Genomic DNA, 144,179 nt, shown 5'->3' on the forward strand with positions numbered 1-144,179 from the left:
TCAGAAAAACAAAGAGAGTGAATACGAAATTATAAAAGCCTTCCATAACTCCATAAGAAACTACTGGAAAAATAGAATTAAAAACATATCCAAATAAAAACCCAAAGAACGTTCACCATCGATTAACTGCGTCTTCCGCCCAAAAAACCACAACATAAGTGATATACTCTGACACAACCAGAACGGATACAAATAGGAACTCATGAAAGCCGACATGTACTGTCACACAATTCGACGAAGACAGTAAGATAATCATTATAGATAACCATGAGAAACTAAACATACTAACATAGGTAAATAACATTTATTGTCTGGATGGCTATAAAGTATAAGGAGAAAGCTTAGGATATTGGCAAAGACGCCTGAATTCTAACTGAAATATTCAGCATATACCGGATGGGTAAAACGGTCAGGGTCTGCTTGGGGGTACGTGACTGCTGAGCCGCATGGGCACGCTCCGCGTTACATAGACGAAACCTCGTGAGTATCTCCAAATAAAGAGCCTAGAAAGGCTAATTTGGGAAGTCCTAAACTAATCGTCTAATACTAAGAGTACGCATTCAAACAGTTCACATACAAAATAGCCACATAAGAATACAATTTCCACAAATTAAAATAAGTTAGATCTAACCTTCAAAAATGAACAATAAAAAAATTATCGAATTTGGTAGGATAGATTTAAAAGAACCTACCTACCATATTTATACATTTTTTACACATCTGCTCCTGCAGCATAAGATTTAAGAATTGCCTAAACGCCAACTATTTCTCCATTCTGGAAAACAAGAAAGGCAGTAGCGTTAAAAAAAGAAGGAAAAGCAACAGTGATCTTGCCAGCTGTAGCGATCAATTAGACTCTTACCCAACATTAATAAAGTATCCGAATCTATGATAAATAACACTATATACCTTGAAAATAACCTAATTCCGCTAACCCAATTTGACTTCAACTTTAAACATTCAACGATACATGCAATTACAAAATTCATGATATATCTTTTGGGCAAGAGACGCGAGTGATTGGGTCGAAGCTGCATTCAAAGATTTAGAGAGGGCATTCAACACATTCTGGCTGGATTTCTTTCCTTTAGCTCGAAAAAGAGAGCTTTCCACACCACGTAATAAAAATAATTTGGAAATCACAAATTAATATAAGCAAATTCAAAACAATTCCACTCGGGCCGTACATTTCCAAAATATCAGATGCAAGAAAAAAATTTCGCCTACACGACATCTACGATACAATAGCAACATATCCATTTCTTACAAAAAAGTCGTACGCTATTTAGATATACATTCGGATTTCAAATCGAACAAACACACAAATTTACTGCAAACAACCAAATAATAAAGTAAAAATATTCTGCTGCAAACTTCTCATAAAGCTGATCCTGATGTACGGTTGCCCGATTTGATTTAAACAGAAAAGCCAAATTGGTTCAAATGTAAGTGTCTGAGATCATACTCAATACATATTTATCATATACCATTTATAGGTTTTAGATATTTTTTGTATAGTAATATCGAATAACAAAACCAATTATTTCAGCCAACGCTCATATCACATTGAGTACACTCGTTCTCGCACTCTTCTCCTGAAGAAAGGAAAAACAATATTGTAGAAAGTACCACTTTTGTAGCAACTTAAATTCAATCATTAACTGAAATGTTAAAAATATATATCCGACACAAAATATTGTATGGCTACGTCATACCGTCGCCTAACGGTACTTTTGCTAAAACCACATTCCAACTGAAATTCTTTCTTTATTGAGAATATACATGTGTAAAATGTATTTTCTCGGGCAATAAATGTTATATATATGTCGGGTTCACATTATGACTAGGGTTAGGGGCGTGAAACGAATCTTCATTTGGATTAGACATTATTGTTATGCAATATTTACTAGTGCAAATAGGATTATTACAGCATTTGACAAGTAACCGTGGTAATTAGATACTCGAGAAGCCAATGACAATGATCCTAGGTTCAATAACGAAGCCCGCGGTCAACGGGATAGCAAAATTCCCTTTTTTTCAAAGTCCAAATTCTACTCAAATTGCTTGTCTACGGTACAAGTATTACTAAACTAACTCTTTGTTAAAACGTAGAATATTCACCGAGCATAAAGACGCTATGTAACTCGCTAATGTGACCTCACGAGAGAATAACTTTCCGTCGCGATGATGCTGCGGAGGAAAACTATGATGGAGTGTGTCTAAGGACACGAGATCATCGGATTCGTGGAGAGATGCCTTCGTTCGGAAAGTGCGGGAAATCGACGTTGCTGTTAATTGGCCCATTTCCATGTTGGTGGTTAGAGAAGGATGCTAGCCGCTTAAGAGAAAGTTGCTAGCGGGAAACGTCGTTCGTGAGGAACATAGATTTCCTCTATCTTTCTCCATAGTTGGGACAAAGACTGTTTGTCTGTTTGAAGAACTTTAGTTAACTCAATCTTAAGATTTATAACGGGTCTTTAGGCTAGCTGAACATGTACTGTGGAGATGAAGAGGGTCTGCTTATGGTGAACCACGCGACGGAAACTGTTGGAATGTTTACTGTTGACTGCCGCTACAACTATTTATTTTTAAAGAGAGCTATAATAATATAGCTCCATGTGGAGTAATAACTCCAGATCTTTGTTAGACAAAACGTTCATCCCTTGACCGCGGCTACGTTCGGCGACTGGTTGTCGCTTGGAGCTCAAGCTCATTATCACAAATCTCGAATAAATACAATCAGATTGAATGACGACAATTGCTTAATTACGGCTATGGTAGAATCTAGGTTAAAGTACGATTACGATTACATTTGTTCTCTATACTCGTTTGGAAGCATTGAGAAGGTTCCAAACGCCGTTGCTAGGCAGTTTCTGTCTGAAGTTTGATACATACTCGTTAGAAGCATCGAGAAAGTTCCAAACGCCGTGGCTAGGCAGTTCCTGCCTGGAGTTTGATTATTAATATAAGGTATGTCCCATTATATTGGCACCTCCGAGGCAAAATCACATGTGGCTAGGCCCGCTCCCGAGGCCGCATACCGCGACAACCACATTTCTCGGAAAAACCATACAACCACTCCAGACCTCCGTTAACCAAAACGTCCATCTCGTGACCGTAACTACGTTCGGCGACCAGTTGTCACGTCACCTCGAACCCAATCTCGCTATCACAAATCTCGAACAATTACAGTTATGATAAAATCTAGGCTAGAGTACTAGAGGATGTTCCCAAAATTTCCAAGGAAAGGCTCCGGCTTTCCTTTCATCTCCGACAAATATATACAGGTGGTCCGAGAGTGACTCAACCTCCTCTGCCACTTTCCAGCCTGCGACCCGTGTAAACGCGTTGGAGGTTGTTCACCTTGTGGAGCCCCTGTTCACCAACAGGAGCCCGAGTTCCATAGCCCACTATGACAGCGCCAGCCCGCATGCATTTGTCCTGGGCTTCCCCCATTCCCTGGAGTGAGCATTGAAATCCCCCAGGACGAGCACCTGGTAGGGAAGGAATCGGCTTACGCAATAGGCTCCCCCGCCTAAGAATTGCTCGAATGCAGCCCGCCAGCTGTTGGGCAAGATGTACATACCCGTCACCACCATTCCTGCCCACTCGAGCGATTCAAACGTGAAGAAACACATTACGCGATTACGAAAAGATTTGAAAGATCTCAAGATCAAAAAATTAGAATACCTTCTGGTTGAAAAGAAGAAACCAAAACCATTAAGACTATACAAGCCGCGAATTGAAGCAGTGTATGTAAAAATCGAATTTGTAATTTCAAACGACGCCGCTTTATAAATTCAGAAATGTTATTAAGTTTCGTATGTTCTTTACAAATATTGTTGCACAAGAATGAAAAAGAAATAAAAGGTGCTATGCGTGAAATACCAAGAAACAGAACTTCCTTAACTAAACTACAAATATAACAACAGAATAAGAGCGATGAAGAACGTAAGCGCAAGGTGAAAGAAATCTTTGGCGAAGCTTCAGTGCAACAGAGTGAATTAGAGAAATTAGAATGTAGGAAGCAATAGTAATAGAATGAGCCGCGCATTCCGGAAGCCGTGTGTATTACCTTTCTTAGACAATATTGGTATTTTGAGTGATTTTGTGCGATTATATCAACGATGACCTCGGATATAACTAATCGTGATCACTATATTAGCACTTTTTAAGATTCTTATAATTTCATTAACTGTAATAAATGTAAATAAACATTTTCATAATAAGTCTATCTTTTAACCCATTTCGTTTGTGAAAACAATATTGTAATTCTATCATACGGAGGTAATTCCTTGTGGAAGAATCTAGTAGAAAACAAAATAAAATTGTCACGTGCGAGATTTAGTTTTCAAGAAAAACGAGTTCGAATATTTGTCGAGTGTACTTGAATTTGGCTAATTACCGAGTGCAATAAACAGTCAGAAGAAGGTTATTCTGCATGCGAAAGTAAATGAAAAGTGTGATATAAAACTTGCCAATTAATTTCTACGCTTAATTTTCAAGAAAATAGAAGTTGAACGCGTTTAATTAAGAATTGTCTCAGTGTACACATGCAATAGATTTGCAAATTTATTTTCCTCGGAAACAAACCGTCTTCTGAATAAATTTTATTTTACATTTCCGACTTATTTTCACATGTAGAATAATCTGATTATTTACTTCTACCTAGTTTGAAATTAGCAATGTTCAAATACACTTAATAAATTTTCCAACTCGATTTTCGCAAAAAAGGAAGTGTGATACGGAGATTTTATGTTATATTTCCTTCTTAGTTTTTCATAAGGAATCGCCTTACGTCCACTTGTATCGTATATGCATGTTCTTCGGCTATACCCTGTATAAACCGATGCAATCTTAAGAATAAAATGTATATGAACAATATATGTGTAATAAATGGTTTCTAGAGATACATTTGTTACTATAGATATATACTGTTACTAGAGATATATTTGTTACACTGTCCTGTTTAGTTAAGATATTATTGTTCTAAAATGATTAAAATGAATCAAATAATCAAATGATTTGCGAAAAACTTATGAAACTTTTGCCAACATGTATCTTACAGTTTTGTAGTAACACCAAAATAGCACCGAATCCGATATAATTTTTTTACGTGGGGAGATCCTCATGGTCACCCCGTCACTGTCCTCTGTTGTAGCAGCGGGGTAGTGTCGGACTCTTACCGACTAAAACCGCACGCTTAAGAGGAGTGCCCCGGGATCTCCTAGATAATAAAAAGAGGAAAAAAAAGATATAATAAACGGTTAACTCCTCTTGTTGAGGCACGGTTAATTTCTCTTACAATTAGTTTCACTCTTGTGCAATTTTGTCATTCTCATACTTGCCTACCTCGCACAGAAAAGTAGACATGAACTGTTGCGTAGAATTGTCCAATTAAATAAGTTCTTGTAGCGAGGAACTCAATAGATACTTGTCTATGCTAGTGTGCAACCAACCATTGCAGATCCCTAACTTTAAGCTTAAATACATAAGTTATTATATATGCTAAATTACAACCAAACAGGGCAAGATCCCTAATCTTACAGATTCTTGTGTATGCTAATTTTAATTGAACTGAGTACTCAATAGCATGGTGTAGTACCAGTACGGAATCAATCAGGACGATAAGCTTGAACATTGTGATTTTTCTCTCTGATATTACTTACCGGTCGAAAATATACTTTGTACAGCAGTAAGTGCTAGTTTGTATTGAAATTGGTCTGGAAAGATTGCACAATGGCAGGGAGAATGATTGTGCAACGGAATCTTGTGATTCTCAACGAGTATTAGATTTTTATATATTTATAGAGTATTAGACAGTTATTTAGATTTTTTTATGAAATAGTGTATTTCTGGCCTAATTAAGGGAATCCCACTTTCGATCGCCGATTACTGGATACAAATTTGCTGAATCGTACATGAGTAGATGAAGTAAATTCATACCGGAAGAGTATAGGAAAATGATGCACCGGGTACTCATATCTATGAATCTTTGAATGAAAATATTTGCTTACCAGTCTGTTTGAATACTGCCTCGTTAATCTTATGATCGTTAACTGCCTGTTTTAACGCAATCGCGACGAAACGATTTACGGCCATTATGACTTGGTCAACGAAAATCTTCGTTGCGGTCTATATCGATACGACGTCTCACGTTAAAAATATTTTGGATAGAGATAGGGATGATATTTTGGATGAGAGACGGAGTTAACGAACTACCTATTTAATTTTAATAACTGATTTACGTTGGACGGTGTGTCATTGTAGGATTGATGTGATTCGGTTGAAGAAGGTTCTGAAGAATTTGAAGAATCTCAAGAAAGTTTCTCGATTGTCTGTTTTGGAATGTCCCAATTCTCTTTATATGATCATGATGCACACCGATTAGTTGCCATCAAAATTAACCCTCCAATCAACGACATCCTGAGGGTCACTTTTGCACGCGTCCTCGACGCGCCTTCTCTTGAAGAGTGCAGTGATACCTGGATCGACACGAGATCGTAGGTTTTCCAAAAGGCCGCGGAATTCCTTTCAGGTTAGAAACTCGGGGAACTTGTACGCTTGTATATTTCTATATTACTCTTCGGCTATCGAGTTTGAGGAAATAAAAATTCCAAGATCGATTCTTTACGATCGTGTTATAAACTTTATCGGTTAATATCTTTCATGTTGTTCATGTTCATATGTCATTTCTAACGATACGGAACGAAATTTATCCTTCATAACCCGCATACAACGTTGAACACTACACGTATGGAATCCTGTTATGGGGAGGAAACTGACACATTAATTAATCATATAGCACATAATTTAGAAAAGAGTCTATTTGACACTTAAACTAAACCACAACACGAAACTTATTTAATAGCTGATTGAATGATTACAATTCTAAGTAAAAAGGAAAATACAATGAAACTAATGAAAAAAGATATATACGAAAGAGTGGGTTCGTATATATGGAGGATGAATCTTTTCCACCACTTTTAAGCAAACTCGACAAACTCTAGCGCAAACCGTCCCACCAAGCACTTACGACACACTCTTCGCGATTATACGTCAGAGAACGTCGGAGAATGTCACAGCTTCGTGCTCTCGGACAAGGCAAGAATAGGCTTAAACCGAAATTATTTACACTGTCTCTAACAAATTAGGCTGCAAGTTTGATTCGTAAAGGATCATGATTTGTTAGCTTGAGAACTCATGGGAATTTGCATGCTTTTTTCTTTTTTAAACTGTATCTTTCTCCTTATATCTTCGAGTATATTCCTTCACTCTTATAATCTATCTATTACTTTTATAATGTATAACGCTGTCATTAATAAATTGGTGAATTCATAGTAAAGATCAAACATTCGACATATATATTTCACATTAACTATAGAAACATACTATGTGATAATTATATATGTCGGAGAGATGACGTCCATAGGGTTGTGGGCGTTTGATGAATCTTCATTGGAACCGGCCATCGTCGCGGTACAACAAAGGGACGGTTTGCTAACACGAGTATGAATAGTACAGGCTCGACAATCAACCGTGGCGGTTGGACACTCGCGATACCAGTGATATCGGTCTTAGGTTCAATAACGAATCCGCGGCCAACGGGACGATAGATCTACTTGCGCGATACACTAACTCAAGCGTGTAACACTCACGAACCGTAAGGCGCTACTCCTCGCTTGAGATTTATAACGGGCCCTCGGGCTAGCTGAACATGTACTGCGGAGACGCAGCAACATCTGGCGATCATCTTACTCGAAGAATAGGGTCTGCGTGTGGCGAGCTACGGGACAGAGACCGTTGGAATATTTACTGTCGAGTGTTACAACTATTTCCCTTTTAAGGAGAGCTATAGAATTATTCCATGCCTTTGTTAGACAAGGCGTTCATCCCGTGACCGCGGCTACGTTCGGCGATTGGCTGTCGCCTCGAGCCCAAGCTCATTATCACAACTCTCGAACAATTACGATCGGATTGAATAACTACAATTGTTTAATTACAGCTATCGTAGACTCTAGGTTATAATTTCGCGAGATTATCCAAAATTCTAAAGGCTCCGGTGTTCTTTCATCTCCGACATATATAATATAAAATATACCTCTGTAGTCTTCTGCTAGGTTTAAAGGGGCTGAATTCCTTTCTGTCTTCGCCCCCTTTATTCCTCGGTATGACTGAGATTGTCACACTCTCGCTCATTTTCATATCCGAGACAACTCTCGCTTTATCTCCAGCCGCTCCCTTCTTCATCTCTTTGATTGACATCGCTTTCTCCTCAGTCGCTCTTGCCGGTCGAGGAGGTGCCTGGGGATCTACCCCCCCCCCCCGCCGTTCTTCCAGTAGCTCTATGACCGTCGGTTCGAACCTGGAAAGCCACTCGAGATCCCGACGGGAACTGGGGACTCCGAAACACCCTACGCCATAATCTGTTTATCCTCTATAGACTTATCCATATTATTCTTAGTCTGTGGGCATAGACATATGTCGTCATAAATCCTGATCGAAAACCAAAAAACTTGCCGAGTCGTGAACAAAAACTCATATAAAACCTACAAGTTACGGAGCGCACCATCATTTATTTATTGGCAAAGAGAGTTCGGCTCGAGTAAAATAAAATAATGTAAGAATAGAACTTTGCTCGACCCGACTTTATTCCTTCACACTAGGAACTTACGTCGAGCCGACCAAACATTCTCTCGAGCGATGCCCGTAAGGTGGCGACACCACCATCGACGCAACGAACCACCTCACATGCGCATCGCTCCGCGCCAGCGTATGAGTCTTCATAAAGTGTCGTGCCATCGCGAGTGTCATATTAGTTCCAGCAATAATTTAATACAATTCTTACTCGCACACACGCCCAAACTTGCAATTTCTACGGCGGATAGGGAAGCGTTCGCAGGAAGTGCGACGTGTGTATTCCTATTTCAGTGATTATTGATCATTGACTATTAATGATAACCACTTATGCTTAATTACCGCTACGCGTGAATATCTTGCATTACTCGTTTCCCACGGTGATGTTAATCTTGTAGCGACATAGCGACATACCCTTCGTAGCCCGAGCAAATGGTGAGAAAGCGACGGCAAACAAAGGGAAGAAAATGGTAGCGGTTGGAGAGAAAGCGAGAATGGTCTCGGATATAAAACTGAGTGAGAATGTAACAATCTCAGTTATACCGAGGAATAAAGGGGGCGAGGAAGGAGAAGATTTTAACCTCTTTAAACCTAGCAGAAGACTACAGAGAAGCCCCGTGACTGGTAGTAGGGCTGAAATGGAAGTGACCGAGGAAATTGAGGGCTCCTTCGGAATTAGGGATAGTGACCATAGCACGCCTGTGGCAGATAGAGGAGCGGTCACTCTGGCTAACAAATTTGCCAGGAGAGTAGCGGAAAGAAATGCCAGGACTAAACAGGGAAAAGCGGCGATGGTTAGCGAAGCGGAGGATAGCGCCAGGGACGATACCCAGACGAGTGACGTCGATGACGATGGCGCCATGATTTCAAGGGCGGAACTGAGAGGGTTCATGCAAGCCCTTGCAGGGGTGGTACAAATGTTGAACGTACTGGTCCGAAAGTTTAAATTGGACAAGGATAAGGACGAGGGAATAAGAGAGATAGGAAATCTAATCAATGGAATCCTATCGTCCTTGGAGCAATGCAGCGAGCAGAAGACAAGAAGGAGAAAGAGGAGGATGGAGCCTAGTGATGAAGCCTAAGAATGAACGTTAGGACGGAAGTTATGCAGGAGTTGCCGATGACCAGAGGGCGATACCCGAGGAGGAAGGTGGTATCGCCGGCCGAAATGACGAGAGCGGAGGAGTTAAAGAGGCCTAGGAAAGGAGAGGCTACCTACGCAGAGACATGCGGTAAGGATAGTAGGAAGAAGGCGATAGAGAAGGAGTACAGTGATGACTCGGAAGGTTGGACGATGGTGGAGAGAAGGAAAAGGGAGAGGAGAGCTCTGGAACAGGTTATTGCTGGACTGCGTCCGGGCATTAACCGGGAGGCGAGGATTGGCGAGAAGGGTGCGCCGAGGGGCAGGAGAAGAAAGGAGGCCATACTAGTCAAAGTGGAGGAAGGCTATGAGTGACTAAAGGTATATAGAAAATTAATGGCGGCAAGGAGTACCTTAGAAGGTGCCAGTGGGGTGAGAAGAACGAGGGCGGATCACATCCTAATCGAATTCGATAGGATGGTGGCTGTAAACGAAGCGGCGGTAAAGTTGAGAGCCACCTTGAGCGACAAAACGGAAGTGTCCTCTCTTGTGAAGAGGGCTACCTTATAGGTGAGGAATATTGACCCCCTCACCAGCAAGGAGGAACTGGTAGAAGACATCCAAAGGCAGTGGGGAATAAATTCAAATGATGACATTGAGGTGAAGTCATTGGAGATGGCACCATGGGGCACCCAGGTGGCGGTGGTGGTACTTCCGGCTAACGGAGTGCCACGTGAGGAAAGGGATAGAAAGTTAAAGACGGTATTGACGATTGCATCGGCAAGATTATTAGTAGACGTCCAGCGGTGCCATAGGTGCCACATACTGGGGCATATGGCGGCGAGGTGTGCCGTAGTATGCCCTGGCAAGGAACTGTGTAGGAGGTGTGATAGCGCAGACCACGCAATGAAACATTGCGATAAAGAGCCCAAGATTTTAGAGAGTATAGACGGGGACACAAATAAGAGTCCTACAGATTAATCTCAATAGGTGTAAGTTAGCGCAAGACCTGATGATGCAGTATGCGTGTGAAGACAGGGTGAACATGGTGGTCATCTTCGAGCCTTATAGGCAGATGCCTTGCTGGTTCAATGATGAGGGTGGGGATGCATCCATATGGGTCACCCTGTTTAATGGTAGGCATGCGGTGAGCGAGACCCTGATAAGCAAGTCAGGGATAGTGGGAATCAGGGTCGAGAATGTATATTGCGCCGGTGGGTACTGTTCCCCTGACATGAATAGGCACGACTTTGATGCCTATGTAAGGGAGCTCGAAGAAGTATTGAAGAACGGTAGGAAAGGAGCTCCGGCGTTGATAGTGGCTTGGGACTTCAACGCCAAATCATTGGCATGGGGAAGCAAGAAGACGGAGCCAAGGGGAACATACCTACGAGGGGTAGTAACGAAAAACGAGCTGATTCCGAAGAAGACGATGGGAAATTATTCCTTCATGAGAAATGGAAGGACTAATTTCCTGGATATTTTAAGCGTTAATCGACGAATGAGGCTGAGTTGGAGGAAGAGTACGATGTTAGATTGGTACTCAGCCTCTGACCATTATTATTTGTTACACGTCTTTGTAAATAATGTCAAGCGGGTGGTAGGGGGAATTTTAAATATGCGACGAAAGATATTGACGTGGATAGATATTTAGAGAAATTTGATAATAATTTTAGTTTATTGAATATTGACGAGACGGCATGCGGCGACCGGCTGCAGAGGAACCTAGAACGTACGTGTGCCGAGGGTTTGAAGAAGTATCCGTCGCGCGGAAGAAGGAATACCAATTATTGGTGGAATAGGAAGCTCGGGGTACTGAGAAGTAATACCCTAAGGAACAGAAAAAGAGCGCAAAGGGCGTTGGTTGCCCGAAGAGAAGACGCCGAAGATCTGGTAGCTGCTTTTAAGGAGGCGGGAAGGCGGCTAAAGAGGGCGATCGAACGCAGTAAAGAGTGGTGTTGGAAGGGGTTTTGTGCTACCCTGGACCAGAACCCGTAGGGTAGACCGTATCGAGTAGTGAGAGCAAACCTGATGCGGACGACACCAGCTGAGCCCCTTGGGAGGGACAGGGTGGCGGGGATCCTGGAAGACCTCTTCGTCACCAGACAGGAACCGCGGCCGGAGATGTGCCAAGAATTACAGATCCCACCTGGGACAGCCAACGGAGAAGTGGACTTGGATATCTGCGAAGAAGATCTGAAGATAGACGTCGGGAAGTGTGAACCCAGGAAAGCAGTTGGCGTGGAGGGGATTCCAGGAGAGATTATAAGGATAGTCGCGGAACAACGGACGATGTGCTCAACGAAATAAATAATACAGGAAGAATACCGGCGGTATGGAAGGTGGCTAGGGTTGTCCTTATACTCAAGCCAGCCAGAGACCCGCTGATTTCATCGTCGTATAGACCGATCAGCATACTGCCGGCGGTGAGCAAAGTTTGGGAGCACACACTTAAGATGCTTATTGAGAGGAGCATCGGTAGGGATCCCTTCCACAGGGATCAAATACGGCTTCAGGAGAAGGAGAGGAACTCTGGAAGCCCTTGACAGGACGGTCGCGGTTGCCGAGAAATGTAGAAGGAAGTGTCTGGTGTGTGTTCTGGTCGCCATGAACGTGAAGGACGCCTTCAGTACCCTGAGCTGCAGGAAAATAAGAAGAGAAATTAGAAGAAGGCAGCTACCAGGAAGACTGCAGGAGCTGATTTGGGATTACCTGGACGAGAGGAAGATTGTCGTACACTATCGGGACGGCGTTGTAAGGAGGAACGTGTACACGGGGGTTCCGCAGGGGTCGGTTTTAGGACCGCTGCTGTGGAACCTTGTGTATGGCGTGCTCCTGAAGACGCTGGACCGGGTTAAGGATATGGTAGCAGTGGCGTTCGCCGACGATCTGGCGGTTTTGCTCAAGGTCAGGAGGTCCCAGGATATTGAAGAAAGTATCCGGGCGGTCATCGGCATGGCCACCAGATGATGTAGAGACGCTGGGCTTCACTCAGCGCGCGAGAAGACGGAGGTTATATTGTTGACGAGGAAGACGATTCCGACAAGCTTTATATTTGACGAGGGCGATGGGGGGAGGAGATCTCCATTAACCGTTCGGTAAAGTACTTAGGTGCACTGTTGGACGACGCTAGGGGGTACTCTCCCCACCTTGAACAGGCGTGTGACAAAGCGGAGAGATTCTTAGGCGCCATACGGAGTCTACTGCCTAATGCGAATGGACCGACGGATGCCGTGAGAAGATTATCTTACGGCATCTGGAAATCGGTGGCCCTGTATGGCACGCCGATATGGGCTTCCTCCCTAGGAAGGGAGAAAAACAGAAGAGTGGTGAAAGGGGCACAAAGAACGGCGTTGATCCGCACGTTTACTGTCTACCGCACGGTGTCGCACGGAGCTTGGTGCGTGGTCACGGGCAACATGCCGATCCAGGTTAAGGCATGGCTGTGGTAGAAGCAGTATGGCGTGAGGAGGCGGTTCAACGAGAACCCGGAAGAAGAGGCAGAAAACAAGTGGAGGTTGGATTGGGCGTTCCACAATTCCTGCAACTGGACTAGGAGACTGATAGAAGATCCACTGATCTTCTACAACAAAAAGAGGAAGACCAACTATCATGTAATGCAGATCCTTACGGGACACGGCATCTTTAACTGTCATAGGATCGGCAAAGAGGCGCATACCAGTTGTTCGGATTGTGGAGCTGTGCTGGACGACGCTGAACATGTGCTTTTCTGGTGCCCCAGATGGACAGTGGAAAGAACTGAGTTGCTAGGCGGAGAATTTAAACTGGAGAACTGGCCGTTAGAGAAGATGGCTGCGGATGAACGACTGTGAAACAAATTTTATGCTTTTTGTACAAAAGTAATGAAATGCTGGCTAAGTAAAGAGAGGGAGGTGGAGAAGAAGAAGCAATTAGACTGGAGAAGAGCAGATAAATGGAGATTGGGTACGTGTGTACAGGCCAACCCGAAGTAATGTCGAATGATTGTTCCGAGTTGGTACCTCGAGTACGGTAGTACAGGGAGAATGAGGGGAGTGGGTATGGCAATGACACTTGGCTCAATCCCACATAACCCGGTGACGCGGGTCACTTGGTATGCGTAAGAGCATTTCCCCCTCCTCGCGCGGAAAAAAAAGGTTGGGGTTAGGTTACGATGAGGGTATGACACGTTTGATTCCGCCGGCACCATTTTATCGGGTTTCGGATAGTCAGGTATAGAATAGGATTATTGATATGCGATTAGAACGGTGAATTGTTGATCACGAACTTAATGAGCAATGAATAAGCGATGGTAGTTATACGTGATCGAGTAATTGAGTATTATATTAATTAATTAATTAATTCACACACATAATATATACACACACATATTTCACATATTTCACGTATTTTCTCTGTAAAGAGAGTATTAATTTTTTGCGAAATATCATACATAATTATGAATTTATATTTGAGGCATGGTAAACTGTAGCGCGGTGGCGCGGCATTTTACGTTAGCGTTAAAGTTGCGGCGTTGATATCGTTAAGACACGCACGTGGGTAGATAATCGGCGCCATATTGTGTGGCTGGTAATGTAAGGGGTCATGCGCTAGCCTTGCGTGGTGCGCATGGGATGTGGTTCGCGGCGGCGCGGAGTGACGTCGCCATCTTATGTGTAGTATGATGAACGAATGCATGGTCGGCACGGCGTAATTCTTATTATGAATAAATAAAGTCGGGTCGACCGGAGTTCGTATTTCAGTTATTTTTGTATTTTGTATTTATGCTCATGTGCTCAAGCCGAACTCCGCCTTTTTTCGCGGACTTTTAAGTTAAATTGTGCTACATACCTGCAAAACAGTGAGTTGCGTAAGCGATATGAGGGATGCATTGAGCTTTGATATTATTTATTATATTTATTTATTATTTATTAGTTATTTATTTATTTATTATGAAGATAGATATTTATATTATTATCGGGTTATTATTATTTTACAGTATTAATTTAAATTTATTTATAACTTATTAAGTTATTCAAAGTTATTAGTTATTTATTGATGGATGTATATTACTTATTGCGTATTTATTTATTTAACTGTATTTATGGTTGATATATATGTAGTGATGGTGCTTCGCAAGTATGCGGAGGAGTGTCAACCACTGTCGAGCGATTGTTAATGACTGAAATCGATTTAAATTGCCTTTGTTGACGACCTGGCGAGTCTTTGAGCTTATGATTGTTCTTTTTATTTGGATGGTTATTTGGCTGGAACTTATGACGACCGGCTGTGTTTTTCTGGACTATGAGACTTTTATTTTTTATTATTATGGACAAAGTTCACAAGGAGAAGAAAATTACCGCGCAAGGGGTTTCGGAGTCCCCCAGGCTCCGTCGGTGGTTCGAGCGGCGTACCAGCGTCGACTCGTCGGTCATCAAGTGACTGTGAAAACGACGAGAGGAGGGTGGGTCCCGTGGCCCCCTCTCGATCGGTAGATACGACCGGGGATCATAGCTGCGACGAGAGCGACGTTGAAGTCGGAAGAGGCAGCGCGAAGAAGAGAACAACGGTTACGGAAGGTGCGACGGGAACTTCTTGCTCCCCAAGGAAGAATGCCAAGCTCCTCGAGTTCGGCGACAATATCCGTGAAGTGGTGGAGAGGAAGGATGTTGGCACCCTCAATGTAGGTAGGTGGCTTCCTGCTCCCTGTGGTGAGAGGAGTTAAAAGGAGGGAGAGTAGCTCCCTTGTAACGTGGCCCAGCCTTGTCGCGAAGTCGACAAGTGTCTCCGAAGGAGGATGGCAGTCAGGCGATCTAGAGGCGCTCCATCGTCCCAACGGACCACGACTAGAAGGAGCGACAGCGCTAGGGGCAATGCCCCCCCCCTCCCCCAACGCCAAATTCAATAGTCAGGAATTATTAGGACTGGCTCAAGCAGGAGGACGCGGGAAGGAGGTGCAACAGAAGTTAATTCATAAGAGATTCCTGAAGCATTCTTGTCATACGCGTAGGATGGTCATCGTGGAGTTTTAGTCGGTAGGAGTCTGACACTACTCTGCTGTTACGCGATTATTATAACAGCGGAGTGTCCATGAGGATTTCTCCATGTACAATAAAAAAAGGTAAAAAAGGACGGAAGGGAAAGAGAAAGGAGGAGAGAACTGAGGAGGTAGAAGTCTCCACGCAAACCTCCCCTCTAATGGAGGAGATAGAAAGAAGGAAAGGGCACGGTAGAAGAATGGTGTTCTCTGAGCTCGATTTCTCCGCTGGAGGCTAAGCAAACGAAGGTAACGAAGAGAGTTAGGAGAAGCGATATCTCGTACGCGGAGGTATGTAGTCCAAAGAGGAGGGGCGTTATAGACCCCAGGAATGTGGAAGCCTGCAAGTCCGGGGGTGATTGGACTGTATAAACAAGCAGGAAAGAGAAAAGGAGAGGCAAGGAGAGGAAGGGTAATGATAATGAGGACCGCAGACCGCCGCCGCCTACTGAGGATCGAGGGGCGACGATGCCGAGATCCCGTAAAAAGCCTGAGGCCATTCTTATTAAAGTAGAAGAGGGTAAAGAATTGCTACAGGTCTACAAGGAGATAATGGTGGCGAAAGACGTCTTGAAGGAGAGCTGCGGTATAAGAAGAACGAGAATTTTAATAGAGATGAGGGCCGGCAGCGAGGTGAATGTTGCTGTAAACAAATTAAACGAGCTTATAGGTGATAAGGTGCGTGCAACGTCCTTGCAGAGCAAGGTGTCGATAGAGATTAGGGAAGTGGATCCTCTTGTGAGTAGGGAGGAACTGGTCGAGTCTCTAGTCAAAGGATTTAAAATCAAGGACGGTGGGGAAGTGGATGTGGAGACGATGAGACGTCGTCTTGCCTAAGGTGTATATTAACAATGGTGGTGATTAGGACTGGTCTAACTATACCCACGGATAGTGTTGCCTAATGTGACTAAGTGTTTTAGGTGCCACATGTTTGGGCATACTGCTAATAAGTGTAAAGTGATAAGTCCTGGAAAGGAGGTCTGTAGGAAGTGTGGAGAAAGAGACCACACAATAGCAGTGTGTCCAAATTTTTCTTGCTGTGCTATCTGCAGCAAAGAAACTGGCGTCAGAAATGACCACGTGACGGGGCCCTTAGCGTGCCCAAGTTACAGCACGATTTTAAGACAAGGTAGACAAGCGAGAAGATGAAAATCCTGCAGATAAATTTGAATAGATGTAGGATGGCGCAGGATTTAATGTGCCAAAGCGCGATTGAGTTAAGACCGGATGTGGTGATAGTATTCGAACCTAACTGGCAGCTACTTTACTGGTACAATGATACTAAGGGTGATGATCGGCATCGAGGGTGAAGGGGGTATCGATCTGGGTCACGCAATTCAACGGTAGAGCAGCGGATGAAACTCTACAATATAGGAAGGATGGAATAGTGGGTATAGGTGTAGGTGATATCCTCTGTTGTAGCGGTTATTGCAATCCTAACATTAACAAGCAAGAGTACATGATGTTTATTAATATGCTTGCATTGGAAATTAAGGACGGTGTAAGTAGAAATAAGAACGTGTTAGTGGCTGGCGACTTCAACGCTAAGTGTACTTGCTGGGGAGGAGTAATTACCGATGAGCGAGAAAATTAATGCATTCTCAGCATCGGGCCACTTGTACATATTACACTCTTTTAAAACAAGGACCGTAAGAGATCGAACGAAATGTTTTAAATACTTGGCGAAGGGTCTAGCACCTGATATATTTTTATCGAAATTTGACGAGATCACTAACGCAGAGAATTTTAGTACGATTGCCGATGCGGACAAGGCGGAGTTTTTACAGAAGTGTATGGTGGGAACATGCGAAAATACGCTAAAGAAGGTGAGTTGTATGGCGAATAGGAGGTTGGTGGAATTATTGGTGGAACGAGACGCTCGCAGAATTGAGAGCACAGGCTCATAAAGTTTTAAGAAGAATTACTAAAGCGAGGAAGAAGGAGGCCAACGGGATTGATGTTCTTATCAGCGCCTGTAAGGAGATAAGGAATCAATTGATGAAAGAAATAGCTGGTAGCAAAAAGGGAGCTTGGGCCGGATTCTGCGAGATCTTAGAAAGGGACCCATAGGGAAAACCGTATCTCACAATCATGAGTAGATGCAACAAGAAAGGGCTTCCGAATGACATGCCGATTAACAAGGTCAAAGAGATTTTAAATTGTTTATTTATTATTAGACACAGACCGGTACAAAGGGAGGTCGAAGAATGTGACAAGGAGGATATCACCTACAATACGACGCTCGACGAGGAAGATGTGGGGTATATCACTGGTAACATCAATGAAAAGAAGGCTGTGGGAATAGATGGGGTCCCAGGAGATATAGTTAAGTTGTTGGTAAACAACAGAAGAGAACTCACCACTAAGGTGATTAACAATATCACAGACTCTGGAAGGATCCCGAGATGCTGGAAAACAGCGAGGGTGATATTGCTCAGGAAACCGGGTAAGGACCCTTAGCTCCCCAACGTATACCGCCCAATAAGCATACTCCCAGCCCTGAGTAGGATATGGGAGAAATACCTAAAGGAGATTATGACAAGATGTATGGGAGTGGACCCGTTTCATGGGAGAGCATACGGGTTCAGGAAAAGGAGGAGTACGGTGGATGCGATTACTCAGGTGATCAAATTCGCAGACACCTGTAAGAAAAAAAGGGTGATCTGTTTGATGATTGCGGTGGACATAAAGAATGCTTTTAACACCCTTAGCTAGGACAGCGTTATCAAGGAATTGACCAGGAGGAAGCTGCCATGGAAGATTATTAGATTGGTCAAAAACTACCTGACGGACGGAAGGATAATCGCCAACAATTACTTTGGTACGGTGGAGTACGAGGTTGCGGCAGGTATATCACAGATATCGGTACTTGGGCCATTCCTGTAGAATATAGTGCACGATCAGCTATTGGAAAGGTTGGACAATAGGGTGCTTTCCAAGACAAGTGCGTTTGCAGATGACTTAGCGATCACTTGTGCCGTGAAGAAAAATGAATGTACGAGCGGGAAAGTGAACGAGATTCTGAAAACTGTGTGCGATTGGTGCGCGAATGTGGGTTTGTCGCTGGCTAGAGATAAGACAGAGATAATACTCATTACCGGTATGCGGGTGCCCAGAGTTATTGGTCCAGATTAGGGTGGTTCGGCTACTAATACGGTGGAAGCTATTAAATATCTAGATGTCACGATTGACACGTACAGGAAATTTGACAAACCCATTGTCACTGTGTGCAATAAAGCAGACATCAGGATAGGAGCACTCAGAGGAATTCTGCCAAATATCAATGGCCCGCCTGGCTTGGCACGCAGGCTCTATACAGTGTTTGGAAATCCATAGTGACATATGGTGCGCCAGTGTGGGCTGATGCAATAAGATATGAGAAAAATAGGAGGATTATAAAAAAGGCTCAACGAACTGCCCTCTACATCACAACTACAGCTCACAGCACTGTATCTCATGCGGCGCTTTGTGTACTGACCGGAAATTTGTCGATCTATATTAAAGTTGAGATGCTAAAAAAATCTTATGAGAGAACTAAGATTTATATGAGCATGGCTGTTGAAGGTGAGATGATCGATAGATATATCATACTGACAGAAGAACTTGCCGTCATCAGTAAGAAAGCCCTACAGGAGTGGCAAGCGGAATGGAGCAAATACAGCAAGGACAACTTCACTAGGAAGTTGATAGGAAATGCGGCCATATTTGCTAAGAAAAGGTGAGACATCGATCACTTTACGATGCAAATGTTAACGGGGCACGGAATGTTCAACAGCTGTAGAAAGAGGATCGGTAAGGAGGTCGACACTAGGTGCTGGGATTGTGACGATCCGAACGACGATGCAGAACACGTTCTGTTCGCATGTCCAAAATGGACGAATAAAAGGATAGAACTGGAGAATTTCCTAGGTGCCAGAATAAGTGTGGACAACTTGGTGGACACCAGGTTACCAAGGACAAAGCACAAAGCGTTCTACAAATCGATAATAAATTACAGAAGAGAAATGAAAAAGGCTATGGGGTCAGCGAACAGGAGGAGCGGTACCAGCACGCAACGTTAAATATTCGGAGACGCGGTTAAGGACAACCCTGATGAATGCTGATCGTCTATGCCGGGATTGTCCGTGCCTAATCAAATAAAGGAACGAGGAGGGGTTTTTAGTGGGTACGGCGATATCACCTGCCGAGTCCTACATAACCCAGAGGCGCGGGTCTCTCTGGGTATGCGTAATAGCATTTTCTCTTCTTCACGCAAAAAAAGGGTTGGGGTTTCGGGCTGCGGATATAGAGTTTCGGAGTTGATATTGTTAAGACACGCTCGTGGGTAGGTGATCGGCGCCATATTGTGTGGCTGGTAACGGTAGGGCGCATGCGCTAATCTGGCGTGGTGCGCATGGCATGTGGTTCGCGGCGGCGCGGGGTGGCGTCGGATAATATGATGAATGAATGCATGGTCGGCTCGGCGTAATTCTTATTATGAATAAATAAAGTCGGGTCGACCAGAGTTCGTATTTTAGGTATTATTTTGTATTTTAATACATATACTCGAGCCGAACTCCTTTTCTCGAACTCCTTCTCGCGGACTCTTAAGTTAAATTGTGCTACGTAACTGGGGAAGAGTAAAATATGAGTTGCGTATGCAATATGGGGCATGTATGGAGCTTTAATATTATGTATTATATTTATTTAGTTATCATTTATTGGTTATTTATTTATTTATTTATTATGTAGATAGATATTTATATTATTATAGGGTTACTATTATTATACGTCTGATATTATATGTCTGATAATGGTTTAAATTACCTTTGTTGACGACCTGGCGAGGTTTTGGGCTTATGATTGTTCTTTTTATTTGGATGGTTATTTGGCTGGAACTTATGACGACCGGCTATGTTTTTTGGACTACAAGACTTATGTTTTTATGATGGATAAGGTTAAAAAAGGGAATAAAATTACGGCTCAGGGGGTTTCGGAGCCCCCAGGCCCCGTCAGTGTTTCGAGTGGCTTTCCAGGCTCGACCCGAACTGGAAGAACGGCGGGGGGGAGGTGGCTCCCGAGGCACCCCCTCGTACGGGAAAAGCGACTTGGGAAATTAAGTTGAATCCAACGGGACGGAGAAGTAATTCGGACGAGGACGAAGGGGCGACTGGACTAAGAAAGGATGGGAAGAGGGAGAAGCCTAAGGCTACCTCAGATATTAAATTAAGCGATGTTACCATCACTGTGATACTGAAACCGGAGGGAAAGGAGGAGGAAGAAGAGTTTAGTCCATTTAAGCCGAGTAAGAGGCTCCAGAGTAGCCCGATTATAAGTGAAAAAATGAAGGTGGAAGTCGGTGACGAATCGGAAGAAGGGGAAGTATTGTTCGGTGTTGGAGACAGCGAACACAGTACGCCGATTGTAGGAAAAAACGATAAAGGGTGGAGATATCTGGCGAGGAGAGCGGTAGAAATAAGTACGCGCGCTAGATATGGGAAACCGCTACCTGCGGGCAGCGAGACGGCGGAGAGCGCGAGGAAGAATATCGACGTTCCGAATAGCGTGGCGGAGGGAGAAGAAATCACGATCACGATGAGTGAGATGAAGGGCTTCACGCAAGCTTTGTCAGGGGCAGTGCAGATGCTGAACGCTCTGGTAAAAAAGCTCAATCTCGACAAAGAGAGGAACGAGGGAATCAGAAAGATTGGAAACGTGATCAAGGGTATTGTGATGCCGTTGGACCAATGTATCGGTCAAAGGAGAAGAAGCGAGGAAGACGAGGATTGGCCATGAAAAAATGGAAGGGAGGTAGGGAAGCGAGGTGTAGTATGGGATGAGAGGAGGGCAGATACGGGCGAAAGGGTAGCGGCCGACTATCCCAAAAGAAAGATGGTGTCCCCTGGTAATGGGAGGAAGGTCGCAGCAACAGATAGGAGGCCCAGGAAGGGGGATCCGACTTATGCGTAGATGTGCGATCGGTCGGTTGCCAATGAAGAGTCAGACAGAGAAAGGAGCGAAGACTCGGAGAGCTGGAGCACGGTCGGCAGGGAAAGGAGAGAGCCTGAGGAGGGAAAGGAGAGAGCCTCAGAGGTCGACATCCTCCGATGTACGTGCTAACGAAACGGGGAGAGAGTAGGCGGTAAAGGGGTATTAAACGTGCGGAAGAGGAAAAAGGCGATTAAAGTGAAGAATGGTCGGGATTGGATGGAAATGTATAAAAAAGTAATGGCGGCCAGAAATACGATCGAGGGGCCACGGTTATGAGGAAGACCAGGGCTGGTCATATACTCATCGAGTTCGATAGGAGTATCGTAGTGCGCGAGATGGCCGAGAAGCTCCAGGCCGCCTTAGGCGATGCGACGGAGATATCTGCGCTGACTAATAGGGCTACGGTCCAGATAAAGAATATCGATCCCCTTACCACCACGGAGGAGCTGATGGAGGACCTTAGAAGAGAGTGAGGGATAATGAGTGGAGGAAGCGTTGAAGGCTGCTACCGGACTTCCAACGGTGCTACAAATGCCATATGCTAGGGCATGCGGCTGCAAGGTGCACGGTGTCGTGTCCGCGTAGGGAGCTGTGTAGGAAATGTTGCAGCAGCGAACACGTAATTAAAGAGTGCACAAAGGAGCCTAAGTGTGCAATGTGCTGTAGGCACGAAGAAGCAAACGCAAGGTACGTTACGATCTCGTTGGCCTGTCCGATGGTTAGGGTGGGGTACAAGCGCAGGAAAAGATAAAGGTTCTGCAGATAAACCTGAATAGATGCAGGCTTGCACAAGACTTGTTGCAGTACGCGTGTGAGGGTGGATTCATCTCCGAACCGTATAGACAGTTGCCGTATTGATACAGCGATGCGGTTGGGAATGCGTCGCTATGGGTCACGCTGTTCAATGGGCGGCACGCTGCAAGCGGGACTTTTATCAGCAAGGAGGGAGTGATCGGCATCAGGGTCGAGGACACTATGTGTATCAGTGGATATTGTTCTCCATGTGAGCAGGCAGGAGATCGACCGCTACGTAGCGGAATTGGAAGCTGTTATAATGGACGGTAGGAGAAGAGCTCCGGCGGTGTTAGTGGCCGGCGACTTTAACGCGAAATCCACAGCCTGGACTAGCAGGAGAACAGAGCCGAGGGGGACGTATCTGCTTGGTACTCTGACAAGAAACGAGCTGATGCCGATTAGGATGGTGGGAACGTATTCCTTCGCCAGGAATGGAAGCAAGAGCTTCCCGGATATTTTGAGTGTTAGTAGACGAATGAGGCAGAGTTGGAAAAAAAAGGTCCGTTATGAATTGGTGCTCTTCCTCGGATCACCCATATTTATTCTACGAGTTTTTGGAAAACAGAAAGAAGCCGGCGCGGGGCAGTTTTAAATAGTCGACGAAAAACATTGACGCGGGAAAATTCCTGACGAGGTTCAACGAGAATCTCAATTTTATGGCGAAACGACTGCGCAACACACGTCGTCCAATTCCAGAAATGTCTAGCACGTACGTGTACCGACGAATTGAAGAAGATTTTCCCGCCGCGCGGCAGGAAAAGTATCAACCACAGGTGGATCGAGGAGTTGTCCGGGTTGAGAAGGGCAACTCCGAGATCAAGAAGAAGGGCGCAGCGTGCAGTGGCTGCTGGGAGAGACAATGGTGGCCATATGGTGGCAAGGAGGATATTAAGAAGGACGATCGAGCGCAGGATCCTTGGGAGAGGCCGTATCAAGTCATAAGAGCAAAATGGATCGGAACGTGCCACCGGAGGGTCTCTACAAGGACAGGGTTGCGAGGATTCATGAAGATCTTTTCGTCATCAATAGAGCGGAACAGTCTGAAGGATGAGGATTGGATTCATACTTATAAGGAGCTCATGGTGGCGAAGGAGGCATTGGGTGTGAGCACGGACGTCAGACGAACAAGGAGCAGAAACATCCTCGTGGAATTGAAAGCGGTGGTGATAGGAGGGGATGTTGCCCTCACGATTAAAGAAATTATTGGGGACAGGGTCTGTGTTTCCTCCCTCCAGAGTAGAGTATCTGTGTAGGTCAAGGATATCGAGGCGCTAGAAAGTAGGGAGGACCTGAAGCAGGACACAGCTAGTGGGCTGAGAGTAAACGATACCAGCGTGGTTGAGGTTACGTCCCTAAAGGCGGCAGCCTGCCTGTTCGTTCAGTCCTGGCAAGGAGCGTTGCCGGAAATACGACGAGATGAGGCACTCAATTACGAAATATGGTAACGACCCGAAATGCACGCTGTATAGCAGGGGCCCGAGGTACGGACTAACCACTTTATGGGGAGACAGTTAGACAGAGACGGTTAGAAGGAGAGAACCCTGAAAGTAGTGCAGATAAATTTGAAAGGGGGCAGGCTTGCCCAGGACCTAATGCAGCAGCTTGCCTAGGAGCGACGCGTCGATGTGGTTATTATATTGGAACCGAATCCAGAACTCCCCTTTTGGTACAATGATACGAAGGGGGATGTGTCTATTTGGGCAGCCAGATTCAGTGACCTCCATCCCAGCGAAGATATGTTGATCGAGGAGAAGGGGTATGTCGGGATCAAGATAGGTGAAGTGTATTGCGTGAGTGGTTACTATTCGCCAAACGTTGGAATAAACAGCTTTGACCAATACGTTGAGAGGTTCGACATATCCTTCGGGACAGCTGCAAGGAGATGCCAAGAAGTGATCGTTGCGGGTGACTTCAATGCGAAATCCAAGGCACGGGGTGGCGCTATGACGGACACAAGGGCAGATGCTCTCGGAGGTTCTGAACAGCAACCACCTTGCTCCTACTGGGATCCGGCTCCACATTTCAGAGAGGCTCCTTGAGAGGCATAAGCGTTCTGGGGTCCTTAAAAACTGTAGTGTATCGGATCACAGATACGTTTTGCAAGAGTTCAGAGGAAGGGCTAGATCTAAAAACAATGGACTTTTTAAATATTCGACGAAGGAAATTGTACTTAAGATGTTTCTAAGAAGTTTTGACGATACAAAAGATAGATCGTTGGAAGCACAGTTGGGGGAGATGACAAAACAAGAGGATTACCTGCAGCGGATTATCGAAGAACCTTGTGAGGCTTCACTCAAGAAAGTATTCCCCCTAAGGAGAGTAGAAACCCGAATTATTGATGGAACGATGAGATTGCGCGACTCCGGGAAGAGAACTCGAGGAGAAGAGAAGATTAACTCAGAGATCGAGGCATAGAAAGCTGGGAGCCGATTATAGGAAGAGCACGAATGAGCTCAGGTTAGCTATCTATTCGAGTAAGAGGCTTGCCTGGAAGGAATTCACAGCTACCCTCGACCACGATCCGTGGGGCTTGCCTTATAAAAGAGTCATAGCCAGGCTTAGAAGGAGCAAGCAGAATGTGAACCTGGGGAGAGAGCAGGCTGAGAACATTATCGGTAAACTCTTCTTAATCGATGATATGGGCGTCGCGAATGAGAACATAACAGAGGATGATGGAGGTGGTACCCCCGGAGCGGGTGATGTGCATCGATGTTAAAAACGCGTTCAATTTCATGCGGTGGGAGATAATCCTGAAAGAGGTGAAGCGTAGGAGTGCCCCTCCTCCCAATTTGACTCGTAAACTACCTCAAGGACCGTTTCGTAATTCTCGACAACCCGAGTGATCTTATCGTGAAACAAATTTTTGCTGGTGTTCTACAGGGCTCTGTGGTAGGCCCGCTTCTGTGGAACCTAGTTTACGATGGCCTGTTGACCAGATTTGACAATCGAGTGAATTTGAGAGCTTTTGCGTTTGTGGACGACCTTGCTATCTCGGTGGGTCTGAAGAAGAAGGAAAGTGTGGAGGTCAACTTGAATCTCCACATGAAGACGATCCTAAAATGGTGTGAAAATTCGGATCTCCAGAAAACAAAGAAGTTCGAAAGAATTTTAACATAACTTTGACAGGAGAGATGCTTATCACACGCGAAAGAGTTGAATACTTAGGCTTGGTGTCGGACTCCGAAAAGAAATTCAGTGACCACATAGACGCAGTTTGTACTAGAGCGGACGCGATTGTAGGCGCCATTAGAGGGCTCCTGCCGAATGTGAACGGCTCCTCTGACGCCTGTAGGAAGTTGTACTAGCGGGTATGGAAGTCAGTCGTGCTGTATGCCTCCCCGGTCTGGGTGGATGCGCTTAGCAAGGTCAAGACAGTAGGAGATCTCTGCAGGACACAGAGTAGGGCCTTGATAAGTACCTCTACGGCCTACAGAACGGTTTCGCATGCGGCGTTGTGCGTGTTGACGGGGACCATGCCCATTCATATAAGGGCGTGGTGGCGAGGGAGAATTTACGAGGTTAGTAAGAAACTAGCTCAGCCAGACCTCGGCGAACCAGAAGTTCTCCTAAATCAGCTCCATCTTTACGGAGAGGAGGCGGTGGACGAGTGGAGAAGTGAGTGGACCAGGTACAACGCGAACAATTGGACAAATAGGTTGATTGAGGATGCAGCCACGTTCCGGAAGAGGAAGAGAAATATCGATCACTATACCATGCAGCTGTTGGCTGGACATGGTATCTTCAACACGTATAGGGTTAGGATTAACAAGGAAACCGTTGACAAATGTTGGGATTGCAATGCGTGTGCAGATGATGCTGAGCACGCCTTACTGAGGTGTCCAAGATGGGCAGTCCAACGTACCACTCTGGAGAATGTCGTTGTCGACATGTTTACAGTGAATAATATAATCGCATTGGTGTCGGTCGACGACCATACCTGGGGTCTGTTCCGGAGCTTCTGCGGGACAGTGATGAAGGCCAGACAGGCACAAGAAAGGGCCAAAGGCGGAGCTACTAGAAGATGGGGAAGATGATGTTTGACTATCTCCGAGGAAATGGAGGCATTAGATAGATAAGGAGTAGACGCGTTGAATGGGGTTTCGCCGAAATAATGTTTATTTAACAGTCGCAACGTAACCCTACGCTCGAAGAAGGATTGGAAGAGGAGGGTTTTTAGTAGGTATGGCACTGTCATCAGCCGAGTCCCACATAACCCAGCGACGCGGGTTGTCGGTGGTGCGTAATGCATTTTCCCCTCCACGCGAAAGAAAGGTTCCCAAATTATGAATGATTAAACAATGAATTAACAATATAAGAGAAATTTTTAGACTTATTAGATGTATTAGCAACAGTAAGAGTGAATTGTAAGATTAGTAATTAGGTTACATATTATGAAGCTATTTACTTATTACTATTTACTATTTATTTATTATTTACTATTTAGTTATTCACTATATTGGATGAATAATTGTATACACTAACAATCATTCCGAACGTACAGTCTAAACGGACATTGACACTTCCTTAACGCACAAAACGTAACGATAAATAAACTCCGGGCAAAATAATGTCGCCGTATTTGCAACCATCGATCAAAGACGAATTCGAATTTTCCGACTCTCGCCAGACCAGTATAAATAAGAGGAAGCAGTCGCGAGCGAGTCATTTATTATTCGAGTTTCACGAGTTATTAACGGTAATTAACGGAGTTATACGAGTTATCGAGTCATCTGCGAGCAATCATACACTGTCTTTGCGAATACTTTTATACGAGCGTCTCTCGAGAATATTTATATTTATATTTATATTTATATTTATATTTATATTTATATTTATATTTATATTTATATTTATATTTATATTTATATTTATATTTATATTTATATTTATATTTATATTTATATTTATATTTATATTTATATTTATATTTATATTTATATTTATATTTATATTTATATTTATATTTATATTTATATTTATATTTATATTTATATTTATATTTATATTTATATTTATATTTATATTTATATTTATATTTATATTTATATTTATATTTATATTTATATTTATATTTATATTTATATTTATATTTATATTTATATTTATATTTATATTTATATTTATATTTATATTTATATTTATATTTATATTTATATTTATATTTATATTTATATTTATATTTATATTTATATTTATATTTATATTTATATTTATATTTATATTTATATTTATATTTATATTTATATTTATATTTATATTTATATTTATATTTATATTTATATTTATATTTATTAATTTATTCCAAATATATTTGACGGATTGCGACAGCAATCTCTCGTTCTCGTTATTTTATATTACAATCCTCTACTCCATCCACCACATTAGATATATCGAAATTGACGGTATTCGCTATCAAAACCAAAGTTTTCTTCAAAATAACTGTACCCTTATTAACGGGCTTGACATGGGATATAGTGCGAGTATAGCTCATACCAACCAAAAGAGGCCAAGCATTTCTGGCGCCAGTATTTGAACATCCAATATTTTTTACACAACAATATACATACATGAACGTTGATAATGAATACCTCGATCATAATTCTAATCTAAAAATAGGAATTACAATGTGCAAACAAACTCAAGCGACACATGACAAGAAATCTATCCACGTCAGTTTGTGAAAAATAATAAACTTTAATAAAAGAATAAACATTTGTAATTTGCCGTTTATAAAATCGAAGATATAACTTTTATTCCATTAACAGCTGAAAACCAATATATAGCTATGCCAAAAGAAAAAATACATGTACTTTGTGATAATACTCAGAAACAAATTAAAATAGGGAGACCTTCTATAATTCAGTCACCAGATGAGCAATGTAATATGCATAATATTCAACAATAATATAAAGAAGATAGGACAATGCAGAATCAATAAAGCATTTGAATATAAGCTCAAGACGATTCCCTTTGAAAATGATACAAGACTAGATCATTTGTTAGACAAAATCGAAAGAACACCTAGAATTCCTAGTAACATACCAGAATATCAGAATAACTTAGACCAAATATTCGACAAAATCAATCAACTAACGAATACAGACTCTTAAATCATGGGGACTCTCATTTTTACAAATAGTCGGTTATGTTGCAGGTATCTATTGAAATATTTACCTATAAAACTATGTATTCATTTATTATTGTTGAAGTGGTCTTTTTAGTTTTCTCAAGCACTGAAGCCATCGACAACGCGTAGACAAAAGACTGCGACGAAGACAGACCATAAACAGTAGACAGGCGACGTTGACTTCGGGGTTTTTCAGTTATTGGGTAACACAGCTAGCGTGCGGATCTGGACCAGCTCAAATTATGTTCTTACTTATAATTACACTTCTATTCAAATATATTTTCTGCCTTACAATTTATCCACGAGTTTTCTCTGTTTACACATCGAATAACCTCAACAATTCGAATAACCTCAACAATTATGTTGTAAAACTAAGAATAACATCCAAAATATTGCAACAAATCCAACACCTCTAAACATATATACAGAAATACCGCAAAACACTTTAGCCATTCGCCACTTGGACGAAGAAGATGAAACACAACACTTGGAACAAATTCAGATGAGCACCTATCAAAGTGCGATTCCACAAATCCATAATGAAGAAACATTAAGATTTTGGAGAACCAAAATCATTCTAAGAAGGGGAGAATGTGGACTTGTGCGATTCCACAAATCCATAATGAAGAAACATTAAGATTTTGGAGAACCAAAATCATTCTAAGAAGTGGAGAATGTGACGGCCACCGCGCCTCAAATGACGTCATCCAGATAGCCATTATCAGCTTTTACACACGGCACCCACAACTTCCAACATCGCCCTTTAGCACCAATACTTTTAGGATATAAAAGCCGAGCATCTACCCAGAAAGCGCAGTCTTGACAAATCTTCTCGACCCCCGGTCATACTTCGGAATTATACGCTAACGTTACATATTGTAAATCTATTGTATTCTTATACTTAATCAATAAATATTGTAAAAGGAAATATAAGAGTTGGGGATCCTCCTCATCTAATCTTTCTTTTATTTTCTTCTCATGAATATTACGTGATACAAGCATAATCGAGAAGCAAGAAAGTCAGTGGTAATCGAGGATTGTTGATTGTTAAATAAATTATATTGTTGAACACCGCCGAGTATTTCTTGGGCACCTTACACCAAACGCCACCTCATGTATATTATACAAGTCAAATGACACGAGTCTGAATTAAAATAATAAATTCAAGAATCCAAATAACAAACCGTTTTGAAGCGACGCCCGAAACGGAGATAACTTATCTCGAGCGCTCATGTTGACGGGCGCATCAATACAGAAAATGAAAGTAACAAGAGAAGTTAAATTAATTATAACAAATGCATATCCATGTCGTATTTCGTTGATTTTTCAAGAATAATTACAATACTAAAATTTTATTTATTTACATAAAGCGTCAGGATATCGATGCAACATAGCACGCACCTGAAACATACAAATAATTAATAAATGATTAATAGTCACAAATTAGAACATTAATAACGAACAACGATAAATAATAATAAAACACTAACATTTAAACAATATTAAAACTCACAATGTTTATTAAAAGAACATGTAAAACGTGTGGTAATTTAATGACGAGATTACTCGATATTGAAACCGTCAAATATATTTTAAAGTAATTATAAATACAGAGAAAACCGTAGGTTGCTCGATACTGGTCGTTAAAAGAATGTTCGCTAAGATGCTCGGTACTAATTCGCTAAGACTGTGTGTAATTCGCTAAAGAGATCGCACGTGACTGAGACTGATAAAACTGGTCACCTTACGATCGCGTTCGTTTATTTATGCTGGTCGAGGGGGTACCGGTAAATTTCCATTCGCCTTTGTTAGACGGCTCCACGAAGCGGCGACATTGTTTTTGCCCGAAGTTTACTTATTATTATTACAGTATATCCTAACTTTGTCGATATTCCGAGGTAAGACCACACGTGGCTCGATTTGTCCTCTAGCTCGTGTGTCGCTATAATATTATATATGTCGGGTTAACATTAGAATTTAAGGCGCGTAACAATTCTTAGTTTGGATTAGCCATCGTTTTACGAAGCAGAGATTATATTTACACGCATATACAAGTATAATGAATATTGAGTTTAACGAATAATAAGTTTGACGAATAATAAGTTTAACGAATAATAAGTATAACGAATAATAAGATTAAAGAATAGTATGTTTTACGAATAATAAGTTTAACGAATAATGAGTTTAATGAACGCTATTAACAATGCTCTTGGGTTCAGACGAATCCACGATCAACGGGATAACTCTTTACTATGCGTAGGCATAATAGCAAGCATGCGTAGGCATAATAAAATAATTTTAGGCACAAAATACGATTGCTCAGACGCTAGGTAAAACTGCTCGATGTGTAACTCTCCAAGGCGATTGCACGAATAATAATCTGATGGAAATTTTCCGCGCTGCATGATTGCATTTGTTTGTTATATGCTCGTTGGAAGCATCGAGAAGGTTCCAATTGCCGTTGCTAGGCAGTTCCTGCCTAAAGTTTGATATATACTCGTTGGAAGCATCGAGAAAGTTTCAAACGCCGTTTCTAGGCATTTTCTGTCTGGAGTTTGATTATTAATACAACGTGTGTCCCATTATATTGACACCTCCAAGGTACAATCCCATGTGGCTAGGCCCGTTCTTGAGGCCGCATGCCGCCACAACCACATTTCTAGGGAGAACCATACAACCACTCCACACCTCCGTCAAGCAAAACGCTCATCCCGTGACCGTGGCTACGTTCGGCGACCAGTTGTCACCTCGAGCCCAATTTCGCTATCACAAATCTCGAACAATTACAATCAGATCGAATGACAACAATTGCTTAATTACAGCTATGATAAAATCTAGGCTCAAGCATTAGAGGACTTTCCCAAAATTGCAAAGGGAAGGCTCCGGTTTTCCTTTCATCTCCGACATATAAATTTGTAAGTATGGGATGCGGAAACAATTAAACGAGTCTGAAAAAAAGCAAATTCTTGAACTAAAACAGCAACAATTATTAGTAGCAAAAATATCGTAAGTAATATCGTAAGTATCGTAAAGTAATACACAATTTCTTAAAAAATGTTGAAGATTATGATAAAAAGAAAAGCACTGGTCGGTTGCCATCGTTATCCGATCGTAATAAGCGAGCAATTTGCGTCTAGCAAGTTGGAACTCACAGTTAACAACGAAGGAAGTAATGAAAAAATCTAGTGTTAGTGCCAGTGTTTCAAGTGTTCGTCGAATTCTACTATACTGCAAAGATGTTAAGAGGCTAAAATTGAAAAAGAAACCTTCGTTAACAACGAAACACAAAATAGAAAGATTACGCGTTGCAAAAGAAAGAATGCATTGGAAAAGAAATGAAGAAGGGTACTATTTTCAGGCGAAAAATATTCAACTTGGATGGTCCTGATGGATTCCAATATTATTTTCATGACATAAGAAAGGAGAAAATGTCAGCAATTCGAAGACAAATGGGAGGAGGCAGCGTGATGGTTTGGGCCGGCATCGGTTATTTCGACAAGACATGTATCAAGTTCATCGATGGGAGAATGAATAGTGTCCGGTACATAAATTTAATCAACGAACAAATAAATAATCATGCAGAACGCGTTTCTGGGCCTGATTACATCTTTCAACAAGATAATGCACCTGTACACACATCAGGATTGGTCCAATCATACTTTAGTGCAAATATATATCTGTTTTGCCGTGGCTAGCACGCTCTCCGGACCTTAATATTATTAAAAATTGCTGGGCAGAACTTGTTTACTGCGTATACGCGAATGGAAAACAGTGTCAACACGTACAAGAATTAAAAAATGCAATTGTACGCGAATGGGATACATTGAGTCAAAATTATATTCAGAAACTACATAAATCGATAGCAAATCGTACAATAGAAGTAATAGAAAATAAAGGGGGATGTACTCATTTTTTTTTGTTACACACTAAATCTCATAATATTTTTAATTATTTTCAACGAACCGCATATCCTGAGCTCATAATGTTTTGATACCTATACGTTACAGACGAAAAACATTACACGCGTCATTGAGAAATTGAAGATAGCTCACATGGGCTATCTCTTTGACGAGGAATGTACCTATATGAAAACCTATAGCACGATACGCAAACAATTTTAGTCCCTCCAGACAAATCCGTATTCAACGTAAAACAATTCCATAAACGGACAAACTTCCCGTACATTTTCCATCTGCACTTTTCGTCCTAAAAATGGAATGTTCATGAATGAAACAAAAGTTCGTCTGAGCGACCCTAACGCTTGCGTAATATCTGGCACCCTGCGTGCGAGTTAAATATACACGCGCGTGTCATATGCTCAAGAATGTCACACGCTCAGAGGGTAGACGAAACATCCTGCATGCCACAGCTATCGGAACAATAACCAGATAGTAACGGAATAGTCGCCTCTGATATACACCAGACGATACCCCCCCCCCCCCCAGGGACTAAAACCCCAGTATAAAAACCCTCCAAAATAAGTTCGGCCCAGCCTGTTAAAACATTTTGAATCAGTCTCTTATCACTTTGAATCATTCTGTTGTAACACTTTGAACCGTCACTCTGTTGGATTTGCATAATAAATTCTATTATCATATACAAGGTTCAATTTCTTCACCTTATTCGTAAAACGTTTGAACTGCGACGCGAGGAGATCACCAGCGATCTATCGGTTTCGTGATTTCTTGTGTCTCCGACGTGACATCCTCCTCTTTCTGGACCTTTCATTCTGGACCATCGATCACCTCTCCTCCACCAACTTCGTAGTGTTCAACGAACGGCTACGACCCGCAGGTGAATTCTGCGGGACGACGAGATGTGAGCCCGAGGTTTTCGTTCGATTTGCCAAACTTGAATCGCGAAACGGTTAGTTAGAGTTTTGTGTTTCTGCAATCGACATGGTAGATTCATTTCCGGCCTTGCTTAGCGTTGGTTTAGCGAGACCGCGTGCAGAATCGAATTCTACGATAATTGAACAATTTTCTGTTCCCGGGCCGTGGAAGGCGATTGGGAACTCGATTCCAGTTGTTCGATTGAGTAATTTCATTCTGGACGATTCTTTGTCGTCGATACTCTGTGGTTTTTTGCTTGCGTAGACAATAATTGTATCAACCAACGATAGAGTTACTTGAGATAGCCAGTTATTTGAATCAGTTACTCGAAAGCTTAGCGATGAGTATTCATATATACTGTAAAAATAAATGCCAAAGGTATTGTATACTTTCCTTGTTAATTTATAGGGAAAGGATAATTGTTTATTTCTGTATATTGAATCTGAACAAGTCAGCATCCTTGTTTGTTTGGATTATAATGCAATGGTGGACTCTCTTATACAATAACTAATACTATTCACGGATCGATAAATTGTATCCAAATTATAAATTTCTATTGCATAATTATGCTGTTTTACGGCAAATAGAACAATAAGATGGTTTGTAATTTGTAAAATTAACGTGTAAAGCTTTATTTGTTTTATTAAATTGACACTGCTACGATAAGAGCATTTATACGCTCGCAATTTCATATTATAACCTTATAATCTGCAATTTGTGGTGCTCTGTAATAAATTCGTGGTTTCTCCTGCTGCACGTTTCCGACAAAGAATGTAAAACAAATAATCATATGACAATTCTTTATTTGTAGTTTTATATATGGCCCGACTTTTATTTATAAGACTAAATGTTATTTTTTTCTTTTTAGTAGTAGTCATGCTATCGTATTTTGTATACTTTGATCCTTTTTATACTGTTAGTCCATCTTTCGAATCTATTTTACCGTATTCTTTAGCTACATTATTTGGTAACATTCTCTTGTATTTTATAAAAAAATATCTCCTGACTATTTTCTATGAAATCTAGATAAAGAAATCTAGAAAGCTGAATAAAATCCTTCAAGGTCAAACTTTAACGCGAAACTAAACTCTCCAAACTCAGATTCTATGTTTCCCAGGAAATATCTACCATTCACGAATCCGAACATTCTCCCCAAAACCAGTCAATCATTCAGGCTCTACTTTCATCCACATTCTCCGTGTCCTCGTTACAATTTATACGACCCTCGTCTAAAATCTTCGTAGCCCAACCGAAAATTGTCAACCGTGGCATCCTCCGAAACACAGGATCCCTAAACCAATCCCCATATCAGAATCCCATCCAGAATCGCAAGCATTTGCCTTGTCACGTAAACTTGAGGTTTGGATGAAAAAATAGCTGAGTCGTGACACAACTATTAATTTTGTTTTAATTAAACTTTATTATAAATTCAGCAATCACAATGTAATACACACTGAATTAACATAAATCACAATTCACTCCAACCACGTTATATAAAAACTAGTTACACTAATACGTTAAGTACGTGACTGTTATAAGGATAGAGACAGGTAAAGATGTGTTGACTGATGAGAGTTTGTAGTTTTTTCTGCCTAAGCGTTCTCGTATTATTACGGAGGAAAGCTCGGCGTGGGTGTGCCTCTTTGAACTAACTACGCGGATTTGTTGTTCACACTTTACGTTAGGAAAAGTGAGGGTAACGATCCGCGATGCCAACTGGTTATAGTCCAAGTTAATAATTGAAGATAGGAGGAGGAAGCCTCCTACCAACGTAGCTCGTAGGTGACATTGTTTATGAGAAAAACCAGCATTTCCGTTAGCCAAATATTCGATCTTTCCCACTAGGTAACTACCCGCTTCCTCCGTGTTTGTAAGAGCGTCCAATATACCTAAGGACTGCTTTAAATACCAGCTATAAACCGAAAATACTTGCAGTACTGACGAATTGAGCCAATGGAGAGCAATAGTGAAATCCGTCCAATAAACTGTCCGATTTATTTTGACCGGTAATGCTTATCCTATTGTTGAGTTTAAAGATGTAAGTAGAAGGGCTCCACTCAGTTCAAGTCGTGGAATGGTTTGCGATTTGAGTGGAGCTACCTTTGATTTCGCCGTGAGTAGTCGTGTCTTGATGTTTCCGGCAGAATTGAATGTACGTAGATAAATATAGGATCCATGCGCCCTTTTGCTGGCATCACAAAAACCGTGGAGCTCAATCTCAATGGCTGATTTTATTATTGTTTTGCGGGGGAACCGAATATCATTAAGTAATGGCAATTTGGCATAATATCGGTTCCACTCGAAATGCAAGTTTGCTGGGAGGGACTTATCCCAGTCGACTTTCAACGACCAGACTCGTTGAAGTATGATCTTTGCTCTAACAATCCCTGATGCGAGCAATCCTAGAGGATCGTAGATTCTGGCGATTACAGAACTGATGGATCGCTTTGTCACACGAGAGGTGTGGGCATTGGCTTCGACCGAGTAAAGTATTGCATCATCATGGGAATCCCAAAAAATGCCGAGTATTTTTAGAGTTTGCGACTCACCCAATTGTAACCTACGATTTTTATCCTTTTCGGATAGTCCTCGAAGTATGTCCTTATCGTTAGAAGCCCATTCTCGGACCTTTAAGCCGGCCGATCGGAGAAGTTCAGTAAGTTCTTGTCTGATCGATAGTACCTCTTCCTTCGTATCAGCTCCGGCGAGGGCGTCGTTGACATAAAAGTCGCGCTGTAAAACCGATGGCGCTCGCGGGAATCGATGTTCCTCGTCGTCTGACAACTGTTTTCGACACCGTAGGGCTAAGTATGGGGCTGCTGATAGTCTGAACGTCACGGTGTTGAGTTGGTATGTTTCGACCTCCCCGTTGGAATTACGCCATAGAAGTAGTTGATATTTCTGGTCTTCTGGACGTACTAGGATTTGTCGATACATTTTCTCAATATCGCCCGTTAGGACAAATTGATGTGAGCGGAATCGCATTAGAATGTCGAACAGATCCTCTTGTACCTTCGGACATGTATGAAGAGTATCGTAGAGATACTCCTCACATAGTTGTTCCAATTCCGAGAGATTTATGGTAGGCAGTCTTTCGTCGATATCCCAAAAGCGGGCGAGATCCGTTTGTATATCTGTCGTGATTGCGTGGAATGAATGTATAGTCGATTGAGCGGCTGGGCTCCCCCCAATAACCCAACCAAATCGAATCTTTTGCAAGCACAACTCGGTATGATTGGAATGAATTGCCTTGATCTACCCGACGCATAACGAGGCTAAGGTTGGTCCCGAGCTCATTGGGCTTGGCCCGTGGAATGCTGGATCGGCTAATCATAGATTCCTGGGTATTTGTATGGTTGAACGGTCGACTGTTTGATTTCGGACCAATGGTGATATGGTCGGTATTATTAAAAATGTCACCGTACGTTTATATGTGCCCTCCATGGAAGTAAGGGTGGCTGTGATGTGGCGCCTCGTCGTAGTGATTAAGTTATTAAGAGCATCGATTGGGACCGCACATCTCCTTCGCCTTATGCCGAGGGAGTTTGCGAACTTTTCGTTCATGAAGTTCATACTAAACCCAGTGTCTAGGAAAGCTCTGGCTCGGATTGGTTGTGCCCTATTATTTAAAATATCGATCTGTGCTGTGACCAACAGATCATGATGCAGCGTGACGGTTGGAGAAATATTTATCAACTCGGTCCTTTTTTTTGTCTTCGGTTTAGCTAGTCAATTTTTCCCCGATTGGGGTTTGGACCAGGAGTTTTAGTCGGTGCATTTGGTCCGTGATGACCGAGATTCATATTGAGGAGGAGTTTTCCGACTCCTTGTAGGTGACGGAGGAGATTTCCACGAAGGTTCTCTGGTACGTTTCGAACGATGTGAAGAATGCGGTGTCGGCGATCCAGGTAATGATCGTCTCTGAGAGGATCGGTCGTTCGACGAACGACCGTTCGACGACTGTCGCGCGACGATCGACCGTTTGACGACTGACCGCTCGATGATCGTACGCTTGATACGCGGGAACTGACATTGGTATGTTCTCGATGTAAATATGTGTGGTGTCAGTGTACACATATGTGACACGAAGCAGCTGAACATTGGGTAAGAGAGTGTGCTCTGCCTATGCAATTTGTACAGAGTGATGCCCTTTTTACAAGTTCAAAGCGTTTGGTTGCCGATTTGGCTTTGAAGGCCTTGCAATGCTTGATTTCGTGAGGCCCTTGGCATGTCGGACACACCAACGTCCTGTTTGTTGTGGTGAATGTTTGCCCTCGCGGTAAGTGTTGTTGGTGATGGGGAGATTGATAGGATGACCTTTTGGTTTTATTCGATTTCGATCGGAGGTCATCATCGTTAGCCCGGGTTTGAATAGACTCCATCAAATGTGTGTATGATGGTATTCTTTTATTAGGCAACGTGCGCTGTCATGGACGAAGGTAGTTTCGATGAAAGCAACTCGATGAGTGTTATGTTTGAGGTGATAGACTCGCCTAATTTCTCTAGCACCTTAAGACTTACCTTGACTGTTTCAAGCAAGTCTTCTACGGCTTCTGGTGTTTCCTCCGTTATTTTAGGATAGTTTCGTAGCAATTCCCAATGCCGCATATAGATTCGACGGTGATAGTCTTTCAGCATGTTATGAACGATCGAGTAATTGGAATCTGTGACTTCCAACGACGGAATGCTTCGTGAGGCCCTTCCAGTTACGGATGCTCGAAGACATTGGAACTTTTGAACCGATGTTAGATTTACATTGCGGTCAACTGTAGACACGAATGTATCGTAAAAATATTCCCATTCTTCGATGGAGCCGTGTTAGGTAGATGATACATTTACACTATACATGGAATGTGTGTGTAAGCGTCAGAGGACGTCCAGGTATTAGTTGAGACAAAAGACTGTTGGTAGCTGTTAGAAGCATCTAGAATAGTCTGTTTGACAACAAGCGTGCGTGTAAGAAGGTTATCGAGGTCTTCAAAGTGTAATATATGTCGGAGATAAGAGGACACCGGTGCCTTCCCTCTGAAACCTCGGGAAAATCCATAAAAACATTGTAATTAAAATCTGCAGTTGTAATTAAACGATTTGCCGTCATTCTACCCAATTGTATTGACTCGACATATATATGTATCGATGTTGTGTGCGAATAAAGCAATTAACCTTAACAAGCCGTCAAGCTTAGTCAAGGGCATCTCCGGTAACATAATCGATATCGGTTCGGACTCATTGCCGGAATCGCGTTTTTTGAGTATCGACTGGGTTGATGGTTGTAGTTAGTCAAGGAGTTCTAGTATTCGTGTGTCAACGTTGTTATATTCTTGCTCTAGAGATACTACACGCCCAGCTTCTTCGTGGTCTAACGCTTCCAATTCGTCTTGGACCGCTATTATTTTCATCCAATGATCTTCGAACGATTTGCGGCAAGATATTAGGTAGTTCTTGCTTACCCGTCTAGACTCTTCATATTCGTCGAGTTGACGCTTCGTGATTGTCAATCGGCCGATTAAGGCGCTTCGTCTCCGCCGCAATGTACTGATCTGTTCAGCGTGGGCCATGTTTTAGTTTAATAGATTGAACGAGCTTATCTTGAAGAACTGGATGTTGGTCCGGGAATCGGTTGTTATTCGTTATTGTGCGGTGTGGGGTCGCGCATATGCTTAGCGAGGGAGGAGTTCCTTTCCGATAGCTACTCGTATGGTTAGGTGATTAAGTCGATAAAATGTTGATTTAACGTGACACTGTATGGTCACTGGTAAGTGCACTTTTCAATGGCACGTGATCCAGCTCGAAGGACCATGTATATTCGATCTATCGCGGGGAGACGGGATCGCGAGAAAGCACGTCAACGGGAGTCGTAAATTATCGTTACGATTATGAGAATCGACACCACGAACAGATCGATCCTCTTATTTCTTGTGGGATAATAGGGGTAATTGATGTGGTACAACACTGCGATTAACAGGGTTATAAAATTCATATTTCCAATAACTTAATACACTAAATAGTTACACCCTTACGTATGATATAAATATCGTAGACGATACTTTGACGTATGAAACTACGATAGATGAACACAATGTTCTTTCGTAGTAGAGCAAGGCTCTTACAGTTGAATATAAGACGAAGGTGACTTTCTTGACATAGCAGAAGTAGCAATTGAATAGACTGATGTTCCGTTCTCATGCAATTGCGGAGAAAAGCTCGGTGTGGGTGTGTTTTTTAAACGAAGAAAGTGGATTCGTTGCTCACACTTTTCGTTAGTAAGGTCGATGTCTATTGGTTCTTATCAATGTTAATGAGTGATGAGAGGGGAAGGAAACCTCCTACCAATGTTGCTAGTTGGTGTCATTGTTTAAGGGAAAATCCGGATTTTCCGTTAGATAAATATCCGTTTTTTCCGTTACGTCACTATCCGCTTTCTCCATAATTTTTAAGAGCGCATAGTAAACCTAAGGACTTTTCTAAAAACCAGCCATAAACCAAAAACATTTCTAGAATTAGAAAATCCTTCAGGACAAACATATTAACTTAAAAACATGTATTGAAACAATGAAGTTAAAAGTTAAAGGATTATGGTGGGTCCTTAGGTTTATTGAGGGTCGGAATGACGACGTTGGCTGTCAAGCAACGTGAGATAGAGTGCAGATGTCTTACGCGACATAACATATAGAACGTACAGGTACTTGGAGATTACGAAGCGATCGTGAGTACAGACAGATCGATCGTAATCCGACAACAAACTTCTGTATTCGGCGCATACATCTAGCTTATCTACCAAGCCACAGTAACCTAAACTATTCTTCTCGTAGCCCGGAAGTATTGGCAAACTTGTTATTGTTAGGCTCTCGGAACTCATCATGATCTCGAGCCGACGTAATTTTCACGACACGTCCAGTAGATACCCGCACTTTTGGCCGCTTGTACCGCTCTTATCACGCATCTACTTTCGAAATAGCTATTTCCTGATCGTTAAACAGCACCCTCTCTTTATTTTCTAACCAGCCTCCTGGAGCCCCTATTTTCTTGTACGATTAGGATCTCAATTTTTCCGCCACGATCCGAGATATCGCAGCTTTACGTACAGAATCTGTAATTTTTTTTTAAATCAAAATAATCCATAGGGCCAACTATTGGCCCCTTCTTCGTGTCTTTTAGCTTTTAATAGCATAGATAAACTTTCATTATGTTTGAAAACTGATAAAGAGGAAGATCGATATCGAAACACTGTTTTTGTTTTTATTAAAAATGTTTACTTTTGACATTTACCTTCATTCTTCCGTAACTTCAATTTCTCAATTATCTTCAAAACTGGCTGAACAAATACGAGGCAGAAAAAGAAGCGAATCATTATATAGCAGCTCCTAAAGCTGGGGAGGCGAGGGAAGAAATCACCGTCTCCGTTTCCGTAGAGATCAAAGCTCGAGATGTTTCGTGCGCTCGTCGCAAAATGAACGTTACGATGCTCAAACTTCTGTTCCTTTCACCAACTAGAAAGGGTGTCAGGCAGGGAGGGAGGGAAAAGGGAGGGGTTGAAACGGTGTCGATTCCGAAGGGGTTAAAAGAAACTACGCGATTGTATCGCTCTTTAAGTTCCACGAACCGCGAACATAGGACAAAATAGTATTGCAATGACTGTAGCAGGGTCGAAGAAGGAGAACGCGAACAGGAGCGGTTCTAGCGGCTTCTTTAACCGTTTCCACTTTCTCATGCAAACTTTAGTGAAATTGTCGTGCACTCGAGGCTCTTCCCTTTGAGAAGGGCGATCCTATTCAGGGACTACTCGAAAAACATTCGAGTGGCCATTGTACGAGTACGTTCGTCTGTTCAGGATGCTTTACCTCGTTGATGCACACCCCCTACACTGCTTTGCAACCTGGTAAATATCAGGGTAAAATTACTCACTCCAAGTGTCGTGTTAATAGAGGATGTAAGACTTTAATCAGATTTCAGATGAATTTTATTCCATGTACTTCTGATGCCAAATGAAAATTCGTATGTATTTGCTAAATTCGTACATGTCGTTCTTTATGATACTTGATTTTGTTCGATTAGAGAGTCGATATTAAAAATTAATCCCAACTTGATATTTCTAATCTTCCTTTTTACAGACAAATTGCTCGAGACTCGCCGAATTTAAAGCGACAACACACAATGAACCACATATGTTAACCATGATGTGTTATAGAATAAATTTATGAAATCTACTATTCTGTGAATAATGCTAGCCTACTTTATTGTTAGATAAATAATCCTATCGATGGCTTATTTTATTTCACTTAAAACAGTCCTGAAACAATGCATGTCTAAACTTCATGGTTGCGACACATGATTCTTTACAACCTTTAATTAAATTTGTCAAATAGTTTCGTTTTGAATAATAGAATTAACGAATATATAGTACGTCTACTTCTACTTTCATTGGTAAATTAATTAATACCACTTTTTTCATCTTTTTCAAAATAATAAAGCAATATCTCTAGATATTCATCCAGTATTCCACTAATTGCATTAACCTCTTCTGGAATTTTTAGAGACTCGGTGCGATAGTAATACACATAACCGGCAATTTAAAGCAGTTTACGATTGGATTTATGATTTACGATTTCCGATTTCTGATTTCAAAATGCATATGCTTAATGAAACAGTGGAGCAAAAAGCATTCATTTACAGTTTCCTACCATGTACTCGCGTTTGCTTGAAAAAATGGAATCCTATTACAGTCAATGATTAAAGTAAAGATACGATTCAAGGGGAAACCAGCAATGCGCCATTGGCACTGATAACATTACAGAATGCATTATCCATTAAAGCTTCATGTATCAAAAAAGTTTTCAATTATAATGAAATTCATTTTACATATTGCATATTCTGTGAATGGAATAATTTAATATAGATTTTAAGGAATTCTGTTCTAGTGCGAATTCTGATGGCGAGTTTCGAAAATATCCGTAGAATTAAATAAATAAACAAATATAGTGCTAGAATCGTCAATATCATTAAAAATTTTATGATAAATTAGTTGTTGAGATATGTATAATTTTCTGTGCTGGACTGGGTTAAATGCGTAGTAGAGATACTTGTAGTGTGTGGAAGAATGTGTGTGCGCAGCGTCTCGAAAACATAGGAATGTAAACTGTACAGTCGGTTAACAGTCGGGTATAGAAGAAAGTGCTGAGACGCGTGCAAGTGTGTATCGATGAATATATAAGAAATCGTCCATAAAATAAATATATTACTATTCTAATGTTAATCCTCAGTATAAATTTAGTGTTCCTATAAATTTATTTCGGCTTCAAAGATCCACAATTCTCGACATTAGTACAAAAACCTGAGCAAACCAATAATCAGATTACCCACTACTAAATCTATCAACATTCTATTCCTCAGAAGTTCTCCCAGAAAATTTTAATCTTTTGGCATCGTATCTTTTTAAAACCTATCACATCATTGACCGCGTCACACCGCTGACAGAATCTCCAGTACCGCTATTCGCCAATTTTTACTAGCCCTTTTATTGTCATAACTTGAAAGCGTATAAGTGCCAGAAAGAATATCTCCACGCCCAGTAACCGGAGGCTTTTCATTTTCCAGCATTGTTGAATTTCGCGCTGTACACTTGGTAAAGGGGCTAGAGTACACGTACGCGAGCCCACTACGATTAATCATTCTGTTTTTCGATGCTGCCTCTCCCCACCTCAAGCTACCTCATTTTTTTCGTTTTCGGCCAGTTATCACGGAGGAGTCGAGGGTAATTGTTCGCTCACAGTGCGAATAACAAGGGTGACAAAAGCCGGACGAGCCAGCAGGTTCGTTAGGCAAGTATTTAACGAAAAACGACGCGGGATTTCCCCGAGCTGTCTCCACCTCTTCTCGTCCGGCTAGTTTTTGTTTTAACCCGTTACGTTCATCCCTTTCTCCGAAGATACATACGAACACTTGTCTTTTAACTTTTACTATCTGTTATATACGTCATCCAAAAAAAAGAACTACTACTACTACAAATACTAAAAGCGAGCATAATGACAAAGTAGTAACAAGAATGACTTTCCGTGCTCTGGATAGTCCAGAGGACGGGGAGTCATTGGTAGTTGCCCTCTTCTATGGCAGTTTGCCGGGCCTCCACGGCTCGTAACCTCTTCTTTCTTCGGGCGCAATGCCCGCTGAAACTTACATCTAAGCTCGAGACTTTCTAAATCGCAAACCAAAAAATAAAGTACAAAGATGAAATAAAAACATTAATCGCGGACGCTGATCCAAGTGCACATGAATAAACAACGACCATTAGCGATCGCTGTCCGTTCGCATCTGCATGCTCGAGCAATATTAACGCTCGCTTCGAAAACTACTCGCGATCACGACCGCAAAATTAAAAATATCGACGGGCAAAGTCAGAGACGATGACATGTTCCATTCGTGTCAGCTTTACCGTCGATTATTCGAATGAAATTCCCTGAAGCAGGTTGGTCACTCGAAAACGCGTCTACCCGACCAGAGGTCCACCTCCACGGTTCTCACACATCACACCCGGGCGCAAGAGCCTACACTAGAGAGAACGTCCCAGGACGTCTCCGACACTCGAACTTAATACACAACATGTACACTCTAATTTAAGTACCATTTTCCTGAAATCGACTGACGAAAGCTAGTGACCATTGCGCAAAACATGATAAAACACGTCTAAAGAAATTATATCGTTAAAATAAATATCAGATAACTTGGAATTATAATTGTAATTTACAGTAATATTAACAGCGTGGTTACGCTTAATCGTGTAGCTAATATTACCACGAATTGCGATTGTATTGATACATAATTTGAATTAATATATGTCTCCACATTTTTCGTATCTTGAGTTGTAGCGAATGAGAAAAACGACGCAATTCCACAGCCTAATTACACACACACACACACACACACTCAATGTGGAAAATACGTCGTGCACGATACTCCTACACATGGTCAGCAGCTGAGAAATTTTTGCATTAATTATAGTCATCGTGCCCAATATCTTTTTCCCATTCAAGTAGCACCTGGGCACGTGAACGAGATCCTGACAATGGGCACGGAAATTGTTAAATCTGGAAATCCTAATCTAAAAACATGATTAGTTTGTCTCATTTGTATTTAACGAACTAACGTTCTTTGATTTTACATTTCATTACTTCGTTTCGGATTATAATAACTCTGCTTTATTAATTTAATAAATTACTGAAATTTTAATATTAACGAAAAAGTAGCATTAATTGAAAAAAGACTATGACTCGATGAAATGGAATAATTGTCTCTAAATGTATTACCAAGATAGAAATAATCTCCGGCAATCTCTTTGTCAAAGCACATTTCCGAAAATGCAGAAACAGTGTTCAAAATCATTGCTTTGTTTTAAAAATCTGCCTGTCGCGAAGTTTCTTCTTGCACATAAAATTTCACACATTCTTGTGCGGAAAAGAAATGAATTTTAATTTATATTTTAAATTCTACTTACGTTCATTATATCCAAAGTCAAATAAAAGAATGTGACTTAATATTGTCACAAAATGTATGTATCGTGTATTACATGTATCGTCATTATCATTGAGTGAATATTGCATCTTTCATTCCAACGAAATCGGAGGACATCCGATTTCTCCGCTAGAAAATGCTCAAACGATTCGCTTCGGTATCTTTTATTTATACTAAAATTCATTGCTTAAGATTAAGTGTATTTATGTCATACAGGTATATTCGTCTAGATATTTGCCTTTTGCAAATATTTATGCCGAATACTATTATACATATTTTTCAGTACCACGAATATATTCTCAAATTTATATGTTTAAACTAATTATTAAAAAATTAATGATTATAACCGCGATGTGCAAGAAGACCTATCCTGAACTAATAAATAAAGATATGAAAAAAATGTTACTATTCACGGGTATAAAAAATACCCGCGGCCACTATGCTCGCAAAAAGTTCTACATAATACAACCAATCACCCGTGCCGATTCGGACCTTTCATCCTACGACATGATTGAGTGACCGCAGGAACAAAAATGCATGCGACTCACCATTAGAAGCGGAGAAACGGAAAACGTTGCCATCGATAGTGCACTATCTCAGCAAATATCATTTCAAAGACTAACATCAGGCAGGAACTGTCGAAAATCCAATGGTGGAAATGGAGGTTGTGAAAAATCTGTTACAAAACAAAATAGGATAAATGATCGCTGATTATTTGAAAAGTTGGAAATGAAAAATGGAAATTTATTACATTTGTAACTTTAGTAATAATAAAGATTGAAATTCTAATAAACATCCATAAATGTAAAAACTGAAACACTAATAAAAAAAGTTTAAAATCCAGAAGTCAAGAATCGAATGATTTTTAAATATATTAGTCATTTTTTTTATAATTTGTTATTAAAACTTTTTTTATTTTAATAGAAGAATAGTCTTAGAAAACCCCAACCTTTTTTTTAATACGTGGAGAAATTCTCATGCACACCACCCAGCTTGGAAGCGGCGGGGTAGTGTCGGACTTTACCGACTAAAACTCCACGGTGGACCACCCCACGCTCAGCTGGAATGCCCGGGATCCAGAAAATTTTCGGATTACTGCCGGAACACTTCTGCGTTTTCTTCTGTCTAAGGGAGTCGTTCCTTGATTAGTTCGGGCATTGGGAGAGACCACCCCTCTCTACGCTATCCCATGGGCCGTCGTGCAAGTCTGAGAAGGTTCAGATTCTCCTCGTTGTGTCGGCCTCTATGACCACCTAGGATGGCGTAGGGCCGTCCTTCGGCGCGGAACCCTGCAAGGGTGGTATGTTCTCATCCTCTTCCGCTCTGTTCGTTCCTTTACGAGTATTACGCTTTCGCGACATGAGCGTACTGCGAGGAGCTCTTGTCACCCCCTCGGCATCGCTTTCACAACTGACGAGGGGTCTATCTTTCGCCAATCGTCAATCGTAGAGTAAGACGTGGGGCCTTCCATAACGTGAGCTGGACCGTGTCCTCGCCCTCGCCGCAGTGATGACAGGTGCTGGTCACCTCTCTTCCGATTTTCTTCAGGTATTCCCCGAACACTCCATGACCCGAGAGCACCTGCGTTGTCCAGAAGGACAGTAGAAACCCTCCGCGGTCTCTCCAAGCCTCCCAGTTTCGCAATACCAATCTAACGGCTTGGTGGCCCCAGATCTGGTTCGTCGATGACTAGGTGGGAGCGCCCCCGTTCCCATGCCTCTCGTCTAACTTCGTCCTGAATGTCTCGGGTCGCCTGCTCGGCGGGATGAGAGTCCCTGCCTGAGCTTCGGCTCCTCTGGTCTTCGAACATTCGTCGCGGCGCCAAGACCAGGAGCTCGAACGGAGGAGACGCCGCCAGGACAGTCGTCGACTCATTTGACATCGTCCGGCATCCGCTTACGATCCTGATGGCGGTCGTTCTATGAAGCCTCCTCAGTAAAAGTAGACTGTATCAACTTGTCATCAGATCCCCTGCCCACACCAGGGCTCTGTACAAGGCTCGAGAATGGACGACTCCCACATTCAGTCGGCGCACTCCGACTTCTGCCCCACTGATATTTGGCAGCAGGCCACATACGGTGTTGGCTGTCGTCGTCATTTTGGGAACCAGGAGATTGAAGTGCGGCCCGAACGTCCATTCTCTATCGATGATGAGGTCCAAGCATTTCATCTGAGATCCTACCTCAACCTCCTCTCCGCTTATGTCCAAACACAGGCCGGGCGGGGGAGTCCCCTACGTCAGTAGTCATAAAACCTTATGGCCTCCGACTTGACTGGGGATACCCTCAGGCCTAGCCTGTGTATAACCCGTATCACGCAAGGGGCGGCAACCCATATCTGCCTTCAGTTCCTCAAACGCGACCAGGCCACTGTTCGGGGAGACATGTGCGCCCACTACCACCATCCCGGTCAACTCGATCGCGGCATACTCCTTGCCCTGCTAGAGCAGGATCCCTGCGGCGGGTATGCCCGGTGCTGACGTCCATGTTATAGCGACTAAGCCGTCCAGGTCTTCGACCTAGTTACAGGTGTCTAGTATACGATAGAGCTAGTATATGATCGCCTCATGTTGATCTGGGGGAGCCGCATGAATCTACTTTACCAAGTCCATATCCATGTCCTCCCCTGGGCTATTTGCCACACTCGTCATCCCTTCCTCTTCTTGCGGTCGATCTCTCGCGTTATCACCCTGCCTTCTGTCCGTAGCAGGCTCCCGAATCCGGCTTGTCTCTTTAGTTCTTGGCGGAACGCATGCCGCCCCTCCCATTCTGTGTGTGGTGGGCACACCAAGTGAATCACAGAGCGGGCACCTCCACACGCAAGCATGGCAGCTCTTGGCCTGATGACCGACGCCTCGGCACCTGTAGCATAGCTGCTCCCGGTCTACCCCCGGTCTAAGTGCGACGCTGCCGGTGAGCGTCCGAATCTGTCTTCCTTACTGCTTCGTCGACAACGCTGAATTTTTTTTCTTGCTTTCCTGTCCCATCCAGTCCTTTCCTCGCCAATTTTCTTGCGCACTTTGCACACACGCACTGGTACAACACTCCGGTCCACTTTTTTGTCACCTTTCCTTATTTTCACTATAATTTAGTCTGCAAAGTACGGAGCGACGTAAACAAGTTCTCTCTGCATGCCGCCATTTTTTCCACTCAGAAAACCCTAACCTATGAAATTTTCAATCAAATTGTATTTCTTAATCAATAGTATTCAAAGCAAAATATACAGAATACACACAATTCAAGTAAGATATGTAAAGGTACTTACATTCTTGGCTTTTGAGCCACCGTTGGAGCATTCCCAAAGAAGACAAAGAAGTCCAAGCTGTGATATGTCTATAACAAAACAGAAAATATCATTAATATCGCTAATGCACAATAATAAACATGGAAATTTAACAATAATAAAGACTAAACTCTAATAAGTATATAAATTGAAACTTTAATATGAAAGTTTGAGAACAAAACATTCACTGATTTTTGATACGTATCAGACAGTTTTATTGTACTTTAATGTTAAGATTTTAAGACTTTATTTCAATTAAAAAGGACATTTACAGCTTTCTAAATTATCAATCATTTTTATTGTACAATTAACAATATTTCAAACAAAATATAATAAATAGAACAAATTGAAATACAATATGTAAAACTACTTACATTCATGAGCTCCTGCAGAGGTTTTGTCCTCTTGATACACTGACTCTAGTACCGAAAAAGAATGTTCAAAATAATATAAAATAAGACCACATTACCGCGACCGCTAAAATTATAACCGGTGAACAATAGCTCTAGTGTCGCGTACAAAATTGTTTGATAAAATTTTATTACTTTCGCTTGTGATTATTTAATTGGATTTAATCAAAACGACCGTGATTTGAAAATACTGAAAAATACTTTTGCGGAGCAAACACTGACTGTACAAACCGCATTGCACGCGGTCACAAATATTCCCTAAAAATAAAGTTGTTTATGGGTAGGGTGGGATGGGGAGTAGAAAAGAAGCGAAATATTGTTTCGATGTTTTTCTTCCTTTCTCTATCGAACGTTTATTTAGAAAATACTGCTACTTTTCTTTTACGTATGAAAAATATTTATTTAAAATTATAAGATATTTCTCGATTCGAAATGTTTACGAATACCGTGAATGCAATGCGAGCATTTGCAAGAATGTTCGTTACTAGAATATGAGATATACACTCCACTAATACACTATAGGCGCGTGTTATAAATAGTGAAAAATATTTGCAAGAATTCGGAAGTTCACAACTAAATATACTTAAATGATACTACAGAAACGCATGCGAAATCTTGCTTTGAAGTGCTTGAGTTTACTTGCGCGTCACCTTTATCAAAAAAAATATAAGTTGCAAAGTTAAACGATGGTAAAAAATATAGTAATGAATAATGCGAAAAATACACTAATGAAAGTAATAAAAAACCGACGCCACTAATAGGTTATAATACGTTGTAAACCTGACGCAGCGAGATCCACGTTATCGGTACGAAATGAGACGACTAAATGATTCCCTGTACCTTAGTTTCGCATAGCAACTTCCTAAGTGTTGGGGGAAGGGGGGGCACATGAGCTGGTGGCACAAGCAGCTACGCAGTTAACGATTACACGTTACTAGACAAAGAAATGTATACATCAACAAAAACATTCATCTTCTACGCAGTACTTCCTTTCGAATTACACAGCAGGAATGTTTCGAATTGCGCAACACGAATCTTTCTCTACATCGATATTTACAAACATCGTACAGTAATCTGTAGCCCTACTGGCAACATCACAGACACATTTGTCTAACATATTACCTTACTTACCTTACTTTATAACCTTATAACTTTGTGTGGAACCATTGACTGAAATTAATAAAAGTAAGGGTCGGTGGTCGCTAATGATTGGGTGGCTCTAGAGGGGTAAAGTTGGTAATAGCGGAGCATATGCCGCGGATATGCTTGCTCAGATCCTGAGTAGTTGCGTCTTCAGCTACTAGTAGTTACATGTAGTTAATGATAGTAGTTAATGATATATAAATTAATTAATAATTGTCAATATATAAATAACAATAATAATTTATCACTCAAAATAAATATTAATAAATAAATAATTATATTTTGCTCATTCATCTAAAATTACATTGAACAGATTCTTAAACAACTCATTGGAGCTTTTTAATGCATTCATAACAATTGTTTTCATTTCACTTTTCCGTTGTAATTTTAATGGGTTTTGGTATTATAGCTCCTCTACTGCTCAAGACCACGGGTAAAATCTCTATTATCTATACTGTATTTTGCTTTTAGGTGGTTCAGATATGGAAAGTACTTACCGATCTTCACCTGCGCTTTAAGGAAGTAATCTCTGTTGTCGTAGCGGATGGTGACGCCGACAACGAGAATCCGTTCGTCATTTTTCACCATGCTCCGGTTTCTACCGATTATCTCCAACCTTCACTGTGGGCTCGACAAATAAAGTACTGTTCTCTTAATTTATTGGCGAGGCGGGCTTTTACTTCATGGCGCCTTTTTATCCGGAGTCCAGTGAGTGAATTGACATAGTAAATTGTAATTATACGTAAATTGACATAACCCTAAAACATGTTCTGGGCTTTCCGGTTGGGCATGTCACCTTCTGCACGTCACATCTATATTCTGAGTTACTCGTGCTAATGTGGTTTTGGTGCCTAAGGTGTTCGTTCTGATTCGTCAGCGACCCCTTGGCCCTGACTTCGTAATTCGGCCCATTGCTTGGCTCTCTCCTTAATCTTTTGCTGGCCTACCCGGTGTCCTCCGAAGTGGCCTGCTAATTAATCCTCAGGAGTTTGCGTTGTTTTTAAGCTTCACCTTTTTATTCAATCATCTTTATTTGCAACCTCCCGTATCACATCAACCACTCTGCCCCACCACGGTCCACTGCAGATGAGTCGTTTTCTCATATTTCCGTTCGTGCGAGTAATCCTCAGCTACGAAATTTTTTCCGTCCATTATACCATGTACACACACATTAACAGAGTAACCACGAGAAAATACGCGTATAAAATCAGTTTTGCCTTGTCCTTCCAAAGAACCGTCAAAGATGTTAATAAACGGCATTTTTTCCTTCTCCTCATCAGTACACAGCTTCCATAACTTCCTACGCATTTCTGTTGCCGACAAACCAAGATGGTAACCGAGTAACCAAAACAAACAGTGGCCGTCACCAGACATTTTAACTACTTCCTCAGCAGAACACGTCTTAACCAACGACTCCTTTCGCGCAACCGTCAATTCCTTTGTACTAGCCACAGAACGTGTCGCCATTACTTTATGGAAACTGAACACACTTTCTTTTCTTTTCTTTTTAGATGTTATTGGTCCAACTACTTCCTCCGGAATTATCTCAATCGGTTTTGTCGGAGGAAGAATATCGAAGTTCTTCTCAATCTCAGTTTGTAACAAACGCGTCGGCTCGGTACGCTCCTCTTCTTTACCAACATACTTCCTACGTGTGTAACTCACGATAGTGTCGAGAAAACCTTCACTCATTTGAACATCGATAGTATCAGTACTGACTCTATTGACAATTTCGGATTCAATGGTGTATTCTCCTTCAATTTCTATGAACTCCCGAATCTCGACACGACGTATACTCTCGAAGAAATCCACGTCCAGAGAAGAACGCGCCCGCACTTAAGACAACCCGCCCACCATTCAGTTCCAAAGCTCTTTAAAAGAGTCAATAACAGAACCACGAAAAAAAATCTTAACCAAACATCGCATGGCATCCGAGAACCCTATTCTTCGCAAAATCTTCTCATCGTTTACGAACCTCTCAATCTTCTTTCCAGCCGCATACCTCTCTCGATATGCGACACAACAAACGGCAACAACCACATCCATTAAGGGGGAGCTAAGGTTAATTCATACAAAAATAAGGCATGTTTTTATGAATTATTTGTGACGACACAGTTAGAATCTCTTTATTAAAACCAATAGTACATTAAAGTATGACATTCGAAGAATATTGCATAAAATTTTCATGGAGAAATATTTAAAAATACGGCAATGGCAGCAATTATACGGAGGTGTCTGAGAGACTCGCCTGACGACGAATCGCGGTGTTTAAGGACACGTTTTGTTTTGGGTCTCCAATTAAGGCTGCTATTTTCGTAAAACCTTCACGTTCACTCAGGAAGTGAACAAACTATCTGCAATTTTATCGGAAAAATTTTAATTACATTTCTCAGAAGAATGTGCGCCGACATATCATCGTCGAATCTCATTCTATTCATTACCTGGCAATATAACTATACACAAATTTCAGGTTTATTGAGTACGCTCAGTGCCGTCCAATCTTGAATTCGAAGAAAGGACTGAAGGAAGACATATCAGGAATCAGGAATAAATATCAGCTAGAATTTTTTTGTATGCAATGTATCTAGATTGTAATATCGAATACAGAATTCTAAACAATTTATAACGAACACTGTTAGTAGATAGGTTTAAAATTTTAGTCCATCCGTACAAAATTGAAATCTACTAAAAACCAATAAATAATCAATCGCTGGGAAAAAGCTATTGAAGAAACCTCTCGCGATATTTAAAAATTGCTACAGAGGGAAGTTGCTAGAGAGTTGCGACAGAAGAACTACAAACGACCCGAACTCTTCGAAATTAATACACGGACTGACGTTTAATCCAAGGCTCGGTCGAATAAACAACAAAGCTCGGCCATCCGTTGGTCTCTCAGTATGGGGCACCCCGCCTCGTCAAAGTTTAAAAATATATCGCTTACTTCGTACTTATTTTCAGATTGCGCTAAGTTTTGAGGTACTTACAGTCAATGTGTATAAAAGTATACGAAAGAATGCGCAAACAATGTGGCGCGCGAAGAATTTGCTTCGCAAGAGGTTGTTGTACCTGATGGATCAGGTGGTTGGGAGTAACAACACCGTAAAAGTCCCCGTTCGATCCTCACTATCATATCGGAAGCCTCATCCGCCAGACGGGCGCCCAATCCTCCCAAAAGCTGTTTGCTCAACCTCAGATAAAAACACATTCCATCCCACTGTTTCCTCTTCCATTTACAATGATAAGATTTAAATGTTAAGCTTTTGTTTAATTAGCTTTTAGGAAATCGTAATCTCTTCGAAGCATTGCTCTTCTGTTTAAACAACAACTTTGAAACACTGCACTTATCCCTGTTGCTGCTCATACTATTAATATTACAGTATGGTTTGCATACAGTATACTTAATAATTCACACGCGTTCTTGTTTATCTTAACGAATTGTTACCACTGAAAATTTGAATTTTTTGGTAATTCGGATTGTCGAATTTGATTTGAAATGTCTAAATATATCGGCAGAGAACGATTCGTGATAATGGGAACGATAGTTCATCCATGACTGGCTGCAATTGCAATGCGCATCAGGTTGCAGAGATATTGGGGGCCAGCCATTTGCCACGCACATGTTTATAAGAAGTTGAGACACCGAGAGTTTTTTATTATTTTAATTTAATGCAGCCAGCACTTTTTGCTTCGTTCCTCGTAACACGTTGCATTTTCTATCTTCAACGATTTCTGTTTAATTACTTTCTTTATTTTGGTATTCACACTGGCATGAGACGTATCATGGAAACAACTTTCTTAATATTTACCAGTATCATTTTGTACACATACAGGACAATTAAACAATATTGCTATAAGGAGTTAAAAAATTATGTGTATGTATATATGTCGGAGATGAAAGGAAAGCCGAAGCCTCATCGACAAAAAGATTAACGCCTTACGGTCAGTGAATATTAACAAAGAATCCGACTTAGATTTTGCGAGTGCGTACGATTACCATCCCATTGTCCGCGGATTCGTTATCGAACCTAAGACCATTGCCACTAGCGTCGCGAGTGTGTTGTGGCGAATGAAAAGAGAGTTTTGCGTTTCGTCCCGGGACTACCGGTGGACTCATCAGTAAGGCTATGCCCGGTAGTCCCTGCCTTTAGTAGAGGGAGTCTCGCTAGGTGCGGTATTTGTATCAATCGCTCGTATATTCGACCGCTAGCGAGTTAGACAGACTCGTTGTCGTCGTAGCCTTCTAGTGTTGGGAGGTGTTGCGCCGCGTTGATGCCTCGACCTGTCGGCGTCCTATTGATATCGATCCGCCACAGTGTGATCATTGTGAGTTTGTGTCAACTCTGTAACATTTTTGTGTGTGTCAATAAAAGTAACTTCAGTGTAAGAAAATGGATAGCTTCAGTGAAGAATCCTTACCTTTCCCAAGCCCCCGCCACGAGGACGACTCGGGCCCAGATTCGGAATTTGACTCGACATATATAATATAACATATTACGTACATACATACGAGATGTGTAACATTAATCACATGTATATACAACAATACAATGTTATTATTACTTATTATTATTATATTAGTAAACTTTACAATATCGAGTTTTGATAATCACCAGTTTCGTTTTAGTAAAAATGTTAAGTCTTGACTAAACTTGGTTCAGTTTAATAACACGGAATACCGATTATTATTTTTATCTTAATATTTAATGTTTAGTCTTTTCGCTGAAAAAGTCAGAGGCTAAAGTTGAGAAATTACTTTACGGTCGGAATAGTACGTCTGCGGTCAATTGAGTTATTAAATCCTCGTCTCTGCATTCTCAATAAAAATAACATGATATAAATCCACATCCTAGTAAATACCATCTTTGGTAAATACACACATTGGCAATCAATGGACAGCATTCCTTTTTAGGTCTAACTCGCAACTCGCAACCCACAGGGGCTTGGGATTGGTTAAGGGTAAGGGTTAGACAAATTGTACAAGGGGACAACACTGCTGCTACTGATTCGCCTAATTAGATAAATGCTCACATTTGATTGTCTAGTACAAAGGAACGGACATATCCAAACAATCAGGTTTCTTCAAACAGAAGTTTCATAAGGTTTTCTTTCCAATAGAATCACACAGTTTGTATAGTTGTCAAATACGTCTGCATCGCGGATAAGTAGCATTTGCTTAGAATAACGTCGTTTTTGTACCTCACAACCCTATTAAGACTATGTTGATTTTGCGAAAAATGTTTTTTATAGTTGGTACACCATTGTATAAATATCTCAATCGTGATTTTTACAACCGCGGCTCTAACAGAAAATTATTTTACGTAAAGATACAATTATAGAAATTGATAATTGTTCGACTAATCAAATTACATCGGATATGATTTAAATTCTAGAGAAAAATGGCGCGCCCGGGAGAATAGATTGCTTTAAACGGCAGCCGAAATGATTTACAGCATCGGCATACGATTGCCGGAGAAATTTTTCTTAGCAACCAAGCAGCGGACCAACTCGGAATTCGTGAACGCTAAAAGAACGGATGGAAAAGGTCAGGCCATACCCAGTGACGCGTCATGGCGAAAAGAAAATCTTCATTTTTAAAGAACTAGAATTATCGCCGTATGTTTTCTTGCGCCATGACGCGATAAGAGGCCCTTTACAGCCGCAATACGACGGCCGTTTGAAGTTGTAAAAAGAGATGAAAGAATTATAGTATTAAAATAAATAATCGCGACGTAACGGTTTCCATAGACCGATTAAACCCCGCGTTTATAGTACCGGACGACTTAGAGGAAAAAACCGCCGAATCTCGTAACGTACTGATTTCGGTAGGAAAAACGAACGCCCTCGACGAAAGTGATGCAAACAACAACAACCGAACCGCGGAAGAAAACACCAGGAATAGGTACGTTACGCGGTCTGGGTGAAGAGTCCGTTTTACCGATTGGTTGCAGGTAGGTTTCGGGTAAGAGTCGTAAATTGTCGGACACGTTCAGCTTTTAAAATAGCGACGACCAAGGAAATAGCGTAAATAATTTTTTCACGAATACAACCTAATAATGTTATCACTGGTAGGAGGGTGCTGTAGCGGCACATGAGTCATAGGACGAGGCGGATCGAGAGCGACTCATGTTGTTGTTGTGCCTCGGAATACGAACACTGCCTTGACGCACGAAACATACCGATAAGTAAACTCCCGATAAAACAAAGTCACCGTTATAGGCAACCATCGATCTAAGATGAATTCAAATTTTCCGACTCCCCCCGACCAGTATAAATAAACGGACGCGATCGCGATCGGGTTAGTATATACCGAATATCTACGAATTAACGATCAACGTTTACGAGTTACTATCCGAGTCATTATCCGAGTTATAGTTATCGAGTTTTCCGCGAGCGATCATACTTTAACTTTGTGAATACATTTGTACGAGCGTCTCTTGACGGTATTTATATTTGTTCTTATTTATTTTATTTATTCTAAATATATTTGGCGGGCTGCAGCAGCAATTTCTCGTATTCTAAATTATTGATCTTCACACGATCCACTACATGATCGATAATTGAACTCTTTACGATTGCGTCTGTTATTTGGTATATAAATTGGTATAGTATAAACTGGTCGGGGGAGAATCGGAAAATTCAAATTCTAGCTCTCAAAATTCAAATTCAAACTCTAGCTTATGTACCGCTACATGTACTTTCAAGGACCAGAACTGGCACAATTTCGCTTGTGACACGAAACGAAGATTATTGTGTCCCTTCCTTTAACGCATTTTGCCATTAAAAGACACTAATTTCTGTGACTTGCTTTATTTCTGTTATAAAACTTTATATTTACAACTTTGTAGTTTTTATGCAAACGTAAAAGGTAAGTAAATATTAATAAATATTATAATAATATAATATACTATATAATAATATTAATAAATACTTCGCTATTTACTTATTTTATTTCCATTAAAGTATATTGTATTTCACATTACAGTACTTTCATTAGTACTTTTTATTAGTGTAATAATAAACATATACGTTAATATTCATTGACATTAGTGTATTTGTAAACTTCACTGTAAATTTAATAAAATTGATAAGAACGGAATTGTTAAAAGGGTATATATGTCGGAGATGAAAGGACGCCGGAGCCGTCTCTCTGGAACTTCGGGAAAATCCGTAAAATTGCAATTAAAGTTTACAGTCGTAATTAAACAATTTGCCGTCATCCTGCCCAATTGTACTTGTTTGAGATTTGTGATAGTAAACTTGGGCTCAAGGCGACCATCAGCCGCCGAACGTAGCCGCGGTCAACGGGACGGGCGTTCCGTCCAAAAAGGCGCGGAGTTACAGTATGACCCTCATTAAAAAAAAACACCCATAGAGGTACTTGACAGTAAAACATTCCAACGGTCCCTTCGGACAATGAATACCAGACGTGGAGGCACGTACACAGCACAAGCCCAGTCAGCCCGGAGACCCGCTATAAAACCTGGGTTTTCGGCAATTAAGATTTTTGTAAACGGACAGGCAGCTTTTGTCCCAAATCGACCAATCGACCAATCGATCGGAGGAGCTGGCGTACCTAGATACATTACCAGAGGTTGTCTCGGTGGTGACGTTGGGACGAACATTCATTCCTTCGGGAGATCTCATCGACGAAGGGACCAACACCGCTTGATCCGCGAGTAATACACGTTCGAGTCAGTGTCAGTCTATCTCACCTCCCGTTGACCGCGGATTCGTTACCGGACCTAAGGCCCGCGGCGTTCGCACTACGAGTTATACACCGCTGCTGTTGATTGCCGCGTCAGGAGTGTTCATTCGCGTGCGAGAAAACCGCATCCGCGCGCGCCACCGCGACGATGGCCAACTCCAAGGGAGGTCCATCAAACGCCCACAACCCTGTTCTTGACTCTTCTCCGACATATATGTATAATTAAACTAGATTCTATCCTCAACGTTACTTCATTATTTTATTATTGTTTCATATAAATATTTTTTTTTGAAAAATAATTTACATATGCTTCTAACTTAATAGAAGTAAACACAATGTATTTGTATTAATTGTTATATATGTCATAATTTCAACTATTATTTTTATTATTTAAGTATTATTAACAATTAAAAGTATAGTTTAATGTATATATTAAATACTTATAAAGAATTTATTTGTAGATTTTAAATATGGGTAATAGATCAAAGAATGAGATTAAAGCAATGATTACCAAAGATATATCGAATACACATTATTATTGTTTGGATGTTAAAAAATTTATTAACGACCAGTTTGAAGATACTGTGGATTATTTACATAGTTTAATTGTTGAAATACCACAAACAGCCTCTGGCCCTTCAACGGCAAAGACGCCGAAAGTTTTGAAGAAAAAAGATTATCACCGTATAGAGACTATCCCAGAAAATGATATTATCAATAACGATAATACAGTATCAGGTTCTACTGCAATACATGATAAAACAAAAAATAAAGATATAAAAACTGGGTATGTGGTAGAAACAATTGGCCGAACGAAAAGAGAGGCTTCAAGAAAAGCTGCAATTAATATTAAAAAGCAGCAGTCAATGTCACTTGTTGCAAAATCACGAAGGTCCTTAATTCTTGACGATGACAGCAATGTAAATGTTTGTATCATATTATGGTGAAATTTAATACTTTTAATCTTACCCCAAATGTTATGTTACTAATCAATACTAACTTTTATATATAGTACCTAATAATGCTTGATATCGGTTAAGTAATATGTTGAAATCTAATTGCTTGATGTATGTACATTGTGTATATAATTACTATTATAACGTTGTTAAATATATTCTAAATTTTTAGAGGAAACGTAGAAGCCGATCTAAAAAAAAGGAAAGTGCTAGAAGTAGTTCAGATGAAAAAAACACAAAAGGCCCTACAAAACATACTAAAACAGAAAAGAATGTTTTAAGCGAAACAATTTCAAGGAGGGTCGCGGGTACTTCACAGATACATTCACAGGATCATCTTTTTATAAAAGAAAATGCAATACAGCCAGAAAAGATTGAACCATTAAAATCTTCAATGACAACAAGAAATAGTAATATAAAGAGAACTTTTTCACGGAGTGAAAACACGAAGGGTAAATATTCTAATATTATTGATGATACAGTAATTGCACCAACAGGAAATGATATTGAAGAACTTTCAATGTGCGAGGATGCACTTGAGATATTAACTCCTCTTATGAATTCCACGATGGACATCAATTCTACTTATACGCAGAAGATGATGAACGCTACCGTAATTTTAGAACCTTTATCACCAATAAAATTAAACGAAACTGTAGTAATTAATAAAAACTTGGCTAGTAGTCGTCAATAACTTTGCAGGAGAAGATGCAGCAGCTAAAAGAAGCGATGACAAACAAAGAGTTTGATTAATTACTCACAGAAGATGAGTCATCCCCTGAAATGAAAAAGTCTAAAGCAAATATTAAGAAACAAGAAATTAAAAAACGACAAAAGCGGCAGAACAGCTCTATGACATCGAGCGAAGATGCAATACTTAATACTCCAACAAAACCATCTTCGAAGGAAAAGAATACAATTACAGGATTCCAGGAAATAAGAAACACGTATAAATCGAATGCTCTATTCGATCCATATATCAAGGTATCTGTAAAAGAAGGAATTGAGACATTTCAATAGGTAGGCGTGAACACCCCAAAACTTGTTGTTGATATTGATGCACCAACTAGAATAACTCGAACAAAAACACGAGAACGAAACACTAGAGCTGCTGCACAAACAGAAGCTTCGAAAAATGCAAACATTGCAGAGAAAGCGATTGCTCATAAATTAGCACAAAAGTCGGTTGCAAAAGCCAAAAAAATTCTATTAGCAAAAGAGAATAAGGATGTCGATGAAAGAAGAAAACAGGAAAAGCAACAGCGTTTACAACGTTTACAAAAACAAGATGAAGCGCAGCGAACATTAGCTGAACAAAGGCGTCGCGAACAGAAAGCTGAAAGACGAAAAGAAGCCGAATTAAGAGATCAATGACAAGCTGCAGATGAAGTAATGAAAACTAAGCATCAGATGATTACATCACAGGTAACATTATAAACAATATCAAAGTATTCTTCTGTTATTAAAGCATAAGCTATTATTCATTCAATATTTTAGCCACAATATGGCTCCAAACAGTAAGGTCCAACCACTTACGTTTTGGATGGTGAACCTGACGACGATGAATCAGGTGATGAATCTAGACCAAAGCATACAATTCCACATTGAGCACAATGTAAGTATTGTTTTACTAAATGAGTTAAGAAACATTAGTATGCATAGAGTACTCGAATTTTTATCAATTTTAGCGCACATATGTGAAAATTAACTTGCAATGCAATGATACATTCCAGAGAAAGCAGTGTATACATTCTTTGATAGTAGAAAGTGCACACCAGATTTAACTGAAATGTTTCAAAACATAGATATATAAATTTAATGTAGCGACAAATGAGTTAGAGGACAATTCAAATCATGTTGTTGTTTTGCCTTGGAGTATCAATATCTTTAGGATACACATAATGTAATAATAAACTCCGGGTAAAACAACGTCGCCGCTACATGCAACTGTCAAACAAAGACGAATTGAAATTTTCCGGTACTCCCCCGACCAATATGAATAAACGTACGCGATCGCTAGGCGATCAGTTTTTATCAGTCAGTCTCGAGCAATCTTATTAGCGATTTATACACTGTCTTTAGTGAATCCGTTAGTACGAACGTCTTAGCGAACATTATCTGTATTTATTTATTTATTATTTTAAAATCTACTTGACAGTTTTCAACTTCGAGTTATCTCGTCATTTAAACAGCAACTCAATCAACATCCTCTACAGATTCTTTTTTTTGTTGCCCCTCGATATCCCCACTACGCACGCATTCGTTAGACGTCCGCGACCGTTGCCGTGTACGATTTCTTCCGAATATTCGGCGGAAGGACGGTAGGAATATCGACGGCACATTAAGCATGTCAGCCTTACGCTTTGTGTCACAAAGACGTCGGAAAGTTCCGTCATCGAGTGTCGTGTCACGACCGGCACACTTCAAACCCGATGGACTGATGATGGAGATAAAGATGTGGCGGCACTCAGCGACAATGTATATCGCCGAAGTGCCTAATGAGCCATCGATATCCCAACGGTCTTTTCGCCGAATGTTCTAGAAGAAGGCGTGCGTGACAACGGTCGCCGACACCTAACAAACGCGCGGATAATGGGGATATTAAAGGGTGACAAAAGAAAACTATCCGAACCCGTCGGAACTCGAGTTGTAAGAGTCAGTCTTTAAAAGTCACGCTTAGAGCTCGGAAGCAAATTGTAAAACCAAGTGTTAGAAAAAAATAAAGTTTCTTTTTTTATTTTTCATCTTAAATTTGTTTCTTTATTTTTTTGTGTGTTATTTTACGTGACAGCTGCCACATACAAAAAAATAACAAATTGTTTTGGAAAGTTTTATGAATATTTAAGAATGAACTCAAGTACATTTAATTACATTCTGAAACTAACGGCTTTAAAAATGCAAAATCTAACATATTTTTTTGTATTTTTAGATATTTACGGGTTGTGCGCCTTTCAGTTAGCCTGGGAATACTTTAATGACTTCTAACAAGAGCCAAGCTGCTTTTTTCCTGATTTGATAATATAAATTATCATCATATCTGTACTAAGTTTTTTTTTAAAACCTTTGACATATTGCTAGAATTATTGTCCAACGTTGTACATCAACCGGACAAGTTTTTTACTTCTTTCATAATAACATTAATTAGTACAAAAATGTTCATTATTGCGGAAATAAGTGCAGCTCGTTCTGGAATCAACCCGAATTTAAAAAAATCAGGAACATCTAAGGAATGTTGCCAGACTGCAAGTTCCATAATCGGAAATTAGCCAGACTGCTCTTTTCTGAGTTTTACGATAGTATTGATTAGTATCATTTCGAATTTCATCCCTGCGAAAAGCGATGCAATGCACTTATGTTTTTGACCCATCGATTCCATCAGAAATGAATAGCGAGACTATTGATTTATTAACTAGTAACATTAACTATGTCTAGATAACTATAATGGTGCTTGGAAAATAAGTGTTAAAAGATATTCACTGTCTCTTGCACTAGGATGAAACTATGTTTCCTTAATCCACGTACAGTGTAGAACAGTACACAAATCACCTAACTACCAAACTGACAAAACAAGATTATGTGAGGTTAGTTAAAGCCACTAGTTAATTGAATCGCCCCTCTGTGTGACATTGCATTTGTTTTACTTGATATGTTCTCTCAGTCGGTTGAATATTCAGCAATCACGTAATACTCACCGTGATCTAAACCTGCTCGCTATGTTTTTACCCGTACTAATTAAAAAAACCACTGTGGGGAATTCAATGATGAACACATCCAGCGCTCTCCCGCGCTACGGCCTCTTGAAATTTTTCGCGTCGCAGGAATTTCTCGGACTGGTCCAATGTATAAGCATTATATAATATTTGTCAACACATTACAATCGTATTCCTTTACAGTTTAAAATATCTTCGCCGACTTCTCCCACTGCTCGAAAGCCTAATTCGTGATAGTCCCGTAAACGTCACATTTAACACTAAACTTACCGACGCGGTCTTTTAGACCGCTTCCAAAACTTCTACTCAAATTTAACCATATTTAAACGTTATCAAATCGCTTCATATTTCGTGACTTTTCCTAAAACATGCATACAATATATTTTTCAGTATTTATTTCTAGTTTGCTTTTTTCTTTTCCAAGAAAAATTTGTACTTTGCCTTGTCAATTTGACCGCTCGATGGAATACTCTATTTATTCTCAAGATAAATACAATCAGTACAAAGAAAAGGCGATACCAAAGTCAGATGACAAACAAAATTAGTAATAACAAATGATAACAACTGTTACACACGTAACCTTGTCATAAACCATAATTCATCCCTCGATCAAGAGGGCCACTCAGTCCCATATAATGACCCTAAGGAACCGCCATAAAATTTAGAATTTTTGTTGTCAATTGTTACAAACATTTTAAAAGACGAAGAGTATTTTAGGGCTATTGCTCATTCCGGTAAAAACACGGAAAAAGTGGGGTTTTCCCATGTTCAACGGTCAATTCCACCCTCGGACAACCATTGATGGAAAATGGCCAGTACCAATCAATATTTTCATATAAATATCGCCGTCAGAGACTATATTTTTACTTGGTATCTTTCTTTCGACCAGAATACGTGTCGGTTTCTTAGTGAATCAGTCGACATCTAAACTTGTTATCTCTATAACTCAGACGGAAAGTATCTCGGAGTGTTTTGTGTAAAGTGGTTATAAAAGAAATAGTAAAGCATATAAAATTTGACAATAATTTTGTATTCCGTACATAGTGTTATTCTGTGATAAATATTTACCCTAAAAATGTCAAGACTGCAAAAAAAAATTATTAAAAATAACGGGCATAGCAGAAGATTGTTCAGTATGCGATGAACAAGAAACTTCAGCAACTGAAAACAGCATGGAAATACATGAAAAGCTATTTACAACCGAATCATAGTTAGACCGCAATAATGAAGACGAGAATATTATCAATGAGCTTTCACGCCCAGGGCAAAAAAGAAAGAAATTATCATTCACAGCAGAACGTAAGATTGGAGTAAAGAAACAACGTATCGAAACTGGGCTCGATGGAATAGTTTGGAAAGAACTAGATGCAAGTTCCAAACCTGGCAGAACACCAGCTCATAATATTTTTAGGGGTGTGTCAAGTCCGACAGGATATGCTAAACATATAGTGAAAGGATATAGTGAAAGGACAAGTAAAGACAGCATTTTATCTTATCATTGATCACCGTATAAGGGATCATATAATAAAATGTACGAAAGAAAAAGCATTTAGAGTATTAGGGACTAAGTGGGAGCTAGATACAACAAAACGATCGGATACGTCAATCGTAGCCACGCTCTCGTTATTAGGCATGGGCCTAAAAACTGTCCCAAAAAATGTTTTAAATATCCAACTTCGAGCTGCAAGTGGAATTTTCTTACGTATCCTTGTTAAATATGCATCGTCGGAACAATACTTAATACTTCGACATGTAAATCATTTTTCATTCTATTTCTCTATATGATTTTAAATATTACACCAAGGCATACTATCTATCTTTTTTCACGGTGTATTCAGTGTTTATCTGTGCTCCTTCGAGCATAAGAAGCAGCCACATGGTCTAGTTCATCTACGATGCAAGTGTTGGATGTTATTTTATCATTTACCATACACTATAAACCAAAATTAAGACAATCAGCACAACATGGAATATGTGCCATATTAAATGGTAGCACAAATTTGAATAAAGAAATTATTCAAATAAATTGGACAATTTTTGATGAACTTTAATATTATGATGTTAATTATAGGAGTTGATATCATGAAAGGTGAAAACCCACCGCAATATCATCCAGCTACTCCATACATTGCAAAATTCTGTATTGGTCAACTTGACTCCGAGTACGATGGTACTACAAATGTTCTTCATGTCCTTACACTACTAAAAGACATTTTCCATCATTTATCAAAGATTCATGTGAAGGTATTTGTCAACATTTGTTAAGGAAATACATATATGTCGGAGATGAAAGAACACCGGAGCCTTCGGAATTTTGGATAATCCCGCAACATTGTAACCTAGAGTTTACTATAGCTGTAATTAAACAATTCTAGTTATTCAATCCGATTGTAATTGTTCGAGAGTTGTGATAATGAGCTTGGGCTCGAGGCGACAGCCAGTCGCCGAACGTAGCCGCGGTCACGGGATGAACGCCTTGTCTAACAAAGGCATGGAGTAATTCTATAGCTCTCCTTAAAAAGGAAATAGTTGTAACACTCGACAGTAAACATTCCAACGGTCTCTGTCCCGTAGCTCGCCACACGGAGACCCTATTCTTCGACTAAGATTGTTGCCAGATGTCGATGCGTCTCCGCAGTACATGTTCAGCTAGCCCGAGGGCCCCTTATAACTCTTAAGATTTAGCTAGCTAAAGTCCTTCAAACAGACAAACAGTCATTGTTCCGACTACGGGAAAATAGGGTAGACCCATTTTTCAACGAGCGGTGTCTCCCACTAGCAACTTTCCCCCGAGGGCGGCTAGCATCTTTTTCTAACCACCGATATGGAGATTGAACAATTAGCAGCAACGTCAATTCCCCTTACTTTCTGAACGAAGGCTTTCCTCGGCGAATCCAATGATCTCGTGTCCTTAGACACACCCCATCATAGTTTTCCTCTGTGGCATCATCGGGACGGAAATTCATTCTTTCTTGCGATCTCATCGACGAAAAGAGTAACCCCTTACGACCAATGAATATTACGCGTCCGACTTAGATTTTGTGAACACGTTCATCTATCATCCCGTCGACCGCGGATTCGTTATTGAACCTAAGATCATTGTCATTAGTTTCTCGAGTATCTAATTACCACGGTTACTTGTCCAGTTCTATGATAATCGTATTTGCACTAGTCGATGTCTTCTCTATTGCATAACGACACGTTTAATCCCAACGAAGATTCGTTTCACGCCCCTAACCCTAATTCTAATGTAAACCCGACATATATAAAAGAGATAGAAAATCTAACGATAGCAAGAGATAAAGAAGTATCAGAAGTGAAAAAAGCTGAGGGCAAAATGATCGAAGAAGGAACGAAACGAATTTAAAACTACAGTTGCTTATTGAAGTTATTATAGTATTAAATTAATCGATGAAGTAAGAGTAAAATTTGACGAATATATGGTCAATGCCACTTGAGGGAGACTAATAACAGATTCAATTCGATGAGATATGCAACGCTATAAATATGGGAAAAGCAGGAATCTTTAGCCCTCAGATTATCGATCAGGTACTGTTTATCGAAAATTATAAGAAAGCATTAGGACATCACCTTTGTAACAGCATTAGAAACGAAATACTAAAATTATCAATTCATTCTAGATATATCAAGGCTAACTGTATTCACTGTCAAAAGTAAAGTTTTCTTTAAAATAACCGTACTTTTGCTAACAGATTCGACGTGGGTTATAGTACGAGTATGCCCTATACCAATAAAAAGATGCCATGCATTTCTGGCACCAGTAGTTGAACATCCAATACTTTTTACACAACAATATACATACACGAACGTTGATAATGAATACCTCGATCAAAATTATAACATAATAATATGAATCACAATGTGCAAACAAACACAAATCATACACGATAAGAAATCCATTCACCATTGTGCGTCAGAAATCATCAACTTTAGCAGAAAGATAGATATTTGTAAATTTGCTGCTTACAAAATCGAAGACGTAACGTTTATTCCACTAATAGCCGAGAACTAATATATAGCCATATCACAAAAGAAATTGAAATTTATGTACTTTGCGACGTAATAGGCAGACCCTCTATAATTCAATCTCCAAATGAACAATGTAATTTAATATTTACCGATAGCATAATGAAAATAGGACAATCTAAAGTCAACGTAACGTTTCAGTATAAAATTAAAACGATTCCTTTGGGAATGGGAGTAATTTTTTGAGAAAAAGTTCCCGACAAAATGGCGGCTTGCGAAGTTTGGTTCTCGATACGTCATGTTTTTGTACGGTTTGGTATGTCTCCAGGCGCAGTGTTCGATGTCCACTCGCAACTTTGGCAAGAGGTCGCCACTTTATGGATCTCTTGTTTATTGGTAGATATGGAGTTTGCTCGTTGTGGGTTCCATCGTGGTTGAGCCGTTACATTGGATATTTTTTGTATTTCGGAAACTTTCTCGTGGTTTAAAATTATTTTAATTAATTTTATATAGTTACAGCTATCTACTCGCCAAATAGCGTGCTGGGAAAAAATCTGCAAGTATGGAAAAATTATTGTAGATCTTCGATACAGTCGGCCTGATACAATCGGCTGCCCGGAAGTTCCTGTATGATATTACATTTGTAAGGAGGGCAAGAGCGGTTTTCCGTGAATTTTTGGTGGATGGGAAATATTGTTGAGGATAAGACGTATATTAATAATAGATATATAGAAGCAGCTTCATATTGGCCGAAGTATGGCCTTAGATACTGCGAGCAATTTCTGTTCGGATCACAGTTATGTGCTGCATGAATTTAAAGGTTTAGTTGTGCCTGCGAGTAGGGGGCATTTTAGGTACTCGACGAAGGACATGGTGCCTGAGATGTTTGTTAATAACTTTGACGTCAGGAAGTTTAAGTTATTAGGAGCTCGGACAGGCGTGACGGAAAATCAGAATTCCCTGAACAGGATCAACGAGGAAACTTGTGAGATATCGCTCAAGTATGTTATTCCCCCTAGGCGGAGTAGGAAGCCGAATTATTGGTGGAACAATGAGATCACGCGGCTCCTGGGGGAGACCCTTACGAAGAGGATGGTAGCGCAGAGATCAAGACTAAGGAACGAGAAGTGTGCCGAACAGATGGGGTTGGTTACAAGAAGAGAGGAAAGAGCTTAGGCTTCGATCTTCAGGAGTAAGAGGCTGGCCTGATAAGAGTTCACGTGATTCGTGGGGCCTGCCATATAAGAGGGTCATAACTAGGCTGAGCACGAGTATGCCGAACGAGAATCTTGGGAGGGAGCAGGCTGTAAGCATCATTGCGAATCTCTTTTCATTAGAGGATACGAGTGTTTCGGATGAAGAGGAAATAGACGTCGATATAGACAGGGTCCCGGGGCCAACTATCAAGTTGATCTTTAGGCATAGAGCGCAGGATGTGCTTGCCATGATCAACTCTATATACGAGATCGGAAGATTACCAGCTAAATAGAAGGTGACCCGGTTGATCTTAGTAAACAAACCTGGAAAGGATCCAAGGCTTACTTCGTCATACCGACCAATCAGTATTATACCGGCGATTAGTAATATCTGAGAGAATACGTTTAAGTCGGCCATTGAAAAGGAATTGAGTTTGGATCCGTTTCACCGAAATCAATTCGGGTTTCGCAAGAGGAAAGGTACCATCGAAGCCATATCTTAGGTCAGCAAGTTTGCCGATACGGATAGGAAGAAGGGGCTAATTTGCTTAATGATGTGCATTGACGTTAAGAATGCCTTTAACACCTTGCAATGGGAGGTCATTTTTAAGGAGGCGCAGCGTAGGAGCCTCTCTTATAAATTGACGAGGGTTCTCGCGAACTACTTGAAGGATTGAGTCGTTGTTTTGGACAATCCCAGTGGGCTGATCAAGAGGAAAATTTTTGCAGCAGTTCCTCAGGTCTCATTGTGGAACTTAGTTTACGATGGCTTGTTGGCCATATTTGACAATCGTATCAATTTGAGAGCCATTGCGTTCGCAGACGACCTTGCTATTGTCACAGACGAAATTCGAGCAACTGTATATAACAAACCCAAATTCCGAACGCCTTATCGCGTGTGACCGTCCGGTCAGCACCCGTTCTCAGCCGCCTGAGTGGCATTCGATCACTCCAGCCGTTCTCCGAATTTTACACTAAGTATAAACAAAACCTTCTCCCACTCCAACGAATGGAAGAATATAAATGCTCCCTTCAAAATCATCCAGTCAGTCTAATAAAAAAATTCTTAACTAATCCAAGTATCGAAAGTGTATCATCGCGAACCGAAAAAATTGTATAAATTGAGTAAAAAATAAAAAGAACTTTATCTCCTTTTCGGAAATTAACAAGTTCCTTACTTTTTACCTTAATTTTACACGACACTATCGTGGTAGGCCTGAATAAAAAGGAAAGTGTGGAGAGTACTCTGAATCTTCACATGAGAACGATCATCAACTGGAGTGAGAATTAGAGTCTACAGATAGCAACGGAGAAGATTGAAATTTTATCATTGACGAGGATGAGAGTTCCTAAGATTTTTAATGTAACTCTTGCAGGAAAGTCGCTGGCCACACACGAAAGGGTGAAATGCTTAGGCGTGGTATTGGACACCAGGAGGAACTTTTATGAACACATAGAGGCAGTTTGTGCTAGAGTGGAAGATATTGTAGGGGCCATCAGAGGGCTGTTACCGAATGTAAATGGTGTAAATTCGCACGTTCGTGAGGAGACGCGATCTCGAAGAAGCGCGCCAACGGGAGTCGTAAATTCCCGTTACGATTGACTAATCAACGCCACGAATCGTTCGATCCCTTATTTCTTGTGGGATAATAAGGGTAGTTAACTTGAATATAACGCTGCTGTTAACAGGTATTATATTTTTCCACAATTCAACAACTTCGGTGTAATACAAGTGAATGGTTGATATAAACTGACTACGAATGAGTACGACCTGAGACTCTGTTCGTTTTGTCGCGAATGATGATGTGTTTTATCGACTGACTGTATTCGTCTGACTTGAGTGGCTTCTTGATGAAGACTGACTTGAGCTGATCCTTGGTGAAGACTGACTTCAACTGCTGATGTCGTAGTAGAAGTAGTTGACTTGACTCTCCTGATGTCGCAGTAGAAGTAGTTGACTTGACTGATATCACAGGAGAAGTAGTTGCTGATCTATGGGTGTATACCCGGTCCAAGGATGTTGACTGTACGAAGGATGGGAAATCAGTGCTGTTCGGTGACAATGCTGTGGCAGAGGAAAGCTAAGGATGAGTGTGTCCCTTGAACGAAGAACGCGGATTCGTTATTCACACCTTTCGTCAATGAAGTGAGGGTAAACGTCCGCGATGCCGATTGGGTATGACCCATGCGAATGCAGAAGAAGATGAGGAAGTCTCCCACCAACGTGGGTCGGGGATGATTTCATTCCTGGGAAAAACTAGTCGTTTTCGGTGGACATGTGTTGGGTTTTCCCAGTCTACCTGCTTTTTCCATGATTTTTAAGAGCCTAATAAAATCAAGGACGTTTCCTAAATCCGGACATAAACCGAAAATACTTCTAGACAAATAGTGTAATATCGGAAAATTAAGATAGAATTTATTTTCCCGATTACTTACAATTTATTAATATTAAATTGAATATACAAATATAAATTGGACAGAAAACGATATTTATTTAACGGAAACTAAATACAATACTCGTATCTATATCAAATAACTTTACAGTTATTTGACCACCCTCGTCACAACGAATCTAACACACACACACTCTCTCTCTAACAAATCTATCAATTTTCACGACTCTACTCTTCGACGACTCGATTACCTCTAACGACTTTACTCTTCAACGACTCAATTAGCTCTGATTCTCGCAAACACGCACACTTTTCGATTCGCCTTGGATAGCGAAACCGTCCTTCTTCTAACGTTATCTATTGTTTCCCTCATACCTATGTAAGAACTACCAACTACGTGCCTTTAGTCACGTAGGCACTCTTAAATGTAAACGAACCACAGAAAGACGACGTACACGGTTTTTCTATTTTCAACTCATTTCTAATTGGAATTACTTTACGATATTACAATAGATTGCTTGGGAACATGTGGAAACAATTAAGCTAGAAGTTGATGTTTTATGGTGGGTCCTTGAGTTTATTGAGGGTCGGGAAGAAGGTAGGTCGGCCGCTGGCTGCCAGGTAACGTCGGCTGGGTGCAGATGCTCCATACGACGTAACAAATGGCCCCTCTAATGCCTGCAGGAAGCTGTACTACCAGGTATGGGAGTTGGTCACGCTATACGCCTCCGCAGTGTAGGTGGATGCGCTGGGAAAGACAAAGTTTGTGAAAGAACTCTCACAGAGCAGTGCCCTAATAAGTAATTCGACGGCCTACAGGACAGTCTCGAACGCGGCGCTGTACGTGCTGACGGGGACCATGCCCAATCATATCACGACGCGTGGTAAAGTATTTGAGGTCAAGGAATTAGTCCGACCTGACCTCGAGGATCCGGAGGTGATACTCGATCACCTCAAGCTGCATGAAGAGGAAGCTTTGGAGGAGTGCAGAACGGTATGGTCCAATTACATCACCAATAACTGGACGAGGAGGCTGATCGATTATGCAGCCACCTTTCGGAAGAGGAAGAGGAGTATCGACCACTTCACCATGCACATGTTGAATGGCATGGGATCTTCAACAATTACAGGGTCAGAATTAACAAAGAAACTGACAATAAGTGTTGGGATTGTAATTCGAGGCCAGATGACACCCAATATGTGTTATTAAGGTGTCCTAGATGGGCAGTTCAGCGCACCACGATTGAGAACATGTTGGGGGATATCTTCAATGCGAATAATGTAATCGCATTAGTCTCGGTTAACGACCATATCTGAGGAAAGTTCCGGGAATTTTGTGGGATGGTGATGAAATCCATGCAAGCACAGGAAATCGCAAATAATCGGGTCAGGAGAAGAGCAAATGTGACTGCAAGCAGCAATTATCGAAGAGAATAATGTGAGTTAACTGTACAAGGAGTTGATGCATCGAATGGTGTCTCGCCGAAGTAATGCTTATTTACTGGTGCCTGCGAGACTCACCACTCTACGAAGTATTAGGAAGAGGATGGGTTTTTGTGAATATGGCACTACCATCTGCCGCGTCTCACATAACCCGTTGACGCGGGTCACTGGGTATACGTAATGCATTTTCCCCTCCTCGCGCAAAAAAGGTTGGGTTAGGTTGGGCTAAGTTCAGTTTGACTTGAGACTTCGTTACGTGCGGACGTGTTTGCCACGAGCTTCCGTTATGGTTTTTTATAAAATTCAATTTTATAAAAATATTAGCTCTGTTTTGGTTGGGTCTGTTTGGCAGTGCTTGCTCTGCAAAAGTATTTTTCAATATTTTCAAATCACGGACGTTTTGATTAAATCCAATTAAATAATCACACGAGAAAGTAATACAATTTTATCAAACAATTTTGTACGGGACAATAGTTCTTGTTCGCCGGTTATAATTTTAGCGGTCGCGGTAATGTGGTCTTGCTTCATATTCTTTTGAACACTCTTTTTCGGTACTAGAGACAGTGCATCTCTCAAGAGGACAAAGCCTCTGCAGGAGCTCAAGAATGTAAGTAGTTTTACATATTGTATTTCAATTTGTTCTATTTATTATATTTTGTTTGAATTATTGTTAATTATACAATAAAAATGATTGATAATTTAAAAAGCTGTAAATGTCCTTTTTAATTGGAATAAAGTCTTAAAATCTTAACATTAAAGTACAATACAACTGTGTGATACGTATCAAAAATCAGTGAATGTTTTATTCTCAAACTTTTATATTAGAGTTTCAATTTATATATGTCGGATTTACATTAGAATTAGGGTTAGGGGCGTGAAACGAATCTTCATTTGGATTACACATTGTCGTTATGCAATAGGAAAGACATTAACTAGTGCAAATGCGATTACTATAGAATTGGACAAGTAACCGTGGTAATTAGATACCCGAAAAACTAATGACAATCATCCTAGGTCCAATAACGAATCCGCAGTCGACGGGATGATAGATGAACGTGCTCACAAAATCTAAGTGGGACGCGTAATATTCACTGATCGTAAGGGGTTACTCTTTCCGTCGACGAGATCGCAAGAGAACGAATTTCCGACCCGATGATGCCACAGAGGAAAACTATAATGGGGTGTGTCAAAGGACACGAGATCATCGGATTCGTCGAGGATAGCCTTCGTTCAGAAAGTAAGGGAAATTGGCGTTGCTGCTAATTGATCAATCTCCATATCGGTGGTTAGAAAAAGATGCTAGCCGCCCTCGAGGGAAAGTTGCTAGTGGGAGACGCCGCTCGTTGAAAAATAGGCCTCCCCTATTTTCCCGTAGTTGGGACAAAGACTGTTTGTCTGTTTGAAGGACTTTAGTTGGCTAAATCTTAAGATTTATAACGGGCCCTCGGGCTAGCTGAACATGTACTGCGGAGACGCATCGACATCTGGGAATCATCTTACTCGATGAATAGGGTCTGCGTGTGGCGAGCTACGGGACAGAGACCGTTGGAATGTTTACTGTGCCACCTTAGATCAGGATCCATGGGGCAGGCCGTATCGTGTAGTGAGGGAGAAGATGATCTGGTCGGCGCCAATGGATCCCCTTGGAAGAGATAGAGTGGAGGTAATCCTGTATGAGCTCTTTGAGGTGGTGAGGTTATTGGCGGAGCAAAGACCTAGTGTGCCCCTATAGTGCTCAACGGAATAAATACCCATGGAAAAATACCGGCGGTATGGAAGCAGGCTACGGTAGTACTAATACCCAAGCCTGGTAAAAATCTTATAATTTCATCGGCGTATAGGCGTAAGGTGTGGGAGCACACGCTGAAAATGCTAATCGAGAGAAGCGTTGGTCAGGATCCCTTTCATAGGGACCAGTATGGCTTCAGGAGAAGGAGGGGGGCTCTTGAAGCCCTGGATAGGACGGTCGCAGTTGCTGAAGAGTGCAGAAGGAAGGGCCTGGTGTGTGCTCTGGTCGCCCTTGATGTGAAGAACGCCTTCAACACTCTAAGGTGGGAGAGGATAATGGAGGAGGTTCGAAGGAGACGGCTACCGGGACGGCTACAGGAGTTAGTATATATATATCTATATATATATGTATATATATGTATATATATCTATATATATCTATAATCTATAACTTGCTACTTGTCAATTTACTAATATCGTTCGTTGGATTTTGTGTCTTGTCAAGTTATTGTGCAAGAGGGTCTAGCTGTCCTGATGCGTGTAAACCATGGTGGATGAGATGGACTACGTATATAATGGAGTAACATACATATTATGATAACATAAATTTGCGAACATGAAAGATATTCCGACAAGTTAAAGAACTCCGCAATTCGTTATGTCTGGAAGCGATTATATCCTCCATTTAACTTTGAAAAACTATTTTCTGGTCACGAGCGACATTGAGCGAATAAAGTATAAAGCGTGGTTAGGAAACTGGAAAATTAATAAGGTAGAAACTTGTAATTTAGAAATAAAGATACCTTAAAATTCTTTAAAAATGGTTCTTACGTTAAATGCCTTAGTAAATTTATGAATTTGTGTTGCAAATATATCCATAAGCAAATACTCTCTGTTACTCAATTGAAAATTTTATACACCATCATATTTTGAGATATAACATTTTTTAAGTGTTGTAAATAAAGATATGGAACATAAATAGTATTGAAAAATTCGCTTATTAAAAAGGATTTTTAAATTGATTCAAACAAAATGACAAATGCTATATGGCATCCATCCAATTAACATGTACAAAGTGGACATAGAATGTTTCCCCATTAAAAAAAATAGGAAGAAAATATGGAACAAAATTTTTTCGTCCCAGGCTTAGTTTTGGAGAAAATCGAGTTTGAAAATCTATTACGTACGTATGCAATCGCTGCTAAGAAACGATTCACTGCACAACGTATAACGCACGGTTGAAATGAGAAAAGAGAAAACGAATTAGAAACACACCTAAGATGCAAGTAAGCAGATAATCAATACTTCTTATCCAATGGTAGAGATACTGTTATGTCGCGTGAGACATCTGCACTCCACCCCTCGTTGCCTGGCAGCCAACGGTTTACGTACCGTCATTCCGACCCTCAATAAACCTATGGACCCATCATAAAACTTTAACTTTTTAACTTTATTGCTACAACACATGTTTTTATTTTAATCTGTTTGTCCTGAAAGACTTTCTAATTTTAGAAGAGTTTTCGGTTTATGGCTGGTTCCTAGAAAAGTCCTTAGGTTTATTATGCGCTCTTAAAAATTACGGAGACAGCGCATAGTTGCCTAACGGAAAAAGTGGATATTTATCTAACGGAAAAGCCGGTTTCTCCCATGAACAATGACACCTATTTGCAACGTTGGTAGGAGGTTTCCTCCTCCTATCATCATTCATTAACGTGGGTCATAACCTATGGACATTTTGGAACGTTACCCTCACTTTCCTGACGAAAAGTATGAACAACGAAACCGCCTTCTTCGTTCAAAGGGCACACCCATGCCGTGCTTTCCTCTGTAATAACATAAGAGCGAATAGTCAGTTAAAACCAGCTCGAGTTAAAACACAGTTCAGGCAACAGCAAGAGTCAGAAGTCAAGTCGCAGAATCCACATGTCGAAGACAGTCAATCGACAGAAGATACGTCATCACAGTCGTCAACACGAACCGAGTCTCAGGTACTTATTCGTAGTTTGTCATTCCATATACGTAATCTTGTATCACATTGAAGTTGTTGGATAAGTCAAAATATATAATAACCTGTTAATAGCAGCGTTATATTCACTCAACCACCCTTATTATCCCAAAAGAAATAAGGGATCGAACGATTCGTGGCGTCGGAAACGGAAATTTACGACTCCTGTTGGCGCGCTTCTTTGAGATCGCGTCTCCCCGCGAACGGTCAAAAGTTCAATAAGTTTACTTTAAGTTTACTTTCGGATAATGAAGTTGTAAATTGAAATATCAGATGGGGTTGCATCTATCGATCTAGCCACAACAGGGGTAATTATTAGTTTGAAGAGGTCGTAAAACAGAAGCATATTAAATTTCAGTTTGCAAACGACATTTACGAATTGATATTTAAAACTTAATATTCTTTTCCTGTTCTTATTCAACGTGGTTCGTAACAGTTAGACATCGAATAATATCCAGCGCATGGGAATCCCGTGTTAATATCGAATATATTGGAAAAATTACATCTCGTATGTATCCATTTGATATGTATTATTCGTCCCCTTGGTGCCAACAAATGTTCATATCTTCGAGTCTGCACAATATTCTCGAACGAGAAAAGGACTTTGAAATACGAGTAGAATACATTCTGCACATTCGAAATATTTTTCATCACGAACCCAAGATCCTCACAAAGTGGAATTGATAGGTTGCCAAGGAAATGGCAAATTGTCATAGAAATTAATAACGTACGTTTCTTAGGTTGTGATACTTCATAGACATAAAGGACATACAGGGTATATGTATACTTATCCAAATGTAAGTATGTAATAGTAAAGTCGGAAATTATTTATGATCCCACTTTATGCGTATATCTATTATTATGTGCAGAGATTTGTAATAAAAAAAGATTATTGTATAATATTTTATGTACCGTAATGTAATCGAAAGAATTGCTAATTTACGATATTTAGTCTGTGCTGAAAATAACATGTTAAATGTGCGACGAAAGAAGACGCTGGAAAAAACGGGCTTTGTATGTTCATGGATTACATGGTGATTTCATAGGATTCAAAGAAACGTATATTATATAACATACTTGTTTGCGATTAAAGAAAAACGAGTTTAATCTTTTTGTAACACGATCATTTGAGATCACGAAGCAAAGTAAAATGTCATGGTTGGAATTAGCACATCAAAGGAATCGTGGTAAAACAGTTTGTAATTTTTCAAGCAACATATCCAAATTATAATTTTGAACGATTCTTGCTTAGGGAAAAATGTTGTTTTGATTCCTTTGAATCCTTTCCTTTGAATTCCTTTGAATTCCTTTGAATACCTTTGAAGCCTACAGTATCATCCTAAAAAGGAAGTAAAATGCTGTTATTCTGCCAAAAAATAAAAATAAGTCTTCGAATATTTTGTATTTATGAGTCACTCCGGATGGTAAAACTGCAAGTGCGTGTTCTCTATTAAGAAATCTTCATTTCTTGCATACATCGTTTACCATTTCAACTGCTCATTTTGCTTCAGACCTAACGGAAATGTTTCGACTTATTCCCCAATCAAATTACTATCGTGATTTTCTCGGCTTTTATCCCTTCTGGCGGACGGAAAGAATTCACGGACAAGTCGCGGTTGTTATGGAAATTTTTAAATACCGTGACCACGAGGATATTATTATTTGTGCCGGTACCTAACGAACCGTCTCGAAAAACCTCTAGCCCGAACAAGGGGCTCGTTTCATCACTTGCATTGGCATTTTTGTCGCATGTCAGCCGAGGAAGCAGTTTTGCATGATAACGACCGTCCCTTCAGTAGGACACGGTTACCATGATAATCCATAGGAATCGCGTTGTAAAGTAACGTCAATAAATCGGCTCATTAACGTGTATTGTCGTTGTAGAATGTAAACTCGAGCCGCATTGTCACGCTAATGTTGTTAACGAGTGTTAACCGAAGGACGTCTCCAACCATTCATGGTTACAATGAACGAATGACCACGAATTTACGTACGTTCCTCCATTAGCCGCTTTGAATCCCTGGCTCATGGCCATGTCATTCTAGTTGTAAAATCTCTAACAGGAGAAACACACGAGACGTGTCAGGTGTTGAATTGAATAAACCTTTTTTTGTTTTATGGTGAGACTTCAAAATTAAATGGTTTCATTGGCACCATGTTAGACCGAATAGATCGAGATTTAGGATTGAATATCGATAAACATTTCGCGATTCATACTTATCAGTATCTTGAAACATGTCTTTGTATTCATTCATAAATCGGCCGCGAATATTTATGCAAGTTCATATTTTTTATAATTGTCTCACTTACCAAATAACGATATTTTGGATATTTTTCATGTTTCTGTACATGACGTGTATTCTTTGTATTTTTGCACCTAGAAATTTTATGTAAACGCGCGATAATTCACACTCTGTTCGATGAAGCAGAACACTTTGCTAGATGGCCTGAGACTTTTATGCGATTCTATACGCAAGTCCTCTCATCCTCTCACCCCATTTGTACGGTTATCCGCGTGTCGCGGTACGCCGAAGTCTACTCGCGTTCCCTACTAGCACACCGCGCTTGTTCACCAGCAGGTTGTTCGAACCGGAAGCTAGCAGGAATCGGTCGGCATCGTTGGCGAACCCCCGCCGATGGCGACCGAGCTACGCGAGTTGTCCGGTCGGCTACGAAAAATAAATGAGGCTAATGGAAATTCATCGAACCGGGACGCGTTTTGCGATCTTCCGAGCTGTTTTGCGATCTTCCGAGCTGTTTTGCGATCTTCCGAGCTGTTTTGCGATCTTCCGAGCTGTTTTGCGCGTCCTGATAGGCGTACCTCGTTAGGCTGGGAAAAGAACACCCGGCTAACAGCGTTGCTGTTTCAGAGAGATATCAGGTGGTGGGAGTTCTCTAGGGATTATGGGCGGCCGAATGGGACGGAGAACATTGGCTCTTTGGTGAAAAAGTTTCGAGAGAAATCGAGCCATTGCGCGCGCGACCTGAAGGCGCTCAATGTTTGACCAGTGATTTGGGTTAACGAGGAACACTTGCCAAGTGAATCGAGTGGTCGAGTAATGGCGAATGGGTCATTGGTTCCGAACGAAAGCATTGTTCTTGATCACGTGGAACTATTTTTCGTGACAGGTTTTAGAGTGCTCTTTAATGCAATACAGTGCAATATAATGCAATAATGCAATTTGGATGTAATGTATTCTCTTCGGGTCGAGTTTGTAATTAATTTGCCTGAATTTTCGTGTGTCTTTAAATACGATGGTTATATAACTCGTAGAAGTACTAATTCTCTCATTGTCGATAGTTAATTTTTTCGATATACACGTGTATCATCTTTTTGGATACAGTTAATGATTTGTTGTAATCTATATCTGGTGAAATGTATTCGCACACGTGTCATTATTTCTTTTACAAATTCGGTATTTAAGACATTGTACAAATATTATTGAAATAGATATGAATTAGAATTAGTTTTTTAATTAAGTATCCTGAAAATTATATTACGTATAATCTTATACACAAATAATCTTATATATAATCTTATATTACGCATAAATACTGTGAGAACGAAATACTCCATCCTCCCGTATCCCTCGAACATTCCGCAAATATTATATTTCTCTTTGGAACTCCATCGATCCGGTTTATTGGATCGGAAGAGGTCAAGGGTTACACAAAGGACGAGGGACAGCGAGCATCGACAAGCATCGGTCGGTAAAATGGAGCAGCAGTTTGCTTCCGGTTAGCAGCAAACGTTGATCCAAGTTTAACGATGAATCCAAACGAGTCGACCGATCGACTCGTCCTTTTCTTTTCTCTCGTCTGTCCTATCGCTCCTTTCCCTTTTCCACTCTTTCCACGACGATTCGCCTCGGTGTTGACCTCCCGTGGCGTGTTCGCACGGTGAACTACGGCTTCTAGGTCTGCACGGCGTTGTTGATTACGATACCTACGCCTTCGCTCGTAGAGCGCAAACTCGTCCGCCTCTAGGCTAGGTCAGTACCATAAACGGCTCACTGACATGCATTCGCGTGAGCCGCGTGTTGCCAAGCGCTGGTGACACTGAACAAGTTGCAAACCAACGCAAGAAAGGGGAGAGGAGAGCCACTGACCTGTGACACCGATTCTGTCAGAATGCTTATCGTTAGAGAATGGTAGACCGAGGTTCGACTGTAAGTCGAACGGTGAGGCAAATGTTTACGATTCTGGATGGGATTCTGATATGGGGATCGGTTTAGGGATCCTGTGTTTCGGAGGATGCCACGGTTGACAATTTTCGGCTGGACCACGAAGATTTTAGACGAGGGTCGTATAGATTGTAATGTGGACACGGAGAATTTGGATGTAAGTAGAGGCTGAATAATTGACTGGTTTTGGAGAGAATATTCGGATTCGTGAATGGTAGATATTTCCTGAGAATCATAGAATCTGAGTTTGGAGAATTTAGTTTCGCATTAAAGTCTGACTTTGAAGAATTTTATTCAGCTTTCTAGATTTTCTTTATCTAGATTTCATAGAAAATAATCAGGAGATATTTTTTTATAAAATGCAAGAGATTGTTACCAAATAATGTAGCTAAAGAATAAGGTAAAATAGGTTCGAAAGATGGAATAACAGTATAAAAAGGATCAAAGTATACAAAATACGGTAGCATGACTACTACTAAAAAGAAAAAAAATAACATTCAGTCTTATAAATAAAAGTCGGGGCATAAATAAAACTACGAATAAAGAATTGTCGTATGATTATTCGTTTTACATTCTTTGTCCCAGAAGGAGAAACCACGGGGGCACCACAAATTTATTACAGAGCACCACAAATTGCAGATTATAAGGTTATAATGTGAAATTACGAGCGTATAAATGCTCTCATTCTAGCAGTGTCAATTTACTAACATCAATAAAGCTTTACACATTAATTTTACAAATTACAAACCATCTTATTGTTCTATTTGCTGTAAAACAGCATAATTGTGCAATAGAAATCTATAACTTGGATACAATTTATCGATCCGTGAATAATATTAGTTATTGTATAAGAGAGTCCACCATTTCATTATAATCCAAACAAACAAGGATGCTGACATGCTCAGATTCAATATACATAAATAAACAATTATGCTTTCCGTATAAATTAACAAGGAAAGTATACAATACTTTGGCATTTATTTTTACAATATATATGTCGGAGATGAAAGAACACCGGAGCCTTTGGAATTTTGGATAATCCCGCAACATTCTAACCTAGAGTCTACTATAGCTGTAATTAAACAATTGTAGTTATTCAATCCGATTGTAATTGTTCGAAAGTTATGATAATGAGCATGGGCTCGAGGCGACAGCCAGTCGCCGCACGTAGCCGCGGTCACGGGATGAACGCCTTGTCTAACAGAGGCATGGAATAATTCTATAGCTCTCCTTGAAAAGGAAATAGTTGTAACACTCGACAGAAAACATTCCAACGGTCTCTGTCCCGTAGCTCGCCACACGCAGACCCTATTCATCGAGTAAGATGATTCCCAGATGTCGATGCGTCTCCGCAGTACATGTTCAGCTAGCCCGAGGGCCCGTTATAAATCTTAAGATTTAGCCAACTAAAGTCCTTCAAACAGACAAACAGTCATTGTTCCGACTACGGGAAAATAGGAGAGACCTATTTTTCAACGAGCGGCGTCTCCCACTAGCAACTTTCCCTCGAGGGCGGCTAGCATCTTTTTCTAACCACCGATATGGAGATTGACCAATTAGCAGCAACGTCAAATTCCCTCGCCTTCTGAACGAAGGCTATCCTCGACGAATCCGATGATCTCGTGTCCTCAGACACATCCCATCATAGCTTTCCTCTGCAGCATCACCGCGATGGAGAGTCATTCTCTCGTGAGGTCGTATTTGCGAGTTACTTAGTGTCTGTACGCTCGGTGGGTATTGCACGTTTTCGTAAAGAGTCTTAGATTTTTGTGAGCACGTACATCTGTCATCCCGTTGACCGCGGATTCGTTATTGAACCTAAGACCAACATCACTAGTATCGCGAGTGTCCAACCGCGGCGGTTGATTGTCGAGTCGGTAGTATCCATACTCGTGTTAACAGACCGTATCTTCGTTATAACACAATGATGGCCAACTCCAAGGGAAGCCTATCAAACGCCCACAACCCAGTTCCTGACTCTTCTCCGACAAATATATACACTTCATTAATTTCGTACTAGCTCTGTCAATATCGCTTGTTATGATAATTGCTTATCAGGTTATATTTATCTTTACATATAAACATTATTTATTTACATTATTTATTTACATTACCTATTCCCGGCACTATGCAAATCGGAATATATAACTGCCCTTAGCTACACTTGTACAACAAAATTTAACTAGGACGTTACCCCACGTCGAGTGTCGTATTGTAGGTGATTTCGTCCCTGTCACATTCTTCGACCTCCATTTGCAGCGGTCTGTGTCCAATAATAAATAAACAATTTAAGATCTCTTTGACCTTGTCAATCGGCACGTCATTCGGAAGACCTTTCTTGTTGCATCTACTCATGATTGTGCGATACGGTTTTCCCCATGGGTCCATTTCTAAGATCTCGCAGAATCCGGCCCAAGCTCTCTTTTTGCTACCAGCTATTTCTTTCTTCAACTGACTCCTTATCTCCTTATAGGCGCTGATAGGAACATCAATCCCGCTGGCCACCTTCTTCCTCGCTCTAGTTACTCTTCTTAAAACTTTATGAGCTTTATGAGTCTCATTCCACCAATGTTTGCTGTACTTCCTATTCGCAGTACAGATCACCTTCTTCAGCATCTTGTCACATGATTCCACCATACATTTCTGTAAAAGCTCTGCTATGTCCGCGTCGTCCGTGGTATTAAAATTCTCTACGTTAGCGATCTCATCAAATTTCGTTAAAAATATGTCGGGTGCAAGACTCTTCGTCACATATTTAAAAAATTTGGTTCGATCACTTACGGTCCTCGTTTTAAAAGTATGAAATATATATAAGTGGATCGATGCTGTGAAAACATTTAAAACCTTACTCCTTACGTTGAGGTCGTTAACTTTGTTTGTTGCACTGATTATGTCAGGGCAACTCGTCCTTCCGTTCCTATAAAACGTATATTTATCGTCCAGCCTTATAGGGAACGCACTGTAATCGCACAGGGTTTCCATGAAAATTCTTCCTCGCTCATCTGTGGTTTCTCCTCCCCAGCAAGTGGACTCAGCGTTAAAGTCGCCAGCCACAATCAATTTCTTGTTTCTGTTTACACCATTCCTTATCTCCGATGCAAGCTTATTTATGTACATCATGTATTCCTCTATCTTGATTTTGGGGGTGCAATAACCACTGACACAGAGGATATCACCTACACCAGTACCCACTAGTCTGTCCTTCCTGTACAGAAGCGTTTCATCCGGTGCTCGACCATTGAATTGCGTGACCCAAATCGAAGCATCACCCTTATTATCATTATACCAGTAAGGTAGCTGCCTGTACGGTTCGGATATTATTGCCACATCCGGTGTAGCCTCGATCGCGCTTTGGCACATTAGATCCTGCGCCATCCTACATCTATATTCAAATTAATCTGGAGAATTTTTATCTCCTCCCTTGTCTACCTTGTCGTAACATTTTCCCGTAACTGGAGCATGCTAGGGACCCCGTCACATGGTCAAATCTAATACCTGTCTCCTTGCTGCATTTCGCACAGCACGATAAATGTGGACATCCTGCTATTGTGTGGTCTCTTCCTCCACACTTCCTGCATACCTCCTTTCCTGGGCTTACAGCCTTACACTTATTTGCAGTATGCTACCGACACCTTGTCTTGTAAAGGCGTCGCTCGTACCTTATCGCTCGTACCTTATCGCCAATAAGCTTGTTTATCTTATTACAGCGACTTTCATCTTGGCGCCAGCCCTCATTTCTATCAGATGTCCCCGGCTCTTGTTCTACGAATACCCGAGCTTTCCTTAAGAACATCCTTCGCCACCATGAGATCTTTACACACCTGTAGCCATTCCTTGCCCTCTCCTACTTTAATAAGGATGGCCTCCGGCCTTCTACGAACTCTCGGCATCTTCGGCCCTCGATTCTCGGTAGGCGGCGGCGGCGGTGGTCCGCGGTCCTCTTTGTCATTTTCTATCTTTTCTTTTATCCTTCGTTTCTCTCTCCTGCCCATTTGGATCGTCCACTCGTCTGCGGATTCGCAGGCTTCAGCATATCTGGTATCCATAGCACTCCTCTTCTTTGAACCGCATACCTCTGCATAAGAAGTATCGCTTCTTCTTATTCTCATATTGCTCTCTTTTTCATTAACTTCCAGCGGGAAGACCATCTTCCTTTTATTTCTGGATTCTGAGGACATTCCTCTTCTATTGTCCCCATTTCCTCTTCCTGTCTCCTCTATCAGAGGGGAGGTTTGTGTAGAGACCTCTACCCCCTCAGGTCTCTCCACTCTTCTCTTACCTCTCCTTCCTTTCTTATTTAAGGTCGTCATAAGCTTGTCTCAGTCTTCATCCGTCTTCCTTGAGCCGCGGAAGCAAGCTCTTGAATTTTTGGATCCTTCTTGGAGATGAGGTGTAATCTTCTTACTGCATTCTTCGGATTCTCGTAAGCTCCCCTCATGAGTTCTACTATCTCTTCGAACTCGGCAGGCTTGACTATAACACACTCCTCCGCCTTTTGTTCCGGGGTTTTCTTGACACTCCTTGCAGTTTTCGGCGCCGATTTCATTTGCGCCTCTCTCAGTCTTTTCAATTTTCCTGAAATCAGCGTGGCGCTACAGCTGCTTACCGACATGGGAACATCCCCTTCGGAAACGCTACCCTCAGCTGATTCACTCGTTGATTTCGCGGCGATACTGGACCACGTTACCATTGAAGTATTTTCTTTACTTTTAACTCCTCTCATTACGGGAGTCAGGAAACCATCTCTTCCTGTTGCAACCGCCATCACTCTCGGTAGCACCCTACCGCTACTTATATTCTGGGTGCCCAGGTCCTTCTTTTTCATCGCCTCTCTGATGTTCTCGCTAAACTCAAGGAGTTTTGTATTCATCTTGGGTGATCGAGAACTTCCTTTACTTTCTCCTCTCCTCTTTGCGCTGCCACTCGCGACTTCCCCGTCGCTCTCATTGCAGCTATAATGGTCCTCGGTCGTATTTACCGAACGAGAGGTAGCGCCGGGACACACCCTCCTCTCGTCGTTTGCCCAGTCGCTCAATGACCGTCGGATCGGGCCTGGTGCACCACTCGATGTCCCGACGGGGCCTGGGAGCTCCGAAACCCCCTGCGCCGTAAATTTGTTATCAATAATTGACTTGTCCATAGTAATATTTTAGGTACATAGTCCGTGAATATAGCCGTAGTCGTCATCAGCCTTGCTCAAAAACCGTCCAAATATATCCTATCATAAACCAAAAACTCGCCAAGTCGTCAACGAAGCCAACCGTAATATACATGTTAATAAATAATATATAGGTACATAAATAACCTCAATTACATATAGCTATAATGTGTTAGAACTAAATAATATTAAAAATTATAAAACTATAATCTTCATTTCATCAAACTGAACGCCTGTCGTTCTAATAATAGACCTAATGATGCGTGCGTAAATCGCTACATATATAAATAAATAATAAAATAATAAAATAAATGACGATGATAACAAAACTAAATAATAATAAATAAAACAACATACAATAATAAATAAATGAATAACTAAATAAATAAATAAATAATAACTAATAATAAATAACAAAATAATAAATAATAAATAATAAATAATAAATAATAAATAAATAAATAAATAATTAAAAGAATGCACCTAACAATTGCATTCTCCAACCTACTAGTCGCCACGCAACTCAAATAAAATCTCCACGTTACGCAGCACACCATCACTTATTTATTTACAAAGAGAGTTCGGCTCGAGTAATAAAATAATTAAAATGAAATAAAATAAGATGATGTATAAATAGAACTCTGGTCGACCCGACTTTATTCCTTCATAATAGGAACTTACGTTGAGCCGACCGTACATACTCTCGAGCGATGTCCGTAAGGTGGCGACGACACGCATCGACGCAGCGAACCACCTCACCTGCGCATCGCTTCACGCCAACGCATGTGTAACGTCAATTCACATCAGAGACCAGGCCACACACCACGGACAGGATGGCACCCAGATGTCTGCATATCCTTGGCGCGCACCCTCAATAGTCTTAAGTGCCCACCAGGGGGCCTTGGCATTTTTATAGTTAAGGTCCTTCAGACCAAGCGAGTATTTCCTGTCTTAAATTTCCCTTTACGTTTATTGTCTACCACGTGTTAGCTTAGAAAGTTGGTTTCCTCCACATCTGGTATGTTCCGTTGGCAACTTTCTCGCGAGGGCGGCTAAAACCCTTCCTGGTCCACCAACCGTCCTATTATCCAATCGGAGATGGTGTCTACTGCCCTCACTTCCTTAACCAAAATTGTCATCAACAAATCCGATAGTCCCGTGTCCTTAGACACACCCACCCCTAGCTTTCCTCAGACACAGTATCGTCAGTAAAACTTCACTTATTCTGTATCCTTAGAATAGTCAACATATCTATGTCGGTCTCTACCCTTATAAGTCGCGTTCTTAATGTATTGTTGTAACTAAGTCTTACATAACGTGGTTGGAGTGAATTGTGATTCATGCTAATTCAGTGCGTGTTACATTGTGATTGGTGAATTCACAATAAAGGTTGATTAAAACAAAGTTAATTGTTGTGTTACGACTCAAATATATTTTATTTCCACCAACCAACCCTAAAAATTACGTGACACATGCGTCCTAATGCCACCCATCACGCAAATGGCGTCCATTCTACACACGTGCGTGGCTTTATAGTAAAACTATTTCGCATATTTACCGCTTCACAAAGTGACGTGCCATTGCGAGTGTTATAATAACTCCACAATAATTTGAAAAACAAATCTTACTCACATATCCGCCCAAACCTGCAATCTCTACGGCGAATAGGGAAGCGTTTCCAGGAAGTGCACGTGTGTGTTGGTATTTAGCGAATATTATTACTAAAATCCCATTATCGCTTATGCATTACCCGCAAGGCGTGAATATCTTACGTTACACGTTACTCAGTGTGCTGTTAGTTTTATAATGACAAAGCGAAATACCCTCCGTAACCCGAGCAAATAGTGAGAAAAATGATGACAACAGAGTCGAACGCGACATGGTGCGTATATTCTAATACTCTCCTAGACCTTATTATTTCAATTAACATAAATAAACTAAGAATAGTACTTACAGGTCTCCGCATAACCTCCTACAGCCACTGCATTGCGTGACACGTCCCACTTCTCCATCAGAGATATAAAATACTGCACCACCTCACGCCCGCCAGCAACTGTCCATTTAATAATCATTCAAATCAGCACAGATATCACTTATAATAAACCTCCTGTGTAAGCATTTGCAGTGAGTACCCAGCTTTCATTGCAGAGATTTTTACCCTTTGCTAACTCACATAAGCTTTCTACGCAATCATCGACTAGTTTGTCACTGCCTCTAAAGTAAGTACATCCCTCATATATAATTATAAGTGAGCAGGAGGTAAATATACACATAAATATCTATTTGTCAGAATGACATATAGTCACTATACCTAACTCATCGCTATATAATAAAATAGCGTAATCTAAAGATAAACTAAACTACAGTACTATGTCGATGACCAATTACTAGATAAACTAAGTAAGTAAGCAAGTAATATAATCCCCTTCACTAAAAACTCATTCGATACCTATTTACAGGCATCAAAACCGGCTTCGCCTGATGCTAAGCCATCATCCATTTATCACTACCTCGTAGAAGTAAGTACGTCCTCATATATACATACAAAGTAAGATATATAACACATAACTATCTATTGTCAGAATGACACATAATCACTATACCGTGCTCCCCAATCTAACCCCAACCTTTTTTTTCTACACGGTTGTCTCCCTGACGCTTGGTAAAGGGTGCACTCGGGGTCTCTTGCGAAGTTCTACCAGGGTGCCCTCTGTCGTCTGTCTCCTCTGTTTATGTTTAAGGGAGGCTGCCTTGTGTGCTTCGGTCATCCAGTTCCCCAGGGGCCATCACTTCAGAGGCGAAAAATGGCTTCGGCGCGTCTCCGTCAACACCTCACGGAGCGATCACCCACCTTGGACCGACCCGTGACCGCTGCTGCTTAACTTTCGTGATCAGCCGGGGACGAGTATATCCACCGCGGCTAATGAACGTTGTGTCACGTCCCGCGCTACGCACGTGCCGTACCGAAAAACGGAAAACCGCAATATACAAATAACGCGAGCGACAATTCGAATATCCAAAACGAACACACGATACAACGGAAATGGAAATTGATAAATAAAAGTTTAATTAAATGTAGTCATATATAGAGAAATAGTATACGAGGGCAAATAAGAGATGATAAAGTTAAAATAGGTACTCTAACGAAATAGTAAATATAAAGAGTACAACATAACCATAATAATTTCATAATTCGACTAAGAATAAACTATGAAGAACCAATTAACCAAAAGTGACTCGCAAATTAATTAATAAATCACGACATAATACTATATTCAATCAGGATAACCTACAATTCGACAATTTAATCAAATCTCGTAATAACTTCATGAATAATTCAAAGGAAAGGAAAAAGGAATGGAACGATAGGAATACACACCTTTATAACAAACAGGAAATATCAAGCAATTTAATATACAGCAAATATGGACATACAAAACCACAATAAACAAAATATATCTTATATACAACCAGATATAAAATATATAAAACACCTAGGCATATTAACACTCTTCAATAAACCAGGCACTATTGTCAGAGTCCACACACGAAACGTCAAGATTAAAGTAAAAGGGATTCCACGAACAATACACTCGAAAAAGTTAAAACTAACACAATCGAAACAGACCACAAGAACGATTTCAAGAGACAACGTAGTACGGTAGTATATGGAACAACACTGCTTGTCGAATACTGCAGATAGTGGTAACCTAAAAGGGAAAAGGAAAATTACTATGCGTGCTCTAACTATTACTTAAATGTGTATAAATGTATAAAATGTGTAATTCAATAAAATAATTACAAAACAGTGGAAGTGGAAAATACCTCGTGAACAACTACTCATCGTAGAAGGAAGTGTATATGCGAAGACAGGTTATCTGTCCATATCCGTAGAACATAATCTGCGACAGCCAGCTGAAACAAATGTAGGAATTAACTTTAATTGTTTCGATACAAAACATAATATTACTAAATGTTTATAACAATATTGTGCCTAACTCAAAGGAAGTGTGACAGTGCTTATCAAATCATGCAGATAGTAGAAATGTAAAAGAAAGAGGAAAATTATTATGTGTGTGTTCTAACCATCATTTAATTACACAACATGTTAATTCAATAAAATAATTAAAAGCAGTGAAAGTTAAAAGCACCTAGTGCACAATTAATTATCGTAGAAGAAAACGTACATGCAGGAATTTCGCAGAAACAAGTTGTGGACCCACTCCGTAGAACATAGTATACGACTGTCAACAGAAACGAATGAGTGAACTAACCTCAATGGCCTTAATATATATGGAAGAGAATAATACTATTAAAGACTTGCAATAATATTTCAATTAAACTAAATGAAGCACGATAACAATCAATAATTGATGCTCGGCAACAGACTTACAGTTCGCTAATGGAAAATAAAACCAAAAGATCAAGAAAATTAGTGACATTATAACAAAATAACTCAGCGTTGACACAGCGGTCTTTAATAAGAAGAAATAAAATCAATTAATAAATGCAGGAAGAGTTAAGAAATAACTAAGATAGGTTAAGTGAGTGACAACGATAATTCACTATTAACATCAAAGTAGTCTATGCAGGGATCAACGCAGTTATGAGAAACCAACTACCAAATTGGAGTAAATGTGTACAAAGAATTGAAGTTGATACTACTGGAATGGTCAAGAAGACGTGATAAAATTGGAAAGTCAGAAATTAGTAACATTATAACAAACAATTCAACACCGACGGAATGGTCTTAGCAAACAAGAAAAGGTACCTTATAAGTTAACGAGATTTGTATGCAACCAATCATCGTAGAAGGAAGTGTGCATCTAGGAACTCCACGAGAATTGGCTACGAATCCAACTTTGCAAAACATAATATACGACGGCATGAAGATATCGAAGGTAATAAATACCGAGGTAACCAATCATAACCTAAAAAGGGCAAGAATGTTGTAAACCATCTTGGAATAGAAATTAATAATAATAAGAAGCTCGTTACTCACATCGGAAGATATACATTAAAACCGACGCAATTACAAGAAGCCTACTATCAAACTTAAGTGAATACTTACGGAATACTGAACCGGATACTACCGAAACAGTCAAGACGGCAACAGGAAACTGGATAATCAAGCAAAAATTTGCGACACCATAACAAAATAATTCAACACTAACAAAGCGGTCTTGGCAAACAAGATAATGGACGGACTATTTTACTATACAGATATTTACAAAATATAGTGTTTTATATATATCTATATATATATACTTACAATTCTAGGATAAGTAGAAGTAGTCTTGATAAGTGTTAGACATGTAACGAAGAACCAGAAGATACCAAACGCGCATCATGTAACTGTTCCAAGTAAAGGACTCAGCGATGAAGGATTAGAATTGTAGAACCTATAAACAATAAAGATTTTAACTAGCAATGTATAAGATTAGGTCCTAAATTCTATGTAAAGGCTGCAAATTACACGCACAAGGTAACGACAACTTCATAACAAAGAAACAGAAAAAAGCCAATAATATAGGAATAGGTTATGAATTAATCAAAACTGATTAACTGAGTATCAACGACAAACGCGATTAAGATAAAAAATTATTATATTGTACTAAGTTAATATAGCATAATTGTATTAATTCTGGCGTAGAGAAATAAGGTTATGTTACGCAGTAGAACTGGTAATAACAAACTATGCACATATTACTATCAAATTAATTAAGCGAACACTCTATAAAAATAAACCACTCGAAACACAACAATAAAACAGTGCTATTGATAAATTATAAAATTTAACAATAACACAATCCACATGCTATTATATTAAAATAACACACTATGCGCATATTAGTATTAAATTAATTAAGCGAACACTCTATAAAAATAAATTACTCAAAACACACCAATAAAACAGTGCTATTGATAAATTATAAAATTTAACAATAACACATGCCACATGCTATCATATTAAAATAACACACTATGCACATATTAGTATTATAATGATTACACAAACAATACTATTGTCATTTAAAAATTCTAACTACACTAAAATAGAGGAAAATAAGGGACGGACGAATAATTATTTCAGTATTAAACAAATTAAGGACGCCTCACCTTTACTGGAGACACTCACGAGCGGTCATCTTGGACTGTTATGATAGCTCTTACACGTGCGCATCGGAATACATGCAATAATTGCGCACATTAAATAAATGCAAATAATATTATTCCCACTGCAATTATACGTCAACTATTAAAATAAAGTCACAAATAATTAACGGATAAATAATAGATTTCACATTAATGAAATGTCACTGTATACTGGGAGCATTCACGGGCGGCCATTTTGGATAATCAACACGTGCATATAGTAGCCTTTATGCGTTACAAAACAAATCATATTTTCAGCGAGGGAATAAATATTTAATAAATGATAATAAAATGAAAGATCGTAACAAAGAAAGAATAAATAATGATCAATACAACGTAACGCAAGAATATTGGAAATTGATAGAAACCAGCCGTGAAAAACAAACCATGAAATAATATATTAAGCTTACTATTATAAAAAAAAAAATGATATTTTAACGCATAAGAAGACTCGGCAAATACTAAGTTGCCACGCGCCTTGAACGATTCACTGGCATCAGCAAGGAAGTTACCAGATAATCGCAGATGCAACTTCAGCAAGGACAAGTTGGCACGCGCCTGTGTCACGACCGGCATACTTCAAATCCGACGGACTGACGATAGAGATAAAGATGTGGCGGCACTCGGCGACAATGTATATCGCTGAAGTGCCTAATGAACCATCAACATCCCAACGGTCCTTCCACCGAAGGTTCTAGAAGAAAGAGCACGTGGCAACGATCGCGGACGCCTAGCAAATGCATGGACGGTGGGGATGTTGAGGGATGACAAAAGAAAGTAATCGGATCCGATCGAAAGTAAAATCATAAGAGTCAGTCTTAGAAAGTCACGCCTAGAGTTCGGAAGTAGATTGTAAAGTGTATTGATATTAGAAAAAAAATAAAGTTTTCTTTTTTTATTTTTTACCTCAAATTCCTTTTTTATTTTGTTATTTTACGTGACACCTGCCACGTTCCACTGGCATCAGTAAGGAAGTTCTGGGAAACATCGCAGACGTAACATCAGCAAAATACGAGCTACTACGATACCTACATTTTATCACGCACCTTGCATGTCCCTAATACCCAACGAAATACGAGAAATTAAGAAGAGGAAACTTCAGCAGCATCTACGTGTCTCAAGGATATGAGAAATTAGGAATAGCGTAAATAAAATAATCAAGAAGATGAAACTTCAGCATAATCCGCGAAAGTAGACAGTTACAAAATTCCTAATTTGTCACGTAGCAATGCTGTGATTCCCATAGAGATGATCCATCACGTGACAATTAGGATATTATAAATAAGCGGGAATAACATAGAGTAGAAGAGTCCTTATTCAAAATTCAGACCATTCACATCGTCACTCTGTCCGTCGAAATCGAATATTAGAAAAGTTAAATAGTTTCAAAGAGTCTTCATTCAAAATTCAAATCGTACACATCGCCACTCTGTCCGTCGAAATCGGATATTAAAAAGGGTTTCAAAAAATCATCATTCGAATTAAGCATTCGTATTGTCACTTCATCTGCGGAATCAAAGTTAATTGTCAAAATTTGACACATCACCAAGCCATATATACCGCCGATCGACTTTACATCTAATCAAGGTAGGAAATTTGAAATTGTATATCCTCTTCTCTTTTAACTTACAGTCGAACAAAGTTGTCTCTGAACAAAAGCACCCGTCGGCAGCTATAGTTGACAGATAAAACTATCAAGCACACAATTTACGTAGATTTCATCCGAACGTCTTGAATTCAAATAAACGTTCTTGGCCAAGATTTAATAAATTGTCTGGAATAAAGCAACTTTATCAAATTTCGATCTATTTCGTTTACAATTGTTCGCTGTATCAACCAGTGATTACGGTGTTTTCAACGCAAAGGACATCTATGGTTTTTCGTTTTCCTCTTCCCATCGTTAGCAGATTGCTCATCCTTGGGCGAGGCCTACGAAGCCATACTGATTGTCCACAGTGAACCCAGTTGCCAATTAAAATAATCATTTTTCGCTTACGACTCCACTAGTTGCCAAGAACGACTTATATTTTCTAAATTGTTAAATCTAAATGATTATTCGCTGTGTTAAATCTGGGTTGACGGTGTTTTCAATTATCGAAAACACTTATCGATTTTCGCATTCCTCCTCCCATCGTTGGCAAATATCGCCCGTCTTTGGGCAAGGCTTGCGAAATCGCACAAGTCGCACACAGAGAGTGATATTCATTTCATCTTGATCATATCAGATGACAAAAACAAGAAAGAATCGAAAAGATAAAAGTCACCTCAGCAAGAAGCGAGCCGAATGTTGGTACAAACGATTAATTGCTGCAGAAGTTAAAAGGGAAGAAAAGAGGCGCCGAGAAGAGTTAGAATTAAATCGCGAAGATTTTGTACCGAGTTTTTCGCCCTCGAGTTCACTTATTTCCGAACATTGCGAGACGCATTCCTTCCAATCTCGATCGCCATCGCCTACATCTTACGATAGCGTTTGTCATAAACCGTATTATGTTAATCACCCGAACGAGTAGAAATTAGTTTTCGCCATTAATCCTATCACAATAAGTAAATCTTATCGAACATTTCTGAAACCCTATCCGACCAGTAGCTCGAACATTCACTATATCTATATACATACTTACTATATACTACCGTATAATACATCTATATTTGTATCAGATGATGCTTATAACCGACATTGTAATACCTTTAATCGACAAAAATCGAATAAATTATAACATATTTACATTAATATAACTCAATCGGACGAAATAAATATATTTGTCAATATCAATTGTCTATTCCGAATAACTTTAATCCTCTCCCATGCCAGTACTCCTGCGCATAGCAGGTTAGCCGAAAAGTGGAATTCATTTGCCAGTTGCATTAAACGTTAGTTAGCGCTACCCATTATACGTAAATTACCAGATAAAACTCTTACGAAGTTCAGGAAATACGCGACAGACGAATGTACAAAGATTTGTCTTCCTACAGCCAAGAACGTGCTACAGATGCACTTCCAGACTGGGAATTCAATCTAGTTACCAAAGACACTATAGACGAACAATACCCATCACACACTAATACTCTTAACTTGTAGAGAAACAATAATAATAGTAATAATAAAAAAAAATTTTTTGAAATAGTCCTTAGACTATTTTTGGTGGCAGCAACTACCGTATTAATGAGAAATCTAAATCAATATTTCATACACAATAATATCATTTCAATATTTCCCTTCCGATTAAACTCAATTCAAACAGAAAATAAATTCAATAAAATTAAAATTTAAAATTTTGTTGTTTGCATGTACGTTTCCTTTGTCACGTAATTTTTGGGTTGGTCGATGAAAATAAAATATAGTTGAGTCGTAACACAACTATTTACTTGGTTTTAATCAACCTTTATTATGAATTCAGCAATCACAATGTAACACGCACTGAATTAACATAAATCACAATTCACTCCAACCACGTTATGTAAGACTTAGTTACAACAATACATTAAGTACGCGACTTATAAGAGTAGAGACCGACATAGATATGTTGACTATTCTAAGGATACAGAATAAGTGAAGTTTTACTGACGATACTGTGTCTGAGGAAAGCTAGGGGTGGGTGTGTCTAAGGACACGGGACTATCGGATTTGTTGATGACAATTTTGGTTAAGGAAGTGAGGGCAGTAGACACCATCTCCGATTGGATAATAGGACGGTTGGTGGACCAGGAAGGGTTTTAGCCGCCCTCGCGAGAAAGTTGCCAACGGAACATACCAGATGTGGAGGAAACCAACTTTCTAAGCTAACACGTGGTAGACAATAAACGTAAAGGGAAATTTAAGACAGGAAATACTCGCTTGGTCTGAAGGACCTTAACTATAAAAATGCCAAGGCCCCCTGGTGGGCACTTAAGACTATTGAGGGTGCGCGCCAAGGATATGCAGACATCTGGGTGCCATCCTGTCCGTGGTGTGTGGCCTGGTCTCTGATATGAATTGACGTTACACCTTCTACGATAATTAATTGTGCACTAGGTGCTTTTAACTTTCACTGCTTTTAATTATTTTATTGAATTAACATGTTGTGTAATTAAATGATGGTTAGAACACACACATAATAATTTTCCTCTTTCTTTTACATTTCTACTATCTGCATGATTTGATAAGCACTGTCACACTTCCTTTGAGTTAGGCACAATATTGTTATAAACATTTAGTAATATTATGTTTTGTATCGAAACAATTAAAGTTAATTCCTACATTTGTTTCAGCTGGCTGTCGCAGATTATGTTCTACGGATATGGACAGATAACCTGTCTTCGCATATACACTTCCTTCTACGATGAGTAGTTGTTCACGAGGTATTTTCCACTTCCACTGTTTTGTAATTATTTTATTGAATTACACATTTTATACATTTATACACATTTAAGTAATAGTTAGAGCACGCATAGTAATTTTCCTTTTCCCTTTTAGGTTACCACTATCTGCAGTATTCGACAAGCAGTGTTGTTCCATATACTACCGTACTACGTTGTCTCTTGAAATCGTTCTTGTGGTCTGTTTCGATTGTGTTAGTTTTAACTTTTTCGAGTGTATTGTTCGTGGAATCCCTTTTACTTTAATCTTGACGTTTCGTGTGTGGACTCTGACAATAGTGCCTGGTTTATTGAAGAGTGTTAATATGCCTAGGTGTTTTATATATTTTATATCTGGTTGTATATAAGATATATTTTGTTTATTGTGGTTTTGTATGTCCATATTTGCTGTATATTAAATTGCTTGATATTTCCTGTTTGTTATAAAGGTGTGTATTCCTATCGTTCCATTCCTTTTTCCTTTCCTTTGAATTATTCATGAAGTTATTACGAGATTTGATTAAATTGTCGAATTGTAGGTTATCCTGATTGAATATAGTATTATGTCGTGATTTATTAATTAATTTGCGAGTCACTTTTGGTTAATTGGTTCTTCATAGTTTATTCTTAGTCGAATTATGAAATTATTATGGTTATGTTGTACTCTTTATATTTACTATTTCGTTAGAGTACCTATTTTAACTTTATCATCTCTTATTTGCCCTCGTATACTATTTCTCTATATATGACTACATTTAATTAAACTTTTATTTATCAATTTCCATTTCCGTTGTATCGTGTGTTCGTTTTGGATATTCGAATTGTCGCTCGCGTTATTTGTATATTGCGGTTTTCCGTTTTTCGGTACGGCACGTGCGTAGCGCGGGACGTGACAGTCGAAACAACCCCAACAGCTCGCAAATCGCGATGATTTCGTCGATTTTGACGAAAAATAGCCGTCATTTCCTTCCCGCTGGAGATATTACGACGTTTAAGCGCTCTTTTCATTTCGTCTTACACGCCAAATGCAATGGACGCCCGTTTGAGGGTCGAAACAAGCCCAAAAACTCGCAAATCGCGATGATTTCGACGATTTTGACGAAAACTAGCCGTCATTTCCTACCCGTTGGAGATATTTCGACGTTTAAGCGCCCTTTTCACTCCGTCGTACACGCCAAATGTAATGGACGCCCGTTTCAGCGTCGAAACTATTGCAACACCTCGCAAATCGCGATGATTTCGTCGATTTTGACGAAAAATAGCCGTAATTTCCATCCCGCTGGAGATATTTCGACGTTTAAGCGCTCTTTTCACTCCGTCTTACACGCCAAACGTAATAGACGCCCGTTTCAGCGTCGAAGCAAGCAAAAAACTCGCAAATCGCGAAGATTTCGATTTTTTGGACGAAAAATAGCCGTAACTTCCTTCCCGTTGGAGATATTTCGACGTTTAAGCGCTCGTTGAACTCCATTTCACAGTGCTAATGCAATGCACAACCATTTAAGCGTCGAAACAAGCAAGATATCTCGCAAATCGCGAAGATTTCGATTTTTTGGACGATAAATGGCCGTAACTTCCTTCCCGTTGGAGATATTTCGACGTTTAAGTGCTCGTTGAACTCCATTTCACAGTGCTAATGCAATGCACAACCATTTAAGCGTCGAAACAAGCAAAATATCTCGCAAATCGCGAAAATTTCGATTTTTTGGACGAAAAATAGCCGTAACTTCCTTCCCGTTGGAGACATATCCACGTTTAAGCGCTCGTTGAACTCCATTTTACACTGCAAATGTAATGCACCACCGTTTAAGCTTCGAAACAATCAAAATAGCTCGCAAATCGCGATGATTTCGTCGATTTTGTAGAAAACTAACTGTCATTTCCTTCCCGTTGGAGATATTTCGACGTTTAAGCGCTCGTTGAACTCCATTTTACTGTCACGTCCCGCGCTCCGCACACGCCGTAACAAGAACAAGAAAACCATTCTATACAAAACGCGCGAATAAATATTTGAATGCACAAACGAACACACGGCGCTACGAAACTAAAGGAAGGATTAACAAAACGAGGGCGACTAATAAATCCAACCAGTATAAATAAAATAAATAAAACCAGCTAATGGATTGAACGAGTTACGAACCAAACAAATAAACCGAGAAATAAGAATAACTACAAAAGGGGAAATAATTGAAACGCCAGAAATACATGTATACATAAATATATTTTAATCAATCAACTTGGAGAGTTACATATAAGTATAAACATATATGTTAGACATGTAATAAACTAGTAAATATTAGAGACAGTGCTTCCAATACTATATTAACAATTTATGAAATATAAGTATATATGAAGTCAAAAACTAATAGTCTAACGAATACATAAAACATACAATATTGTATTATTAAAGAAATAAAAGTTACATTGTCAGAAACATATATATATGTGTGCGCATTCTGTCAAACAGATACATACTTAAAACTAGCCTACATTCCGGTAAAGAGTTATAAAATAAAAACGACATTACGAAACATGCATGTCTATATATAAATATATATAATCTATATTCTATACCACTATTAATGTGTGCGCATTCTACATTATTAATTCAAATCAATAATTTAAGATACATACTTAAAACTAACCTACATGCCGGTAAAGAATTATAAAATAAGAACTACATTACGAAACATGCATGTCTCTATATAAACATATAAATAATCTATTTTCTAAACTAAAGTACTACTAATAATCTATAAAAGAAATAGAACACAAAACGCAACACTTGGGACTAAGCGACAACCTGTCGATAGGCCAAACGCTCAAAATAATTAACACCGCAACGACCTGAGGAATTGCATACAGAAATTCTATCATCAAACACAAATTGTAAACACACATTAAACGCACAATAATCTAGAAACAAAACCTTCAATACTATGTTGTCACAATACAAGATATATATGTATATATGAAATCAAATGATTGACACATAACCTCAAATACACAACACTATATCACTAAAGAATCTGAATGAAAATCACTTTGCCAGAAATATATACATATATACGTGTGCATGTGCGTGTTCTATCTTATTAAAAGAAATTAATATAAAATAAATAATTAACATTTCATTTCGTATGAACACTATATGGGCAAGAGAGATATGCATATAAATACGTGTGTGTGTGTGTGTGTGAGTGAGTGCATATGTTTTATATTATCGAATACTCTATAAAATAAACTACTCGAAACAATAAATAACGCAATCGAAGAATCACAAAACATTAGCCATACTGAAGTGACACACAACATAAACATATATATATATATGTCGGAGAAGCAGTGGGGATAGGGTTGTCGGTGTTTGAGGAGTCTTCATTGAAGGTAGCCATCGTTGCGGTGTAGCGAAGATACGATTTATTGACACAGGTATGAATAACACAGGTTTGACAATCTATCACGGCGGTGAGACGTCCGCGACACTAGTGACAGTGATCTCAGGTTCAATAACGAATCCGCGGTCAACGGGATGACAGATAGGCGTTCTCGCTGAATCTAAGTCTGACTCGTAAACGATAATTGCTGAGCGTAAAGACGTTACTCTTTAGTCGACGGGAGCGCGTCAAAGAATGCGCGTCCCGTCCCGATGATTCCACAGAGGAAAACTATACTGGGGTGTGTCTAAGGACACAAGATCATCGGATTCGTCGAGGAAAGCCTTCGTTTAGGAAGTAAGGGAAATTGACGTTGCTGCTAATTGGTCAATCTCCATATCGGTGGTTAGAAAAAGATGCTAGCCGCCCTCGAGGGAAAGTTGCTAGTGGGAGACGCCGTTCGTTGAAAAATATGTCTCCCCTATCTTCCCGTAGTTGGGACAAAGACTGTTTGTCTGTTTGAAGGACTTTAGTTAACTAAACCTTAAGATTTATTACGGGCCCTCGGGCTAGCCGAACATGTACTGCGGAGACGCATCGACATCTGGTAATCATCTTACTCGAAGAATAGGGTCTGCGTGTGGCGAGCCACGGGACAGAAACCGTTGGAATGTTTACTGTCACGTGTCGCCACGAATATTTCTTTTAAGGAGAGCTATAGAATTATTCCATATGTTTGTTGGGCAAAGCGTTCATCCCTTGACCGCGGCTACGTTGGGCGACAGACTGTCGCCTCGAGCCAAAGCTCACCGTCACTAATCTCGAACAATTACAATCGGATTGAATAACTACAATAGTTTAGTTACAGTTATAGTAGACTTTAGATTGCAATGTTGCGGGGCTATCCGAAGGTTCCGGTGTCCTTTCATCTCCGACATATACGTATATTCACACGAGTTATACTATTGTCACTTTAAAACAATATTAATAAATAAATGTTCTAATTGCGGTAGAATAAGGAAAAACGAGCGACAGACGAAAAATTACTTCGATATCAAACAAAACTAAAGACCCGTCACTATAACTTTACTGATGACATTTATGAGCAGCCATGTTAGATTTACACGCATCATGGCGACAGGAATATTAGGGATTAATGGAAGTCAGGCGCGAGAAACAAATCATCAAAACACATTGTTAACACTTTTCTTTAATAAATTCTATGCGCAACTACAAATGTAAAAAAAAAAATATATATATATATATAATTAATTAAAAAGGGGGGAAATATAAAATTAAATAAAATACACATATATTTAACAAACATAAAATAGATAACCTAACACTATCACATTTAATATATATATATATATATATATATTGAACACAAAACAAAATATATCAAAAAATTAATAATAATAAGGAACATCAAACAGCGAACCAACGAAATTGAAGCAGCTACACTAAATCAAAATCGAAGCAAGGAGCTCCGGGATAAAGTTCGCTGAACTCACGCATACACCAATAGCGCACAACAGGGGAAATTCCCTTTCTCCCAGAAGCATGGTGACGAAGATGTGCCTCCAAAACCTCTTCGGGAATTTCATTCGCAAAACGAACTTTCACGCAACGATCGGTATCAACGATTTCAACCAGAGGGGGTTCCCTCTCCAATACGACGGTCTCTGCATCGAAGAAATTCTCGTCGAAAGTAACCGAATCGTCAAAGCCGAATTTCGACACGGCCTCGGCACCAATGTTGAATAGTTCCTCCAACCACTCTGATACTCGTGGTTTATCACAGGGCCGCATGCGTTTGATGGATCCTCCCGAGTCGCCCATGGGTTCTTCGGAATCCCTCTTTCGCTTGGGCTGAGAACAACACAGTATATTCTAAATAAAACGAAACAGAACGAATCAAGCAGACTAAAAACAAGACTAAATACGTACCAGGGAAGTCTGGAAAGGAATCTCTGATGGAAATGCCTCCGCAAACATTGTCCGAACGTCGATCACCGAAGCCCAGGGGAACAACAAAAAGGGAAAAAACATTAAGATCACAAAACAACCATAATATGGGAATATCCAAACTTACGAAAAATAACTCAACGAAGGAGGTCCTTGTTGTGGGAGAGCAGCGGAGTTGCGCGTGTTGCCCGAGCAAACATTGAAATGATAATGATGCTGCAGCCACCAGCCCTTCCACGCGCCGAAGAAACACCGGTAATTCCCACGGTACAGCACGTGGAAGTTTCTCGCGGAACGGACTAGATCAGCGTGGAATGCTTCAAATCTCCTAGACGCTAGCTCAGCGGAAACACAGGACTGATAGAAACTAAGTCGAAATACGGAATTTACATTTTGTCACGTACGATTCCAAGAAGCCCAAACTGCAACATCCCGATTCCCACGGAAGCGTACCCCCAGCGGACCACCACCCCGTGGGGGATGGCATTATAAATAAGCGTAGCAACATAGCGCAGCGTTCATTAGTTTGTTCATAATTCTTGCGATCGTTTGTTATTACGGCTCATTATTCTTTGCGTTCATCACTGCGTTTAGAAATTTTGTATTGTATTTTGCGTTTCGGGGTCTTTAGTTTTTCGGTAAAGAAAAGAGAGTCGCGACTAAGGAGAAAGAAAATTTTATCTTTGAAGTCCTCATTTCATCGTTTAGACACAAACGCGCATTGTAATTGCGGTATTAATCCAGTTAGTAAATTGCTCAGTCTGTATTAAAATAGATAAATAAAGTAAGAGTTGATAATAAACTATATTCGAGTTCAAATAATAAACCCAACAAAAACTACGACGACAACCGGAGCGGCTGAGGTAATGGCACCAGACAGCACCTACTCCTCAAGGTAAGAAAATTAATTTTGAAAATTTCCTTCTTCTCTGATAATCTCGTTGCCCTCGAGAATTGAATTAGAACTTCCTGTCATTGATCTCGTTTTATTTTCGTGAACGGTTTTGAAGATAGAATCATTGTTTAAACTTTAAACAAAGGAGTTGTCCGCTGTGTCGGCTTGTGCGAACGGTGTTTTCAGCTACTGAAACATCCGCTGATCTTCGCATTCCTCCTCCCACTGTTGGTAAAATATTACCCGTCTTTGGGCAAGGCTTGCGAAATCACACAAGTCCCGCACAGAAAGGACTATTAAATACATCGTCGGAATCGATCGAAAATTAAGAACAATACCGGCATTGCTATTAACCGATATTCTTGCCATCATTGCATGCGACTGTAAGAGAGAAATAACAGAACAATTTCCCTTCGAAAATTTAACCAAAAGATCGTTCGCTGCGTTGGCTTGTGCAAACGGTGTTTTCGATTATCGAAAACAGCCATCGATCTTTGCATTCCTCCTCCCACTGTTGGTAAAATATTACCCGTCTTTGGGCAAGGCTTGCGAAATCACACGAGTTCCACGCAGAGAGGATCGTTAGAATCATCCTCGATTATTAAACTCAAAAGGCAAGAAAATCGTGGTAACAGAATCCATCGTAGTAAATGAATTGAGTTTCGGTTCTAACGGCAAACTACTACAGCGAAATTAAAAGAGAAGAAGAAGTCAAACGTAAAAATAAATTTATATAAAACAACGAAAAATCTTACGTTCCTATCCAATCCAGCAACGCTAAAATATAAATATCCAGCTAATAAAATATATATACAATAACCTAAGCAATTCTACGTCGAAATAAAAATCCGTTCAACGAGGAAAAATATTCATTGTACCCAGCTTTAATCCTCTCCCGTGCTAGTATCCCTGCGCATAGCAGGTTAGCCGAAAAGTGAAATTCATTTACCAGTTGCATTAAGCGTCAGTTAACGCTACCCATTAAACGTAAAAGAAAATAATAAAAGTAAAATATTTTGAAATAGTCCTTAGACTATTTCTGGTGGCAGCAACTACCGTATTAATTAGAAATCTCAATCAGTATTAAATACACAGAAATATCATTTCAATTTATTTCCCTTCAGATTAAATACAAACTCAAACTATAAAAAAAAAAAAAAAAAAAAATTTTCAGTAAAATTTAAACTTAGGATTTGATCGATTTAAACAAACAAATTAATACGTAACATTTAGAGTAGTAAATTTTTGGTGGTAGCGGTGGGATACGCTCCACGGAGGATTAAAGTTGGTTTAAACGATTCGCTTCAGAAAGGATTAAAGTTGTTACGATTATCGATAAAATATATACCTAAGAAATAATGTCGACTAAATTAGAATCGTTGGACAAAGACACGATCTTGATGTTATCGGAAAAACTTAAAGCATGGGATGCGAATTTTCGCGACATGAGTACAACAATGAATAAATTACAAGACGATGTGCGTTCACTGAAAATAAAAAAAGAAAGCAAGACACCCGTATCATCGCCGATAATTTCCCAAGCGATAATACCGATAGAAGTTAATCCCCAATCAATTAAGTTAAAAGATGCCATAGAGACAGTACCAGTGTTCGACGGACATCGACCCTCGGTATTTCGATTTTTAAAAGCATGCGAGCGCGCACGAAACATGGTTCCTAAGCATCAAGAATCTCAGTTAGTAAAATTATTAACGAATAAACTTCGCGGACACGCATTTCTCGCCATAGAAGACACAGAAATAATAAGTTTAAACGATTTCGGGAATAAATTAAAAGATATGTTCGATCCGGGAAAAACGGTTAACGAATATAAAGGGGAATTAGCTACAATATTTCAACGACCGGGAGAAGATATTTTGGACTACGTAGATCGCGTCAAAGATCTCAGACTGGCGATAATGAACGGGGAAAAATGCGAGTACGGCACCGTATTTCAAGATAGGATAGATCGAGACACGAGGGAAGCTTTCGTTAAGGGGCTCCCAAACGAGGTGTATTTACGAGTAAAGATAGCAGGATACCAATCCTTGGACGATGCGTACCGCCAAGCCGTGAAAGCAACACGAGAATTAAAACAAGTGAAAAATAGAATTCGATACCGACATCCGACACCTTCGGATAATTATAACCAAAACAACGTTCATCCACCATACAATAGTATTTATACTGTAAACAACCGCCAGAACTGGAGATTTGTACCGCCGTCGCGGAAACATCTAAACAACCCGGGAATAGAAGAAAATGTCAGGAAAGAAACAAGAGCAATAACTTGGGAAGAAAAACGCATAAATAAATACCTCGATAGAGATCTAAATCAAAAGAGAGATGCTGATCATTTCAATCAATCAACTTTTCAATGCAAACACCATTCCGTTGCTGTGATAAGGGATAATGTCACGTTAAATAATAAGAGGACGCACGGTGCCATAGACAGGATCATGAGTGAGAAATTTCCTGAGTTACCAAACAAGATAAATAATATTAGTGCCAAAGAACTTTCAGACGAAGCAGAAACTAGGAAATTGAACGACGAGACGACAGGCAATGCTTATCCACTGCCTAACATCACAGAGATATTGGACCCGCTGGGAAGTGCAAATTGCCTCTCCACGTTCGACTTGGCAAAGATACAAAAGCAAGACTCCACGAATTTCGTGAATGTTTCAACCATAATAGGAAAAGAGATAGCGAGTGCATCTCACTCAAAAACTTCTATAAAACCATCAGAAGGAAACTTTATCGAACTCAAAGCCAAATCATTAAATTGCAAGGAAGATCACACTATAGAGAATAAAAATATAGCTATCCATAAATCCAAAACAGAATCTATAAGCAAAAAGGTTTGTAATAAAAATTCAAAGAATAATTCCAAATCTACCAAAAATATTCCTAAACGTTCCTTACAAATAAATAATAATTTAATTACAATAAGCACTTCCAGTGAAACTATTCATCCTGAAAAGGTAGGGGAAAATAAAGGTGTTGTGAATAAAGTAAATAAAGAAGAAAAAGGGGTAACTAAGGAAAAGGATTCTAAACATTTTCAAGCTGAAGAAACACAAGTTCAACGAGCTCGAAGAAATCAAAAGGGAGAAAATAGGGAATCACCAGTCGAAGATATATCTAAAAACTTGAATAAATACGCTAGCCATTGGATTATAATTGGATTAAAAATACTTTATTGGTTACTACATCTAATATTTGACGTAGGTAACATAGTAGGTAGTGCTGATCTTATGATTTCCCTAGGAAAATATAGATGGTATCACACTATACTATATGCAAAATATTTTTGGGTTAATATGGCTGCCGCACTTTCAAAAATTTGTATCTTGAATGCTATTAGCAAGCAATTGGGTAATTGGATCAATGTCAGTAAACCTGCGTCTTGGCGCAAAATAAAAACTAAAATGAAGGAAAGGAACGAAATTCTCCCCGCACGAATTAGTTTCGGACATCTAGCCAAAGAACCTAATGGTGAAGTAACAATCGAAGAGAACACGGAACCAACATGCGCAGAATATCTCAAAGATCTGTTCAATAAAATTAACACTGTACGACGAATGGCAAGAGAAAATTTGATAAAGTCCAAACTAAGACCAACAATCGACGAATCAACCTTCAAGATTTTAAAACAGGAGACTCGATATATCTATTAAAAGAACCTAGTAAGGAAAATTCTCCCATCAATATATTAGACGACACAAAGTGCTAGAAATCTTGCAGAACAAAACGTCAAGATTGAAGTAAAAGGGATTCCGCGAACGGTGCACTTAAACAAGCTAAAACTAGCGCATAGTCGAAATAAACAATGAATAAAGTGATTTCAGTGGGCAACGTAGTGCAGTAGTGTATGTTGTAGTGCTGTTCGTCGAATAATACAGATATCGAACACCTAAAAGGAAAAAGGGAAAATTATTATATGTGTTTCAATTATTGCTTAAATATAAAACGTGTTAACTCAATGAACAATTAACTAGTGAAAGTGAAAGTTACTTTGTGAACAAGTGATCAACATACAAGAAAGTGTACGTGCAAGTATAGGTTATGGATCGTTGTTCGTGGAACATAATGTATGACAGCTACCTAAAATAAGTGAATAAATTAGTCTCAATTGTCTCAGTGCAAAATACGAGGTTACTAAGTGTTATAACTATATTGTGGATAAATCAAAAGGAAGTGTGACACTGTTCGTCGAATAATACAGATAGCGAAAACCTAAAAAAGAAAAAAAAAGGAAAATTATCATGTGTACTCCAATTATTGTTTGAATATACAACGTGTTGATTCAATAAAATTAAAAGAGTGAAAGTGAAAGTTACCTTGTGAACAAGTAATCATCATACGAGAAGGTTTACGTGCAAAATAGGTTATGGATCTCTGTTTGCGAAACACCATGTACAACAGCCAGCTGAAAAATAAATGAACCAATTAACTTCAATTGCGTTAATGCAAAATACAACAGTACTAAATGTTATAACAATACTGTGGAAGCATTGCACTGTTCATCGAACAACACAGATGGCGGAAACCTGAAAAGAAAAGAAGTTTATTACAAGTGCTCCAATTACTGTTTGAATGTGAAACGAGCTAGTTCAACGAATAACTAAAACAGTGAAAGTGCAACTTACCTCATGAACAATTAATCACCATACAAGGAAGCGTACATGCATGAATTTCGCAGATTAACAAGAAGAAATAAAATAGTTGATAAAGTATAGAAAGCGGTTAGAAAATAATCAAGATAGATTAATTGAGAGTTAGTAATAAATGTAACCGGAGTAAAGGGATATTTGGTTATGTATTAATCTACGTAGTATTGTGATGTTAATTTGTAATGCACAATAGCGGTCGCACATACAATGCATTATATATATATATTAAATTAAATAAATTAAACACCACCTTTATGACCACAGATATAAGACGATTGAAGGTAGCCGTAGTAGAAGGCAGCCGTAGTAAGTATCCAAGGCATATCAAAGAATCGGATGATGTTGCGGGAACGATCCAGGTAAGTGATGCAGCATCGAAAGAGTAGAATCTGAAGAATTACAGACAATGGTAATCTAACAAGTAGATTTTAATCACTAATAAAGAAACCAATTCATATCATACACAAAATAATAGCAAATAGCAAGTACATGCAATAATAAATTAATAGGGACAATAAGAAAGGTTAATAAACACAGGAATAGGTTAGAAATTAATCAAGATAGACTAACTAAATATTAACAACATGACTGAACTCGGTGCAAAAGAATAAAGTTACGCTACACAAAATATCTGGTAACACAATACACAAAAAACATTAACTAAATTAAACAAGACTTATATAAATGCAAGTCACGTATAATCAAAACAATGACTATCGAAATTCGATAACAATACAATCCATGCTATCACATTAAGGTAGCACACGGTATTGACACACACAATATCATGAAACACAAAACAATATTACAAAAACACTACTAAGTAAAATTATAGTGATTAACAATTAATTAACTATTTCAACGACACGCTACTGTTGACATTAAACCAACGCCATACCAAAGATACACGCGAGCGGCCATGTTGAAAAATTCGTCGCGCGCACATACAAATAATGGCCAATACAATGTAATACAGCATCGTAATAGCAATGTTAGGTACTAAAAAAAAAAAAAAAAAAAAAAAAACAACAAGAAAAAAAAGGGGAGAGAGTTAAGGAAAATACATATAATAAATAACAACTAACATAATCATAACATATTATATATATTATATTATATACAGAGATACAGTATTCATACAAGGAACAGGTCCGAATGAAACATATATATATATAAAAAAAAAATATAATATATATATATATATTAACTATTTTTGTATGTGTGTACAGAACTGATGGCGAATTCATCAACCATTCTCTGAACGACGGATGGAGGAACATGTAGGTGTTGTCCAGACGTTTCACAAGGAATCCAGAGAGCATTTTGAATCTCTGCAGAAAATCCTCCCATGCATGATCGTTTATAATAATCTGACTGACATCGAAAGAATTTTTTTTTAGTTCAAGGAATAGCAATCCGCACCGCAAATACTTCTGCTATCCACCTGTAAATAAATAATATTTATACATATAATTTCCACCTATACTTACCAATATATATATATATATATATATATATATATATATATATACATGCATATTATAAAGTAGGCGATATTTTAACACTCACTTGATTAATAATGCGAATAACTTACAAGGTAAATCGTCATAATCACCAATTATACGCACATATATATATACTCGAAGACAAGCTACATCTGTAATATATATATTCCTATTGATAATATATACTTATATATATATTTATAGCAGTAAAACAGATCTTATTTATATTACTTACCAATAGCTACGCATATATGTATATAATTATAACTCAAGTAGTATTCATAATATTTGCTTTCACTGATAACAAATGCGTAAAACCTAAAATAAAACAAAAGTTTTAACAATAAAAAAGGGGGAGAAGAAAAATGGGGGGAGAAAGAAGAGAAAAAGAAAGAAAGAGGGAAGGAAAAATAATATATATATAAATATAAAAAAAAATTTTAATAAAAAAAAATATTTTTTTTTTCTTTTCCTATAAAAGGTTATTCTTATTTCTGATAAACTCGAGAAATGACAACACCATACTGACACAAAGACGCAACACACAGAAGAAACTAATAGAGAATGCTTTAAGCTTGGCAAACTTACCGCCCGACGAATTTGCATACGCCATAACCAAAACCCAGGACACATGGATTTGATCGCAGGAGAAGCGGTCCATATAGTCAAATACATTCCGGTACAAGTAAAAGTACGACATACAACAAAATGCTACTCGGAGCTACCCGTTTGGCAAGGGAATCGCACCACACAAACTCCGCCCGGACGTGCGCCAAACGTGGCGATATTCAGCACCATCGTCATTGACCATGAGCTGAATATATACCCAAGAGGACCTGGACGCACTACGGGACCACGTCATGTTCCCGGCAGAAAAAACTGCAGTCTTAAACACATTGGCCAGAGGAGCGACAGGAAAAACAATCATCCCTGGAACAGTAAACATCCTGGGAATGAAGGACGATAACACCGGTAGTCACTCAACAACAAACGACATCTACGTCCGCCTTGAGCGAACTCAGTGACACCATCAGTCAAATTTCCTTTGGAAATTTGAACTCCAAGGGCGGGGGTGTCACGTCCCGCGCTCCGCACGCGTCGTAATAAGAACAAGAAAACTATTCTATACAAAACGCGCGAATAAGGATTTGAATGCACAAACGAACACACGGGGCTACGAAACTAAAGGAAGGATTAACGAAACGAGGGCGACTAATAAATCCAATCAGTATAAAATAAAATAAATAAAACCAGCTAATGGATTGAACGAGTTACGAACCAAACAAATAAACCGGGAAATAAGAATAACTACAAAAGGGAAATAATTGAAACGCCAGAAATACATGTATATATAAATATATTTTAATCAATCAACTTGGAGAGTTACATACAAGTATAAACATATATGTTAGACATGTAATAAATTAGTAAATATTAGAGACAGTGCTTCCAATACAATATCGTCAATCTATGAAATATAAGTATATATGAAGTCAAAAACTAATAGTTTAACGAATACATAAAACATACAATATTGTATTTTTAAAGAAATAAAGGTTACATTGTCAGAAACATATATATATATGTGTGCGCATTCTATCAAATAAATAATCTAAAGATACATACTTAAAACTAGCCTACGTTCCGGTAAAGAATTATAAAATAAGAACTACATTACGAAACATGCATGTCTATATATAAATATATAAATCATATTCTAAACTAAACTACTATTAATGTATGCTCTTCCTACATTATTGATTCAAATCGATAATCTAAGATACATACTTAAACTACTTAGCCTACGTTCCGGTAAAGAGTTATAAAATAAGAACTACGCTATGAAACATGCATGTCTCTATATAAACATATAAATAATCTATTTTCTAAACTAAAACTACTATTAATAACCTACAAAAGAAATAGAACACACAACGCAACACTTGGGACTAAGCGACAACCTGTCGATAGCCCAAACGCTCAAAATAATTAACACCGCAACGACTTGAGGAATTGCATACAGAAATTCTATCGTCAAACACAAATATGTAAACACACATTAAACGCACAATAATCTAGAAACAAAACCTTCAATACTATGTTGTCACAATATAAGATATATATGTATATATGAAATCAAATGATTGACACATAACCTCAAATACACAACACTATATCACTAAAGAATCTGAATGAAAATCACTTTGCCAGAAATATATACATATATACGTGTGCGTGTGCGTGTTCTATCTTATTAAAAGAAATTAATATAAAATAAATAATTAACATTTCATTTCGTATGAACACTACATGGGCAAGAGAGATATGCATATAAATACGTATATATATATATATATATGTGTGAGTGCATATGTTTTATATTATCGAATACTCTATAAAATAAACTACTCGAAACAATAAATAACGCAATCGAAGAATCACAAAACATTAGCCATACTGAAGTGACACACAACATAAACATGTATATATATACGTATATTCACACGAGTTATACTATTGTCACTTTAAAACAATATTAATAAATAAATGTTCTAATTGCGGTAGAATAAGGAAAAACGAGCGACAGACGAAAAATTACTTCGATATCAAACAAAACTAAAGACCCGTCACTATAACTTTACTGATGACATTTATGAGCAGCCATGTTAGATTTACACGCATCATGGCGACAGGAATATTAGGGATTAATGGAAGTCAGGCGCGAGAAACAAATCATCAAAACACATTGTTAACACTTTTCTTTAATAAATTCTATGCGCAACTACAAATGTAAAAAAAAAATATATATATATATATAATTAATTAAAAAGGGGGGAAATATAAAATTAAATAAAATACACATATATTTAACAAACATAAAATAGATAACCTAACACTATCACATTTAAAATATATATATATATATATTGAACACAAAACAAAATATATCAAAAAATTAATAATAATAAGGAACATCAAACAGCGAACCAACGAAATTGAAGCAGCTACACTAAATCAAAATCGAAGCAAGGAGCTCCGGGATAAAGTTCGCTGAACTCACGCATACACCAATAGCGCACAACAGGGGAAATTCCCTTTCTCCCAGAAGCATGGTGACGAAGATGTGCCTCCAAAACCTCTTCGGGAATTTCATTCGCAAAACGAACTTTCACGCAACGATCGGTATCAACGATTTCAACCAGAGGGGGTTCCCTCTCCAATACGACGGTCTCTGCATCGAAGAAATTCTCGTCGAAAGTAACCGAATCGTCAAAGCCGAATTTCGACACGGCCTCGGCACCAATGTTGAATAGTTCCTCCAACCACTCTGATACTCGTGGTTTATCACAGGGCCGCATGCGTTTGATGGATCCTCCCGAGTCGCCCATGGGTTCTTCGGAATCCCTCTTTCGCTTGGGCTGAGAACAACACAGTATATTCTAAATAAAACGAAACAGAACGAATCAAGCAGACTAAAAACAAGACTAAATACGTACCAGGGAAGTCTGGAAAGGAATCTCTGATGGAAATGCCTCCGCAAACATTGTCCGAACGTCGATCACCGAAGCCCAGGGGAACAACAAAAAGGGAAAAAACATTAAGATCACAAAACAACCATAATATGGGAATATCCAAACTTACGAAAAATAACTCAACGAAGGAGGTCCTTGTTGTGGGAGAGCAGCGGAGTTGCGCGTGTTGCCCGAGCAAACATTGAAATGATAATGATGCTGCAGCCACCAGCCCTTCCACGCGCCGAAGAAACACCGGTAATTCCCACGGTACAGCACGTGGAAGTTTCTCGCGGAACGGACTAGATCAGCGTGGAATGCTTCAAATCTCCTAGACGCTAGCTCAGCGGAAACACAGGACTGATAGAAACTAAGTCGAAATACGGAATTTACATTTTGTCACGTACGATTCCAAGAAGCCCAAACTGCAACATCCCGATTCCCACGGAAGCGTACCCCCAGCGGACCACCACCCCGTGGGGGATGGCATTATAAATAAGCGTAGCAACATAGCGCAGCGTTCATTAGTTTGTTCATAATTCTTGCGATCGTTTGTTATTACGGCTCATTATTCTTTGCGTTCATCACTGCGTTTAGAAATTTTGTATTGTATTTTGCGTTTCGGGGTCTTTAGTTTTTCGGTAAAGAAAAGAGAGTCGCGACTAAGGAGAAAGAAAATTTTATCTTTGAAGTCCTCATTTCATCGTTTAGACACAAACGCGCATTGTAATTGCGGTATTAATCCAGTTAGTAAATTGCTCAGTCTGTATTAAAATAGATAAATAAAGTAAGAGTTGATAATAAACTATATTCGAGTTCAAATAATAAACCCAACAAAAACTACGACGACAACCGGAGCGGCTGAGGTAATGGCACCAGACAGCACCTACTCCTCAAGGTAAGAAAATTAATTTTGAAAATTTCCTTCTTCTCTGATAATCTCGTTGCCCTCGAGAATTGAATTAGAACTTCCTGTCATTGATCTCGTTTTATTTTCGTGAACGGTTTTGAAGATAGAATCATTGTTTAAACTTTAAACAAAGGAGTTGTCCGCTGTGTCGGCTTGTGCGAACGGTGTTTTCAGCTACTGAAACATCCGCTGATCTTCGCATTCCTCCTCCCACTGTTGGTAAAATATTACCCGTCTTTGGGCAAGGCTTGCGAAATCACACAAGTCCCGCACAGAAAGGACTATTAAATACATCGTCGGAATCGATCGAAAATTAAGAACAATACCGGCATTGCTATTAACCGATATTCTTGCCATCATTGCATGCGACTGTAAGAGAGAAATAACAGAACAATTTCCCTTCGAAAATTTAACCAAAAGATCGTTCGCTGCGTTGGCTTGTGCAAACGGTGTTTTCGATTATCGAAAACAGCCATCGATCTTTGCATTCCTCCTCCCACTGTTGGTAAAATATTACCCGTCTTTGGGCAAGGCTTGCGAAATCACACGAGTTCCACGCAGAGAGGATCGTTAGAATCATCCTCGATTATTAAACTCAAAAGGCAAGAAAATCGTGGTAACAGAATCCATCGTAGTAAATGAATTGAGTTTCGGTTCTAACGGCAAACTACTACAGCGAAATTAAAAGAGAAGAAGAAGTCAAACGTAAAAATAAATTTATATAAAACAACGAAAAATCTTACGTTCCTATCCAATCCAGCAACGCTAAAATATAAATATCCAGCTAATAAAATATATATACAATAACCTAAGCAATTCTACGTCGAAATAAAAATCCGTTCAACGAGGAAAAATATTCATTGTACCCAGCTTTAATCCTCTCCCGTGCTAGTATCCCTGCGCATAGCAGGTTAGCCGAAAAGTGAAATTCATTTACCAGTTGCATTAAGCGTCAGTTAACGCTACCCATTAAACGTAAAAGAAAATAATAAAAGTAAAATATTTTGAAATAGTCCTTAGACTATTTCTGGTGGCAGCAACTACCGTATTAATTAGAAATCTAAATCAGTATTAAATACACAGAAATATCATTTCAATTTATTTCCCTTCAGATTAAATACAAACTCAAACTATAAAAAAAAAAAAAAAAAAATTTTCAGTAAAATTTAAACTTAGGATTTGATCGATTTAAACAAACAAATTAATACGTAACATTTAGAGTAGTAAATTTTTGGTGGTAGCGGTGGGATACGCTCCACGGAGGATTAAAGTTGGTTTAAACGATTCGCTTCAGAAAGGATTAAAGTTGTTACGATTATCGATAAAATATATACCTAAGAAATAATGTCGACTAAATTAGAATCGTTGGACAAAGACACGATCTTGATGTTATCGGAAAAACTTAAAGCATGGGATGCGAATTTTCGCGACATGAGTACAACAATGAATAAATTACAAGACGATGTGCGTTCACTGAAAATAAAAAAAGAAAGCAAGACACCCGTATCATCGCCGATAATTTCCCAAGCGATAATACCGATAGAAGTTAATCCCCAATCAATTAAGTTAAAAGATGCCATAGAGACAGTACCAGTGTTCGACGGACATCGACCCTCGGTATTTCGATTTTTAAAAGCATGCGAGCGCGCACGAAACATGGTTCCTAAGCATCAAGAATCTCAGTTAGTAAAATTATTAACGAATAAACTTCGCGGACACGCATTTCTCGCCATAGAAGACACAGAAATAATAAGTTTAAACGATTTCGGGAATAAATTAAAAGATATGTTCGATCCGGGAAAAACGGTTAACGAATATAAAGGGGAATTAGCTACAATATTTCAACGACCGGGAGAAGATATTTTGGACTACGTAGATCGCGTCAAAGATCTCAGACTGGCGATAATGAACGGGGAAAAATGCGAGTACGGCACCGTATTTCAAGATAGGATAGATCGAGACACGAGGGAAGCTTTCGTTAAGGGGCTCCCAAACGAGGTGTATTTACGAGTAAAGATAGCAGGATACCAATCCTTGGACGATGCGTACCGCCAAGCCGTGAAAGCAACACGAGAATTAAAACAAGTGAAAAATAGAATTCGATACCGACATCCGACACCTTCGGATAATTATAACCAAAACAACGTTCATCCACCATACAATAGTATTTATACTGTAAACAACCGCCAGAACTGGAGATTTGTACCGCCGTCGCGGAAACATCTAAACAACCCGGGAATAGAAGAAAATGTCAGGAAAGAAACAAGAGCAATAACTTGGGAAGAAAAACGCATAAATAAATACCTCGATAGAGATCTAAATCAAAAGAGAGATGCTGATCATTTCAATCAATCAACTTTTCAATGCAAACACCATTCCGTTGCTGTGATAAGGGATAATGTCACGTTAAATAATAAGAGGACGCACGGTGCCATAGACAGGATCATGAGTGAGAAATTTCCTGAGTTACCAAACAAGATAAATAATATTAGTGCCAAAGAACTTTCAGACGAAGCAGAAACTAGGAAATTGAACGACGAGACGACAGGCAATGCTTATCCACTGCCTAACATCACAGAGATATTGGACCCGCTGGGAAGTGCAAATTGCCTCTCCACGTTCGACTTGGCAAAGATACAAAAGCAAGACTCCACGAATTTCGTGAATGTTTCAACCATAATAGGAAAAGAGATAGCGAGTGCATCTCACTCAAAAACTTCTATAAAACCATCAGAAGGAAACTTTATCGAACTCAAAGCCAAATCATTAAATTGCAAGGAAGATCACACTATAGAGAATAAAAATATAGCTATCCATAAATCCAAAACAGAATCTATAAGCAAAAAGGTTTGTAATAAAAATTCAAAGAATAATTCCAAATCTACCAAAAATATTCCTAAACGTTCCTTACAAATAAATAATAATTTAATTACAATAAGCACTTCCAGTGAAACTATTCATCCTGAAAAGGTAGGGGAAAATAAAGGTGTTGTGAATAAAGTAAATAAAGAAGAAAAAGGGGTAACTAAGGAAAAGGATTCTAAACATTTTCAAGCTGAAGAAACACAAGTTCAACGAGCTCGAAGAAATCAAAAGGGAGAAAATAGGGAATCACCAGTCGAAGATATATCTAAAAACTTGAATAAATACGCTAGCCATTGGATTATAATTGGATTAAAAATACTTTATTGGTTACTACATCTAATATTTGACGTAGGTAACATAGTAGGTAGTGCTGATCTTATGATTTCCCTAGGAAAATATAGATGGTATCACACTATACTATATGCAAAATATTTTTGGGTTAATATGGCTGCCGCACTTTCAAAAATTTGTATCTTGAATGCTATTAGCAAGCAATTGGGTAATTGGATCAATGTCAGTAAACCTGCGTCTTGGCGCAAAATAAAAACTAAAATGAAGGAAAGGAACGAAATTCTCCCCGCACGAATTAGTTTCGGACATCTAGCCAAAGAACCTAATGGTGAAGTAACAATCGAAGAGAACACGGAACCAACATGCGCAGAATATCTCAAAGATCTGTTCAATAAAATTAACACCGTACGACGAATGGCAAGAGAAAATTTGATAAAGTCCAAACTAAGACCAACAATCGACGAATCAACCTTCAAGATTTTAAAACAGGAGACTCGATATATCTATTAAAAGAACCTAGTAAGGAAAATTCTCCCATCAATATATTAGACGACACAAAGTGCTAGAAATCTTGCAGAACAAAACGTCAAGATTGAAGTAAAAGGGATTCCGCGAACGGTGCACTTAAACAAGCTAAAACTAGCGCATAATCGAAATAAACAATGAATAAAGTGATTTCAGTGGGCAACGTAGTGCAGTAGTGTATGTTGTAGTGCTGTTCGTCGAATAATACAGATATCGAACACCTAAAAGGAAAAAGGGAAAATTATTATATGTGTTTCAATTATTGCTTAAATATAAAACGTGTTAACTCAATGAACAATTAACTAGTGAAAGTGAAAGTTACTTTGTGAACAAGTGATCAACATACAAGAAAGTGTACGTGCAAGTATAGGTTATGGATCGTTGTTCGTGGAACATAATGTATGACAGCTACCTAAAATAAGTGAATAAATTAGTCTCAATTGTCTCAGTGCAAAATACGAGGTTACTAAGTGTTATAACTATATTGTGGATAAATCAAAAGGAAGTGTGACACTGTTCGTCGAATAATACAGATAGCGAAAACCTAAAAAAGAAAAAAAAAGGAAAATTATCATGTGTACTCCAATTATTGTTTGAATATACAACGTGTTGATTCAATAAAATTAAAAGAGTGAAAGTGAAAGTTACCTTGTGAACAAGTAATCATCATACGAGAAGGTTTACGTGCAAAATAGGTTATGGATCTCTGTTTGCGAAACACCATGTACAACAGCCAGCTGAAAAATAAATGAACCAATTAACTTCAATTGCGTTAATGCAAAATACAACAGTACTAAATGTTATAACAATACTGTGGAAGCATTGCACTGTTCATCGAACAACACAGATGGCGGAAACCTGAAAAGAAAAGAAGTTTATTACAAGTGCTCCAATTACTGTTTGAATGTGAAACGAGCTAGTTCAACGAATAACTAAAACAGTGAAAGTGCAACTTACCTCATGAACAATTAATCACCATACAAGGAAGCGTACATGCATGAATTTCGCAGATTAACAAGAAGAAATAAAATAGTTGATAAAGTATAGAAAGCGGTTAGAAAATAATCAAGATAGATTAATTGAGAGTTAGTAATAAATGTAACCGGAGTAAAGGGATATTTGGTTATGTATTAATCTACGTAGTATTGTGATGTTAATTTGTAATGCACAATAGCGGTCGCACATACAATGCATTATATATATATATTAAATTAAATAAATTAAACACCACCTTTATGACCACAGATATAAGACGATTGAAGGCAGCCGTAGTAGAAGGCAGCCGTAGTAAGTATCCAAGGCATATCAAAGAATCGGATGATGTTGCGGGAACGACCCAGGTAAGTGATGCAGCATCGAAAGAGTAGAATCTGAAGAATTACAGACAATGGTAATCTAACAAGTAGATTTTAATCACTAATAAAGAAACCAATTCATATCATACACAAAATAATAGCAAATAGCAAGTACATGCAATAATAAATTAATAGGGACAATAAGAAAGGTTAATAAACACAGGAATAGGTTAGAAATTAATCAAGATAGACTAACTAAATATTAACAACATGACTGAACTCGGTGCAAAAGAATAAAGTTACGCTACACAAAATATCTGGTAACACAATACACAAAAAACATTAACTAAATTAAACAAGACTTATATAAATGCAAGTCACGTATAATCAAAACAATGACTATCGAAATTCGATAACAATACAATCCATGCTATCACATTAAGGTAGCACACGGTATTGACACACACAATATCATGAAACACAAAACAATATTACAAAAACACTACTAAGTAAAATTATAGTGATTAACAATTAATTAACTATTTCAACGACACGCTACTGTTGACATTAAACCAACGCCATACCAAAGATACACGCGAGCGGCCATGTTGAAAAATTCGTCGCGCGCACATACAAATAATGGCCAATACAATGTAATACAGCATCGTAATAGCAATGTTAGGTACTAAAAAAAAAAAAAAAAAAAAAAAACAACAAGAAAAAAAAGGGGAGAGAGTTAAGGAAAATACATATAATAAATAACAACTAACATAATCATAACATATTATATATATTATATTATATACAGAGATACAGTATTCATACAAGGAACAGGTCCGAATGAAACATATATATATATAAAAAAAAAATATAATATATATATATATATATTAACTATTTTTGTATGTGTGTACAGAACTGATGGCGAATTCATCAACCATTCTCTGAACGACGGATGGAGGAACATGTAGGTGTTGTCCAGACGTTTCACAAGGAATCCAGAGAGCATTTTGAATCTCTGCAGAAAATCCTCCCATGCATGATCGTTTATAATAATCTGACTGACATCGAAAGAATTTTTTTTTAGTTCAAGGAATAGCAATCCGCACCGCAAATACTTCTGCTATCCACCTGTAAATAAATAATATTTATACATATAATTTCCACCTATACTTACCAATATATATATATATATATATATATACATGCATATTATAAAGTAGGCGATATTTTAACACTCACTTGATTAATAATGCGAATAACTTACAAGGTAAATCGTCATAATCACCAATTATACGCACATATATATATACTCGAAGACAAGCTACATCTGTAATATATATATTCCTATTGATAATATATACTTATATATATATTTATAGCAGTAAAACAGATCTTATTTATATTACTTACCAATAGCTACGCATATATGTATATAATTATAACTCAAGTAGTATTCATAATATTTGCTTTCACTGATAACAAATGCGTAAAACCTAAAATAAAACAAAAGTTTTAACAATAAAAAAGGGGGAGAAGAAAAATGGGGGGAGAAAGAAGAGAAAAAGAAAGAAAGAGGGAAGGAAAAATAATATATATATAAATATAAAAAAAAATTTTAATAAAAAAAAATATTTTTTTTTTCTTTTCCTATAAAAGGTTATTCTTATTTCTGATAAACTCGAGAAATGACAACACCATACTGACACAAAGACGCAACACACAGAAGAAACTAATAGAGAATGCTTTAAGCTTGGCAAACTTACCGCCCGACGAATTTGCATACGCCATAACCAAAACCCAGGACACATGGATTTGATCGCAGGAGAAGCGGTCCATATAGTCAAATACATTCCGGTACAAGTAAAAGTACGACATACAACAAAATGCTACTCGGAGCTACCCGTTTGGCAAGGGAATCGCACCACACAAACTCCGCCCGGACGTGCGCCAAACGTGGCGATATTCAGCACCATCGTCATTGACCATGAGCTGAATATATACCCAAGAGGACCTGGACGCACTACGGGACCACGTCATGTTCCCGGCAGAAAAAACTGCAGTCTTAAACACATTGGCCAGAGGAGCGACAGGAAAAACAATCATCCCTGGAACAGTAAACATCCTGGGAATGAAGGACGATAACACCGGTAGTCACTCAACAACAAACGACATCTACGTCCGCCTTGAGCGAACTCAGTGACACCATCAGTCAAATTTCCTTTGGAAATTTGAACTCCAAGGGCGGGGGTGTCACGTCCCGCGCTCCGCACGCGTCGTAATAAGAACAAGAAAACTATTCTATACAAAACGCGCGAATAAGGATTTGAATGCACAAACGAACACACGGGGCTACGAAACTAAAGGAAGGATTAACGAAACGAGGGCGACTAATAAATCCAATCAGTATAAAATAAAATAAATAAAACCAGCTAATGGATTGAACGAGTTACGAACCAAACAAATAAACCGGGAAATAAGAATAACTACAAAAGGGAAATAATTGAAACGCCAGAAATACATGTATATATAAATATATTTTAATCAATCAACTTGGAGAGTTACATACAAGTATAAACATATATGTTAGACATGTAATAAATTAGTAAATATTAGAGACAGTGCTTCCAATACAATATCGTCAATCTATGAAATATAAGTATATATGAAGTCAAAAACTAATAGTTTAACGAATACATAAAACATACAATATTGTATTTTTAAAGAAATAAAGGTTACATTGTCAGAAACATATATATATATGTGTGCGCATTCTATCAAATAAATAATCTAAAGATACATACTTAAAACTAGCCTACGTTCCGGTAAAGAATTATAAAATAAGAACTACATTACGAAACATGCATGTCTATATATAAATATATAAATCATATTCTAAACTAAACTACTATTAATGTATGCTCTTCCTACATTATTGATTCAAATCGATAATCTAAGATACATACTTAAACTACTTAGCCTACGTTCCGGTAAAGAGTTATAAAATAAGAACTACGCTATGAAACATGCATGTCTCTATATAAACATATAAATAATCTATTTTCTAAACTAAAACTACTATTAATAACCTACAAAAGAAATAGAACACACAACGCAACACTTGGGACTAAGCGACAACCTGTCGATAGCCCAAACGCTCAAAATAATTAACACCGCAACGACTTGAGGAATTGCATACAGAAATTCTATCGTCAAACACAAATATGTAAACACACATTAAACGCACAATAATCTAGAAACAAAACCTTCAATACTATGTTGTCACAATATAAGATATATATGTATATATGAAATCAAATGATTGACACATAACCTCAAATACACAACACTATATCACTAAAGAATCTGAATGAAAATCACTTTGCCAGAAATATATACATATATACGTGTGCGTGTGCGTGTTCTATCTTATTAAAAGAAATTAATATAAAATAAATAATTAACATTTCATTTCGTATGAACACTACATGGGCAAGAGAGATATGCATATAAATACGTATATATATATATATATATATATGTGTGAGTGCATATGTTTTATATTATCGAATACTCTATAAAATAAACTACTCGAAACAATAAATAACGCAATCGAAGAATCACAAAACATTAGCCATACTGAAGTGACACACAACATAAACATGTATATATATACGTATATTCACACGAGTTATACTATTGTCACTTTAAAACAATATTAATAAATAAATGTTCTAATTGCGGTAGAATAAGGAAAAACGAGCGACAGACGAAAAATTACTTCGATATCAAACAAAACTAAAGACCCGTCACTATAACTTTACTGATGACATTTATGAGCAGCCATGTTAGATTTACACGCATCATGGCGACAGGAATATTAGGGATTAATGGAAGTCAGGCGCGAGAAACAAATCATCAAAACACATTGTTAACACTTTTCTTTAATAAATTCTATGCGCAACTACAAATGTAAAAAAAAAATATATATATATATATAATTAATTAAAAAGGGGGGAAATATAAAATTAAATAAAATACACATATATTTAACAAACATAAAATAGATAACCTAACACTATCACATTTAAAATATATATATATATATATTGAACACAAAACAAAATATATCAAAAAATTAATAATAATAAGGAACATCAAACAGCGAACCAACGAAATTGAAGCAGCTACACTAAATCAAAATCGAAGCAAGGAGCTCCGGGATAAAGTTCGCTGAACTCACGCATACACCAATAGCGCACAACAGGGGAAATTCCCTTTCTCCCAGAAGCATGGTGACGAAGATGTGCCTCCAAAACCTCTTCGGGAATTTCATTCGCAAAACGAACTTTCACGCAACGATCGGTATCAACGATTTCAACCAGAGGGGGTTCCCTCTCCAATACGACGGTCTCTGCATCGAAGAAATTCTCGTCGAAAGTAACCGAATCGTCAAAGCCGAATTTCGACACGGCCTCGGCACCAATGTTGAATAGTTCCTCCAACCACTCTGATACTCGTGGTTTATCACAGGGCCGCATGCGTTTGATGGATCCTCCCGAGTCGCCCATGGGTTCTTCGGAATCCCTCTTTCGCTTGGGCTGAGAACAACACAGTATATTCTAAATAAAACGAAACAGAACGAATCAAGCAGACTAAAAACAAGACTAAATACGTACCAGGGAAGTCTGGAAAGGAATCTCTGATGGAAATGCCTCCGCAAACATTGTCCGAACGTCGATCACCGAAGCCCAGGGGAACAACAAAAAGGGAAAAAACATTAAGATCACAAAACAACCATAATATGGGAATATCCAAACTTACGAAAAATAACTCAACGAAGGAGGTCCTTGTTGTGGGAGAGCAGCGGAGTTGCGCGTGTTGCCCGAGCAAACATTGAAATGATAATGATGCTGCAGCCACCAGCCCTTCCACGCGCCGAAGAAACACCGGTAATTCCCACGGTACAGCACGTGGAAGTTTCTCGCGGAACGGACTAGATCAGCGTGGAATGCTTCAAATCTCCTAGACGCTAGCTCAGCGGAAACACAGGACTGATAGAAACTAAGTCGAAATACGGAATTTACATTTTGTCACGTACGATTCCAAGAAGCCCAAACTGCAACATCCCGATTCCCACGGAAGCGTACCCCCAGCGGACCACCACCCCGTGGGGGATGGCATTATAAATAAGCGTAGCAACATAGCGCAGCGTTCATTAGTTTGTTCATAATTCTTGCGATCGTTTGTTATTACGGCTCATTATTCTTTGCGTTCATCACTGCGTTTAGAAATTTTGTATTGTATTTTGCGTTTCGGGGTCTTTAGTTTTTCGGTAAAGAAAAGAGAGTCGCGACTAAGGAGAAAGAAAATTTTATCTTTGAAGTCCTCATTTCATCGTTTAGACACAAACGCGCATTGTAATTGCGGTATTAATCCAGTTAGTAAATTGCTCAGTCTGTATTAAAATAGATAAATAAAGTAAGAGTTGATAATAAACTATATTCGAGTTCAAATAATAAACCCAACAAAAACTACGACGACAACCGGAGCGGCTGAGGTAATGGCACCAGACAGCACCTACTCCTCAAGGTAAGAAAATTAATTTTGAAAATTTCCTTCTTCTCTGATAATCTCGTTGCCCTCGAGAATTGAATTAGAACTTCCTGTCATTGATCTCGTTTTATTTTCGTGAACGGTTTTGAAGATAGAATCATTGTTTAAACTTTAAACAAAGGAGTTGTCCGCTGTGTCGGCTTGTGCGAACGGTGTTTTCAGCTACTGAAACATCCGCTGATCTTCGCATTCCTCCTCCCACTGTTGGTAAAATATTACCCGTCTTTGGGCAAGGCTTGCGAAATCACACAAGTCCCGCACAGAAAGGACTATTAAATACATCGTCGGAATCGATCGAAAATTAAGAACAATACCGGCATTGCTATTAACCGATATTCTTGCCATCATTGCATGCGACTGTAAGAGAGAAATAACAGAACAATTTCCCTTCGAAAATTTAACCAAAAGATCGTTCGCTGCGTTGGCTTGTGCAAACGGTGTTTTCGATTATCGAAAACAGCCATCGATCTTTGCATTCCTCCTCCCACTGTTGGTAAAATATTACCCGTCTTTGGGCAAGGCTTGCGAAATCACACGAGTTCCACGCAGAGAGGATCGTTAGAATCATCCTCGATTATTAAACTCAAAAGGCAAGAAAATCGTGGTAACAGAATCCATCGTAGTAAATGAATTGAGTTTCGGTTCTAACGGCAAACTACTACAGCGAAATTAAAAGAGAAGAAGAAGTCAAACGTAAAAATAAATTTATATAAAACAACGAAAAATCTTACGTTCCTATCCAATCCAGCAACGCTAAAATATAAATATCCAGCTAATAAAATATATATACAATAACCTAAGCAATTCTACGTCGAAATAAAAATCCGTTCAACGAGGAAAAATATTCATTGTACCCAGCTTTAATCCTCTCCCGTGCTAGTATCCCTGCGCATAGCAGGTTAGCCGAAAAGTGAAATTCATTTACCAGTTGCATTAAGCGTCAGTTAACGCTACCCATTAAACGTAAAAGAAAATAATAAAAGTAAAATATTTTGAAATAGTCCTTAGACTATTTCTGGTGGCAGCAACTACCGTATTAATTAGAAATCTAAATCAGTATTAAATACACAGAAATATCATTTCAATTTATTTCCCTTCAGATTAAATACAAACTCAAACTATAAAAAAAAAAAAAAAAAAATTTTCAGTAAAATTTAAACTTAGGATTTGATCGATTTAAACAAACAAATTAATACGTAACATTTAGAGTAGTAAATTTTTGGTGGTAGCGGTGGGATACGCTCCACGGAGGATTAAAGTTGGTTTAAACGATTCGCTTCAGAAAGGATTAAAGTTGTTACGATTATCGATAAAATATATACCTAAGAAATAATGTCGACTAAATTAGAATCGTTGGACAAAGACACGATCTTGATGTTATCGGAAAAACTTAAAGCATGGGATGCGAATTTTCGCGACATGAGTACAACAATGAATAAATTACAAGACGATGTGCGTTCACTGAAAATAAAAAAAGAAAGCAAGACACCCGTATCATCGCCGATAATTTCCCAAGCGATAATACCGATAGAAGTTAATCCCCAATCAATTAAGTTAAAAGATGCCATAGAGACAGTACCAGTGTTCGACGGACATCGACCCTCGGTATTTCGATTTTTAAAAGCATGCGAGCGCGCACGAAACATGGTTCCTAAGCATCAAGAATCTCAGTTAGTAAAATTATTAACGAATAAACTTCGCGGACACGCATTTCTCGCCATAGAAGACACAGAAATAATAAGTTTAAACGATTTCGGGAATAAATTAAAAGATATGTTCGATCCGGGAAAAACGGTTAACGAATATAAAGGGGAATTAGCTACAATATTTCAACGACCGGGAGAAGATATTTTGGACTACGTAGATCGCGTCAAAGATCTCAGACTGGCGATAATGAACGGGGAAAAATGCGAGTACGGCACCGTATTTCAAGATAGGATAGATCGAGACACGAGGGAAGCTTTCGTTAAGGGGCTCCCAAACGAGGTGTATTTACGAGTAAAGATAGCAGGATACCAATCCTTGGACGATGCGTACCGCCAAGCCGTGAAAGCAACACGAGAATTAAAACAAGTGAAAAATAGAATTCGATACCGACATCCGACACCTTCGGATAATTATAACCAAAACAACGTTCATCCACCATACAATAGTATTTATACTGTAAACAACCGCCAGAACTGGAGATTTGTACCGCCGTCGCGGAAACATCTAAACAACCCGGGAATAGAAGAAAATGTCAGGAAAGAAACAAGAGCAATAACTTGGGAAGAAAAACGCATAAATAAATACCTCGATAGAGATCTAAATCAAAAGAGAGATGCTGATCATTTCAATCAATCAACTTTTCAATGCAAACACCATTCCGTTGCTGTGATAAGGGATAATGTCACGTTAAATAATAAGAGGACGCACGGTGCCATAGACAGGATCATGAGTGAGAAATTTCCTGAGTTACCAAACAAGATAAATAATATTAGTGCCAAAGAACTTTCAGACGAAGCAGAAACTAGGAAATTGAACGACGAGACGACAGGCAATGCTTATCCACTGCCTAACATCACAGAGATATTGGACCCGCTGGGAAGTGCAAATTGCCTCTCCACGTTCGACTTGGCAAAGATACAAAAGCAAGACTCCACGAATTTCGTGAATGTTTCAACCATAATAGGAAAAGAGATAGCGAGTGCATCTCACTCAAAAACTTCTATAAAACCATCAGAAGGAAACTTTATCGAACTCAAAGCCAAATCATTAAATTGCAAGGAAGATCACACTATAGAGAATAAAAATATAGCTATCCATAAATCCAAAACAGAATCTATAAGCAAAAAGGTTTGTAATAAAAATTCAAAGAATAATTCCAAATCTACCAAAAATATTCCTAAACGTTCCTTACAAATAAATAATAATTTAATTACAATAAGCACTTCCAGTGAAACTATTCATCCTGAAAAGGTAGGGGAAAATAAAGGTGTTGTGAATAAAGTAAATAAAGAAGAAAAAGGGGTAACTAAGGAAAAGGATTCTAAACATTTTCAAGCTGAAGAAACACAAGTTCAACGAGCTCGAAGAAATCAAAAGGGAGAAAATAGGGAATCACCAGTCGAAGATATATCTAAAAACTTGAATAAATACGCTAGCCATTGGATTATAATTGGATTAAAAATACTTTATTGGTTACTACATCTAATATTTGACGTAGGTAACATAGTAGGTAGTGCTGATCTTATGATTTCCCTAGGAAAATATAGATGGTATCACACTATACTATATGCAAAATATTTTTGGGTTAATATGGCTGCCGCACTTTCAAAAATTTGTATCTTGAATGCTATTAGCAAGCAATTGGGTAATTGGATCAATGTCAGTAAACCTGCGTCTTGGCGCAAAATAAAAACTAAAATGAAGGAAAGGAACGAAATTCTCCCCGCACGAATTAGTTTCGGACATCTAGCCAAAGAACCTAATGGTGAAGTAACAATCGAAGAGAACACGGAACCAACATGCGCAGAATATCTCAAAGATCTGTTCAATAAAATTAACACCGTACGACGAATGGCAAGAGAAAATTTGATAAAGTCCAAACTAAGACCAACAATCGACGAATCAACCTTCAAGATTTTAAAACAGGAGACTCGATATATCTATTAAAAGAACCTAGTAAGGAAAATTCTCCCATCAATATATTAGACGACACAAAGTGCTAGAAATCTTGCAGAACAAAACGTCAAGATTGAAGTAAAAGGGATTCCGCGAACGGTGCACTTAAACAAGCTAAAACTAGCGCATAATCGAAATAAACAATGAATAAAGTGATTTCAGTGGGCAACGTAGTGCAGTAGTGTATGTTGTAGTGCTGTTCGTCGAATAATACAGATATCGAACACCTAAAAGGAAAAAGGGAAAATTATTATATGTGTTTCAATTATTGCTTAAATATAAAACGTGTTAACTCAATGAACAATTAACTAGTGAAAGTGAAAGTTACTTTGTGAACAAGTGATCAACATACAAGAAAGTGTACGTGCAAGTATAGGTTATGGATCGTTGTTCGTGGAACATAATGTATGACAGCTACCTAAAATAAGTGAATAAATTAGTCTCAATTGTCTCAGTGCAAAATACGAGGTTACTAAGTGTTATAACTATATTGTGGATAAATCAAAAGGAAGTGTGACACTGTTCGTCGAATAATACAGATAGCGAAAACCTAAAAAAGAAAAAAAAAGGAAAATTATCATGTGTACTCCAATTATTGTTTGAATATACAACGTGTTGATTCAATAAAATTAAAAGAGTGAAAGTGAAAGTTACCTTGTGAACAAGTAATCATCATACGAGAAGGTTTACGTGCAAAATAGGTTATGGATCTCTGTTTGCGAAACACCATGTACAACAGCCAGCTGAAAAATAAATGAACCAATTAACTTCAATTGCGTTAATGCAAAATACAACAGTACTAAATGTTATAACAATACTGTGGAAGCATTGCACTGTTCATCGAACAACACAGATGGCGGAAACCTGAAAAGAAAAGAAGTTTATTACAAGTGCTCCAATTACTGTTTGAATGTGAAACGAGCTAGTTCAACGAATAACTAAAACAGTGAAAGTGCAACTTACCTCATGAACAATTAATCACCATACAAGGAAGCGTACATGCATGAATTTCGCAGATTAACAAGAAGAAATAAAATAGTTGATAAAGTATAGAAAGCGGTTAGAAAATAATCAAGATAGATTAATTGAGAGTTAGTAATAAATGTAACCGGAGTAAAGGGATATTTGGTTATGTATTAATCTACGTAGTATTGTGATGTTAATTTGTAATGCACAATAGCGGTCGCACATACAATGCATTATATATATATATTAAATTAAATAAATTAAACACCACCTTTATGACCACAGATATAAGACGATTGAAGGCAGCCGTAGTAGAAGGCAGCCGTAGTAAGTATCCAAGGCATATCAAAGAATCGGATGATGTTGCGGGAACGACCCAGGTAAGTGATGCAGCATCGAAAGAGTAGAATCTGAAGAATTACAGACAATGGTAATCTAACAAGTAGATTTTAATCACTAATAAAGAAACCAATTCATATCATACACAAAATAATAGCAAATAGCAAGTACATGCAATAATAAATTAATAGGGACAATAAGAAAGGTTAATAAACACAGGAATAGGTTAGAAATTAATCAAGATAGACTAACTAAATATTAACAACATGACTGAACTCGGTGCAAAAGAATAAAGTTACGCTACACAAAATATCTGGTAACACAATACACAAAAAACATTAACTAAATTAAACAAGACTTATATAAATGCAAGTCACGTATAATCAAAACAATGACTATCGAAATTCGATAACAATACAATCCATGCTATCACATTAAGGTAGCACACGGTATTGACACACACAATATCATGAAACACAAAACAATATTACAAAAACACTACTAAGTAAAATTATAGTGATTAACAATTAATTAACTATTTCAACGACACGCTACTGTTGACATTAAACCAACGCCATACCAAAGATACACGCGAGCGGCCATGTTGAAAAATTCGTCGCGCGCACATACAAATAATGGCCAATACAATGTAATACAGCATCGTAATAGCAATGTTAGGTACTAAAAAAAAAAAAAAAAAAAAAAAACAACAAGAAAAAAAAGGGGAGAGAGTTAAGGAAAATACATATAATAAATAACAACTAACATAATCATAACATATTATATATATTATATTATATACAGAGATACAGTATTCATACAAGGAACAGGTCCGAATGAAACATATATATATATAAAAAAAAAATATAATATATATATATATATATTAACTATTTTTGTATGTGTGTACAGAACTGATGGCGAATTCATCAACCATTCTCTGAACGACGGATGGAGGAACATGTAGGTGTTGTCCAGACGTTTCACAAGGAATCCAGAGAGCATTTTGAATCTCTGCAGAAAATCCTCCCATGCATGATCGTTTATAATAATCTGACTGACATCGAAAGAATTTTTTTTTAGTTCAAGGAATAGCAATCCGCACCGCAAATACTTCTGCTATCCACCTGTAAATAAATAATATTTATACATATAATTTCCACCTATACTTACCAATATATATATATATATATATATATATACATGCATATTATAAAGTAGGCGATATTTTAACACTCACTTGATTAATAATGCGAATAACTTACAAGGTAAATCGTCATAATCACCAATTATACGCACATATATATATACTCGAAGACAAGCTACATCTGTAATATATATATTCCTATTGATAATATATACTTATATATATATTTATAGCAGTAAAACAGATCTTATTTATATTACTTACCAATAGCTACGCATATATGTATATAATTATAACTCAAGTAGTATTCATAATATTTGCTTTCACTGATAACAAATGCGTAAAACCTAAAATAAAACAAAAGTTTTAACAATAAAAAAGGGGGAGAAGAAAAATGGGGGGAGAAAGAAGAGAAAAAGAAAGAAAGAGGGAAGGAAAAATAATATATATATAAATATAAAAAAAAATTTTAATAAAAAAAAAATATTTTTTTTTTCTTTTCCTATAAAAGGTTATTCTTATTTCTGATAAACTCGAGAAATGACAACACCATACTGACACAAAGACGCAACACACAGAAGAAACTAATAGAGAATGCTTTAAGCTTGGCAAACTTACCGCCCGACGAATTTGCATACGCCATAACCAAAACCCAGGACACATGGATTTGATCGCAGGAGAAGCGGTCCATATAGTCAAATACATTCCGGTACAAGTAAAAGTACGACATACAACAAAATGCTACTCGGAGCTACCCGTTTGGCAAGGGAATCGCACCACACAAACTCCGCCCGGACGTGCGCCAAACGTGGCGATATTCAGCACCATCGTCATTGACCATGAGCTGAATATATACCCAAGAGGACCTGGACGCACTACGGGACCACGTCATGTTCCCGGCAGAAAAAACTGCAGTCTTAAACACATTGGCCAGAGGAGCGACAGGAAAAACAATCATCCCTGGAACAGTAAACATCCTGGGAATGAAGGACGATAACACCGGTAGTCACTCAACAACAAACGACATCTACGTCCGCCTTGAGCGAACTCAGTGACACCATCAGTCAAATTTCCTTTGGAAATTTGAACTCCAAGGGCGGGGGTGTCACGTCCCGCGCTCCGCACGCGTCGTAATAAGAACAAGAAAACTATTCTATACAAAACGCGCGAATAAGGATTTGAATGCACAAACGAACACACGGGGCTACGAAACTAAAGGAAGGATTAACGAAACGAGGGCGACTAATAAATCCAATCAGTATAAAATAAAATAAATAAAACCAGCTAATGGATTGAACGAGTTACGAACCAAACAAATAAACCGGGAAATAAGAATAACTACAAAAGGGAAATAATTGAAACGCCAGAAATACATGTATATATAAATATATTTTAATCAATCAACTTGGAGAGTTACATACAAGTATAAACATATATGTTAGACATGTAATAAATTAGTAAATATTAGAGACAGTGCTTCCAATACAATATTGTCAATCTATGAAATATAAGTATATATGAAGTCAAAAACTAATAGTTTAACGAATACATAAAACATACAATATTGTATTTTTAAAGAAATAAAGGTTACATTGTCAGAAACATATATATATATGTGTGCGCATTCTATCAAATAAATAATCTAAAGATACATACTTAAAACTAGCCTACGTTCCGGTAAAGAATTATAAAATAAGAACTACATTACGAAACATGCATGTCTATATATAAATATATAAATCATATTCTAAACTAAACTACTATTAATGTATGCTCTTCCTACATTATTGATTCAAATCGATAATCTAAGATACATACTTAAACTACTTAGCCTACGTTCCGGTAAAGAGTTATAAAATAAGAACTACGCTATGAAACATGCATGTCTCTATATAAACATATAAATAATTATTTTCTAAACTAAAACTACTATTAATAACCTACAAAAGAAATAGAACACACAACGCAACACTTGGGACTAAGCGACAACCTGTCGATAGCCCAAACGCTCAAAATAATTAACACCGCAACGACTTGAGGAATTGCATACAGAAATTCTATCGTCAAACACAAATATGTAAACACACATTAAACGCACAATAATCTAGAAACAAAACCTTCAATACTATGTTGTCACAATATAAGATATATATGTATATATGAAATCAAATGATTGACACATAACCTCAAATACACAACACTATATCACTAAAGAATCTGAATGAAAATCACTTTGCCAGAAATATATACATATATACGTGTGCGTGTGAGTGTTCTATCTTATTAAAAGAAATTAATATAAAATAAATAATTAACATTTCATTTCGTATGAACACTACATGGGCAAGAGAGATATGCATATAAATACGTATATATATATATATATATGTGTGAGTGCATATGTTTTATATTATCGAATACTCTATAAAATAAACTACTCGAAACAATAAATAACGCAATCGAAGAATCACAAAACATTAGCCATACTGAAGTGACACACAACATAAACATGTATATATATACGTATATTCACACGAGTTATACTATTGTCACTTTAAAACAATATTAATAAATAAATGTTCTAATTGCGGTAGAATAAGGAAAAACGAGCGACAGACGAAAAATTACTTCGATATCAAACAAAACTAAAGACCCGTCACTATAACTTTACTGATGACATTTATGAGCAGCCATGTTAGATTTACACGCATCATGGCGACAGGAATATTAGGGATTAATGGAAGTCAGGCGCGAGAAACAAATCATCAAAACACATTGTTAACACTTTTCTTTAATAAATTCTATGCGCAACTACAAATGTAAAAAAAAAATATATATATATATATAATTAATTAAAAAGGGGGGAAATATAAAATTAAATAAAATACACATATATTTAACAAACATAAAATAGATAACCTAACACTATCACATTTAAAATATATATATATATATATTGAACACAAAACAAAATATATCAAAAAATTAATAATAATAAGGAACATCAAACAGCGAACCAACGAAATTGAAGCAGCTACACTAAATCAAAATCGAAGCAAGGAGCTCCGGGATAAAGTTCGCTGAACTCACGCATACACCAATAGCGCACAACAGGGGAAATTCCCTTTCTCCCAGAAGCATGGTGACGAAGATGTGCCTCCAAAACCTCTTCGGGAATTTCATTCGCAAAACGAACTTTCACGCAACGATCGGTATCAACGATTTCAACCAGAGGGGGTTCCCTCTCCAATACGACGGTCTCTGCATCGAAGAAATTCTCGTCGAAAGTAACCGAATCGTCAAAGCCGAATTTCGACACGGCCTCGGCACCAATGTTGAATAGTTCCTCCAACCACTCTGATACTCGTGGTTTATCACAGGGCCGCATGCGTTTGATGGATCCTCCCGAGTCGCCCATGGGTTCTTCGGAATCCCTCTTTCGCTTGGACTGAGAACAACACAGTATATTCTAAATAAAACGAAACAGAACGAATCAAGCAGACTAAAAACAAGACTAAATACGTACCAGGGAAGTCTGGAAAGGAATCTCTGATGGAAATGCCTCCGCAAACATTGTCCGAACGTCGATCACCGAAGCCCAGGGGAACAACAAAAAGGGAAAAAACATTAAGATCACAAAACAACCATAATATGGGAATATCCAAACTTACGAAAAATAACTCAACGAAGGAGGTCCTTGTTGTGGGAGAGCAGCGGAGTTGCGCGTGTTGCCCGAGCAAACATTGAAATGATAATGATGCTGCAGCCACCAGCCCTTCCACGCGCCGAAGAAACACCGGTAATTCCCACGGTACAGCACGTGGAAGTTTCTCGCGGAACGGACTAGATCAGCGTGGAATGCTTCAAATCTCCTAGACGCTAGCTCAGCGGAAACACAGGACTGATAGAAACTAAGTCGAAATACGGAATTTACATTTTGTCACGTACGATTCCAAGAAGCCCAAACTGCAACATCCCGATTCCCACGGAAGCGTACCCCCAGCGGACCACCACCCCGTGGGGGATGGCATTATAAATAAGCGTAGCAACATAGCGCAGCGTTCATTAGTTTGTTCATAATTCTTGCGATCGTTTGTTATTACGGCTCATTATTCTTTGCGTTCATCACTGCGTTTAGAAATTTTGTATTGTATTTTGCGTTTCGGGGTCTTTAGTTTTTCGGTAAAGAAAAGAGAGTCGCGACTAAGGAGAAAGAAAATTTTATCTTTGAAGTCCTCATTTCATCGTTTAGACACAAACGCGCATTGTAATTGCGGTATTAATCCAGTTAGTAAATTGCTCAGTCTGTATTAAAATAGATAAATAAAGTAAGAGTTGATAATAAACTATATTCGAGTTCAAATAATAAACCCAACAAAAACTACGACGACAACCGGAGCGGCTGAGGTAATGGCACCAGACAGCACCTACTCCTCAAGGTAAGAAAATTAATTTTGAAAATTTCCTTCTTCTCTGATAATCTCGTTGCCCTCGAGAATTGAATTAGAACTTCCTGTCATTGATCTCGTTTTATTTTCGTGAACGGTTTTGAAGATAGAATCATTGTTTAAACTTTAAACAAAGGAGTTGTCCGCTGTGTCGGCTTGTGCGAACGGTGTTTTCAGCTACTGAAACATCCGCTGATCTTCGCATTCCTCCTCCCACTGTTGGTAAAATATTACCCGTCTTTGGGCAAGGCTTGCGAAATCACACAAGTCCCGCACAGAAAGGACTATTAAATACATCGTCGGAATCGATCGAAAATTAAGAACAATACCGGCATTGCTATTAACCGATATTCTTGCCATCATTGCATGCGACTGTAAGAGAGAAATAACAGAACAATTTCCCTTCGAAAATTTAACCAAAAGATCGTTCGCTGCGTTGGCTTGTGCAAACGGTGTTTTCGATTATCGAAAACAGCCATCGATCTTTGCATTCCTCCTCCCACTGTTGGTAAAATATTACCCGTCTTTGGGCAAGGCTTGCGAAATCACACGAGTTCCACGCAGAGAGGATCGTTAGAATCATCCTCGATTATTAAACTCAAAAGGCAAGAAAATCGTGGTAACAGAATCCATCGTAGTAAATGAATTGAGTTTCGGTTCTAACGGCAAACTACTACAGCGAAATTAAAAGAGAAGAAGAAGTCAAACGTAAAAATAAATTTATATAAAACAACGAAAAATCTTACGTTCCTATCCAATCCAGCAACGCTAAAATATAAATATCCAGCTAATAAAATATATATACAATAACCTAAGCAATTCTACGTCGAAATAAAAATCCGTTCAACGAGGAAAAATATTCATTGTACCCAGCTTTAATCCTCTCCCGTGCTAGTATCCCTGCGCATAGCAGGTTAGCCGAAAAGTGAAATTCATTTACCAGTTGCATTAAGCGTCAGTTAACGCTACCCATTAAACGTAAAAGAAAATAATAAAAGTAAAATATTTTGAAATAGTCCTTAGACTATTTCTGGTGGCAGCAACTACCGTATTAATTAGAAATCTAAATCAGTATTAAATACACAGAAATATCATTTCAATTTATTTCCCTTCAGATTAAATACAAACTCAAACTATAAAAAAAAAAAAAAAAAAATTTTCAGTAAAATTTAAACTTAGGATTTGATCGATTTAAACAAACAAATTAATACGTAACATTTAGAGTAGTAAATTTTTGGTGGTAGCGGTGGGATACGCTCCACGGAGGATTAAAGTTGGTTTAAACGATTCGCTTCAGAAAGGATTAAAGTTGTTACGATTATCGATAAAATATATACCTAAGAAATAATGTCGACTAAATTAGAATCGTTGGACAAAGACACGATCTTGATGTTATCGGAAAAACTTAAAGCATGGGATGCGAATTTTCGCGACATGAGTACAACAATGAATAAATTACAAGACGATGTGCGTTCACTGAAAATAAAAAAAGAAAGCAAGACACCCGTATCATCGCCGATAATTTCCCAAGCGATAATACCGATAGAAGTTAATCCCCAATCAATTAAGTTAAAAGATGCCATAGAGACAGTACCAGTGTTCGACGGACATCGACCCTCGGTATTTCGATTTTTAAAAGCATCCGAGCGCGCACGAAACATGGTTCCTAAGCATCAAGAATCTCAGTTAGTAAAATTATTAACGAATAAACTTCGCGGACACGCATTTCTCGCCATAGAAGACACAGAAATAATAAGTTTAAACGATTTCGGGAATAAATTAAAAGATATGTTCGATCCGGGAAAAACGGTTAACGAATATAAAGGGGAATTAGCTACAATATTTCAACGACCGGGAGAAGATATTTTGGACTACGTAGATCGCGTCAAAGATCTCAGACTGGCGATAATGAACGGGGAAAAATGCGAGTACGGCACCGTATTTCAAGATAGGATAGATCGAGACACGAGGGAAGCTTTCGTTAAGGGGCTCCCAAACGAGGTGTATTTACGAGTAAAGATAGCAGGATACCAATCCTTGGACGATGCGTACCGCCAAGCCGTGAAAGCAACACGAGAATTAAAACAAGTGAAAAATAGAATTCGATACCGACATCCGACACCTTCGGATAATTATAACCAAAACAACGTTCATCCACCATACAATAGTATTTATACTGTAAACAACCGCCAGAACTGGAGATTTGTACCGCCGTCGCGGAAACATCTAAACAACCCGGGAATAGAAGAAAATGTCAGGAAAGAAACAAGAGCAATAACTTGGGAAGAAAAACGCATAAATAAATACCTCGATAGAGATCTAAATCAAAAGAGAGATGCTGATCATTTCAATCAATCAACTTTTCAATGCAAACACCATTCCGTTGCTGTGATAAGGGATAATGTCACGTTAAATAATAAGAGGACGCACGGTGCCATAGACAGGATCATGAGTGAGAAATTTCCTGAGTTACCAAACAAGATAAATAATATTAGTGCCAAAGAACTTTCAGACGAAGCAGAAACTAGGAAATTGAACGACGAGACGACAGGCAATGCTTATCCACTGCCTAACATCACAGAGATATTGGACCCGCTGGGAAGTGCAAATTGCCTCTCCACGTTCGACTTGGCAAAGATACAAAAGCAAGACTCCACGAATTTCGTGAATGTTTCAACCATAATAGGAAAAGAGATAGCGAGTGCATCTCACTCAAAAACTTCTATAAAACCATCAGAAGGAAACTTTATCGAACTCAAAGCCAAATCATTAAATTGCAAGGAAGATCACACTATAGAGAATAAAAATATAGCTATCCATAAATCCAAAACAGAATCTATAAGCAAAAAGGTTTGTAATAAAAATTCAAAGAATAATTCCAAATCTACCAAAAATATTCCTAAACGTTCCTTACAAATAAATAATAATTTAATTACAATAAGCACTTCCAGTGAAACTATTCATCCTGAAAAGGTAGGGGAAAATAAAGGTGTTGTGAATAAAGTAAATAAAGAAGAAAAAGGGGTAACTAAGGAAAAGGATTCTAAACATTTTCAAGCTGAAGAAACACAAGTTCAACGAGCTCGAAGAAATCAAAAGGGAGAAAATAGGGAATCACCAGTCGAAGATATATCTAAAAACTTGAATAAATACGCTAGCCATTGGATTATAATTGGATTAAAAATACTTTATTGGTTACTACATCTAATATTTGACGTAGGTAACATAGTAGGTAGTGCTGATCTTATGATTTCCCTAGGAAAATATAGATGGTATCACACTATACTATATGCAAAATATTTTTGGGTTAATATGGCTGCCGCACTTTCAAAAATTTGTATCTTGAATGCTATTAGCAAGCAATTGGGTAATTGGATCAATGTCAGTAAACCTGCGTCTTGGCGCAAAATAAAAACTAAAATGAAGGAAAGGAACGAAATTCTCCCCGCACGAATTAGTTTCGGACATCTAGCCAAAGAACCTAATGGTGAAGTAACAATCGAAGAGAACACGGAACCAACATGCGCAGAATATCTCAAAGATCTGTTCAATAAAATTAACACTGTACGACGAATGGCAAGAGAAAATTTGATAAAGTCCAAACTAAGACCAACAATCGACGAATCAACCTTCAAGATTTTAAAACAGGAGACTCGATATATCTATTAAAAGAACCTAGTAAGGAAAATTCTCCCATCAATATATTAGACGACACAAAGTGCTAGAAATCTTGCAGAACAAAACGTCAAGATTGAAGTAAAAGGGATTCCGCGAACGGTGCACTTAAACAAGCTAAAACTAGCGCATAATCGAAATAAACAATGAATAAAGTGATTTCAGTGGGCAACGTAGTGCAGTAGTGTATGTTGTAGTGCTGTTCGTCGAATAATACAGATATCGAACACCTAAAAGGAAAAAGGGAAAATTATTATATGTGTTTCAATTATTGCTTAAATATAAAACGTGTTAACTCAATGAACAATTAACTAGTGAAAGTGAAAGTTACTTTGTGAACAAGTGATCAACATACAAGAAAGTGTACGTGCAAGTATAGGTTATGGATCGTTGTTCGTGGAACATAATGTATGACAGCTACCTAAAATAAGTGAATAAATTAGTCTCAATTGTCTCAGTGCAAAATACGAGGTTACTAAGTGTTATAACTATATTGTGGATAAATCAAAAGGAAGTGTGACACTGTTCGTCGAATAATACAGATAGCGAAAACCTAAAAAAGAAAAAAAAAGGAAAATTATCATGTGTACTCCAATTATTGTTTGAATATACAACGTGTTGATTCAATAAAATTAAAAGAGTGAAAGTGAAAGTTACCTTGTGAACAAGTAATCATCATACGAGAAGGTTTACGTGCAAAATAGGTTATGGATCTCTGTTTGCGAAACACCATGTACAACAGCCAGCTGAAAAATAAATGAACCAATTAACTTCAATTGCGTTAATGCAAAATACAACAGTACTAAATGTTATAACAATACTGTGAAAGCATTGCACTGTTCATCGAACAACACAGATGGCGGAAACCTGAAAAGAAAAGAAGTTTATTACAAGTGCTCCAATTACTGTTTGAATGTGAAACGAGCTAGTTCAACGAATAACTAAAACAGTGAAAGTGCAACTTACCTCATGAACAATTAATCACCATACAAGGAAGCGTACATGCATGAATTTCGCAGATTAACAAGAAGAAATAAAATAGTTGATAAAGTATAGAAAGCGGTTAGAAAATAATCAAGATAGATTAATTGAGAGTTAGTAATAAATGTAACCGGAGTAAAGGGATATTTGGTTATGTATTAATCTACGTAGTATTGTGATGTTAATTTGTAATGCACAATAGCGGTCGCACATACAATGCATTATATATATATATTAAATTAAATAAATTAAACACCACCTTTATGACCACAGATATAAGACGATTGAAGGCAGCCGTAGTAGAAGGCAGCCGTAGTAAGTATCCAAGGCATATCAAAGAATCGGATGATGTTGCGGGAACGATCCAGGTAAGTGATGCAGCATCGAAAGAGTAGAATCTGAAGAATTACAGACAATGGTAATCTAACAAGTAGATTTTAATCACTAATAAAGAAACCAATTCATATCATACACAAAATAATAGCAAATAGCAAGTACATGCAATAATAAATTAATAGGGACAATAAGAAAGGTTAATAAACACAGGAATAGGTTAGAAATTAATCAAGATAGACTAACTAAATATTAACAACATGACTGAACTCGGTGCAAAAGAATAAAGTTACGCTACACAAAATATCTGGTAACACAATACACAAAAAACATTAACTAAATTAAACAAGACTTATATAAATGCAAGTCACGTATAATCAAAACAATGACTATCGAAATTCGATAACAATACAATCCATGCTATCACATTAAGGTAGCACACGGTATTGACACACACAATATCATGAAACACAAAACAATATTACAAAAACACTACTAAGTAAAATTATAGTGATTAACAATTAATTAACTATTTCAACGACACGCTACTGTTGACATTAAACCAACGCCATACCAAAGATACACGCGAGCGGCCATGTTGAAAAATTCGTCGCGCGCACATACAAATAATGGCCAATACAATGTAATACAGCATCGTAATAGCAATGTTAGGTACTAAAAAAAAAAAAAAAAAAAAAAAACAACAAGAAAAAAAAGGGGAGAGAGTTAAGGAAAATACATATAATAAATAACAACTAACATAATCATAACATATTATATATATTATATTATATACAGAGATACAGTATTCATACAAGGAACAGGTCCGAATGAAACATATATATATATAAAAAAAAAATATAATATATATATATATATATATTAACTATTTTTGTATGTGTGTACAGAACTGATGGCGAATTCATCAACCATTCTCTGAACGACGGATGGAGGAACATGTAGGTGTTGTCCAGACGTTTCACAAGGAATCCAGAGAGCATTTTGAATCTCTGCAGAAAATCCTCCCATGCATGATCGTTTATAATAATCTGACTGACATCGAAAGAATTTTTTTTTAGTTCAAGGAATAGCAATCCGCACCGCAAATACTTCTGCTATCCACCTGTAAATAAATAATATTTATACATATAATTTCCACCTATACTTACCAATATATATATATATATATATATATATATATATATATATACATGCATATTATAAAGTAGGCGATATTTTAACACTCACTTGATTAATAATGCGAATAACTTACAAGGTAAATCGTCATAATCACCAATTATACGCACATATATATATACTCGAAGACAAGCTACATCTGTAATATATATATTCCTATTGATAATATATACTTATATATATATTTATAGCAGTAAAACAGATCTTATTTATATTACTTACCAATAGCTACGCATATATGTATATAATTATAACTCAAGTAGTATTCATAATATTTGCTTTCACTGATAACAAATGCGTAAAACCTAAAATAAAACAAAAGTTTTAACAATAAAAAAGGGGGAGAAGAAAAATGGGGGGAGAAAGAAGAGAAAAAGAAAGAAAGAGGGAAGGAAAAATAATATATATATAAATATAAAAAAAAATTTTAATAAAAAAAAATATTTTTTTTTTCTTTTCCTATAAAAGGTTATTCTTATTTCTGATAAACTCGAGAAATGACAACACCATACTGACACAAAGACGCAACACACAGAAGAAACTAATAGAGAATGCTTTAAGCTTGGCAAACTTACCGCCCGACGAATTTGCATACGCCATAACCAAAACCCAGGACACATGGATTTGATCGCAGGAGAAGCGGTCCATATAGTCAAATACATTCCGGTACAAGTAAAAGTACGACATACAACAAAATGCTACTCGGAGCTACCCGTTTGGCAAGGGAATCGCACCACACAAACTCCGCCCGGACGTGCGCCAAACGTGGCGATATTCAGCACCATCGTCATTGACCATGAGCTGAATATATACCCAAGAGGACCTGGACGCACTACGGGACCACGTCATGTTCCCGGCAGAAAAAACTGCAGTCTTAAACACATTGGCCAGAGGAGCGACAGGAAAAACAATCATCCCTGGAACAGTAAACATCCTGGGAATGAAGGACGATAACACCGGTAGTCACTCAACAACAAACGACATCTACGTCCGCCTTGAGCGAACTCAGTGACACCATCAGTCAAATTTCCTTTGGAAATTTGAACTCCAAGGGCGGGGGTGTCACGTCCCGCGCTCCGCACGCGTCGTAATAAGAACAAGAAAACTATTCTATACAAAACGCGCGAATAAGGATTTGAATGCACAAACGAACACACGGGGCTACGAAACTAAAGGAAGGATTAACGAAACGAGGGCGACTAATAAATCCAATCAGTATAAAATAAAATAAATAAAACCAGCTAATGGATTGAACGAGTTACGAACCAAACAAATAAACCGGGAAATAAGAATAACTACAAAAGGGAAATAATTGAAACGCCAGAAATACATGTATATATAAATATATTTTAATCAATCAACTTGGAGAGTTACATACAAGTATAAACATATATGTTAGACATGTAATAAATTAGTAAATATTAGAGACAGTGCTTCCAATACAATATCGTCAATCTATGAAATATAAGTATATATGAAGTCAAAAACTAATAGTTTAACGAATACATAAAACATACAATATTGTATTTTTAAAGAAATAAAGGTTACATTGTCAGAAACATATATATATATGTGTGCGCATTCTATCAAATAAATAATCTAAAGATACATACTTAAAACTAGCCTACGTTCCGGTAAAGAATTATAAAATAAGAACTACATTAAGAAACATGCATGTCTATATATAAATATATAAATCATATTCTAAACTAAACTACTATTAATGTATGCTCTTCCTACATTATTGATTCAAATCGATAATCTAAGATACATACTTAAACTACTTAGCCTACGTTCCGGTAAAGAGTTATAAAATAAGAACTACGCTATGAAACATGCATGTCTCTATATAAACATATAAATAATCTATTTTCTAAACTAAAACTACTATTAATAACCTACAAAAGAAATAGAACACACAACGCAACACTTGGGACTAAGCGACAACCTGTCGATAGCCCAAACGCTCAAAATAATTAACACCGCAACGACTTGAGGAATTGCATACAGAAATTCTATCGTCAAACACAAATATGTAAACACACATTAAACGCACAATAATCTAGAAACAAAACCTTCAATACTATGTTGTCACAATATAAGATATATATGTATATATGAAATCAAATGATTGACACATAACCTCAAATACACAACACTATATCACTAAAGAATCTGAATGAAAATCACTTTGCCAGAAATATATACATATATACGTGTGCGTGTGCGTGTTCTATCTTATTAAAAGAAATTAATATAAAATAAATAATTAACATTTCATTTCGTATGAACACTACATGGGCAAGAGAGATATGCATATAAATACGTATATATATATATATATATGTGTGAGTGCATATGTTTTATATTATCGAATACTCTATAAAATAAACTACTCGAAACAATAAATAACGCAATCGAAGAATCACAAAACATTAGCCATACTGAAGTGACACACAACATAAACATGTATATATATACGTATATTCACACGAGTTATACTATTGTCACTTTAAAACAATATTAATAAATAAATGTTCTAATTGCGGTAGAATAAGGAAAAACGAGCGACAGACGAAAAATTACTTCGATATCAAACAAAACTAAAGACCCGTCACTATAACTTTACTGATGACATTTATGAGCAGCCATGTTAGATTTACACGCATCATGGCGACAGGAATATTAGGGATTAATGGAAGTCAGGCGCGAGAAACAAATCATCAAAACACATTGTTAACACTTTTCTTTAATAAATTCTATGCGCAACTACAAATGTAAAAAAAAAATATATATATATATATAATTAATTAAAAAGGGGGGAAATATAAAATTAAATAAAATACACATATATTTAACAAACATAAAATAGATAACCTAACACTATCACATTTAATATATATATATATATATATATATTGAACACAAAACAAAATATATCAAAAAATTAATAATAATAAGGAACATCAAACAGCGAACCAACGAAATTGAAGCAGCTACACTAAATCAAAATCGAAGCAAGGAGCTCCGGGATAAAGTTCGCTGAACTCACGCATACACCAATAGCGCACAACAGGGGAAATTCCCTTTCTCCCAGAAGCATGGTGACGAAGATGTGCCTCCAAAACCTCTTCGGGAATTTCATTCGCAAAACGAACTTTCACGCAACGATCGGTATCAACGATTTCAACCAGAGGGGGTTCCCTCTCCAATACGACGGTCTCTGCATCGAAGAAATTCTCGTCGAAAGTAACCGAATCGTCAAAGCCGAATTTCGACACGGCCTCGGCACCAATGTTGAATAGTTCCTCCAACCACTCTGATACTCGTGGTTTATCACAGGGCCGCATGCGTTTGATGGATCCTCCCGAGTCGCCCATGGGTTCTTCGGAATCCCTCTTTCGCTTGGACTGAGAACAACACAGTATATTCTAAATAAAACGAAACAGAACGAATCAAGCAGACTAAAAACAAGACTAAATACGTACCAGGGAAGTCTGGAAAGGAATCTCTGATGGAAATGCCTCCGCAAACATTGTCCGAACGTCGATCACCGAAGCCCAGGGGAACAACAAAAAGGGAAAAAACATTAAGATCACAAAACAACCATAATATGGGAATATCCAAACTTACGAAAAATAACTCAACGAAGGAGGTCCTTGTTGTGGGAGAGCAGCGGAGTTGCGCGTGTTGCCCGAGCAAACATTGAAATGATAATGATGCTGCAGCCACCAGCCCTTCCACGCGCCGAAGAAACACCGGTAATTCCCACGGTACAGCACGTGGAAGTTTCTCGCGGAACGGACTAGATCAGCGTGGAATGCTTCAAATCTCCTAGACGCTAGCTCAGCGGAAACACAGGACTGATAGAAACTAAGTCGAAATACGGAATTTACATTTTGTCACGTACGATTCCAAGAAGCCCAAACTGCAACATCCCGATTCCCACGGAAGCGTACCCCCAGCGGACCACCACCCCGTGGGGGATGGCATTATAAATAAGCGTAGCAACATAGCGCAGCGTTCATTAGTTTGTTCATAATTCTTGCGATCGTTTGTTATTACGGCTCATTATTCTTTGCGTTCATCACTGCGTTTAGAAATTTTGTATTGTATTTTGCGTTTCGGGGTCTTTAGTTTTTCGGTAAAGAAAAGAGAGTCGCGACTAAGGAGAAAGAAAATTTTATCTTTGAAGTCCTCATTTCATCGTTTAGACACAAACGCGCATTGTAATTGCGGTATTAATCCAGTTAGTAAATTGCTCAGTCTGTATTAAAATAGATAAATAAAGTAAGAGTTGATAATAAACTATATTCGAGTTCAAATAATAAACCCAACAAAAACTACGACGACAACCGGAGCGGCTGAGGTAATGGCACCAGACAGCACCTACTCCTCAAGGTAAGAAAATTAATTTTGAAAATTTCCTTCTTCTCTGATAATCTCGTTGCCCTCGAGAATTGAATTAGAACTTCCTGTCATTGATCTCGTTTTATTTTCGTGAACGGTTTTGAAGATAGAATCATTGTTTAAACTTTAAACAAAGGAGTTGTCCGCTGTGTCGGCTTGTGCGAACGGTGTTTTCAGCTACTGAAACATCCGCTGATCTTCGCATTCCTCCTCCCACTGTTGGTAAAATATTACCCGTCTTTGGGCAAGGCTTGCGAAATCACACAAGTCCCGCACAGAAAGGACTATTAAATACATCGTCGGAATCGATCGAAAATTAAGAACAATACCGGCATTGCTATTAACCGATATTCTTGCCATCATTGCATGCGACTGTAAGAGAGAAATAACAGAACAATTTCCCTTCGAAAATTTAACCAAAAGATCGTTCGCTGCGTTGGCTTGTGCAAACGGTGTTTTCGATTATCGAAAACAGCCATCGATCTTTGCATTCCTCCTCCCACTGTTGGTAAAATATTACCCGTCTTTGGGCAAGGCTTGCGAAATCACACGAGTTCCACGCAGAGAGGATCGTTAGAATCATCCTCGATTATTAAACTCAAAAGGCAAGAAAATCGTGGTAACAGAATCCATCGTAGTAAATGAATTGAGTTTCGGTTCTAACGGCAAACTACTACAGCGAAATTAAAAGAGAAGAAGAAGTCAAACGTAAAAATAAATTTATATAAAACAACGAAAAATCTTACGTTCCTATCCAATCCAGCAACGCTAAAATATAAATATCCAGCTAATAAAATATATATACAATAACCTAAGCAATTCTACGTCGAA

The 144,179-nt window shown here is 38.7% G+C and overlaps 3 protein-coding genes, 5 long non-coding RNA genes and 1 pseudogene across 9 annotated transcripts; 4 read left to right on the forward strand and 5 right to left on the reverse strand.

Moving 5' to 3' along the window:
* Window positions 1-25,972: 25,972 nt before the first annotated feature.
* Window positions 25,973-26,533, forward strand: LOC143303543 (uncharacterized). Its single transcript, XM_076623938.1, has one exon. The coding sequence runs from the start codon at window positions 25,973-25,975 to the stop codon at window positions 26,531-26,533; it is 561 nt and encodes a 186-aa protein (XP_076480053.1).
* A 3,103-nt stretch (window positions 26,534-29,636) lies between these two features.
* LOC143303514 (uncharacterized) lies at window positions 29,637-49,307 on the reverse strand. Its single transcript, XR_013059905.1, has 5 exons — window positions 48,620-49,307; window positions 48,228-48,295; window positions 45,913-48,127; window positions 45,512-45,639; window positions 29,637-30,027 (listed from the first exon to the last, which is right to left on the reverse strand). It is a non-coding gene; the product is annotated as an uncharacterized LOC143303514 (long non-coding RNA).
* Window positions 49,308-57,973: 8,666 nt separating this feature from the next.
* Window positions 57,974-60,272, forward strand: LOC117162572 (uncharacterized; annotated as a pseudogene).
* Window positions 60,273-81,295: 21,023 nt separating this feature from the next.
* Window positions 81,296-82,480, reverse strand: LOC117162573 (uncharacterized). Its single transcript, XM_033344423.1, has one exon. The coding sequence runs from the start codon at window positions 82,478-82,480 to the stop codon at window positions 81,296-81,298; it is 1,185 nt and encodes a 394-aa protein (XP_033200314.1).
* Window positions 82,481-85,079: 2,599 nt separating this feature from the next.
* LOC117162570 (uncharacterized) lies at window positions 85,080-89,701 on the forward strand. Its single transcript, XR_013059957.1, has 3 exons — window positions 85,080-85,783; window positions 86,723-86,782; window positions 87,005-89,701. It is a non-coding gene; the product is annotated as an uncharacterized LOC117162570 (long non-coding RNA).
* Window positions 87,644-90,521, reverse strand: LOC143303551 (uncharacterized). Of its 2 annotated transcripts, none has more exons than XR_013059956.1 (4): window positions 90,384-90,521; window positions 89,536-89,665; window positions 88,089-88,178; window positions 87,644-87,973 (listed from the first exon to the last, which is right to left on the reverse strand). It is a non-coding gene; the product is annotated as an uncharacterized LOC143303551 (long non-coding RNA). The 2 variants fall into 2 exon arrangements; XR_013059955.1 differs by lacking the exons at window positions 89,536-89,665; window positions 90,384-90,521 and adding exons at window positions 88,451-88,507; window positions 89,035-89,167.
* Window positions 90,522-94,345: 3,824 nt separating this feature from the next.
* LOC143302423 (uncharacterized) lies at window positions 94,346-95,202 on the forward strand. The gene is made up of 3 exons (XR_013059958.1): window positions 94,346-94,431; window positions 94,668-94,757; window positions 94,873-95,202. It is a non-coding gene; the product is annotated as an uncharacterized LOC143302423 (long non-coding RNA).
* LOC143303552 (uncharacterized) lies at window positions 94,775-96,798 on the reverse strand. Its single transcript, XR_013059959.1, has 2 exons — window positions 96,629-96,798; window positions 94,775-96,537 (listed from the first exon to the last, which is right to left on the reverse strand). It is a non-coding gene; the product is annotated as an uncharacterized LOC143303552 (long non-coding RNA).
* A 158-nt stretch (window positions 96,799-96,956) lies between these two features.
* On the reverse strand, window positions 96,957-102,201 carry LOC143303550 (uncharacterized). Its single transcript, XM_076623952.1, has 2 exons — window positions 100,082-102,201; window positions 96,957-100,003 (listed from the first exon to the last, which is right to left on the reverse strand). The coding sequence occupies exons 1-2, from the start codon at window positions 100,181-100,183 to the stop codon at window positions 99,590-99,592; spliced, it is 516 nt and encodes a 171-aa protein (XP_076480067.1). The 5' UTR covers window positions 100,184-102,201; the 3' UTR covers window positions 96,957-99,589.
* Window positions 102,202-144,179: the final 41,978 nt, after the last annotated feature.

This window comes from Bombus vancouverensis, chromosome 13 (genome assembly GCF_051014615.1).
Source record: "Bombus vancouverensis nearcticus chromosome 13, iyBomVanc1_principal, whole genome shotgun sequence".
Taxonomy (NCBI): Eukaryota; Metazoa; Arthropoda; class Insecta; order Hymenoptera; family Apidae; genus Bombus; species Bombus vancouverensis.

What these genes read in the sequence shown, in the direction of transcription:
- LOC143303543 (XM_076623938.1), top strand. Translation starts at nt 25,973, where the DNA reads ATGCCCATTCATATAAGGGCGTGGTGGCGAGGGAGAATTTACGAGGTT.
- LOC117162573 (XM_033344423.1), bottom strand. Translation starts at nt 82,480, where the DNA reads ATGGCGCAGGATCTAATGTGCCAAAGCGCGATCGAGGCTACACCGGAT.
- LOC143303550 (XM_076623952.1), bottom strand. Translation starts at nt 100,183, where the DNA reads ATGTTTTTTCCCTTTTTGTTGTTCCCCTGGGCTTCGGTGATCGACGTT. An exon ending in TTCCTTTCCAGACTTCCCTG is followed by an intron (nt 100,004 to 100,081) that starts GTACGTATTTAG and finishes TGTTGTTCTCAG; the next exon opens with CCCAAGCGAAAGAGGGATTC.